Genomic DNA, 125,969 nt, shown 5'->3' with positions numbered 1-125,969 from the left:
CATGTGTCACTGCCTACACATCCGTGTGTCACTGCCTACACGTCCTCTGCTGTGATCTCGTCGACCCACTTTACTGATTTCCACATTCTTGAATCTGAAGATCTACTTAGGTTTCCAGATTAAATTTCTGCCTTTCATTATAGAAGGTTTAATTTTAATGAAATATTTAATTATTTAGCACCCTTCCCCTTTTTTAATACTCTAAATACATAGTAATTTTACCCCAACTACTTTCATGGAGGGGCCTTTATAATTACCAGTAAAGGAATTTTTCATTATGACGGTAACCTTGGGAGTGAAAATAAGTTACTTTAATTGCCTTATTTTATCAGTTGTCATTTTATTTTGTACTCAGCTGGTAACTAATTGTAGTTTAGAATAGTTTTATAATGTTCACTCCAGAGAACTGAAAATCATAGAATTTGTTTTTTTTTTTACATTCCTAAATGGGTAAACTTCATAAATATAATTACTCAATAAACTAATTAGTATATTTAATATCTTGACCGATTCCATAAATTGCATTAAAATATTCCAAAATATAAATGATTAAATATGAATACTTTTAGATAAATAGAAAATAACTAACTTTAAAAGCCTAACCTTACCAGATCTTGGCCAAATTTTATCTTCTACCTGTAGAGAAGTTTTTACTAGCCTTTTCCAACTATAATAGTAGGTGATTATTACTTTATATTCTTATTAGAACTACTTGAATACCAACTAAATTAAATTTTATCTTTTAAGAAATCTTATTTTTAACAATTTTTAGTATGGAGGGTTTGTAAATAATGTAAAGTTTGTACAATTGTATTTGAAATAATGTTTTTAATGGCTGCTTTTATAACATTGTAAAACACTAGAAAAATGGGCTTTAAGTATTTTGAATAGCTTTCAAGAACTTTCTGTGTAGTTTTTGTTTTTAGTTTCTATTTAGTTAAGATATCCAGTTGGAAAGGTATTATGTGAAACATTTAAACTAATTTCTGTATTTAACAGCAGTTTCCTAGATTTGTCTTTCCAACTCAGTTGAGTTGCACACGTCAAATAGAATTGTCCAGTTTTGCCTCTTTTAAAGTACTGTCCACTTGAAACAAACTAGAAACTGACCATTTGTTTTTATGTTGATTGAACATTCCCAATACAGATCGAATATGTATTTACTCACTAATCATTCACATGTAAAATTTTTACTTCTAGGGTGTGCATATTTATTTTTATACATCTGGTTAGAAGCTCATTATAACTTTTTAAATAATGCAACCAACAACTGCAATGTTTAAAATACTTCAGAATGTTGTATTTTCATGTGAAATCAGTTGCTTCTGGTTCAAAAAAATTTTTAAGATAAACGGATTTTTAAGTTAGTATGATTGGACTTTTTCTTTGCATTCATGAACTGTGTCTCCCACTTGCTCCGCCCCACCCCATGATGGATTATGTATTTTATGGGAAATGTAAGTTGAGGGTACTTGGAATTTCACTGATCATGACATGTTGTGTATCGCAAGAGGCTCCTAAAAGTTAGACTTTGGCACCATCTTTTAAAGCACAGCTCGTGGAGAAGTTAGTCAACTTTCTGCAAAGATCCAGAGAGTGAGTGATTGAGGCTTTGTGGATTGTAAATGTCCTTGTCACAGCCACTCAGCTCCCCAAGTACAGTATGTAAGCAGCCACTAACGGTATGTAACTGGACGGGCGTGGCTATTTTCCAGTAAAACACTGTCACCACTGAAATCCGGATTGCATGTAATTTTCATGTGTCACGAAAGTCTTTTGATTTTTTTCAATAGTTTTAAAACATAAAACCTATACTTAGCACACAGGCCTTCCTTATAAAAACAGGTAGCAAGCCCGATTTGGCCCTTACTGGATGACCTAAAGCATAGTCTACGTTAAATAACCTTCACTGACCCTAAATATCCTTAAGTCTCCAAACGTACTCCTGTGCCACACAGGGACTAGGTATTTGGAGCGCTTTACACCCTAACATTTTCAGGTTAACAGACCCTAAAATCTGTTTGTTGCAACTGCTCATACACCAGCGCATTTCCAATGGAACAATTAAAGCAATTGTTTCCACTGAAGTATGTGAAATCTGCAGAGGAATTTACCAGATTCAAATGACATTGATGTTATTCTTTTGATGTCTTTTGACCTCTCTGTTTTCGTCATGGCGAGTTGGCAACTTTTCTTGGTGTCCCATATATCCACGTAGAAGCCTTCGCAGTGTGGGCAGCGTCAGCAGACACTGCTTGCAATGGTAAGTTCAAGGGTAGGCGTAAAAATAACACAGTTTCTTACTATCTGTAGGGAAGATTCAACCTGCATACTACCACCATTTTTTTAAAGGTATTATTTTATTTTGGAGGGGCTGGGGGTCTCCCTGTGTTATCTAGGCTGTAGGACAATGACTGTTCACAGGCTCAATGACAGCACACTACAGCCTCAGACTCCTGGGCTCAAGCGATCCTCCTGCCTCAGCCTCCCGAGTAGCTGGGACTACAGGCATGCACCACCACGCCCGGCTAATTTTTTCTATATATTTTTATTTGTCCAGCTAATTTGTTTCTATTTTTTTTTTTAGTAGAGACGGGGTCTTGCTCTGGCTCCGGCTGGTCTTGAACTCCTGAGCTCAAACGATCCTCCTGCATCCTCCCGCCTCCTCCCGCCTCGGCCTCCCAGAGTGCCAGGATTACAGGTGTCAGCCACTGTGCCTGGCCCTAGATGAAATTATTAGCAAGTAGTGCAAAAACAGGTCATGCAGGTAAACTCAGTGAAACAAGTAAACTCAGTGAAATTCCAGTTCTGTGTCCTTCTAGATGCTTTGACCACACCTTCCATGAAAAGTTCTTTAGGCAGATGCAGCAATACCCGGGGGCCATGTTAACTTTGCAGTCACCATCAGGCAATTACAATCCTCCAAAATCAATTCCATACTTGACTCTAAACCTAAGAGCCATTCTGAAAGGAAGAAAATGTAGAGGTTATTAGATCTTACGCCCTGTTTCTAAAGGGGAATGTATCCAAAATGATTAAGGTAGTTCACATGAATGCCACTAATTTCAATGACAACAGCCCATTTTTCTAACATTGCTCATAAAAAGCTTTTAAAGCGAATAGGAATAACTTCTGAAGTGCTTAGATTTGCTTTGGGAGTGTGTGTGGCCCAAATGCTAGCTGATCCCCCTTAATGTAAATTCCTGTTAACATATTTAAAGAATAACAACGTAAGGTCCATGAAGGTAAGAATATTGGTCTGTTTTTTTCATTGCTGTGTCTTAAAATAATGGCTGGCCAATGAGAGTTCAAGTATCTGTTGAGTAAGTATCACGCTGACTTCACTGAAGTATTTAAGTAAATTAGACATTCTAAGGGGCTAAGAAGTCTTAAAGGAAGAAGAGAGGAGACACGCAGGTAAAAGGACATGAACGACAGCTTTCTAACACTCGGTATTATCTACTTTTTCTAAGGTTGTGTCAACATGTCGCCCACGATGTTATCTTTCCATAGCAGAGTCCCCCTTAATCTAAAAACCAAACTGGTGCTTAGAGCCAGTAAATCAATTGTGGGCCTTTGTGTTACAGCCTCTGCACAATCTAAGGACACTTTGTTCCTTCTCTCAAAATCCTTCCCTCACTTTTGAGTAATTTACTTTGAATTTATAAATACCTCACCTTATGATTCGCCAAATTATTTGCAGCATATTAAACCTGATCGACCCTTAAAATGTTAAAGACATAATTATATTTTTTAATGAATACACTAAACCTTTAAGTACAAATACTTTATTATAGTCCGCCCCTGTAAAGCCATCAGATGCTTGAAAAAGTTCTTAAACATGAAGCCAAGGGTCTAGTTTTAAGAACTTGGGTGTGAATAGGTGAGATCCTACCCATTTGATGGGGTTCTCGAAATGAGAAAGAAAGAAAGTAAAATGAAAAAAAGAAAGGGTAAAATGAAAGGAACGTCCCATAGAGTTTTGAAATTCTTCCACTGCACAATCCTGTCGTCCTCGTTCAAGAAGTCTGTGGTCATTTCCAGAATTCACTGCAGGAGTTGACGTGTTCGTTTAGGTATCAGCAAACCAGTCTGTCAAAAACAAGTATTTGTCAGCAACAGTTCCTTTTAGCTTCCCATTCTAACACTTTATGCCAATTTCTGAAGATCCTGATTGTTTTAGCCACTTTTCTATTCCTAGATGATTTAAATATTGATAATAATAAGAAAAGGCCTAGACTATTTCTACTAAGGCTTCCATTTTCTATCCAGAGCTGAAAATTCAGATCATTTTTAGAAAATTGTACTTGAGGTATCAGTCTCAGCCAAAAAAAGGGGGAGAAAGTGGAATTTCTCCCTTTACAAATGGCTTGACAGAGAATTTTATAAAAATTACCCATCCCTTTCTGTCCAAGAAATCAGAGACAATGAGGCCTGAGACACCCAAATCTTAGTGGAAATTTAGGGATAAGAATGAGGAAAGAAGTGACTGCGTATCAAGAAGTGTAAATTTCAGAAGTAAAAACTCACAAGCATGACGATTAAGAAGCATTAACTTGCAGTGTGTGAACGATCAAACTAAAAAGCTTATGCACAGTGCAAGAAACTATCATCAGAGCAAACAGACAACCCAAAGAATGGGAGGAAATATTTGCATGCTACACATCTGATAAAGGGCTGATACCTAGAATCTATACAGCACTCAGGAAAATCAGCAAGAAAACATCAAATCACCCCATTAAAAAGCAGGCAAAGGACATGAACAGAAACTTTTCAAAAGAAGATAGAATGGCCAAGAAACATGAAAAAATGCTCAACATCTCTCATCATCAGGGAAATGCAAATCAAACCCACAATGAGATATCGATTAACTCCGGTGAGAATGGCTTTTATCAAAAAGTCCCAAAACAATAAATGTTGGCGTGGATACAGAGAGATGGGAACACTCATACACTGCTGGTGGGACTGCAAACCAGTGCAACCTCTATGGAAAGTAGTATGGAGATACCTCAGAGAGCTATCAGTAGAACTACCATTTGATCCAGCAATCCCATTACTGGGCATCTACCCAAAGGAAAAAAAGACATTACATAAAGAAGACATCTGCATTTGAACGTTTATAGCAGCACGATTCACAATTGCAAAGATGTGGAAACAACCCAAGTGCCCATCACTACATGAGTGGTTTAATAAAATGTGGTATATGTACACCATGGAGTATTACTCAGCCACAAAACACAATGGTGCACTAACATCTCTTGTATTAGCCTGGGTAGAGCTGGAGCCCATTCTATGTGAAGTATCACAAGAATGGAAAAACTAGCACCACATGTACCCACCATCAAATTGGTACTAACTGATCAACTCGTAAGTGCACATACGGAAATAACATTCATTGGGTGATGGGCAGGTGCGAGATGGGGAGGAGGGGATGGGCATATTCACACCTAATGGGTGGGGTGCGCACTGGGGGATGGGCACACTTGGGGGTGCGCACCATCTGGGGGATGGACATGCTTGAAGCTCTGACTAGGGCAGTGCAAAAGCATTATATGTAACCTAAACGTCTGTACCCCCATAACATTCTGAAATTAAAAAATAATGAAAAAAAGAATTTTGTGACTTACTAGCTGGTGTTTTATGATGTGTCCATGTGTGTAAGAAAAGGGGGAAGTCCAAGAGTGCCAGGTTTCTGGGAGGAGTAACTGGGTGGATAAAGCTGACATTTACCGAAATGGGAACACTGAACGGTAAGTGCATTTATTTGGGTAAGAAGCTATTAAGACTTCAGCGTGGGACATGCTTCGTTTGGGATACCTGTGTGGTCTCCTCACGGTCAAACAGATGAGCAGTGACAATAGCTTCAGCTGAGCACTTCCCGCTGCCAGGCAAGATGCAAAGCGCTTTTGGATAAATCCCTGCTATCTCATTTAATGTTCGCTATACCTCTGTGCCCTGCTTCCAAATGCTGAATAAAAAAAAAAAGCGCCAAAAAACTTCTGCAGTCCCTCCACGGGGGTGCAGCCGGTTTCATTCCAAATCATAAGAACGCCCAGGAAGGGCACGTCCGCTCCGGTCTCCCTCCCAGTCCCCGCCCCACTCCCCGCCCACCAGCGACGTGAGCCCGGACAGGTAGATCCGCCGCATTCGGTCCCCGCCTCCACCCCCACAAATGCAGCAAAGGGTCGCTCAGCCCCTCGCCGCTTCCCCTCCGCATCCCGGACACTCACCACGGCAAAAGATACACGAAGAGGAACAGCACCACGTCCAGAACGAGGAAGAAGAAGAGATCCAGCCAGTACGAGTGTTTTGGAAGACCGTTTGCCCCGGACTGGGGCTGCACGGCGAAGCTCTGCGGCTGCCGCTCGGCCTCCGACAAGCCTCGCCGCTCCCGGAGACCATCGCGACCGTCCGACGCCGCCGCCGCCGCCGCGCCCGGCTCCATCTCGCCCCTGCAGCCGCGCCGCACACGAGCTCCTGGGAACGCTCAGCTCCCGCACTTCCGTGTCCGCCGCCCCGGAAACTAAAGGAATCCCCACCGCCGGCGCTCCCCGCGGCGTCCCCGCCCCCGGAAACAGACTCTGCGCCGGTTTCTTGTGCGCAGGCGCCGGTCTACGCCAGCGAGCGGGGGGCGCGGCCTCTGAGGACGGGACAGAAGCGGCCCGCCCACTTCCGCCTGGCGCCAGCCCACTTCCGCCTAGCGCGGCCCGCCCACTCCCTCCCGCCTAGCCGCGAACCGGGTGGTCGCTCGCCGGCTGGAAGTCGCGCTCCTGTCAGGTGACGGCCTCCGCCCTGGCACCGCCCGGGTCGCCGCTCCCGTCTTTGATCGCCTTCGGGGTCCCGATGCCGGCGTGTGAGGAAGGCCGGCTCTCGCGGGATTTGTCCCGTCTCTAGCGTTTCACACCGAGTCTCTGAAACAGCCCTTACGACACGGGCGTCATAGTTACGGGCGCGCGTTTCTGAGAGGGACAGAAGCAAAACGTGGGAATTTTGCACGTGCCTCCCGCGAGCGAATTTAAGAACGATCCAGAGGTGTGGGGGTGTGAGCCTCGGCGACATTACGATGCCGGGGCAAAGCAAACGATGGCCCCCAACTGCCTGCATTTTCCTTGGTGGCTCCAATTTCCCAGATTTTCTCTTGTCACATTACGAATCCTGAATTGTTCAGAAAATATAAGTGGTTCTCTTGGTGCATAGAAAACAGAGATAGGATTGTGCCCTTGTGTTTTTGCATAAACTGTCATTAAATCTTCGTAGAACTCTTCGACGCTGATGTTACTCCGTTTTCCAGAATTAGACAATGAGACGTAAAAGGAGTAAATTGTCTAAGGCTGCTAAAAACGTTACAAAACCTAAAATTAACTCCAAATGCAGCATTCTTAATGCTGCTGTTCTGCAGCTTTCTGGCCTTGCTGCAGTTGGCCTCCAGGTCAGTTGTAGGGTTATGGAGGCCGTAGTAGGAGGCCAGCTTTCCAGAAAACTCCACGTCCTGGGGATGCGATCGCTGGTGCCCGAGAACTAGCTGGACCGTGTGCTGTAACCCAGGTGACCCGCTGGGTGCAGACTGGAAAAGACCTCGGGCTTCCATGACATTGAATCTTTGCAAAAATTAGCAAAGGCAATTGAACCGTCTCCCCTACCAGACACGGAAGCATTCTTCTTACTGGCAAGGTAGGACCCATTATTCTTAATTACTGAAATAGGATTGGTAACTAATATCGAAATCATTAGTGTAGGAGTAGCCTGCCACGAACTGAAAAAGTTGCGAAACGGTTTTAAACTCATCGTTAGCACAGAGTCCCAGGCCCGACTGGGAAGGGATGTTGGTACTGTGGTTCGGTCTGAGTCAGGAAGGTGGGTCAGACTGGAAAGAGTAACGATTGCAAACGGGGAGTGGCTATGCAAATGAAGCGTGGTTATGCAAATGAGGGGTGGTTATGCAAATGAGAGTGGTTATTTAAACTGAATCCGGTTGAAAGACCCTCTCACCTTCTGACTTCCCCCCTGTAAAAATCCCATTGATTCTTGATTATTCCACCTTGCGGAAACAAATAGAGAGTAGGCGGTGGAATTTGCTATGTCCCTAAATCCAAATCAATTTAATGTAAAAGAAAGTCCTATACTGAAATCCAGGTTCACCGTCAGTCGTACAAGAGCCCTGCATTTTCTTTCCTAAGCCCCTTGAACCTTTCTGCCTCACGTATTCAAGTGAAAAATACGCACACCAGGACTACAGATTGAATAATTGCCCTGCAACCGTGATCTAACGCATAATGGTCAGCAGGATTACTCTGATTGGGCTGCAGTGGAGAAAATAGCGTATGAGAATGCCATAAACAGGTCAAAGACAGCCGAGTGTTTAGAAAAAGGTACTACAGATCTTCTGAAGTTAGTTCAAGTGCAGTAAGTACATTCCCAGGAGGGAGATGATGAATTTTTGGCTTCAGCCGAAGGTGATACTGTCGAATTCTTTAGGCAGGCCAGGCGCAGAGGTGGCTCACGTCTGTAATCGTAGCACTTTGAGAGGCCGAGGAGGGAGGATTGTTTGAGGTCAAGAGTTCAAGACCAGCTTGAGCAAGAGCGACACCCCCTCTCTACAAAAAAAAAAAAAAATAGAAAAATTAGCAGGGCGTGGTGGTGCATTTGCAGCCCCAGCTACTTAGGAAGCTGAAGTGGGAGCATGGCTTGAGCCCAGGAGTTTGAGGTTGCTGTGAGCGAGGCTGACGCCACGGCACTCACTCTAGCCCGGGTGACAGAGTGAGACTCTGTCTCAAAAATAAAATAAAATAAAATAAAAACACTCTTGTTGGGGAAAGGGAAAGTGTTAGGAAGTGAAAATATCAGATATGGCTCTTAAAGTAATTTATTTTTGTTTGTTGTTTTTTTTTTTTTTTTTTTTTTTTGAGACAGAGTCTCACTCTGTTGCCCAGGCTAGAGTGAGTGCCGTGGCGTCAGCCCAGCTCACAGCAACCTCAAACTCCTGGGCTCAAGCGATCCTCCTGCCTCAGCCTCCCGAGTAGCTGGGACTACAGGCATGTGCCACCATGCCCGGCTAATTTTTTGTATATATATATTTTAGTTGTCCATATAATTTCTTTCTATTTTTAGTAGAGATGGGGTCTCGCTCTTGCTCAGGCTCGTCTCGAACTCCTGAGCTCAAACGATCCGCCCACCTCGGCCTCCCAGAGAGCTAGGATTACAGGCGTGAGCCACCGCGCCCGGCCTCTTAAAGTAATTTATACAGAGTATATTAAAGATAAAATCTATTGTGATAGTTCATGTTCAGTGTTTGTTTTTTCCTTTAGCCGTGCAAATCTGTCCCTCAGATTCCAGTTTGGGAAGAGGAATGCTAAAATGTGCTATTGGGATTACTGGAAGATAGTTGAAAGAATCAACTTATTTCCTGTGGCCACCTCCCCAAATCCCTCTTGTCCACTGTAAACACACCTTCTGCAGGCGTGCGCATGTGTGTACACACACACACACAAACTGAACATGAGGACAGCCACAAAGAGTCACACATGCCATTTAATTCATCAGATTTCTTTGGAATGAAATGGTTGTGATCTTGATTCTATTCATAACTCTCGTAGGTTTTTACTTTGAACAAATGGGTTGTGAATCGGAAACATGTTTTCCTGGGCTACCGGCCGAATAGAACTTAAAGCCATCAAGAATATTTTCTGCAAGCTCAAAGTATTTAACGTTAGAGGCCTCAAGAGTAGAAAATCATATCCTGACATTTGTGCCTATCAACTACAGGAATCCCTGTTTGCTGAGGAGGCGGCACAGCTAGGAGCGAGAATGCGGGTTCGAGAGCGTTGTCAGATGGTTTCCTTTTTCTATAGCAACGGTTGACGTCTCCGTGAGTGGAATTCTGGGTCACCAGAGAGACGTCAAACGACCACTTATTGTTTGTCTGGAGAAAATCTTGAGGACGTGGTCATTGGACAAAGGGCAGTAGGCAAGTGTGTACAAAATAAAAACCCAGAAAGCAATTATTTTTTCCCTATCTTTTATTTTACCTTAAATTCTCTATTGATTTTTTTTTTCCATTTACTTTTCTTTTGCTACAAAAAGTCTTTTAAAAACTAATATCATTAGTTCTTTATAGCCAGTAAGGGAAGATGACATCTCCTTCTTTCAGTACAGCTGAAACTGTATCACTGTCTAGTGGTCAGAAAACCTAGAATACTGTTCTGCGTGGGCTTATACTTCACTGTTTCCTTTAGGTTTGTGAACTAGGCATAATCTAGATATTCTACCCCACGCGGGGAGGGCTGTCCGGTGGCAAAATGCTGAAATCCGAAACCCTGCAGTGTCTCGTACCTCCCCGCCACCAGGCTAGACGCGCTGGGACACGTGTCTGGGAGTCTCTGGCGGTGTTGGCGTTGAGTTGGCTGTTGCCAGAGGAACTAACTGAGGAAATGTGAGCCCTGGAAACTGAAAACCAAACTTGCTGGGGGGGGGGAGGGAATATTGTCTCTGATGCTTCTAGGTAGCCCATTCGATCCGTAAAAATGGATTTGGGACCTTTAAAAATTTAAATTCAGAAAGAGACCGAGGCCGGGCACAACGGCTCACGGGCTCACACCCATGATCCCAGCACTTTGGGAAGCCGAGGCGGGAGGGTCGCTTGAGAGGCCAGTTCGGGACCAGCCTCGGCAACATCGCAAGACCCTGTCTCTAGAAAAAATAAACAAACAAAAAAGAGAACTAGGCGAAATAAACACGTGCTTTGAAAGGAGACGGATCTGGGCTCGAATCCCGCTCCCACCCGCAGTATGTAAGTCCGAGGCCTCAGCCCTGTAGCGAGGCCGGCGACCGTCCCCCTGCGCAGCGGGTAGGGAGAGGCAGGAAGGGGACAGAAACGCGGCCCCCAACTTGGTGGCAAAGGGTGGGAATGAAAGGAAGACAGTTACCGCGAGGAGCCTGATCCCTGGGCTAAGGAAAGGCCTGCGGTAACCGAGCATTTCGTGTGGTCAGTAGGATCACGTTCGCTTACTTCAAGTTTCTTCAACTCTTGGGCCCATTTTCGCTGCCTAAAATCCAAAAAGTCCCCTAGTAATTCCCCACCCTTGAAATTCAAAGTCCCCTAATAATCACACGATAGCCATACCTACTTGTTTATTATTCTTTTTATTTTTACAAAGCATGGCCAAATGAGGAAACAGTTGACAGGTGAGGCGTTTGCGCAGTGGAAAAACCACCCTGACCATCGCGTAACTTCACAGGGATCAGAGGCGTGAAAAGTGTCCTTTCAAGTGAGTTTGTCACAGAAGAGTCATCTGAAACGATTCTCACGGTGGAGGAGGGGAAAGAAATGAAATCAATGTTCATGGTCCTTTAAAATGACTTAAAAGTTAAACATAATATACATAGTAACTCCTTTTCCTAGTACAAAAATAGTGCCAGAAACTATATATTTGTTCAAATATATTGAAAAGGTTCAAGAATACAAACATATTAACAGTGGCTAGTGATGATTCATAAGGTTTTCTTTTCTTAAACTGTACTAGAAATTTGTATTTTCAACTATTTACACCGCTTTCGACGACATTCATGGAGACGTGTTTACACAGGCTGTCGAGAAGTGAAAGGGAGGAATGGCAAAGTGAGCTTAACACTTTCTTCTTCGCTCCTCGCGGGGAGCAGAAGGGGTCAAAACTGAGAGCAGCGAGTGGTTGGTCCCTGCCCGGCCGGCACAGGCCAGAGTGACCCACAGCGAGGAACGCGCCATCCTCACCCAGGTGTCCTGGAACCGGCCACAGGTGAAGCGGGTCATGCTTGCAAGACAGGCCGTTGGCTGGCAGTTTCTTAGCGTGTTTCGGGTAAAGGCGGCGCACAGTGCACGTGTTCTGGGTGAAAACGACGCTGACGCCACATGCCCAGCCCCTCCCGCACAGACCGTGAGCGCCGTGAGGTCACTGCTGTCCCCACAGCGGGGCACAGACTCCGTACGAGGTGGCCGCGAGCGCCATGCTGAGCTGTGAGGTTGTGGCGCCCGATTTTCATGACAGCTTCTCCCCTCTCGGCTTAAACTAGTCTTGCAGAAAAAGACAGCTTTGCTTGTGGTGGCCTGTTAGGATTTAGGAGTACAGTTTGGGGAAAACTACAGAAAAGTTATAAATTGAATCGGGACAGGTCTGATTAAGTTCTGTGCTGAAAATAAAGGCACTTCGCTGCTAGGCGAGCGTGTATCTGCGACCCAAGAGTTTCCTCCTAGAATCCGATGTTTCTAGTATATTTCCATACACTTTTTTTTATCTCTAGGACGCCTACTGAAGGGAACTAATTTTCATAATTAAGAGATCAGTGGTGACAACACCAATCCTGGGTTTGTACCTTGAGGCGAGATTCTCAAAGAGCTCAAAATCCCAACTTCACTGGGAGCTGCATGTGAAGCTGAATGAATGTAGCAGCAAGGCGCACACAGGTGACACGGCGCACACAGGTGACACGGCTCACACAGGTGACACGGCGCACACAGGTGACACGGCGCACACAGGTGACACGGCGCACACAGGTGACACGGCGCACACAGGTGACACGGCGCACACAGGTGACACGGCGCACACAGGTGACACGGCGCACACAGGTGACACGGCTCACACAGGTTCACACAGGCGCACACAGGTGACACGGCGCACACAGGTGACACGGCGCACACAGGTGACACGGCTCACACAGGTGACACGGCTCACACAGGTGACACGGCGCACACAGGTGACACGGCGCACACAGGTGACACGGCTCACACAGGTGACACGGCGCACACAGGTGACACGGCGCACACAGGTGACACGGCGCACACAGGTGACACGGCTCACACAGGTGACACGGCTCACACAGGTGACACGGCTCACACAGGTGACACGGCGCACACAGGTGACACGGCTCACACAGGTGACACGGCTCACACAGGTTCACACAGGCTCACACAGGTCACATGGGTCACACAGGACCGGGCCTGGCGAAGGCCAAACCCCTGGAAAATACGAGACCTGACAATTCTATAGACACCTTTGACCAAGTTAGTAAACTAGTGGGGACTATTCTGGCTGTAGATTTAGATGGTATCGTGTTTCTCTCCTATAACTAACAAACAACCTAGAACAAGAACAACTTCTGGCTAGTTACGGGTAATATAAATACAGGGTAGGGTGAGGGAGGACTCTGTACTTTTTCTAACTTGAGAAGATGCTGGAAAGGAAATATTCACATAAAAGCAAAAACTCTGTGCCCGTGGACCACAGACATTCATCCATGCGTGGAATAATTTTCCTACAAATTAAAAACTACTTGAACCAATTAACCAGTCCCAAAGAAGTGCTTTATGAAAAACCTTCTGTAGGAACTAAAATATTGGACAATAAAATAAGTATGGCATCGCCCAACTTCTTTTAATGTCCAAACTAGTGAAGTAAAATAAAGCATTATCCAAAGGCAAACCAAATACACAATTTCTAACCTAAATATATCTTATTAAAATGACACACAAATCCTCCACATACAATCTACCAGGTTAAAAAAAAAAATTCTCAGTGACATATATTGGCAAGGTCTAACAAATTACTAAAGTATATATAACTGTATATTTTAGCATAATTGGTAAACCACAATGTATGTGATAAAAAGGTTTAAAGATTGCTCTTCTTTGAGCAGTTTTCTGTACTACAGGAGTTGCGCATGCATGCATGTTTGTATCAGTTTGCAGATGTAACCGTCATTTTAGTGAGTCTGTGTAATTTACACATCAGTGCCACCAAGAGGCATTCTTACAGATTTCATCTGTATGATAAAATAATATCCTGAAAATACAAGTATAATAATACATATAGCATTAAATTGTTGAGGATTAGCCTTTACCACTACAAAGTAATGGTAATACAGTTTGTTTTGCCTTTCTTTTTTTTTTTTTTTCTTACCTGAATGTTAAGAAAAAAGCCACGTTATGTCAAGATGTGCATATGCACACGGAATTTTTAAAACTTAGCATACGTGTTACATTTTAGGCAAAGTTTAGGGGGAAAAGGACATAAATGGAAACTATGTTTTGGTGAAAGGTTTTTGAGAAGGATGGATTGCCACACCCTCAGGAAATGTTCTATCCAAATTAGTGATGAAAACTCAGATCTAGTACCTTTTTGGGGGGGTTGGGTGGGTAGAAGGTAACAAATCAAACCAATCTTTCCACTCTCCCCACCCCCACACGTCCCTGCGTATTGGGAACGGACTTTCCTTTCCTAGACGAGCTGCTCGGTTTGTTAGCTCCTTCCCTGCTGCTGAGCGGTGTGTACAGCGGTGACCCACGCGCGTGGGCTCGAGGCCTGGGGAGACGTCGGCCGTGCTAAATGTACGGGAAGGAAAAACCCGCAGCTGAGCTCAGGGCCAGGGTTCAGGGCAAACATCCAAACTTCTCTGATTCTGAAATCAAAATATGGCAGTTTCTTAATCACAATCCTGCTCAATTTTGTTCCGGTGTAAAGTTTCTTGCCTTCATGCGCCCTTGAATTCATTTTTGACCCCAGAACTGGGGATGACCCTGTGCTGCTGATGTGACTAAAACTTGTCTTGGCAGAGGGAAGAAGGTCCGTGTTGTGCCCTCCTGTCCATAAATCATGTCTCACTTCAGGTTAATGGTCCAATTATCACATTTTCCTGACTTTCCGGTAGAGACTGAAGCTTCTGACTTACAAACTGTGGACTTTCAAGAGGTGACAGATGAGAAACTTATTTGAAAACGAAGTTCGGAAGGAAACAGACTCTTAGAGCGTTTCTCTTTGCCCACAGAGCCCGCAGCTGCTCCGTGCCTGGTCCCGGCCGTCCCTCGTGCAGCCGGTGGCCGGGTCAGACCCGAGGGGTCCCCGTGACCTTCAGACAGGTGAGGCTGAAACGCTTTTATGAGCAGCCTTTGGAATGCACTGCAATGACAAAGTGACTTCCTGTTTGTTCTCCCACAGAACTGCAGACCGATTAAAGCATTTTCTTTATGACACGGCCCCACAGTACTTCCCATTTGTTTCAGTGTCTCACTTTCTGTTGAGACATTGTTGACAAATTACTCATTTCTCCTTAAAACCTGCTCAGCCAACATTTTTCTCTATGCTGTGAAGGCTTTAAATGTCACAGAGTGTATTCAATTTGCTCCTAACCTACTTTTGAGAAAGCAGGGATTCCAAACATTCTTGAAAGACTGGGGATTTGAAACACTTGGTTTTTGTTTTCTGAATCACCAAACAAAAAGCCTCGGTGCCGAGAATGCCACTCGCCCTTTGCAGGACGCAGAGCACAGTGGCACCATCACCAGCGTGCTCGGGGTGGCCGGCGTCGACCATCTCCGTTCAGTGGCTCAAACACACACACACAGAGGACACGGGACAGTCCCCGACAACAGTCTCACGCTATGCTCTCAGAAGTTGTGCAAAACCGCAGACAGCAGTGGCAGAGCGCGCGGCGAGCAAGACCAGGGTCCCAGGGAACGCGCGTCCGTGAACGTCAGCCCCGCGAGGCTCCGGCTCAGCTCCGCGGCGCCTGGCCGCCCGCCCCGTTCAGCACCGTCTCCTGCTGCTCGGCCAGGGCCTGCCACTTGCGCCTGTTCTCCCTGCAGCCGTCCAGCAGCGGGACGCAGGCCGCGGACACCTGCGTCAGGGCCTGGGGACAGAAAAGGAAATCAACCAGAAGGAAGCCGGGAACTCGGCCGTCCCCTGCAGGCCCGCCACGCAGGGCCACCTCCCCGCTCCCTGCCCCAGCGGCACACAGACACGCACCGTTTGCTGATGCCTCTTATGCACTCAGACTCGGGTCCGAGCTGGGGGACGGGGCAGACACGTTCCCAAATCACATTCCTGAGCCAGGGACACAGAGCTGCGGGGAGCCCACTTTTAGGGGAAAGGAGACAGTTTGCGTCTGTGTGGTGCAGCTGGCTGTCCCCGAGTGCGAGCGCGTCAGAGCTGCCTAGTGTTTCAGTCTTTCCTATAGAATAGCTTTACACAATGTCCTTGAACGGGTTTTCATCCAAGATTATATGACAGATTAATTCCTAATCTGGTGGGGATCATTATTTACCAACTGTAGTGCCACAGATGTTTAGCTGTAACAATGTTCATTGCGGATTTCTTCCTAGTAGACAATCTCCCATGACAGGGTCAGGGATATTGTGTTACTATTTTGAAGCCATTTAAAACGTCACAGAAACACATCTGACACATAAATATGTATGTTACAATATATTATGGATTGCAAAATGCAATTTTTATTATGAAAAGTACCTGAAAATGTTGTAAAGCTTATACACTAATATGTTATCAGTACTTATCTCTGGGTAGTGGAATTGTAGGTGATTTTATCTTCCATTTTTACTTTTCAGTATTCTGTTTCTCTACGGTGAGGACATATTACTGCTGTACTACATAGTGGTACAAATGCATTATCAGTACCACACCGAGTTCCAGCAGAGACTCGAACAGGACGAATCCCTGCGTCTACACGCCGTGGAGGAGGAGGAAATCTACGTGGGTGAGCTCATCACTATGCCGATTGGACTCACAGGGATGGGGAAAAAAATCAGTCGTTAGTATTTTTAACTGAGGAACTCTTAACCCAGTAAGAAAAGACTGTGCTAAGCAAAGAACGAGAAGGTCCAGGGCGTCTGGAACCGGCTCTGAACGCACCTCTGAGGAGGGACTTGGAAACAAAGGCGTCAACAGGCAGGAGGCTGAGAAAAGCGGGAGGCAGTGGGGGAGGCTCAACACTGGGTGTTCTTTTTTCCTCTGTGTTTCTTTTGGGGTCTCCTGCCCTTTCCTCGGGAGCTACGGCTGCTTTAGTGAGAACGCTAGATGCAGGTCGCCTACTACCTACCTACCTGGTTAGCTGGGGCTGCACCTCACAGAATCGCTGACTGAACTGTGAGATGCCTGGATTAGAAAATCTGTAGACTCTTGACATTGTAAGGTAACTGCAAGATAAGTGTTCTTTACCCAAATAATTAAAACTTCAGTTTCCTGTTTAATCTTTTAGAGACAAAGACAGCCTCTTCTCTCTGTACGTGGGACATAAACATCTAAACTGGTAAATTGGATGTTTTGGGAAGAGTCTATTTAGCTAATAAAACAGCCCCCAAAAGCCAAGGCAACAGACCCATGGAAAGGGAGCCGGGCCCCCTCATTTCAATCATCGTGAAATTTTTCTTAATATTAAGGCCACATTATGATGAGAAAAAGTTGGATAATTACTTTTCCATATTTAGGCTAGGATTTAGACTTAAAATAGAATATGCTAATATACCGTATATGTAATATACCCCCTTGAGGGTGGCACTGGTGTGATTCTTCCTAGCACCTCCTCAATCAATTTGTTGGAGACGAGCCCGCAGTAGGCACACAATAAATACTAATACACTGAATGAATTAACATTTTGAGAAGCAGTAAGTATGTGTTCTTTGTTCAGTATAAATGTCATATTGATCAGTAAAAGAAATACTAACAATTTTATGTCTTGATTTAGAAGCAAAAAATATGCGCCTAGTATTAATCTCTTCAATTTACTTTGGTTTTTAATTCATCACAGTCCAAGTTGAGCCACTCTGTTTCGTACACGTACCTCGTACAGTTGCAAGCAGATGGCATCTATGAAGCCGACTTGCATACTTGGGATTTTGTTTTTCTTCTCCCTGTTCATTAAATCCTGCAAATACAAACACAGGCACAGAAATGTGCATTTGTTTAAAGAGCACAATGAAAGCTGGCTCTGAAAAGATCAATCAGTGGATTAGCTTAGGAAGGTCGGACAGCAACGATACCAAAAAGAAGAAAGCAGCTAATGCTTCATTTCTGGGAAAACTCATTCCAAAGACAGAAGTGGTTGGAGAAGAATCTTTTTCTCGTATGTGAGATCCACACTCTGTGTAGAAAGGCAGGATGTATCAGAAACCTTTAAATTCTATTTGCCTTTCAGCACAGCAGTCCTGGGAATTTATCCCAACACGAGGAGGACTGGCATGCGGAAGTTTAGCAACAGGGACGTCATCGCCCTGCTGTCTGCCACCGTGAACACCGCAGACACGGCTCCACCTAGGCAAGTGGCTCCGTCTCTTTCATGTCATTGTGATAAATAGCACACATGAGTGCTGTCAGGATGACAGTGGTTTATGATATTTAATGGAAAAAGCAAATTATAAAAGAGTGGTACAATATGACCCCAAGAGTCTTTTTTGTGTTTTTTTGCCTTGCTTTCCGTAATGAACATGTGTAAGTCATCTAATAAGAAAAAAGGTTTTTTTGTTTTTTGAGACAGAGTCTCGCTCTGTTGCCCGGGCTAGAGTGCTGTGGCGTCAGCCTCGCTCACAGCAACCTCAGACTCCTGGGCTCAAGTGATCCTCTTGCCTCAGCCTCCCAAGTAGCTGGGACTACAAGTGTGTACCACAATGCCTGGCTAATTATTTGATATTTTTTTTTTTTTTTTTTTAAGAACTGGGGTCTTGCTATGTTGCTCAGGCTGGTCTTGAACTCCTGGCCTCAAGCAGTTCTCCCACCTCAGCCTCCCAAAGTGCTGGCCTTACGGGTGTCAGCCATTGTGACCCGTCAGAAAAGAGTTTTAAAAACTAAAATGAGATATTGTGTTCCTAAGGATCTCAAAGAAGCATAAAAAGAGTTTACAATGAAAAAAAAAAAGCATTTGAATAATTCCTATCAACAAGGTTTCATACTTACAGTGGGTTCAATGTTGAGTTCTTTTCTCTCTCTGTCTCCTTGATCAAAAAATTCAGTTGCTACAAGTTCTGCTATCTGAAATAACAGATCGAGTTCTGACAATGAAAAGCATATCACTCTGTAAGAAGGCCTGCTATGAGCTACATACTTAGATTTCATAGATAAGGAAACAGGTCCAAAGGTGCAGTAACTTGCATGAGAATGACAGTATGGCTAAGGAGTATCAGCGTGACCCTCGGACACGAGCAGCCCGCGTCCAAAGCGTGTTCTCTCGACTATTACATCATACCTTCCCCACTTCTGTAAATCTCTCTCTCCTTGGTAGCTTCCAGCATTTTTCCTGTTTTATGTAAATAATTTTTTTCTTTGTTTACTTCCCCCCTGCAAACACCTGGTACGAGGGTTTCACGCAGAAGAACAAAAAGATAAATGACAAGACAGAACCCTCCTCTCCCATCCCCTGCACTATCTGGAAGTGGGCACAGCGTCCTGTTTACTGTGGCGCAGGAAGGTACGTAAGGGTCACGTGCATGTCCCCACCTGCGCCCGTCACTCTTCTGAGCCCTTATGGTCTCTGCAAAACATCGTGGCAGTTACTTACTTGGAGGGAGGGGGTTTCTCTGTAGCCTCCTGGCCACAGGCCCTCGTCAGATCCTTCCTGGCATCTCATAGCAACACTTCTCACATCTAGAAGCCCAGAAATGTCTGAGTTCTACTTGTTAATGCACATGTAGAGCCAAGGTGTAGCTCAGTAGGCCAACCATGAGAAAACCAACCCCTTCCAGGTTTCAAGCTTAGCAAAGGGATGCTAAAAACATTCCCAGAGTGACCTGAAGTACAGGCTGAGGATCCCTTATCCAAAATGCTTGGGACCAGAAGTATTTTGGATTTTTTTTTTCCAGATTTTATAATATTTGCATTATAGGTAATGGTTCAGTATCCCAAGTCTGAAAATCTGAAATGCTCCAATGAGCATTTCCTTTGAATGTCACGTCTGTGCACAAAAAGCTTTGCGTTTTGGAGCATTTCAGATCAGGAATACTCAGCCTGTAGTGCTAGAACTAAAGCTTATCAACAGCTAGGTTTTTGCTGTGTTCATATGGCTGCTTGCTTTCTTAATAAGTTTTACAAATATTAAATGCAAATGAGTCTTCGAAAAAGAAAAGCCTTTTTATGTCTAATTATCTGCTTTTAATACTACTTAAAAATTAGGGGGAAAAAGTTCCATAAATACTTTCTTCAGAAGTTACCTTTGTGAGTAAAGACTTTTCTGTATTTTGACTTTTTAATGATTACTTTTATTGTCACTGAGCGACATACCCGCTGTTGGATGGGCCAGGGTTTTGTGATTGCAGAGAGGTCGCAGGCTGTCATCAGCATGGCTCTGCACGGGGGAGGAAACCAAACTCCGGTTACTGTCACGTGAACACACACCCTCAGTAAGCAGTTAACAGGAACCAAGCTAAATCAAAACCCTCTCAATGATGGGAATGGCAGTTTATAAAGACCAAAGAAACAGAAACAGAATTTACATGGAAGCCTGACTTACACAGGGATGACAGAGGGTCATTGTTTTGGGCACCCTTTGAACTGTTGGAATTTGTACTCAAACCGCCTCATTTAGCTCCAGATTGGCACAAGGACAAATTATTAACCTCTGGGTAAAAACTTGCCTATTATTATTTTTGTCACCCTGGTATTTCCATTCTTGGTGACAGTATGATAAAAGCACATTGATTACTAACAATTAACCATTAAAGAATAACATTGATGTCCTTTTTCAGAAATTACAGTGGGTTATACTAATTCACTCAATACATGTGGTGACTTCTATGTGAAAATCCTTTGAATGACTGATCAGGTTTATCAATCTTTTTCCTTCATTCTTCTCATTCCTAGGTTATAGAAAAATCGGCCCATGTTTCTGTCTGGTACTTGCATGGTTTAATTCTCCACACTGAACTCCCTGCTCCAGCTGGAACTGAAGTATTGGAGCAGCCAGTTTTGTCTTTTCCCATGTGGCTACCCACGCATCTCCGTCTCTTCCCCAGTCACCTGAAACGCCATCTTTATTATATACTAAATATCCTACGCAATTCCAGATTGTCTGCCGTGTTCCGCTGGCCTGCCACCAACACCAAACTGTTTTAATTATACTTTATAGTATTTTTTCCATGTCTGGACCCCCCACCTCACTGCTCTGTCTTTTCAGGATTTTTTTCCAAGAGAAGTGAACATTTCGCAGTCACATCTTGCTCCCACAATCTTTAGGACTGCATTTCAACTCTTCCATTCTAAGGGAAAATGAAGAGGGGAACCCTAGAGCCTTGTGTGATACTCCACTACATTTTAAAGGCTGTTCTAGAACAAAGGAACGATTCATTCACTTGAGTTTGCAGATGCATTTCTTCTCAAGGAAATATTTACACTCCTAAGATCATCACATTATAGCCAATAATTATCATAAAAACTAACAGGGAAAAAATTAATTGGGTTACAAAACTCCGGCTTTAAGGATAGTAAACCTACTTACAAAAATAACTCCTTTTGGTGAGGATCTTCCAAATTGAATTGATTTTTTCTTATAAGTTCAAAAAATTCTCCTCGCCTCCTTGAAAATAAAAAAAAAATTTGTTAGTTACAATGAATCCTCAGGCTGTTATACCTTTGGTTTACAAAGAGTCATGGAGTGAATTTTTGGTAAAAACAAAACCAAACAAAAAAAACTCTAATTTTTCTTTCCATCTTAGAACTCAATATGAAAATCATCATTTAAAATTGCTTTTAGAAAGGCAGTTTAATCATGCAAATGTATACTCAGAAACACCACTCTAATGCATACTCTTATTTTAGAATCAGTAACTTCAAAGGTCTACATTAATACTCTTCTGCCGAAAATCAAATAAAAAGAAACACGAGTTACCTGTTGGCTTTCGGCACCCTAAGCAGGGAAGGGAGGAAAAGCTAATGCCTGATACAACCTTTGGACAGCCTGGTTTGGAATGATCTGGAGATGGCTGTCTGATCTGTGTTTGGCTTCAGAGACATAGCAACAGATAAAACAGCAGAACTAACTGCGTATTCTGTAATTTTTGGCAGTGAGTAAGCCAAAGGCATAGCTTTTCTGGCTCCCTGTAAGAACCTGCTCCACAGTCTGAGAAACGGCTCGGCCAGGACACTCATCCTTTAGGACTGGTCACTATGGATGTTAACAGTTTGAGACGATGCAAACATTAATACACTTCCAAGACCTGCTACTCACTATTTCTGAAAACTTACTTGATGTACAGCGCCAGGTCCGTGGCCAGAATGGCCTGCTTGACCATCCGCAGCGTGGCCTTGTACTCCGCGACGGACAGGCCGCTGAGGATCTGGTTGCCCTGTGTGACAAGAGAAACCAGCATTCGCGCTCCGCCCGGAGAAACGCCGACAGGAACGACATCTGGAGACAGGGCGACACGGCTTATGCCTCGTGCCCAGCTCCACGCTCACGACCGCGGGGGCCCCGCGTGCCAAATCCCACGCGGCAGTTCCCTGCTTTGTCCCCACCAAACTAGCTCCGTGACGTTACACCTGCCCACGCCGGCATGTTCCAACTCCTGCGCTCCTCAGGCCTCAGCCCAGACCTCGAATCTAACTAACAGCTGTTTGTACTTTCCCTTCTGGCAGATTCACTGCTGTGATCTGACAACAGCAAAACTTTGAACCATCAAAGCCGTCTTTGGATGCGGAGACTGGAGTTGCGAAATATTTAAACAATTGAGTATGACAAAGTCGCTCCTTTATGGCGTTTAAAACAAACCTAGTAACATTTCTGGTACAAATTTGTATAGTTTTAACTGAGTCAGTGATGGCAACAGCGTGTGTTCCTTAGGAATACCCTGACACAGACGGGTGGGGGGCGCCGGCCGCAGGAGAGCTCGCTGGCCGGTGGTGAAGGAACTCGCGGGCCGGAATGTCCGTGAGGAATATGTGAACGGTGGTGAAGCCACGTGCAAACCATTGAAAGCTCCACCACAGAACCATTGCTTATTTCTTGCCTGTAATGTAAGCACAGTGGCGCTCTAATCCTGAACTAAATAAAACGCACAGCCCGGGCACTCGGCATCTACTCAAAACAACGCCTGCAGGTTGAGTCCGATGTGCCGACTACGTCTCAGGGCCGAGAAAAAACCCGGAGGCTCAGGATGGGGCCCTGGAGGGGTCATGACGACAGGACCGCGGGGTGCCGGGCTGGGGCCAGAGCACACTGGTCAGATGGATCTAATTGATACCAAAAATCTGTAATCACAGCCGTAAACATTATTTTTAAATATTATTTTAGATTCTGGGCCAAACAGAAAACTATCCAGAAAATACCTTCTGATTCTTAAACAGAAAACAATTTCAGGTGGAAAATAAAATCTTTTGGTGCTATATTCTTATTTTTCATCCCCAAAGCCAAAGCTGTAATTTCATGTGTAATTGTTTACAAAGATAGAATAGATACATAGATCTTGTAAGTTGAGCCAGCCATATACACAACCAGATTCCTTATATGTTAAGTAATAATATATTATAGAGTAATAGTAACTATAATAGGAATACTGTTAGATATGCTTTTAAAGAAAAGGTGAGCATATTTTCTTTCTTTGGGAACCGACTTTGTAACAGGACATTGAAGTGAAAGTTTCGGCTGAAGCACACAGACAGCGAATTCCAAGTACAGATGTTCCCACTACAACATGACATACACATTCCTGAAAAAAATCTCAGTGCTAAAAACCCTACACTAAAAATAACACGGTTTATGGGAAAACCACTGTTAGGGCAGAACGCTCGGAACCTGTCAACTCTGTACCCAGAGCACAAACCAGACCGAGAGTGGCAACGTCTGGAGGTGAGCTGGCCCCCCCGGGCAGGTCGGGGTCCCCTGGGGCCGTCACAGAACAGGCAAGGGGGGGGTCTAGTCTGGGGGCCCCGAGAGGACGAGGCCGGAGCAGGATCGGCGGGACAGCGGGGCTCAGGTGGGCGCCGAGGACGAGTGACCCGCCAGAGCCTGCGGCGGTGCCAGCCGGGCAGGGGCCCCGGTGCACGTGGCCCCTCGTGCCACCCTCGGAGTGGAGCGGGAAGGGCCAAGCAGGCCAAGCAGGGGCTGTTTCTTGCTCAAGGTCAAAATTCAGCTCCCGCAGCGCTGGCACCTCCCACCCCAGAGAATTTATGTATGAAATGATACGACTTCTATATATCGACATGGGTCCCCTGCTTACCAAGTGCACACAAGCTAATTCGTTACTAAACAGTCCCATGTCATAGGCAACAGCTGGCACCACACCACGCCTAACTCCCAACTTGACCTGCACAAGGACCCCCCCCCATCAGGTGGCTGCCGTCCCCGTGTGGGTCCCCTGTGGGCGGAGCCAGTGGACTTGGGTCCATCCTGTCCAGAAAGTCCAGAAGGCGCGACTCGGGCCGACCGGCTAGCAGGGGGCCGCTGTGGGGCCCCCACAGTGAGGGGGCTTGGCGGGGACCATGCTGACACCCAGACGGAGGAGCTCGGATTAAACCGGGCACACAGCGAGACGCTTTACAGCAGTGCCTACCAGCCCGCCCAGAAGGTTCTGGGCTCCTCTTCCTACCTGTTCTCCCTCCCCGTTCTCCAAGTCCGAAGGGGGTTTGGGGGTGAAGAAGTTACTAGAAACACAAGGTGCGGACCGGGAGCAGCCGACGGTGTAGGAGGGGAGAAGGGGAAACCGTGAATCACAGGCAACGTCTGGACGTTGCCCAGGGCTGGACGCTGCGGCTACTGAACCGAGACGCGCACACCGCGTATTTGTACATCGGGCCCTGAAGCCACCTCGGGCTTCTGCTTATTAGAGAGTGGCCAGAAAAACGGGAATCCCTGACTTTCCTTCTAGGCCTCGGGAAGAACCACCCCCACTGGGCAGACTTAGAGACACGGCGATAAAACTCCCGCAGGATTCATTGCCGTACGTCGTGCTCCTTCAGGGTAACAGTGACAACGTTCATTTTTCTCTTATTATAAAGATAACACATGCATGTAACAGATAATGCGAATAATGAACAAACCAAAAAAAGAAAAGCGTCCATCATCTCCCTAGACCAACACAACCACGGTTAACGTTCCCGTGTGCAGAATTTTAATCCCACACGGTCACGTATGTGTAACCCCGCACAGCACACGCTTTCTCACGGCGATACATCCTCATTTAACCAAGCTGTTAAACAGCCTTATTTCTTAACAAAACAGTTTGTTAGTGATTAGAGGTTTTAATAGAAAGAGGAAAAGGTATTGCCTTGCAAAAGCAAACCCTTGAGCTATATAAACCACTTCATTTGATTAAAAAAAAAAAAAGTGGAGGCCAGGCGCGATGGCTCACAGCTGTCATCCCAGCACTCTGGGAGGCCGAGGCGGGAGGATCGCTCGAGGTCAGGAGTTCGAGACCAGCCTGAGCAAGAGCGAGACCCCCGTGTCTCTACTAAAAAATAGAAAGAAATTATCTGGCCAACTAAAATATATATAGAAAAAAATTAGCCAGGCATGGTGGCGCATGCCTGTAGTCCCAGCTACTGGGGAGGCTGAGGCAGGAGGATTGCTTAAGCCCAAAAGTTTGAGGTTGCTGTGAGCGAGGCTGACGCCACGGCACTCTAGCCCGGGTGACAGAGCAAGACTCTGTCTCAAAAAAAAAAAAAAAGAAAAAAAGTGGAATTAACTGAGAGCACAGAATGCCAGCTTTGTCGTTTCTAGTTCGGCACAGCCACACGGAGCCCCGTGACCGCATTTCCCTTATCAGGCTCCGTGCGGACGGTCTGGGTGTCCAGGGCAGTGAGGCCGTGAGCATCTCAGATGTTTGGCTGTGCCATCCTTACCCAAAAGGAGTAAAGTATGTTCCAGAATGTACGATGCTGGGAGCCAATCCAAAGCCTAACGATAAAACTGCCTGCATACGCCCACTGTAGATGCTCCACCGCAGGGACCCAGGTACTCACAGGGCTGTTGAGGATCATCAGGCACTGGTCGAAGTGGTGGTGCTCCATGATCGAGTGGCAGTACAGCTGGGCCAGCGGGTGCTCGCTCCTGGAAACAGTGTGTCGAAGGAAGAAAAGAATCAATTTCCTCAATGTGTCACTTCATCAGCTCATTCTTACTGGTTAACTAGTAAAGAGGCTACTTCGCAAAGTTAATCAAACTAACAATTTCCTCTCCTGCTACTGAGAAACAAGCGAGCTGATTTCTGGGAAATAGTTCCAAAGAGTCAAAATGCCTTCCAATACCAATGTCGCTGCGGCCGGCTCTAGGCATGAGCAAGTTCACTGGTTTTAATACTGATGAAAACAGTAGAAGTGAGGAATATGGACGAAGGACTAATTTCTATCAATGTGAAACAAAGTCTCTAAAATAATGGTACCAATAATACTTTTCAACTTCAAAACTGCAATTGATTTAAAATCGGAAACAAATTCACGTGCTGGCTTCTCCTCTGAAATAAGGCTCAGGCCGAAGGTCAGCTCGTTCATTTGTGCAAATGCAGAAAGGACCAACCGAGATGGACTTAACTGCGGTGTGAGTGACGGAGGCGAGGGAGAGAGGGGAGGGAGGGGAGGAAGGAAGGAGGGAGGGAGGGAGAGAAGGGAGGGAGGGGAGGAAGGGAGGGGGGAGGGAGGGAGAGAAGGGAGGGAGGGGAGGAAGGAAGGGAGGGGGAGGAAGGGAGGGGAGGGAGGAAGGGGGGAGGGAGGAAGGGAGGAGGGAGGGAGGGAGAGAGGGAAGGAAGGAAGGAAGGAAGAGAGGAGGAGGAGGCAGGAGGGAGAAGGTAGCTGAGTCGGAGAGTCCCCGTGTGGGACCCAGGCTGTTCCCGCAGACGATGTCCCGCTAGACAGACGTCCTCTCAACTGAACCTGGCAAAGCAGCAGGGACCCTCCGGCTGGGTGAAGAGAGGGGGAAGCGCGTCACACTCGGTTCATCGTATCTACGGGACAGTCACAAATCAAGCTCTGCAGCACAACAAGTGGAGCCTCCGCCCCATATTCCTCACGGCCCCCTTCGTACGCAGCTCTCAGGCACAGTTTTCACTATTTCTTTGAAAGAAAAAGTTTCCGAAAGCCTCTGTTCCTACAGCGTCTAGGAAAGGGGCTTAGGAACTGGAAGCCACTGCGTGACAGCGTGAGACGATACGATGGATTTGGTGTTCGTGCCGGTACGGGAACCGTTGCTCTACTTTGCGTCTGATTTGCTGGGCACAGAGAGGCTACTCCAGACTGAGGACGTGTGAGAGTGACAGAAGCTTGAGGGAAGACAGCAATAGCGCAGAGGGCGCAGAGGTGAGGAAAGGGCAATGTCACCTGTGCCCGTGGTTTAAACTATCGCCCTGTTGCTGGCCTGTGGCCGTCACTGTTGCCGTCACCTTTTCCAAATCCACTCCTGCCTGTCGTCCTTGTTCCTTCCGTATCTGCTGAGCCGAGCCACGGACCAGCTACTGTGCTCACCGTCAGAAAGCGGGAAGACCGTGAACGGAGTGACGTGAGCAGCTCCGTGAGGGAGGCTGAACTTTCTGGAAGCGAGGCTGGGTATGTGTGGAGACTGCTGGGAAGCTCCTAGTAACCTCAGTAGAAAAGGCTGGGACACAGGGGTGGCGGCCCACGGGAAGAGAAGTCGTCCCCCGAGAGCCGTCCGGGAGCTGGCGTGAATTCTGCCTGGGCGCGGGGTGCGGGGGATGCAGGAAAGGCAGGGACGGGCTGCTGTCCTCACTTAGGGACACGGGGAAGGGGAGACGCCTGCGGCCGGGGTGCAGGGGAGGGGACCAGCTGGTGTCGGGTCTGTGCATTTCGAGGTGCCCGAGATCTGCCCGAGGGATGTAAACGTCTGAGCTGAGGCCTGGGCTGGGGACGGATGTGGGTGCACTGAGGTGCAGACAGACAGCTGCCCCGGCCCTGGGGGCAGACGGCGACGGGAACGGGCCGGGAGAGACGGAGCCGGGGCCGGCCTGAGTCCCGTCCTGCACGCCGATCTCTGTCCCTGCAGCACCGTTTTCTGTCTCCCAGACTGGACACGCTCAAGTCACAGTTAAACGTCGTGACGGCCACCGTCCTCCCTCCCTTCACGGAGCGTAAAAGGAAAAGCCGCCCGTGTCCTGTCCCGAGCACGGGACGTTTGCTTCTATCGCTTAACCCTGACAAAAACCTGCGGGATGACAGGTCCTCGCGTTGTTCCGTCACGCGGGGAGGGAAGCAGAGGGGAGAGGGGCCAGGTGACTCGCCCAGGGTCACAGGGTGAGGAGTCGGGGTTCAAACCCAGGCGTGACCCGAGCCGGCCCTCGACGCCCACGAGCATCCCGGCCGCTGCATGGCGGGGCAAGGACTGGACAGACCGGCCAGATACGGTCCCCGGTGCCACGCGGTGAGGGACGTGTCGTGACCTGTGACCTGCTGCCGACCCCGAGGTCGCGACACCTGCCCTTCACCCACAGCTCTCCGGCCTCGCCGGGATCGTCTCCCTCCCGGACGGACGGACTCCGCCGGCGTGAGCCGCTCACACTGCCCTGGCTCTGTGCCGTGTCAGACCCCGCTGGCTGCAGCCACCGCGCCGGCCGCGACCCGGCCACTCCTGCCTCGGCCACAGAGCAGAGCAGACCGCAGCGCAGAATTTCTCCAGGACGAATTTCTAGCGGGGCTCTGTGGTCTCGATCTCTGCCCACTCCCCTTGCAGCTTCACTCCAGACTTGCTTCACAAACAATGTCTTTGCTGCAATGACGTCCTCACTCCTTGCTCCTCACGGTATCGAATCTCAAATGCGCCGCTTGGTTCTGCAGCCCTCCCTCGCAAGGGCCTTCAAGCTTCTCTGACACTCGCTGACCCTCTTACTTCCCACCCCTGGTCAGTGCGAACCTCGGACGCTGGTGGGGCCAGCATGACCGTCCCAGGAAAACGCCACCGCACGGTGTTCCCGGAACACCTGTGCCCTCTCTCCAGTCCTGCCCCTGTGTAAGGCCCAGGCTGAGCCCCGGTTCCTCCGTCAGCGGTGGAGACAGACGCACAACACCTGACCCTCGGGGGTCCTGACCCATCCCCCGTCGGCCCGACGCCTGCCGTCCACCCGGGGAGCCGCTCGGGACGTACCCCGCACTTTCCTGCAGGGACCGCCGTCGTGTCCTGGGGCTAGGACAGCTCCTCAGCGGCAGGAGTTGCATTTTACACGCTCCGGCTCGCTGCCCTCCGCAGCCCTGGCAACTGCCCATTACCCACCTGCCCAAAACACAGGACAATCGCACCACGTTACTTCATAAACACCGACCTGGAATCTGACCAAGGAAACACTTCTCCGACAGTCTCCGTACAGGGACCGCAGGCCTGACGCTCGCAATCTCTCTACGTGACCCACATGTTACAACTGTGACTTCTCTGGTGGATGCCTGCGCTTTAGCCGTTTTATTCCCATTACAGCCTATTTTTAAAATAATAATTCATCATCTGAGATCACGCTGTCCTGTATTCGCCCAGGGGGGAGAAGTGAGCATGAGCCATGAACCGTTCCCCCAAATATCCCAGCGGTTCACCCGTGGCACTGCCCGTACGGCAGCGTCCCCCTGAACACAGAGACTCTAACAGTCACATGGTGAACCAAGGGACAGCTTCCTGTTCAAGGACACCTCGCTTCAAAGTGACTTTCTGACAAGATGTCCAAGAACGAATGAGAGAAGCCGAGTTTCTACCTTTGTTACCACACGGGCACTTTTTTCTTTTTGATGTATTTTATTTCTATGCTTGCTTTTACTGTTTTGATTTTTTTTTTTTTGAGACAGTCTCGCTCTATTGTCCAGGCTAGAGTGCCGTGGCGTCAGCCTCGCTCACAGCAACCTCCGACTCCTGACCTCGAGCGATCCTCCTGCCTCGGCCTCCTGCCTCAGAGTGCTGGGATGACAGGCGTGAGCCACCGTGCCCGGCCTTGATTTTCTTTATATATTAGTTTGAATGTCTGCTGAGGGCTAGACACAGTATACCTTTCTAGAAGACAGCACTTTACATGGGAAAGTTTACAGCACTCTCCCTCTCCCAAGAGTCCCCAGGCTGAGAAAATCCTACTTTAAGTATCACTCATTTACCAGCAAGGAAAGAAAAAAAAAGAAACATCCCTGGAAAAATTCTTGGTTTCCTCTACTCAAACCACAGGGATGTAAGAAGAAATAAAAATCTCTGGAACTTCTCGAGCGTTTCTATTAAAGTTTCTACTCGCCTGGATTCTGCTTTGTGGTGTGTGTGAGAGCAACACTCTGCACTCCACGACTTTTTCCCAGGGTGCTTTTTTTCTGTCCCCTTCAAGAGAAGATGACGTTTCTCCAGATGTTTTTCGGGGGGTAATTATTTTTAAATAAACAAAGGAAAAAATAGCGGAGTGGGTTTTTTTTTGCCATGAAGCAGGACAATATAGCATCTAAGAGCAACGCATGCGCTAGCGATGCCGTGTCCAGTGACCCGCAAGCTGCCTGTGGTCCCTGGGTCGTGCCGACGAGCAAGGCCACACTAGTGACGTGTGGCTCTGACGTGTGGCTCGACTCTCCGTATCTTTTCACACGGATGTTTGCTTTCGTGATTACTCTCTGTAGCCCTGTGAGGCTTAGACCTATGATCACATGACAGAGCACCGGGACAAAGGACACGTGACCCCGTCAGTTCTGCAAACATGAGATTTTCAAGCAGCAGCCGGCAGACTGACACAGGCGCGAGCTTGCCGTCTTTTCCCACAAAGGTCAGCCGAGGACGTGGCGGTTGTATCACTACCATTCTTTGCACATGAAGTTTTCTGTTTACTTAGATAAAGAGAATGTGACTAGGGAGCTGTCTCAAATTCCCTCTAGAGACCAGACATCTGGAATTTCCTTACGAGATCTAGCCACTAACTGCATCACTCGCATACTTCAAAAAATGCTCATTAGTGAGAGACATTGCCGTTACAATGTAGGCTTTTCAACCAAATTGCTGAAAGAAGATAAAAATGGTACAGTGCCTCAAAAATCTGGTAAGTGATGTCACCTTTATCATCTCATTTGTCATCACAAATGCCACGCAAGCATGGCCCCTAGAGAGCCCGAAACCCTCGTCCTGAGGGCAGCGTCTCACGCGCAGAACCAGCGAACAGGCAGACTGAGGAGGTCGCATCTCCAGCGTCTGCTAAGATCTAACACTTAAATAGGCGCTGAGCGTTCCGCTCGGGAGGGATGTGTGTTGTTTATTAAAACCGACACCAACTGTGTGTGGCAGGTGTGCTCTTATCTCCATGATACAGAGGAGGAAATTAAGGCGCAGAGAAATTAACTCCCTGTCCAGGGCCACACAGAGACTGCGGCAAAGCTATGACTTGAGCCCAAGTTCGCCGCCGCTGTGCGATTCTGCCCCTGCCAGACCAAAAGCCGCCTTCCCCGAGCACTGACTACGCACATAGGGCCAAACGAAGTGCTTTTAAAATGCTATCTTTTCTCTTGCAAGGTAAAATTCCACCTTTCTAAACTAGACTTCATGGCTTTCTAAAGAAGCTCTTAAGCCGGGTGTTCATGCACTAAAGCGAAGCTCCCGATAATTGTCTCGGGAAATAAGATTCTCAACATGAGTATTTTCTGAGCTTTAGGGTTGAAACATCATCAACACAATATCAGACTTGCATTATTTTTTCCACCTCTCTTCAATATAACCAGAGTATGTTATGGGACCGTGACCAGTTGCGATTTTGCACCATCAAATTTTGTGGTGGCTTTTCTTAAAAAAAAAAAAAAGAAAAAAATACAGCCCTACAATTGAAAGGGAACATTTTGTCGTTTAGCTGGGAAATGGTCTTACCGCTGTATGTAAGAGTTGTTCACGCCGCGGTGATCCAGATCGTGGCTCAGTGCGGCGATCAGCAAGGCCAGTATCTCCAAGTTGGTCAGCTTGTTCTGCGGGGCCGGACACGCGGGGGGAGCAAGGAGAAAGACACAGCTTGGTGGAGGGCGTCACACTGCCCCTTGTCAGTCCTCTTTACAGCCACAAGGGAGTCGCCTACAGGCTGTCCTGCAGGAGCTGGTTGTACTTTGTCACTCAGAACGGGAAGAGCACAGATGCTCTGTATCAGCAGAAAAATGGAAATGCCTCCAAAAATTAATAATCTGTCCACCCGTAGTAAATATCACTAAATCGTAATTATCTTGATTATGAGAAATCATCATTAATAAACTTGGCACGATTGCTTTTTCTCTTAGTTCCCTGCGGATTCCGCTTTACCTTCTGCTACAGTGGCTGCATCCTTAAGGAATGTGAGCAAAACAAGAGAAAAAGATGACTCGGAACGAAAATCTGGCTTGAAAAAGCTGCGTCATGCATTCCCAAGCCAAAGGTAGGTTATGTTTTAGTATCTGCCATTTGTATTATCTTCAATACCGTCCCCCTTGTCAGTGGAAAAAACACCGGTAACACCAGCATCAGCTCTGTTCTGCTGGAAGTCTCAACACTCCAGGTTTTACCCCCCCCCCCCCACACACACACACACACGAAAATGATTGTATTGTCATTCCTCATAAAAAGCAAGGATAGTTTCCACGGTGATAATCCTTATGATCTTTCCAAACTCCAAAATAAGTTTACCCTGTTTTTTGACACAGGTTGAGCACCCCCTAATCGGAAAATCTGAAATCCAAAATGCTTCACAATCCAAAACTTTTTGAGGCCCGACATGGCACTCAAAGGAAACACTCATTGGAGCAGTTTGGGTTTTCAGGGTAGGGACCCTCAACCAGCTGAGTGTAATGCAAATGTCGCAAAAGCCAGAAGAATCCAAACTCCACGACACTTCTGGTCCCAAGCATTCTGGATAAGCGACACTCAACCTCCAGATGTTGGCCAGGGCAGAGAAAACCACTGTGGCGTTTCATATGGCTTCTTGGACAAAAATCACTTCTCGGAGATCTAGCCAGTTATAATTGTGCAGACTATGAAAGTTGAGACAGAGAATAACATTTTTGGGGTTCATTAAGAAGAAGAAGAGCAGGGAAGCTCTGAATGAAAAGCGGTTGCATGGTGGAGGCCTGGAATACTTGCCCAGGGTAACTAGTCGATTCCCACTGAAGTTAGAATCTAAGGACAGAGATATGGGTAAAATCTGGCCTGGAAAGGGACTTATGACTTGAACGTTTTCTGCATTGATCTTCCTTTTAAACAGTCTCTGGTCAATGTGTGTGAAACCAAAACTCTTTCTACAAAATCGTACTTGTAAAATGAAACGAGTGCTCCAGAGAAAATGCAACGGAAAACCCTGGGCTTATCTGTGAAGCCGAGATCAGGACTTGGGTGGTTTTTGTGGAATTCTGCTAAGGAGCAGGTTGAATCTGAACATGGAAATTGGGACACTTTCTCCTACTTTCCCTTAATAACGTAGTGTTTTCCTCTGAAGGAAACACTGATCGGCCCTAAGACTATTCAGGTGTGCCGTGAAGTTATTTTAAAAGTTTTGTAATATGCCACATATATTCCATATGGAAGAAAATTTTGCCATAGTAGTCCTTTTTAATTAACAAACTGTAACTTATGTAAGTGGCAGTACATATTATTTTCAATCATTAGCGTACATTAAAAAAAAAAAAACCTGAAAGCATATGCTGTCCATTTTACTACTGAGCAACAAAATGACTTAAATATAGGAACGGCTCTAAAAAGTACCTGAATTTCGCCTGCTTTGAGGGCAGCAAACATACACTGAGCTGTGTTGAAGGCGTGTCTCCAATTGTGATAGGCAACGTTCTTCCGGTAATTCTTCTTGACGCTTAAAATCCATCTGCAGAGGACCTTTAGGAAACAGAGCACAAGTCGTGACAACGATTGCTGGCGTTGATGACACCTTCGCCAGGTTCCAGGCACTGGACAAGCCATTCGCACCGAGTCTGGTGGGCGCTGGGAGGCAGGACTGTTTGGTCACTTCAGAGACAAGGAAACCGACACTCGGGAGTCACTTGCTAACCGTCACTCTGTGCTTGGGGAGGGGCCCACGTTTCAATGTGAGCAGCTGGACTGTGAGGCCACCCATATTACCCACCGTGCTGACTAAATTTGACTTCTTTATTTATTGATTGATTGATTGATCGAGACAGAGTCTCGCTCTGTTGCCCGGGCTAGAGCGTCGTGGCATCAGCCTCGCTCACAGCAACCTCCAACTCCTGGGCTCAAGCGATCCTCCTGCCTCAGCCTCCCTAGCAGCTGGGACTACAGGCATGCGCCACCATGCCCGGCTAATTTTTTCTGTTTTTAGTAGAGATGGGGTCTCGCTCTTGCTCAGGCTGGTCTCGAACTCCTGACCTCGAGCAATCCTCCCTCCTCGGCCTCCCAGAGTGCTGGGATTACAGGCGTGAGCCACCTCGCCAGGCCTAAATTAGATGTAAAATGCAAGACATCACCAAGAAAGGTATCTTTGGCATGGGTAGGGCACTGACTAGCTTTTTAAAAGCTATAATGTCCACATGTCATCAGTTGGGAGAGTCCAAAGAGCTAACAGGGACGGATTCACCTTTAGGAGCCGCCAGGGCAGCCTCTGCAAGTTCTTGCCACGCTGCCACTGTGTGTGTCCGAGGAGGCATTTAGTGCAAGGCCCTGAGGGGGCCAGTGACAAGGTACACAGCACAGGTCCAAGGACACACTGGAGCTGCAAGTCCTAACGCCACCATCAGATCTTTGTCCTTTCAAACTGTGCTTAAATAGGCAGAGCTACTGCTCGGTTATCAAGAAGTAATATAAGAAAATATAAATGCAAAATAAAGCCCTGCGATCCACATGGAAAGAAATGTACTTGAAAAGATGGGAGGAAGAAAAGACAGACTGTTGAGCAATTAATTCAGCTTCTCAGTGGCGTCTTAAATAAAATCTTCAGGGACTCACGGGCCCTAAGCATGGCTATTCTGTGCTTGTTAGCTTCAGAGTCTGCCTCTCTTCAAATGGGAATGATTTACTACACTTCTGGGGATTTGTAAAAATAACTACGTGCTTCTGCCGCACACATCACTGGGGATGCTTCACACACAAGCAGCACTGCCCTGGGGAACGGGAAAAGTACCAGGGACAAGAATGTGGCTTTGACGATATTCAAGGCAATACGATTGGCTACAGAACTAGGCCAAAAACAAGGTTTCCTCGGTGCTGGCGGAAGTTACTCCTGAAGGGTTTGGTGGGAAATCAGCGCTTTCACATCCTCCCTTTCCAGGCCTTTTGTTCCTGCTCTACGGCTCAGTTCACGGGAATCCCGATAACCGAGAGCCTGACGTCACGGAGGCTTCTGTGCTCCGAGTCATCAATTCTCTCTGCAGGAACAGAAGGGCGCTAAACGGCCAAGGCCTTCAAGGTACTTAAATTTCCAGACAGGAATTCTGTACAAGCAGACAGACATTCAACCGACCAGAAACAGTAACTTTACAGGCAAGATTACTGAATTTTTTTAATAATAGTCCTTGCTGTTCTTCCGTTTTTTGTTTTTTTTTGATGCTACACATATAGAGCCATTATAAACACAATAGAATTCCCTGATGTATCCAAACCGGCGTTGGAAGGCACTGATTTCGGTTTTGTTATTTTCTGAGAGATGAATAAGGGAAGCCACAGGGGTTAAAATCAGTTTTCACCTTGACCCCATCTGGGCGACCGACCCCCTTCCAATCGAGAGCCAAGAACTTTCCCTCCTTCCCTCCCTCGCCCCGGCCCCCCACTGTCCTCCAACCTCCGTAGTCGGAGTTCACTACTGCCCTGCCTGACATGCCTCAGTGACTCGCCGCTGTTTCCAGGATCAAATCCAAAGTCCTCTGCGTGGCCTGCAGGGTTCCGTGGAACTGCTGCCCGTCCTCTCCCGTCCCTCCCGCCACCGGCCCAGTCCCTCCTGTCATCCCAGGGGCACTTCCTCACTCTTCAGCCTGGTGCTTCATCCGTGGTGGGAGCCCAGTGAGTGTCTTTTTCGTAGCTGACAAATTTTCTTTAAAACCTCAGGTATACATTGGACAGCACTAGATTAACTGGTGACATGTGAAAATCTTGATTCCACGCCATGTACTGGCATTCAAAGCCAGTCCCCCCCCCACACGCACACACACACACAGACACGCATGCACGCACACACGTGTGCAGACACGTGTGCGTGCACACACAGACATGCACACAGAGACACACGTGTGCGCGCAGACATGCACACACATGCGTGCACACACACGCACACATGTGCACGCAGACACGCACACACACATGCACACAGAAACACATGCGTGCACGCACACACGTGCACGCACACACACATGCATGCACACAGAAACACATGCGTGCACACACACGCACACACGTGCACGCACAATGCATGCACACACACGCACACAGACGTGCACGCACACACACACAGATGCACACACGCATGCACACAGAAACACATGTGTGCACACACGCACACACGTGCACGCACAATGCATGCGCACACACACACACACACACACACGCACAGACATGTACACGCAGACCTCCCCCAGGGCCAGCTGTGCGTTCCCACCTCGTGCCTCATCTGGAAGTTCTGCACGAGGTCGAGGTCAGTGAACATGCGAATCGTGCACAGGGCCGTCTCCAGATCGGACAGTTCGAAGTCGCTGAAGCTGAAGTCGGTAATTCTGAGGGTCTGGGCGGATGGCACCACGGCAGCCTTGGGGAAGGGGGAGGAGAAAACGAAATAAAGCTGTTAATTAGAGCAGCGGCGATCCGCCAACTTTTCTTGCTTTGCTAGACGGAAATAGCACATTGTGTTTATTTTTTCTTTTTAATGGAAGGCTCTAGAAATCTTTCAGGACAGTAGCACCTTCCCCCACCTATCCCCTCCCACCGCCCCCGGTTTGTTTTTTTTTTTAAATAAACGGAGCCACGTGGCACGTGACTGCTGCGACCCGGGCAGGCAGAGGGGAGCCCAGTTCTCCCGCCCCGAGTTCGTGTCGGGAACAGGGACAAGTCCAGGGACCTGGCTCTTTCCTGTGTCCCCGGTTTCACTCATTCAACAGCCATTTGCTGAGTAATTAATCACTGTGGGCCACCCCAGCGCTCTGGGCCGGGAGTCAGCGGTGAGCGGGACGATGGCGGCAGTTTGCGGTTAATTCTCAGGACAACCCGTGACGCGGCCGCTGTCGCTCCGCGTTCCAGGCGCGGGAACCGGATCAGAGAGGCTCGTCTCCCGCCCGCAGCAGCCCAGCGGGTCGGGGACGGCGCGCGGCCACCAGCGCAGGCGCGGTGTCCCGCTCCCGCCCTGGGGACTTGTCCTCGGCCCCCCTGGTCCCCCACGCCGGCCACGGAGCCGCTGGGCGCCCGCGAACGCACGTGGGGACCCCGACTCGCTGGGACTCGGGTGACCCCCGGGACGCGGGCTTTGTTCGTCAGAGAACGACGGGGTTTTTAATGAACGTCCTTGGTTTTGTAATCGTTCGATTGCCGCGAACGCTGGTACTGAGTATTTTTAAAAAATTTGTTCTACCGTTGAAAAACTGGGAGAATTTAACAACAACAACAACAACAACAAAGGATTTCCGGCTTCTCTTGAAAATCCAGGCCGTCCTGAGACCGAATTTCCGGGAAGGAACAGCCGGGGACGCCGGGCCGCCTCCCCCGCGTGGGGCGGGCAATCGGGGACGCGGTTCGCGGGAGCCGCCGGCGCTCGGTCCCCTGTGTCGTCGGCCACGTCCGGCCGGGACGGCCCGTCCCAAAGAGGCTTTGACTGGGTGTGGGGCAGAGGGAAGAAACATGACGAAATTCGAGCCAGGTCCCGAACCGCCGACGCTTCCTGTGAGGGCCTGAGGTGACGAGGACCTGAGATGTCACCGTTTCGCTTTTCTTTCTTCATCTTTCAGGAAGCGAAGTCACCGTTTCGCTTCTCCTTCCTCCTCCTTCCGGAAGTGAAATCGCCGTTTCGCTTCTTCCTTCCGCCATCTTTCCGGAAGTGAAGCGGTCAGAGCGACAACATGGCGGGCAGCAGGCCGGGGCTGTGGATTCCTCACAAATCCGATGACACTCACACATTCCCCTGTCGACCGTGGCCTTCAGCTTTCCCTCGCGTCCGCCAGACGCGGCGAAACTCGGTGCCCATCACCCCGTCACCCCCCATCCAGGGCCGGGGATCTGTGGCCTCGCGGCCACCCGCGGCCCCCGGATCCCCAAGTGCGGCCCCTCGACCGAATCGACCGCACAGAGCACGTCGCTTCTCCACGATCCTGAGCAGGAATCTCCCCCGAGACCAAAACTGACGAGGAAACACGCGCTCGGTGAAGGCGGCTCCGCCGGCTGAGGCGCGGGCTGGAACGGGGTCGCGGGGGTGGGGAGTTGGAATGTTCGAGAAGGGCCGCCGCCGTCTACACTGGCCGTCTGCACCGCAGGGGCAGCGACGCCAGCTCGGGAAGCGTGGGGGTGGGAACGCGCCCACCTTTAACTCGAAGCAGAGAACAGCTGCTTTCCCTGAAGCATGTCCTCTCCACCAGGGAGCAGATGTTTTCTCCTCGGGGCGTCATTATTTCTGATAGCAGGAAGTTTTCTTTTTTTCCTGCCACAAAGGATGTTCCAAAAGCCACAGGACAGACGCCAGCACAAATTGTGCCTCTGCGTTATGCACTCGAATCCCCAGCCTCTCTCTAGAAGTTTCTTTTCTTCTGCTTGTTTGGCCACGCCACACCCCGACTCCGGCTCTCCGAGCTGCCCCAGCGGGGACATCCCGGGATCAACCCCTGGCGAGTCACGAGAAAGTCAGACATCACCGAAAGCTCTTGTGATCCGCTGCTGTGACCATCACAAGGGAATCTACTTTCTTGGAAAAGCTTGGGAGAAAAAGTGATTTTTAAGTAAAACGAATTATCTCCAACTTTTACTTACCATTTCATCAACAAAACAGTCTACATTTTACTAATAGCAAGGAAATCAAGGATGTGGCATTTCTGGGACAGGACAGGAATATACGATTGCAGATTTTCTCACAGCTTCTGACGATTTTATTCTTCACTGTTTGCAAAGTGAGATTTCTGAGTTTGATTTATGTCAAGGGATAACAGAACTTATTGCAACGTGGTTTGGAAGACTGACAAAAACAACATTTTAGAGAGTCTGTGAAACAATAAGGTTCTATAAATATAAGTATGTATTTTTATGGTGGAATAATCCAACTCAAAACTACTGGAACTACAACACCGCCTAACACCGCTCAATTCTGCTTCCGACTCCACAGGAGAGCACGAGGCCTGGAAATCCTCAGGCAACAGAAACAACACGCCTTCTTCTCTTAATACTTCAGTTGTGCATTTTATTTACTTTTGAAATTTTAAATTGTAGTTTAATTGCTGCTTTTGCCTGCATAAAAAACACTCCATTACTATATAATTTTAACAAATCAGTTTCAGCTTGTCCTAAGCGTCATTAAGGTTTGCTGATCTCACCTCCAGGACACTGGAGATCCAGGGTGAGAAACCAGTGGCCACAAAATTTTCCATCTTTTTAGCAGCTCTGGTAGGAAGTTACTTAAAATGGTCAATCCTAGATTACTCTCCATAGGTAGAGAATTGGTCATGCTTCATAAAGAAAAAGTTTTGCATTTATCTTTGATGTTTTCTTTTTCCTCCAGTATCTGTTCTCCTTAGGCTAATTTTTTCTCCACCTATCCTGTGCTACTTAGGCTAATTTAAAAATGAGTGCATAATTTCTTGAGTGCTCGTTATTAGAGTGCAGAAAGGCTTGGAACACGACAGGACATAAAGATCTTGCTGCTGCTGCTACTACTATTGCTAGTCAACGCCCTGCCCCGGCCACTGTCACAGCCACCAACAGCAACTGCTGATGACACACAACGGGGCGTCTTACCAGGAACGCGAGTTACTGTGATTCTGTGCCAGAGTAAATTCTCTTATTATCCCCTTTTTACAGAGGAACAAACTGAGGCACAGAGAAGTCACATATTTCCCTGAGATCACAGCCCTGGAATTGAACCCAGGTCTCTCTCTCCAGCACCCGGGCAATTTGACCACCACGGCACAGTCACGAACATGAAAGGTGACAACGCAAATGTCACCTCAGTGCCCCTCAGCACGTCTGCTTCTGTCACCAGTCAGCAGGCGAGGCTGTTTTACATATTTAATCAACTATTACATTATCTCTAGCTTCATAATCATTTTAAGGAAAAAGCAAGCAAAATCTTATTTACAAATGGAAGGAGTTTCATTCGTGTTTTTCTTCACACTAGATTACAGTCCAGCTTTTCTGGAATCCACTGATTCATTCATTCATTCAACACAACACACAAACCAGGTTCCTGTTAAGCAACCACTAAATGGTAGCTGTTATTATTATTATGACTCAAGAACTAACAGCCTGATGGAGAAGACAGACACATAAATAAGTGAAATACATAGTTTTTTAAGTACAATAACAGAAGTAGGTTGGTAGTTTGCACAAGTGATTCCTAACAACACAATCATAGAGAATATAAGTCCACATTTCACTACTTTTTTTCAGTCAATCTTTCCTGAGCTTTGTCAATGCTGAAGACAAATGATAGCCCTCTTGTTCAACTGTTCCTCATTATAATGGCCATGCACACAACAAAGGGGACACATTTGTGTCCCTTTGACAGAAGTATGGACAGTACCTTTTTGTTTAATAGAGAAATGAAATTTTTTAGAAAATAATGCATTTATAAAGTATATAGCCTCCTTGAAGCCTGTGTTCACGGAAAATAATATACTTGGGTAAATATAAAGATCATTTTAAAATTACATTTTTGAGTTTCTTATTTTTGGTGGCTGCCTCATGAAAAAGGTTTATATTTAGTCTGTGGCAAAGTCTCTGATCACCTCAGCACAAAATGAAGACACGTGGCCACATGGCTCCACAATTTGCTCAATTTTGTCATCTTTCTACAAAAAAGGCCACGTTGGTATCAAAGGCATTCTGCCTGCCTTCGGTCTAAAGTATCAAATCTCAAGAGCCAAAATAAAAATCATGGAAACTGGAAACAATTCCTAATAGCCAGCTGTTAAGACAAGGCTCCCTACTTAGAAAGTTATTTAGTAACATAAGTCGGAAAAGAAGGGCGGCAGTGGAACTTGGTTTTCCATAAAATGTCAGATTGTTCCAATTAGCTTCAGTGTTTGATAAAGGCATTTTGTTATCTTACTCCTTTGTATTTATTTGGTCGGTATAAACGTTAAGAGGAAAAGAGATTTCAATCTCAATAATCCATTTTTTTAAGGAAATTATTTTCAGGGATAAATTAAGCTGAGATGGTTGAGGGGCCTCCTGCCGGGTGTTATAAGGCCCCCCCCTCAGCCCTGACCCCTGACCCCCCATGAGGCTCTCCTCCCCCAGAGCACTCTGTTCCTGGCCTTTGAATAAAGCCACTTTGACAGCCACCCTGTCACACTTCACACACGGCTGTTATCTCTCTTCCCCACTTTTCCCATGCACACACACAAAAAAAAAAGTGTCTTTAAAGAAGAAACTACAAAATTAGTTTACAAGCCTGTTAGAATTTATCCTTCTCTAAGGGGGAAGTAAATCCAAATACAGGTGAGAAAGGAATCCACTTACATAAAAAGGAGAGTGAACATGAAACTCTGTATATGGAACCAAATCTTATAGACAGTAAAGAAGTAAATAAGGCCTAGTGGGACTGGACTAGTATATGTTCTTAAATAATAGCATCAACATGTTATATGATTTTTCCTTCTAACATACAACTGGATCCTTTTAAATCTCAATGGAGAAGGGACATGGGCTGTAAAAAACTTGGGTAACGAGTTTACAATTTTTCAAAATCATATATAGGTGTATGCCAATGTCAAGATTCTGATAAAATATGCAGACCTTTATAAATCAAACTTCAGAGTACATCTGTGACTATAGTTGGGACTAATACACACAGATCTGGATACCATCTTGGTTACTGAGTTCCACACATAAAAATTATACTAGAACTACGGTGTTTAGAACTATACACTGTAGTTCGTATATAAGAAGCTTTAGTGTATATAAAGAATGGTGCCCCCATACTTTGGAGCCAACATTACCACCGGAAGGAATCCACTAGTAAAATCAAAGCACAGGCCGGGCGCGGTGGCTCACGCCTGTCATCCCAGCACTCTGGGAGGCTGAGGCGGGAGGATCACTCGAGGTCAGGAGTTTGAGACCAGCCTGAGCAAGAGCGAGACCCCGTCTCTACTAAAAAAATAGAAATTAGCTGGGCAACTAAAAATATATAGAAAAAATTAGCTAAGCACGGTGGTGTACACCTGTAGTCCCAGCTACTCAGGAGGCTGAGGCAGGAGGATTGCTTGAGCCCAGGAGTTTGAGGTTGCTGTGAGCAAGGCTGATGCCACGACTGTCTCAAAAAAAAAAAAAAAAAATCAAAGCACAGCAGATAAGATTAGCTTGGCAAGTGCAAGCAAGAAGAATCAAAGAGAGAATCTAATCAGCCTCGCCAATGTGGGAAACACGTGGCCCAGTTAATGTTACAGAACACTAAAAATGAACGTCTCCAGCGAAGCCCAAAGGACTGTCTCAGGGAATCTCTCACCCGTCTAAGGAAGAGGCGCCTTCCTGGCTGCCACACGTCACTACAGTCCACTGACACCGGCTATCAAGATCACAGGGCCAACGCTTCTCTGTTAAAGCAGCCACTCAAAATGTTCCCATTTGTAATCTGCCTATCCAGGTAGAGTTTCCAGCAAGGGCAGGAACGTGACGGTCACCTTGATACACGGGATTTGACCTGCACTGTGACGCGGACGTGGGCATCAGAGATCTGGGTCAGGTACCTGGCTGTGCGGCGGGCCACTGTCACCTGCAGCAGTCACACACGTGCCTGATCCAGCCTGGGTCCACTGAAGCTTCTGGCTCTGAAAGGTCAAGGTCAAGAGGAGGTGAATCCTGTCCTAAGAGATGCTGCCTACGTGGTCCGCTTGTCCCCTCTTACTGTCGGATTGAGAAAACCCTTCCCGATGACAAAAGGACTCAGTTTGCTTCTAGAGATTTCACCTGCGCTTAAAGAAACTGCTGTAAAGTAGAAGCTGTAAGGAACCAGGTCAGCACTGACGCCGTGAGAGAAGTGAGAAGCTTCTTTTAAAAAAAAAACTAAGCCCTAATATACAATTATTTACTGCTCTTCTCACCAGAGAGCGAGACAGAAAAGACTGTCCATCAACGAATCAAATATTCACTTTCTGGATGCTCAGATAATAAGTAAACATTCATTACATTCTGATACCTTAACTAATTAACTTTCTAATAACAACAACCAGGTCACCTGGAGTACTTCTATTATTATCTCTAAAACTTATGACTGGCCGGGCACGGTGGCTCACGCCTGTAATCCTAGCACTCTGGGAGGCCGAGGCGGGAGGATCACTCGAGGTCAGGAGTTCGAGACCAGCCTGAGCAAGAGCGAGACCCCGTCTCTACTAAAAATAGAAAGAAATGATCTGGACAGCTAAAAATATATAGAAAAAATTAGCCAGTCATGGTGGCACATGCCTGTAGTCCCAGCTACTCGGGAGGCTGAGGCAGGAGGATCGCTTGAGCCCAGGAGTTTGAGGTTGCTGTGAGCTAGGCTGATGCCACAGCACTCTAGCCCGGGCAACAGAGTGAGACTCTGTCTCAAAAAAAAAAAAAAAGAAAAAGAAACTTATGACTAAGGATCATGAAAAGGTAAAATGCTCAGTTTAAAGGCCAATTTCTGCTACACCCAATTTTAAGCCAAGAAAAGGTTAGATTTAAAATGGGATTAAAAACTCAAGTAAAGCAAGTTTAAAAAGGATTCTGAACTTCCTATCAATAATTACTTTATTATAACAAGAGAACTTTTTCTGGACACAGGCCATCAATATTTAGTGTATTTAATTCTCTTATGAATAAATTTTTAAAAATAAAAGTTAAGAAAATATTTGACAGCTTTTCAATTTATTTTAGGTTTTAAATTGAGATAAACAATCAGACACATGACACAGACAACAATTTTGGTAATTGCCGGATGACGCAAACATCTGTGTATTTCGGGCTATACAGGAATTTTTATTTGGTGGATAGAAAACTAGAATTGAAATCAACTGCTGAATTTCAACCAATTTAAATAAATTACTTGACCTAGAAGCTATTTAACCCTAAATTTCTCAACGCAGCTGCCAGAATCTACTTTCCAAATGCAACAACAGCTGGTTTTGAACAATACTTCAATGCAGCAATTTGCAGCTATTCTGAAGTGTTTTTCTCTTGCTAAAATTACAAATATAATTGAGAAGGTAATTTTCAAATTTTTCTGACAGATTATACTATCTTTGAAGTAAAAAACAAAATATCATTGTGATTTTTTTTTTAGTATTATCCTTGGAAACTACTTGTTAGTTTTTATTTATCTAAAACAACACATGGCAGAGTATAACCTTGCCTCTGTTTCAGAACTTAATAACCCTGCAGTGCATTTCAATATGTATCTTCCCACGTGATAGTTTCTGTTCTTGGTCTTCCGCGTCCCTCCCTCACTCTCTCCCAGTCGATCCGCTCCTGTGGTTTCCCTCCCAGAGGATGTTGGCTCCCAAATCTCCACCTCGAGTTCTGACCATCTCTCATGGCTCTGGCCCTGCTTATTCTGGTTGTTTTGGTTTTTTTTTGAGACAGAGTCTCACTCTGTTGCCCGGGCTAGAGTGAGTGCCGTAGCATCAGCCTAGCTCACAGCAACCTCAAACTCCTGGGCTCAAGTGATCCTCCTGCCTCAGCCTCCCAAGTAGCTGGGACTACAGGCATGCGCCACCATGCCCAGCTAATTTTTCTATATATATTTTTAGCTGTCCATAAAAATTCTTTCTATTTTTAGTAGAGACAGGGGTCTCGCTCTTGTTCAGGCTGGTCTCGAACTCCTGACCTCGAGCGATCCTCCCACCTCGGCCTCCTAGAGTGCTGGGATTACAGGCGTGAGCCACCGCGCCCGGCCTGCTTGTTCTGATTGTTGAAAATGTCCACTTTGTTGTTCTACCAGCACTTCAAACTTACCTTGTCCTAAACCAAATCTACCTTCTTAATATTTTCACTTTCATTAGTTAACGTCACCATTATTCTTTGAATTACCAAGGTCCAAACACTTGGATCATCTTTAATCTTCACGCTCCCTAACAGCTCAGAACAGCACGGTGCTGTGCGCACGGGCTCGAGCGAGACCGTGAACTTGCGTCCTGACCCCCCCACGTCACGGCAGTGTGACCTGCAGCAAGTCACTGGCTTCTCGAGGCTGCAGCGTGGCCTTCATAACGTGGTTACAAAGTGCGCATGAGAACACAGCTGTTCTGTTAACACGAGAAAAATACATAGGGGCACAAAGAATTCAGCATAAGGCAAGCTCGGATGACGATGACAATGAACGAGAATCTCAATGCCCTGCTCACATTCTTCCCACTCCTTACGTGGCTCTCATCACATCTCCCATAGACCTTACCTACGTCATCGCAAATGAATTTAAACTCAGGCCAGTCTGGGTTGCAAATGTGTAAGTGCTTCATTAATCCCACCCAAGCCATTCCCAGCCCAGATGGAGAACACAGAACACATCTACTTATGTATCCATGTGCTTTTTCCTCATCGTGGGCTAAATAACAACGTCATGAGAATTCAGGAACTGACCCTGTTTGAACTCAATTTCAAACAGCGCTTCCTAAGCCATATGGTCAGAAATTAAAATCAATCTCGCTTCTTGACAATGCAGAGCGGGTTATCAGCAACAAACGATACATAAACTCCTTCGTCATTACCCTGGACAGCTGCCCTTGTAGTCCCCATTTCCCCAGAAAATGAAAACTAAATTTAATTGTAGCCTAAGAAAGAGGTAAAGATTAGAACAATTACTAAAAAAAATAAAAATAAAAAAAAATTAAATCAGGATCATACAAAGTATTACAAAAGTCCACATAAGTTATTTAATATCTTTTGCTTTGCATTAGTGACTTTGCAGCCCTGCAAGAAAGCAGAGTTGATTAAATATTTTATGAGCGTCCATTTAAATATTTGCCAAATCTGATTAAACGTCTAGGGGACCACTACTAGTAGAACCAGATACCCTGCGAAAAGCAGACTTACGCACTGATTAGGTGTTTGCAGTTGGTAATTTTTAAAAAGAGAGAGGAGGAGAATTACCGCTAACGACTGCAGCTCTCTGGTCTCCTCCTCCGCCGCCGAGGCGTGGTAGGACAGCACCTACGGGCGAGAAGAGAAGGGGTCCGGGTCACACAGGCGAGAACGACCGGTTCTCCAGAACCGCAAGCTGGGAATCCCACCGCGCCTTCCTGGACAGAGAACGAGACCCCTCGGATGTCTAACCTCACTTGCTGCCTTCTCCAACAGAGAGAAGATCCCAGATTTAGATTCCATCGCTCGTTTCAGAACAGAGTTATACGCCCTGTGTTCAAAGACAACTCTTGTGACTGTCACCCTGACATTATTGCTACGACAAACACATGATTTATAAGGCAGTCTAGAAATAACTATGGGCTCGAACTTGGCAGAAAATTCATTTTGTTTTTCTTAAAACAATATTGACTTTAGTTATTTTTGCTTGTGTACAGAATTGGGGAGGGGGCGGGCGGGTGGGAAACCTGTGCCTGAACTGACATTTGAATGTTGGTATTTGGAAAGAAAATAGTCTAGAAGTGGCTCTCCGGTGGGCCTATGGGCACTGGAGACAGTCACACAGAAGGACTGCAGGGCTGGGACGTGACGTCACACAGATTCACGGATCCCTTTTCACGCACACAGCCAGGAAGCTGCCCGTGAGCAGCCGAGAACACGGGGACTCGGAGCTCCCCATGCTTGGCTGGATGCGCACACGCGGGGGTTGGGGGGCAGGCGGCCAGGACGCGGCTCTTGACCCCCGAGCCAGTGCACGTCTGTTCCCTCGCAGACCGAGAAAGTCAGGCCTACTCTCTTCCTACTCACTTAACACGAGACTCATAATCTCCGCTTTCAAAAGCCACAACTTCTGAGCACGGGTTGGACACCCCAGATCTGAAAATCTAAGATGTGAAATGCTTCAGTGAGCAAGCCCCTCCTCTGGGCATCATGTTGGTGCTCGAACAGTTTCGTACTCTGGAGCCCTTTGGGTTTCGGATTTTCAGGTTTGGGATGCTCAACTGGTAAATACGTACAATGCAAATATTCCAAAATCCAAAAAAAAAAATCTGAAATCCAAAACACATCTGGTCTCAAGCATTTCAGATAAGGGATATTCAGAATCTGAACTGGGATAATATTTTAGACACTTTTTTCAATCAAGGTAGTGGTTGCATTTAAAAGGCCTATCAATAAAGTTCATTTTTGACAGAGATCACATTGATTCACAAAAAAAAAAAAAAAAACCAACCCAAAAAGTTTTAAAATCATTGATAAAAAGGTAACTCATTTTCAGACTTTAAATGCTGAGTAAATTAATTCAGCAGCCCAAACTACTTTTCCTTGAACCAGTCTTTAAATTTTAAGCAACTGAAAATCTAAAACCAAATGGTGTCTATGCCTACTGTCCTGGGATTCAGAACATTTATGATATTGCACCACCCGGACCTGTCTCAGCATTTGAACATTAATCACTAGGAAACCTCAGGAACCTCCCGCCCATGGGAAACTGACAGGTCACGGCTGCTGAGACCACGGAGGCAGTTTGCTGAGAAAAGACTGCAACCACGAATTAGTCTAATATGACTAAGTGCAACGCAACAGGAATAAACAAATAAAGGAATGCTCTAAAACATTCCAAGTCCAAAAAATTATTTTCATTACCTACGGAAGACAAAAATAGCACCTCACCCACAGGGTAAAAGGATTAATTCTGTTAACACATGCACGCATTAGAATACAGAGGAAGCATCTAATAGAGGCTGTTTTGATCGTCATCGTCGATGCTTTCTTGTTAGTATAATGCTCATGACTTCCGGGTCGAAATAATTCACTGCCTTAAGGAGACCCGAGGGCTTTGCGTCCGTCCTTGGCTTCTGTCCAACAGCCTCATACAGGAAGGGACATTTTTGTGGAGGTCGGGCCTGTGATCACTGGAATGAGTTAATTACTCATATGTTTAGCTACAGGAGAGCTATAATATAAAGATAGAAATAGATCTCAATCCGGAAAGCATTCGGAGATTTTGAGCCAAGTGATGTATCTGCGACTGCTTCAAAATAACCCAACGGGAGGTGAGGCAGAGCACAGAGGAGAGAGCTGGGGAACGGACGGAGCTATACCGGCCATGGGTCGATAATTACTAAAGATGACCGATGAGGACATGGGGCTTCATTTTTCTACTTTTCCATGTTTGAACCTTTCCATTATAAAAAGTTAAAAAAAAAATTTCTAATGGATAGCTTCAATTCTTCAGTGCAAAACCACAGAACTAGAAAAAAAATTAAAAATCATATATATAATGTATACACATACATGTACAACTGTACATTTTTGAAACTATATGTCCACATGTATATGTAGGTTTATATACATAATTGAACCTGTATTTGAAATATATATCTGTGCATTTATGTATATACATGTATATATACACATTGGAAACAGATTTCTACTGGTTTATCATTCAGGGTCTTTCATACAACACTGTAGCGAACCTATCGGTATCATACACTCAGCTGAGAAAGTACGCGTGCCATCTTGGTTAGGGGCAAAACTTGGATGTATAACGTGTATCTTTCTAGCTCTTTAGGTTAGACAGTTATTTATGAGGGATTAGAGGAAATGTTATTATGTCCCAAACACTAATTTTCATTGATCTCCACTAGATACGGGTTGGCAAACATTCGAATATGTTTCATAGTGGTGTGTGGATTAGTAGAGACATGTGCACCTTTGGAAGCCTGTTTCTCTAAACGGTCTACAATGTCAGCAGCTCTGTGTTATCGAAGTGAACATCTCAAGGCAGCTGGTGAAACAGTGGGGCAAGGAGCCGCCCCGGCCCCCTCAGCCGGCCCGTCCACTGCTCCCTGAGCTTCCGGAATCACCTGGAGGTGGGGGGGCCCTGCAGGGATGTGGACTCCCAGCACCGCCCCCCCAAACTTACTGAGCCAGAACTTTCAGCAGTGGGGTCTGTAAATCTGTAGTTTGAAAGTTTCTGGGATGATTCTGGAGTAGCTAGTCCAGAAATTTCAACTATTCCTGCTTCTCACTGATTTTCTTTTTCTTCTCCTCACTTCTAATTCTCTTAAGAGTGCCTAGGCTTTCGGTTTTTTGGTTGTTGTTTTTTGTTTTTGTTTTTTTTTTAATTTATTTGCACAGCTGTTCTCACGGAGCGATGGGAAGGCTCAGGCCGTGGCGGGGGGGTGGACAGGCTGCAGTGGTCACCTGTGAGTGGATTACTACAGTCACAGACGCTTTCTGCAGGCAAAGCGGGGACTGAAGGGACAAACAGCTCCAGTTTGGGTTCGGTCGTGACCCTTGGCAAGTTTCTAAAATATTCTGGGGGTCTTAGCTTCCTTCACTCTTAAAATGAGGACAGTGAGGATCTCATCACGTAAAGCACCGATTTTTGCGAGGACGCGACGACAGAACACACAGACACACACACCACGAGCTGTCACGAGGGAAAGGCAGGCGGCCCAGGGTCTGGCTGCAGAGCCTGAGGTCCCGTCACGTCAGCCCACCTCCAGCGTGACCATCTGCTTGGCCATCGCTCTCTCCACGGCTTCATACATCTGTGTGTTCTGGATCCCCAAGCCACAGAAGATGACGAAAGCTTCCAGAAACTGCTCGTCGTTTCGGTTGAAAGGCTTAACCTTGCCAGTGTTCTCCTCCATCTTATTAACAAGTTGGCAAACCCCTATAACGATCCAAGACATTGACAACTGTTACTGCTGAGAATCATGGTGTTTACCGACTTTAACACACACACACACACCCCCCCAGAGATTGTCATGGACTTGTTTCTTAGGAACGCCTGGCATCTCCAAATAAGCAAATGAACCCCCACAAACAGAAGCTAGCACGGTAAACAGAATTTATAGGAAAACTAGGTTCACAGAGTCCCAAATGTATATTGTTGCCTGTGTTCAAAAAAAAAAAAAAAAAACCTAGAGTACTATTTTCTTCCAGACTCGGTCATGAATTTTAAATCCGTTGAGTCCCCAAAGACAATCTGTCCTTTGGAAACTAATTGGATTTTTGTGCACTTGCCAAGAGAACGATTTTGATGCACATCAGGATTTTGGGTCACACAGATTGCCTCTCCTTACTGAGAAACCAGAAGTTAAAAAACACAGTCACACACAAAATAGAACACAGGAATCTGGCAAATTCCCACGGGCGGTCTCGAGTTTTAGACACACACCTCTGAGTCCGAGAGGATCATATTTGCAGGCAACGTTTGATACTGCAGATAATTATGCAAATAAAATGACTATTAGACATAAAAGCAGATCTGATACGTGAAGGAAACCATCACCTCCCAAGTCCTGGGTTCTATCAGAAAGTCAGATATGTCAATAGAAATGGAAGATGACACGAGCATAATGTTAGACGTTTGTTGGATGGTTGTCCTACGGGATTCTGAGCCCCGAGGTCCCTGTGCAGAGTCTGATGACCCAGCTCAGCTCTGGGCAAACCAAGTGCTGTGAACTCCGTCATTGTGAGCAGCCCCCGATGGCCCTGCTTGCTCTCATCCCTGCCTGCACCCCGCCAACAGCTGGCTGCTCCCCGCGGCCTTCCTCCCCGTCTTCTTCCTCTCCATCTCCCTCCTCCCCATCTTCCCAGGGGAGCCCACGTCCTTCACCGCGAGCTCTGGGGGCCTCCCGCTGCCCGGTGAGGTGGGCGCCCCTCTTCTCTGCGTCCCTGACAACTGTCACCTGGTGTCTCAACGGGAGACTTGATTTCCATCTGTCTTTCTAGGCTGTGAGTACCTTAGGCTTAGAGACTTACTTGTTTCCCAGTTCCATTTCCTCAGCTAGTGAAATGCCTCGCGTACAGCAGTGACCCAAAACGTTTTCTGAGTTAAGGAGAGAATGCACGACTGCCGCTCGGGCCCAGCCTGCTTTCCCACGAGGACCACAGCGCATCGTCCCTTATTTTTTTTCCTGGAGCGCAGCAGGATGTCACCAAGTCTGTGAGGACGCACGGCCGCGTGATGTCTTAAGTCCCTTTATCGCTACTGGTGTTCACGTTCTTTATGTTTAACACCACGAACGATCTGTACTCTCCTCTTTGCCCTCTTTGTTTGTTTGTTTACACAGTGAAGATATCTGGAAGCCTCTCTATCTGCATCAGGGTGGCAGGTTTACTTTTCTAACATTTATTCCACAATCAAGGAAAATTTCAAGCAAGACATAATTTGGATGCTGCAAGTCAAAGCCATGCACTAAATGGCAACTGGACTCATTTTTTTTTTTTTTTTTTTTTTTGAGACAGAGTCTCGCTCTGTTGCCCGGCTAGAGTGCCATGGCGTCAGCCTGGCTCACAGCAACCTCAAACTCCTGGGCTCAAGTGATCCTCCTGCCTCAGCCTCCCAAGTAGCTGGGACTACAGGCATGCGCCACCACGCCCGCCTAATTTTTTCTGTATATTTTTAGTTGTTCAGATAATTTCTATTTTTTTTTAGTAGAGACGGGGTCTCGCTCTTGCTCAGACTGGTCTTGAACTCCTGACCTTGAACGATCCTCCCGCCTCGGCCTCCCAGAGTACTGGGATTACAAGCGTGAGCCACCTCGCCCGGCCTGGACTCATTTTCTTTTCTTTTTTTTTTTGGAGACAGAGTCTCACTCTGTTGCCCAGGCTAGAGTGAGTGCCGTGGCGTCAGCCTAGCTCACAGCAACCTCAAACTCCTGAGCTCAAGGGATCCTCCTGTCTCAGCCTCCTGAGTAGCTGGGACTACAGGCATGCACCACCATGCCTGGCTAATTTTTTTCTATATGTATTTTTAACTGTCCAGATCATTTCTTTCTATTTTTAGTAGAGATGGGGTCTTGCTCTTGCTCAGGTTGGTCTCGAACTCCTGACCTCGAGCGATCCTCCCGCCTTGGCCTCCCAGAGTGCTAGGATTACAGGCGTGAGCCACCGCGCCTGGCCTGGACTCATTATCTTAAAAGCCCACGTCCCATGTGAGGCAACCAAAGCACAGGGGTTACGTCCTGCAGCCTCTGAATCACCACGGTGCTAACACGGAGCTGCTGACCCGAGGCCCGGCTGCCTCCTGAATCCCGTTTTCCTGCAAGTCACACGCCCTCAGCCTCAGAGCACAACGGAACTGCCTTTCAGCTTCCCTGAAGTCTCCTCCCACTCAATGGCCATTTGTTAGAAACAAGGTATTTTTTACTCCTGCATAAGAATTACTACATATAGAACAAGAAAAGTACAACACAGCGGGGCTGAGCTGTGGGTCTCGCTGGGATATTGTAACAGCAGGTCAAGGCTGTGACTCAAAGTTCGCTGAACGAACGTATTCAGAGAGATTAAATTGTACCTCTGGAATGACTCACAGGGTCTTTACATGGAATGTCAAATGCACAAACACCAGGGTCTGCCGTAACCGCCACAGCCCGGAGCACAACGGCTAAGGCACGCGGGTGTCACAATCCCCCGGCACAGACATGGCGTTGATTCAGCTCAGGAACAAGGACACTAACAACACGTCATCTGCTCGGGCACATGACGCAATTCTCCTTCGCAAGTGGGGATGACAGCCATCGCTCTAGCACTCGTGACAATCCACTGATCTCTGTACGTCCCTCAGAAAATTTACTTACGTCAAACAAAAATACCCTCGTTAAAAAAAAAAAAAAGCTACAAAAAACCATTCATAACAAACAAATGAGGTGCTTCATTTAAGAAAATGGAAAGCTTGGGCACATTTACAGATAGAGCTGCTGTCTTACAAAATAGATTTTAATCGTTCAGGAAATGTTATTTTATACCACTTAAGGATTTCTAAATTACTCAGAATTTCACAGTTTTTCTCACGTAGATGGTATATATTTCCAGCCAAGTTTATTCCTTGTTACTGTGGGAAGTGAGATTTTATCCATTATTATTTTCTAACAAATTTGTCTTGGCATACATTAAAGTTATTTCTCTTTAATAATTTGATAACCAGGCACTCTTTTAAAAACTCTCTGAGTAGATGGGAACTTACAGTCGACTGCCTCGGGGATTTGCATGTAACAATCGTATCATCTGTGAGCTGCGCCATTGTGCCTCCTTTTCTGTCCTTATTTCAACTCTCTTCTCCTCTGATTGGTTTCCTTAGAATTTCCTTTGGGCAACCTTTTTTTTTTTTTTTTTAAACAAATTTCTTTTATTGTTTTCTGTGCATGAGTTATATGCAAAATAGTTCATGAGGTTCAAAGTAAAGAGACATGTGAGTTACATGTGCTTCATGAGGCCCCGGGCTCAACACCAGCATGAGTTAAATACAACTCACACAGCAGTTAATGTGTTAAAATTTACACTTGAAAGAAAGAAGCAGCTGGGAACACATTTTTTAAAAAATAAGTGCAGAGGAAAGGTTATTGGAAAGGCTTTACCTATGACTTTATTCTTCTTTCCATTTTTTATAGGTGTACAAAGCAAACTTCTAATGCACTGCTGGTTTGCATTTCCCGTGTTTTCATTCTAAACAAACAAACAACAAAACAAAACAGCTAAAATAAAATGGCAGAGATTGAGTTGTCCATTAGATGCCGTATAAACTATATGGCACATTTGAAAGCACTATATGTTCAAGTTTTATTAGCTAGAGAACACTGGAGTGCAGAAACTGTCCAAATACAACGTAAAACAATCAATCTTTACTTTATTAAAACATAATATCCCAGATTTCTTTCTTTCACACACTTTCCAAGTAGTTTATAGCAGGAAAAAATGTTTATTCGGTATCCACCATACCGTTGTAGCAGATATCCCAAATAATTTAACAAATGGGACAGAACCCAAACACCCCCGGAAGGCTCCACGTGACAGCCCTGTCCTTCTCAGCATCACCACCGTTCCTACTGCCCATATTGCTAAAGTTTTAAAAAGGTCTCCCAGACATCCAAACAACAAAATCAAGGCAGCTGCCTCAAAGTGCAATTCTTTTCTGAAATAAGATGAGAGAAAATACTAGAATTAAAAGTTTTCAATGTCTGAGAAACAGACCTTCATAGCTTTGCTGTCAGAAAAAGAGATGCCCATTTTTCCACCCAGCTACTCACGGCGGCAGATCACTAACTGCGTAAGTTCGAGCCACACAGAACTTACTTTTTACGAATAAAACAAGAACCCCAGCAATACCATCTCATGAATGCCATCGACATTAAGTAATAGTTACATTACTTCAAAACTAGCAGAATAGTATATTAATACATGTGAAAAAAAAAAACTGGAAAAAAAAAAAAACAGAGGAAAATACCCAAGTATGACTTTCGATACGTGTTATGAGCCGTTTCATCCTCCTCCATCCGAGCAGGGAGAGCACAGATCTCTCCGGAACAGCCAACTCCGGGGTCCACCCTTAGCTGGAGGGCACCTCGAAGCACGGCCTTGCAGCTTCACGTCTAAAACTGGGCCACTTACCGTCCAGGGAAACCGTCTGTCCTTGCTGACATCTGGGATGTTGAGCGGTTCCATAGTGTTTTTGACATACTGAGCATACATGTAATTGATTTTGTTTGCATCACATTCCCTGTGAAAACAACAGATGTGAGTTCCTTCCTCGCAGTAAAAAACTACAGGCAAACAGAGTTAGATAAATGTCTAAGGAGAAACATACCAGTCTTAATTAAGGCAAAACACGTATCTCAATTGGAAAACGCAGCTTTAAATATCTTTGATGATTTACAACTTTGGCAGTTACTATAATTTAAATGTTCTGAAAAGACTAAAACCCACAATATTTCAACTGTCGGAAACAAGTTTAAAAAATGTCATAAGTGGCCTTTTTATCAGTGTTAATGGGCATATGGACTTTTGATGTCGTTTAATGTGAAATTTACACAGACGCCCCCCCATTCCTTATTTTCTCATTAGATTATAGAATGACTGAGGTCCAGCACTCGTTTTACTGCCTCAATTATTTATTTCATCTGTCTATCCCCATACAACAATGTTTGACACATTCTAAGACCAAGAGAAAGATCGAGTGGGCCTGGAAGAATTTTTTAAGCTCTTCTCTTTAGTTGCGTCTCTTTCCTTTCTCCTCTGCCTTTTCCTGTCCCATTTCCTCGAGGTCAAGCTCCCTCTCCACAGTCTTCTGTTTCTCTGCTTTGAGATCCTGTATGATACTTTTTTAAATTAAAACTTTATCTTCCTCAAAAAACTTTTTTGAACTTACAGTTTGTTTGTTTGTTTGTTTGTTTGAGACAGAGTCTCCTCTGTTGCCTGGGCTAGAGTGCCGTGGTGTCAGCCTCGCTCACAGCAACCTCCAACTCCTGGGCTCAAGTGATCCTCCTGCCTCAGCCTCCCGAGTCGCTGGGACTACAGGCACGCGCCACCATGTCTGGCTAATATTTTTTCTCTAGATATTTTTAGTTGGCCACATAATTTCTTTCTATTTTTAAGTAGAGATGGGGGTCTTACTCTTGCTCAGGCTGGTCTCGAACTCCCTGAGCTCAAGTGATCCTCCTGCCTCGGCCTCCCAGAGTGCTAGGATTACAGGCGGGAGCCACCATGCCTGGCCCATGCTTAATTCTTATTCCCTAAGAAATGCTGGTAAATGCCAGCTCCTGTATTCGATGAAGACAGACCAAGCACCTGCTCGGTGACAGGCACCCTCAGGGCCACGTGGGAGGCCAGTCACCGTCTGGGGCAGCTGAGAACGAGGCAGAGGCTGCCACGGAGTGAATGATGCTTTAGCTACACGTGCTGTCGAGGTGGAGGCCGGTGCAGAGGCTGCCGGTCGCCCTTTAGTAACTCTTGTCTCCTTGGACACGTGGCCACCCAGAATAAAGACTCCATTTCTCAGCCACCCTAGTGGCTCAGTACTGCCCTGTGACCAAGTCCCAGTCGATAGGACAGAAGACGAAATGCGTGTGTCGGCTTCTGGAGGCCTCACCCAAGAGACGGCTGATTCTTACTCTCTGCCCCGTCCTTCTCCGTTCTCCAGCCTATGATCTGACACACGACACGGCGGCTGGAGCTGCACCTCCGATCCTGACGGAAAGGGCCACAGCCCGACAGATGCAAAGTGACAGCCCAAAGGTGCCGATGTCCCCGAGGCCTTTGTGGGCCAGATCTGTACACCAACCCTGAGCTGCCGGCCTCTGGGCTTTTACGGGAATAATTACACTGCATTCCTGCCGAAGCTATTTTTATCTTGGGTTTTCGTGATCCAGTCAAGCCTGATCCTAAGTAATACAGTCAGCAACAACGCCAGCACCACACGCGTGGAGCAGGTGGACAGACGGCACCTGAACGGAACGCACTAGGGAAGAGACGGCATTAGAAAAACGCACAAAAGATGGGCTAAGATTTTTAAAACGGAAGAAAGACATTAGGAGGGGAAGGGAGGGTATTCCAGGCAGGAAAAAAAATACAAAAATACAAAACACACTGCTGACATGGAAGAGAGTTCTATGTACATTTAGAAAATGCCAAATAGTTACAGATTGTCAAGAATAAAGTGACAATTTCAGGCTGAAAACGTCAGGCCAGGACAGACGTTGGAAGATTTTGAAAGTGCAATACAAGAAATGTGGATCCCATTCTTTAAACAGGAGTATTACGATGGCCTCGAGAACGAGCCTCCGCGAGCTCCAGCTGCAGGAAGAGGAGCCGACAGGTGCCTCGCGTGGCTGTGCCCCGGAGGCCAATGCCACATCTGCGCCGAGGTCACAGCGCCCAGGCCGCTCCCTGACCAAGACGGGCAAACCGGCATCCCAGGGTGGGCCTCATCCTCGGAGACCCAGGGTTCCTCTGATGAGAAACTTGGATCAGAGGACTCCCCCGGGGCCTCGTCAGTCCTCCTTACACTTTCACTCAGCCTCCTTCCTCCCTTCCTTCCTTCCGTCCCGCTCTCCTCCACCCTGGGTCAGACATTCGTGTCAGTCCGAAGCGTCCCAACCGCTCTCCTGGCTCCCTCCCCCCAGCTCCTACAGGGCGTTCCCTCTGATAAATTTCTGCACATGAAATCTCGTCTTGGCGTCTGCTATCTTGCAAGACTTGGGCCGGCTCACACACCTAAGGCTTTTTGCAAAGACTCATCAATGCATTCTTGAGAAGACAGAGTTAGGGACGTGGCGCTTGGAAAGACAGAAATTTCTGCACTTTAAAATTAAATGGGAATCTCTGCAGACTGCTGTAAATCAAAGAAGGACAAACACATCAAAGAGACACAGAAATAACAGCTAACATTTACTGAATGCTTATTAGATGCCCGAAATTTTCTGAAGCGTTTTATATGCACTAATCTCATTTAGTGCTTACAACAATCCCACTACCGTTGTAGATGAAGAAACTGAGGCTTTGTGTAAATAATTTATAACAAAGGCCTAGTGCTGGAACTTAAATTTAAATATGGTCAGTCCAATTTCTACATTCTTCTACTCTGTATCCACAGTTTTTTAAAGTAGTGGTCTTTACTTAATTATAATTATGTTTTCTAATAGGATATTCATTAAGTATTAACTAATATATATTCCAAGAAAGTGAGATTAAAGGATTAATTCTATGTATTTGTCATTTTATGCATTAATGTGCATAAATCATGCATAAATGTATATTTATAAATGAACATAAAGCTAACTAGTATATAGAATGATAGCACTAAAATATCTATTTCTCAAAATAAAGAGCTAACATAAACCATAAAACATCATACTCATTTTTCCCTTCTAACAGGGTGACTCTTTGAACTGAAACACAGAAACTCTAGAACTTCCCACCATCTGGACACGATCCTCCTTCAGAAATTCCTGGGCAACCCAACTCCCGAGAGCTCACGAAGTTTTTATCCCATTTAGGATTCTATTAATATGTCCACCCTGGAGACTTTTTAAGTTTTACAATTAACATGTCAAAACTATCTTGAGTATCTTATTTTCATTTCTAAAAGATAATCAGCGCACTGGTTAGAAAACATCCCAAATGAGCCATGTCTTCAACTGATAACAGCATCTTCCATTTTGCCTACACAGAGGAAACGCGGAATTCACCGGAAATAAATCCAATATATGCCAAGACTTGGCCTTTTTTCCAACACACAGTTACCAGTAGAGGTCGCTGTTACACCGAGTCGCTGGATTTGTCCAGCCGTCACTAAAAAATTAGAGGACCTGGCTGAATTTATAATAAAGATCAAAATGCTAACACATAAAATATGACTACACAGCTATATGCTGCTGCATAAATATTAAAAGGTAAATGTAGATAATTCATCATTTTGTACTTTTAATATGTATTATATCGATTTTCCTATTCTGTGAAGATAAATATATAAATACAGATGCATATACTTATATTTTTATATATAGTGACTCACTACCTATACAAGCCAAGAAGTGAAAGATACAAATACTCACGTGTCTTATCTAGAAACAGTTTCTAAGATATTCTTTTCAAAAAGGAAAAGAGATGTCACAGCGTCATAAAATCAAAATAACATGTATTAATGCTCTTGCTAAGGATAAGAAACCTCATGACTGAGCTAGACAGTACAGGCTGCTGCCAACAGTTAAGGGGAATCACACACCCCCCAGAGACCTGTGCATGTTATTACCATATTGTCACACATTTTAAAAGGATTCAATGCTAACTAAAACAATGTCAAATATGCTAGAAAAGACAAGGGCACAGGGCTAAGGAAAAGGCATGACAGGCTTTGGCTCGTCACGACCAGCAAGGCCAGGAGGGAGACAGAGGCTGCCCACCCAGTGTGACCACGTGAGCCGAACACGCCAGGACAGCAGGACAGTCCCTGGTCAGAGGAGCCGTGGTTCATCCGCCTCGACTGCCCACCCCACGCCCAGGCCCGCGGTCAAGGCTGAAGCTGTACCTGCTGAGGCCAGCGAACTCCCATCTGCCCCACACTCTCCCTCACCCCACAGCTAATTCCCAAAGTTCTTTCAATAGGAGAAAACGCCATTGACTGTATCGTGTTGTTGAAATAATAGCTAGGAACAATGAGTTTGGATTTAAATACGAACGCTTAACAAATTAACAACTTTGGGTCACTGCGGTCATCAGTGTCTCCTTCTGGGTAGGGGAGACTCAAGAGGACAGGGAAGGTGAGAAAAGACAAGAGGGGACGAAGGAAAGAGCACCCGGAAGGGCTCCCCGTGGAGAGTAGAGCAGTGGTGACCAGAGGCCGGGCCGGGGAGCGGGTGGCAGAGTCCAGCAAAATGACGGTTAGATAAGAGGAAGAAACTCCAGACACCTGTTGTATGCAGGGCGACTAGAGCTAATGATAAACCACCATCTTCTTGAAAAACATAAAGAGAGTAGATGTTGATGCTCTCAGCACAAAAATAACTGTGAGAGGTAATGCATTTGTTAATTAGCTCGAGTTAACCATGCCACTATTTCTATGTACTTTGTTTTTTTTTTTTTTTTTTTTTTGAGACCGAGTCTCGCTCTGTTGCCCGGGCTAGAGTGCCGTGGTGTCAGCCTCGTTCACAGCAACCTCCAACTCCTGGGCTCAAGTGATCCTCCTGCCTCAGCCTCCCGAGTAGCTGGGACTACAGGCATGCGCCACCATGCCCGGCTAACTTTTCTATATATATTTTTAGTTGGCCAAATAATTTCCTTCTATTTTTAGTAGAGACGGGGTCTCGCTCTTGCTCAGGCTGGTCTCGAACCCCTCACCTCGAGCGATCCTCCCTCCTCGGCCTTCCAGAGTGCTGGGATGACAGGCGTGAGCCACCGCGCCCGGCCTCTATGTACTTTGAAACATCATCTTGTATGTGATAAATACTTACAGTATTTCCTTTGAATTTTTTTTTTTTAGAAAGGGGCTACGGCAGGGCAGAAGACAGCTTCTGCAGACCTGTGATCTCTAGGGTCGTCTTATTTAAGAGGATCCGAACCAAAGCAGTCTGTGCACTTAACTATTTCGTTCTTGTAGCCGCAGACTCAGGCAGTCCTGGTTTAGATGATCTATAGGGATGATTTTGTTTCCCACTTTTTATTATAAATATTTTCTTCCCATTGTTTATGATGAACTGTTTTGACACATACAGAAACGGTGAAGGGAAATTGAAAGCGGAAATGAACATCCTGCTGTTACAGTCAACAATTTAAAATATTTTGCGACATTTGCTTTATCTATAGATGTATGTGTGGATATATTTATTTAAATATTTTAAATATACTTATTTTTCTTCGGCTGAACCATTTTAAAGTAAGTTACAGACACCATGACATTTTGTCCCTAAATACTTCCATATGATCTCCTAAAAATAAGAACATTCTCTTACTGACAACATCTTCCGAATTCCAAAGAAAAATAACAGTAATTCTCCATAACCATCTGGTATCTAGTCCATGTGCAAATTTCCAAATGTCCCCAAATATTTCTTTGAGAGCTGTTTTGTTTTTACCAGGGATCTAATCAATGTCCAAGTATTGGATTTGGCTACTGGGTCTCCAAGAACAAGTAGCTTCCGTCTGTTGTACACAAGGGCACTGACTGTTTGAAGTGACCCGGCCATTTATCCTACAAAATGTTCCATCGTCTAGATGTGCACAGAGGTTATTTTTAAAGCACCACCACCAAGGAGCTTGTACTAGTTACTGAAGATCACACTGTGATACTACTACGTGAAGTAATTCTCTGATAGGTCAACTGTTCTGAAAAAATACCTGAAACTTTAATGTGAAATAGTAAAAGTTAAGACAATGTTCTATTTTCACCTGAGGCGTTTGGATTTAATATCAATAATGAGGAATAAAATAATTGGAAACAAATGAACAATAACAATGTGATAAACTGCATTATGCCCAAGAATTCCCAACACTTTATCCTAGCGATTTATTGCTTAGAATATTCTATCACTTATGCAAACACTAGCTTTTTGCTAAGGATGAAAAAAAGGAACAGGAGGACAAACATTTGGTAGTTTACTCTAAACGCATTTCAAAATCCTTCAAAAAGCACATGTAAATTTGGGACAATAACATCTATAACCTCCATCATGTAAATACTTTATGTTGTTTCCAAGTAACAATTAACAAGAAAATACAAATTTAAAAACAATGAGAAGTGTGGTGGCAATTTCATCTGATCCCAGCCACAGGCAGCACGTGTGTTGGCGTGATCGGGACCACAGGCGGCACGTGTGCTGGCGTGATCGGGACCACAGGCGGCACATGTGTTGGTGTGATCGGGACCACAGGCGGCACGTGTGTTGGCGTGATCGGGACCACAGGCGCACGTGTGTTGGTGTGATCGGGACCACAGGCGGCACGTGTGTTGGTGTGATCCGGAACACAGGCAGCACGTGTGCCGGTGTGATCCGGACCACAGGCGCACGTGTGTTGGTGTGATCGGGACCACAGGTGGCACGTGTGCCGGTGTGATCCGGACCACAGGCGCACGTGTGTTGGTGTGATCGGGACCACAGGTGGCACGTGTGTTGGCGTGATCGGGACCACAGGCGCACGTGTGTTGGTGTGATCGGGACCACAGGTGGCACGTGTGTTGGTGTGATCCGGACCACAGGCGCACGTGTGTTGGTGTGATCGGGACCACAGGTGGCACGTGTGTTGGCGTGATCCGGACCACAGGCGCACGTGTGTTGGTGTGATCGGGACCACAGGTGGCACGTGTGTTGGCGTGATCGGGACCACAGGCGCACGTGTGTTGGTGTGATCGGGACCACAGGTGGCACGTGTGTTGGTGTGATCCGGACCACAGGCGCACGTGTGTTGTGTGATCGGGACCACAGGTGGCACGTGTGTTGGTGTGATCCGGACCACAGGCGCACGTGTGTTGGTGTGATCGGGACCACAGGTGGCACGTGTGTTGGTGTGATCCGGACCACAGGTGGCACGTGTGTTGGTGTGATCCGGACCACAGGCGCACGTGTGTTGGTGTGATCGGGACCACAGGTGGCACGTGTGCCGGTGTGATCCGGACCACAGGCGCACGTGTGTTGGTGTGATCGGGACCACAGGTGGCACGTGTGTTGGCGTGATCGGGACCACAGGCGGCACGTGTGTTGGTGTGATCGGGACCACAGGCCTCCTTCCGTTATTAGTTACAGCCTCATGGCTGATTCCAAATCAGAACAGACTTAAAGTTTGTTCAGAAGCATATCACATTTCCAGAAGGGTCCAAAATGCAATGAAAAAAAAAAAAAAACATAATTGAAATATAGAACTTCTGGGTCTTCAAAAAAAAAAAAAAAAAGCAGTTCACAAAAATAGGGTATTAAGGCTTACACTAATTGCAACACCATTCGCTCTATGAAATAATTCTTCAGTAGGTCAACTATGGTGCAAAAAACCCTAGAACTTATAACATCCAACAGTATTTTCACAAATAAAATTATCTGTGGGGAAAAAAATAGCCTGTAGCTTATATGTCTCAAGTCAAACTGGTCATGAAATAACTATTTAGCCAATATTATATACTTACGATAAAGACAAATAGATAGTAAGTTCTTTTACCTTGTTAAAGTATCAGATGATTTTTCCAATTCCTCACACTCCATGTGAAACACACTGGAAAAAGAATCCTGAAAAACACAGTGACAACACAGGCTGAGAAGTAAGTGTGACAAGGTATCGAAGCCACCTGGATGCAGATATGTGTCCTGTGGAATCGACCAAAAACTCCAATTCTCGTAACATATTTTTACTCACTCTCAGACAAAACTGACCCAATTACTCACTTCCTAACATCCTCAAAGCTTTTTCTGATTATTAAAGGCTTTGTTCGCATCATTTCTGATCTTCACTTGCAAGAATGCTTCTTTGAGTACTATTTGGGGTTTTTCTCCTATCAGGTCTTAATGAATATATTAGTTTCAAAATTTCTCTATGCTCATTGAAAATCCTCAAGTTTTCACTTTTAAACATACATTCATTGTTGTTGTTAAATCCCAGGTAAAAGCCTTCTTAAAAAGATGTGTCATTCAGTATTACTTCACATGATCATTAAAACAATTGCAAAGATTTTAGCAACAGGCCGGGGGAGGTGGCTCATGCCTGTCATCCCAGCACTCTGGGAGTCCAAGGCGGGCGGATCATTCGAGCTCAGGAGTTCGAGACCAGCCTGAGCAAGAGCAAGACCCCGTCTCTACTAAAAATAGAAAGAATCAGCTGGGCATGGTGGCGCATGCCTGTAATCCTAGCACTCTGGGAGGCCGAGTTGGGAGGATCGCGCGAGGTCAGGAGTTTGAGACCAGCCTGAGCAAGAGCGAGACCTCGTCTCTACTAAAAACAGAAAGAAATGATTTGGACAGCTAAAAACATATATATACATAGAAAAAATTAGCCAGGCATGGTGGCACATGCCTGTAGTCCCAGCTACTCGGGAGGCTGAGGCAGAAGGATCGCTTGAGCCCAGGAGGTTGCTGTGAGCGAGGCTGACGCCACAGCACTCTAGCCCAGGCAACAGACTGAGACTCTGTCTCAAAAATAAATAAATAAATAAATAAAATAAAAATGCAGTGCTTACAGGAATATACGTTTTTGTCTTTCTAAAAACAGAAACGTCATCCTCTGTACTCACGGAGCAATCTTCATCCACTATGAAAATGGTGCATTTCTGCACCTGCATGAAAGAGATAATCGTGGCAGCGATTTTCTTCAGAATCACTTCTAATGACTGTTGTTCTTCAAAAATTAAGCTCGCAAGGTCGAGCAGCACCTAGACAAAAACAGTAAGTGCTTATTATTTAGTCATCGTTTGTAATTACTAAAGCACAATGATTTATACGGGCTATAAACTGTTCATATAATCTAGCGGGTTATGGCCAAGTCTGCACTGATGTCTTAAATACGTCTCTGCTTATTAATAAAATGCCCTATTGATTCTTAATATAGTTAACGTGGTTGTTGAAGTCTCAGGCTCCGAAGCCGGAGTGATCAGTTTTTCATCCTGACTTCCTTTCCTGCTAACTTTGCGACCTCAGGCAAGTTTCTTGAACATGGGACATTAATAGTACCAGAATCACAGGGCTGTTGAGAGGATTACACAGGGTGACACTTGCAGACCATGTTAAACAGCTGACATATCACACATACTATCAATGCTGCTGTTCCAAACTTCTGAGATCACCATTTGCCAACGTTACTCATGTTTTTACAGAGACTAGCAGTAAATATTATGCAAAGTAAATGCAGTTTTAAGAGTCTCCATTGTCTCTTTTCTGGTAATTTCTCTTTCCTCTAAACCCCGTAACATTTCCTCTAACCCCGCAAAGCCTTGACGTGACCAAGGGGAGAAAGGGTGTCACAGAGAACGTGCTGGAGGTGACGCTATCCCAGCTGAGGTCAGCAAGGGGAGACGGAATCATTCCGGTGAAGCGGGGAAGGGAAGTATTTCAGGCAAAAATAAAGCACCACCTTTAAACTCTGAGCAACTGATTTTCAGTTCAATTTCACACCCAGCCACAGAGGGAGGACGGAACAGCAGATGTCTGCGAGCACGCGGGGACTCAGAACGCTCACCCACCAACCCCTTTCCTAAGTAGTTAACAGGGAACGTGCTGCAACAAAACAAGGAAGTAAACTGAGAACGAAGTCGTTAGGGGAGCCAGAAAATAATGGAATCTTTCCAAGAAAGCAGCGGAGTAAAGTCCTACGAGGGCCGTGCAGCGGGCCTCGGGCCACACAGCTCAGCCTGGAAGAGGCGACGTGGAGAGCCTCACTTTGGGCATCTCCAAGAAAAAGAGGCTCTCAGAACGCCTAACGTCACGGAGAGTTTCGGGAAAAACCCGAGAACTCAAGGCTACACCGGAGCAAACAGTTCAAGGACAAAAAGAAAGAAACTCAGAAACCGTGGAAAAACTAAAAGCTAGATAACAAAGGTAATAGGAACAACGTGTATATAACCACAGTATTTATAAAGACTTGGTTTTAAATTGCCGCTTTAGAACTGAGCTAGACGAAGCTTAAGGAAGGTTCATGACGGCTGTGGCACAGCACGCGTTACCCACGTGGGCCACACAAAACAGCGGGGGGGCAGAGTTAGGGTGCAGGTGGGAGGGAGAGAGGCCGGGAACACGGACACCAAGATGCTCTTGTAACGTACGGAACCAAGAGCCACATCTCCAGTTGACAGACCAAGACCTGAAACCGTTAAGCAACGTCACAAATGCAAGCCATACAGCAACTTAAAGCAGTGACACGGGGACAGTGTTAGGATAACGGAAATGGCCAGTAAGGGACGGTGTAAGTCAAATAAATCCTCATCTCCCGAGTTAAGCAATATTGTCTAACACTGGCGAAGCAACTGAGCATGGAAAATAGGAAATGCAAATGACCACTAGAAAAAAACAGGTCTTTAGAAACTGAATCTGTACTATTTGAATCTTTAACCATCTAGATACAGTACTGGAATAAAAAAATTTAACAATTTTTCAATAACGAAAAATTTCTATACTCGTTAGTGATCAGACTTACCTGATTTCTCTTATTCTCCAGCAGTGAGGTCTCGTAGAGCTGGGCATTGTGAAGAACGATTCCACAGAATGCCAAATAAGCAGCAAAGTCCTAGAAAACAGGTAAGAAAACAGACATCCAAAATATTTACAGTTAGGAAGCCAGAGGCGTGGATGTTTGTTCTGCATGAAATTAGAATGATTCAAACTAAGCTAAATAGTGCAACTGGAAGCCAAGCGTTAGCACCGTCCCCTAAGGTCGCGCCTTAGGCATAAATTAATAAAAGAAAGGAGAGGGACTAAGATAACGACCTCTTTATATCATACGAAATTGCAATTCATGCTATGAAAAATTTGGTGTAGCCTCTGCATGATATTAAGAGTCGGATCAATGCTCAATTATATAAATAGCTCGTAACTTACTACCACGGCAAATGAAAGCTCATGTACTTGTTAAGAGAATACTGGCAATAAAAACAAGTTATATATCACATAAAGTTGCAAATATGATCTATTATTTTCATTATACTATACTAGGGCGATGTGCGCACAATATATTATTGATGACAATAATTCTGTAGATGGCATATTTTATTCACAATTACGGATTTATTTTGCCAAGATATGACAGAGCCTAAAGACTGTGAGTCAATTCAAGAGGGCTTTCCATGAATGGACTGTGAACATCATGGCGGAGTCACAGCCAATCCAAGAATGACGTTTTCCCAACGAATATGCTCAGGTGTTATTAACAGAGCAGGAGGCTAAATGTCCATTACTCTGATTTTAAAACGTACCTGCTATGTTCTAAAGCAATTAAAACAGGGTGACTAACCTAGGTGCCAACGTAGCCGATAGCACTGACATAAAAATAACTGTCTTATCGGAATGTCTTCCAAATTCAAAAGCTCCTATTACTTGAACAACGTTTAAGTATCAATGGGTTTGGAACAGGAAGAATTCAGCAAGCTATGCTAGACATAAAATCGCATGTTCAGCAGAGGAAATAATAAAATTTAGGCACAGCGTGAAGTTATAAACTGGCTTAAGAGCTTTCACCCTTAAATGGCAAGGCCGTTGGTGAGCCACGCGGAAGGTACTCCGTCGGCGCTGAATGAGAAGAGCCATAGAGTGACGCTGACTGCTGTTCCTTCTGAAGCTAAATGCCCATCACGTGGCCCAAATCCACACCTCGGCACCCTGTCTGCATGCAAGGCTTATAAAACATTCGGACATTCGCTTGGCCAAGAGGCAATTCCAATTTTTTGCCAACCAGAAGTGCTGAACTTGGAGCAGGGCTTTTACAGGCTTCACTCAAGGTTGGGTCTCTGTAGCAGTGATGACAGGCGAATGGGACAGTTAAAATGCCACAAGTCACCCTCTGTGCGGCCCCAGTGAGCGAGCACAGCCCAGCGGAGCCTGGCAGCATGGCGAGGAGGGGCTTCGGCGGCTTCTGCCGACCAAAGAACACAAGTACATTGAGGCAAAGCAACAGTGCATTCAGCCCAAGACACACGTCTGGGCACAGCAGACCACTTTTAGCCACGCTGTTTTGTGTGTGTGTGTGTGTGTGTGTGTGTGTGTGATCAATAATTCCAGCACCAGCTAATCAGAGAGGTCTAGACACTACAGAGAGAGAGAACAGCTTCCTAAACCGGCATCGTGCCAGACACAGGGTTCGGTACCTTCTCGTCTTTTTCGGTGAATGTCCCACCATTGCCCGATTTCTTGTTGATGGCCTGGGCTACGCCAACCACCTGGGGAAGGAGAGAAAAGGGACAAGTTTTTCACCGACTGAAATTACTGGTCTAAATTCCCCAAAGTGTGTTTACAGAAGATATTCTACGTGTGCTTTAAAATAGTAACGGGCTACAAAACAAAACCAAACCCCTCGGCATTTGAACTGGTTCTGGATCATTTACGACATTCTTTTTTTCCTAAAAAGAATTTGAATGTTTTTAATTTCTTGGGGATCCAGCTATATTGGGTTCTGTGATTTCACCCTGCACTTTGAATCAAATTGTTAGCAATCACATGCAAAGTGAGTATCTCCCATAGTGTTTGAATATCAACAACAAATTTTGAGTACCTTTCAAATAAAGCATATAATAAAATGAACATTTTATATTGGTTTTAAATACAACATTTCAAAAGGGTTAAAGACTTATTACTAAAAATGCAACAAGACCAAGTGGCCAATCACAGAAGGAAAGCAAGCGGATCTTTAGGTTGAAAGTAATTTAGTGCAGAGACGGAGTCCAATTGCTTTTGAGACTTTTGCCCTCGAAACTTCTTTTACCTTGGACAGACTTATTTTCGGGAAAAGAAGTCACTGAAAAATCAAAACAGGAATTAACAGGCTGAGCCTTATTTCAAATAGATCAGGGGACATTTTGACAGGTCTTTTACTTATCCCTTAGTTTCCATTTCATTTTGAGTTATTACCTTAGTCTTATAAAGACCTTCAACTTAGTTTTGCCTCCTCTTTATTAATTATAAATTCTACTCTTTCATTGCTTCTGCAATTTAGTATCAGGAAAATGAGCTACAACCCCCTAACTGGTCGCGCGCTAGGAAGCCTCAGTCCTTCCTTCATGTGTGGATGGTTCATCCTCGTTTCTCAGCCCACTCTAGTCTCGCAGCTTTAGTGAAAGGATGTACAGCTGCCCTCCAGGATAACAGAACAGCAAGGGAAAATACGTTCCTGTCTGATGTAGTCCTCTGGTCTTCTTTACACCTTTCCCTTTTCCCCCCCTGCCAGAATAAAGGGAGGTTAAATAAGTTTTTTAAAAAAGCAGAACGATCCAGTCATCCTATGCCCTTGTATTTCCCTTAGTTCAACTCTCTCTTAGTGTTGCGTACGCTCTGGCTCTTGGAAATGGCTAACAGATTTCTAGATGCTCTAACCCCAATGACTAAGTGTCTGGGAAAGCTTTTGCCGAAGGCCAGAAGTGTCTGGATCGCAGCTGGGCACGTTCGCTCGGAACAGGACCGACGAGAACCACCTGTGGGTCCCTGGGGTCTGAGACAGAGCAGTGCACGCATAACTCAGCTATTTCAAGCGTATCCAAGTTCGTTCATTCCTCCACTCGCACCACGAATACGGAAGTGCCTACTGTGTCAAGAAGAGGGACACAAACGGGGGACAAGCCCCCCCTGGGGAGCTCAGCAGCAGGGAGGGGGGACGTGTGAGCACAGGCTGGCCGCGCAGCGGGGGGCGGGGGGGGGGGCAGCGTGACGGCGACCGGCTTTGGGACGCAGCCGCCGAGATGTCGCCAGTACCGAGGGGTCTCCTCATGCCAGCAGGAGAAGGCTGCTGGAAATGAAGACACTTAAATTTTTCTTTTTCTTTAATAAATGGCTTTAACTTTTTGTCTTTCTCGCTTTTTTTTTTTTTTTGAGACAGAGTCCCACTCTGTTCCCTGGGCTAGAGTGCCGTGGCGTCAGCCTCGCTCACAGCAACCTCAAACTCCTGGGCTCAAGCGATCCTCCTGCCTCAGCCTCCCCAGTAGCTCGGACTACAGGCATGTGCCACCATGCCCGGCTAATTTTTTCTATATCTATTTTTAGTTGTCCAGATAATTTGTTTCTATTTTTAGTAGAGATGGGGTCTGGCTCTTGCTCAGGCTGGTCTCGAACTCCTGACCTCGAGCGATCCTCCCGCCTCGGCCTCCCAGAGTGCTGGGATGACAGGCATGAGCCACCGCGCCCGGCTGGATTGTAAATTTTGTGACAAGTTTTTATAGCCAAAAACCACTTATGCAACACAAAAAAAGAATCCTTTTTATCAGGGAGGCATGGATAATAACGCCGTCTCAAAAGTAAGTAGATTCTTCCAGAAAAAGCCAAAGTGACTTAGGCTCACGGATATCAGAGTCGTGCTGCCCACGGCGGGTGGGACTGACTGGCGAGAGTGCTGGTCACACAGACGCACTCACATTTTTAAAAACTCATCACATTGTACATTAAGATCTGTGTATTTTACTGTATGTAAATTTCAACTACATTTTTAAAAAGTATTTTAAAAAGCAAGCGAGTCTGTGATTGCTGACGGCACGTGAGAGTGAAGGCCCCGGGGCCGAGCTCCCAGCTGCCGGGTGGCGGGGGGCGGCGGGGGGCAGGGGGTGGCGGGGGGTGGCGGAAGTCCCGGCCATCTGCTCTGCGCCTCCAGCATCACGCTCCCAGACGGGGACGGGGCCCCCGCGGTCAGTAGCTATTCTTCCCCGGGAACATCCTGTGGGAACAAAGTCACCCTGACACCAGGCTCCTTCCACGCAAGGGGACGTCACCGTGATCAGACGCTGGCTGGGGTTTGTTCTCAATCCTTTGAACAACCACCCAGCCCCTGCTCCCTGCCACATGCCGAACTCTCTGCCACACCAGCTTTTAAGCAACGAGGTAAAAGTCTTAAACCTAGAGCCCTAAGGACCTTTTCCTTTGTTAGTGGACCTTTCCGTCCCTTGGGACACAGAGATTCAGCACAGGGACAAGCGGCACCCGGCATGTGAGCAGAGTCCCCTGTGTGCCTCGTACCGACTGCCGGAGACACGGGGGTCACACGGCCAGCAGCAGCCTGCTCTCTCCCAGGGCAGGCCACACCGCCTGTTTGCTGAGGTTTGAGTTCCCATTCCTCCCCGTGTCTGATGTCCCCACGTTCCCAGGAGGAGGAAACGGACGTTCTTTCACTCCCCTCCCCCGCCACACGCGGTGACAGCTCTGGACCGGGCACCGTCACGTCACGCTCCTCTTCTCACCGGGACTGTCAGCCCCTCCCAGCGTGTCGGTGCCTCACACGGGAACGTCACGGACCAGCCGCCTGCAGCCCAGGGAGGCGGGGAGGTGGCCTGAGGAATCCTTGTTCAACTGGGAAGACGCCCGGAATCCCAATGAGAAAAAAAATCTGTGTATCAGCACATACTGTACAAACTGTGCTTCGTATCAGGAGAGTTCCGCACTGTCTGTGCCCACTTTCACATGACGTTGCCAACAATGACCTCAGGGCCCTGGATCTGTGTATTTTATTTATTTATTTATTTTTGAGACAGAGTCTCACTCTGTCACCCGGGCTAGAGTGCCGTGGCGTCAGCCTCGCTCACAGCAACCTCCAACTCCTGGGCTCAAGCGATCCTCCTGCCTCAGCCTCCCGAGTAGCTGGGACTACAGGCATGTGCCACCATGCCCGGCTAATTTTTTCCATATATATTTTTAGCTGTCCAGATCATTTCTTTCTATTTTTAGTAGAGACGGGGGTCTCGCTCTTGCTCAGGCTGGTCTCGAACTCCTGACCTCGAGCGATCCTCCCGCCTCGGCCTCCCAGAGTGCTAGGATTACAAGCGTGAGCCACCGCGCCCGGCCTGTTTTTGTTTTTAAGATAGGAGAAATAGCGCCACATCTGTATGCTGATGAGCAAACTTGGCAGAGAGGGACACGCGGATGATTCTGGACACAGACGGAAGAAGCGCTGAGTTCTGTCACTCAGGGGCTGGGCTGGGGTGACCGTGGCTGGTGCACAGGGTTCATCCCTGGCAGCGAAGGGAGCCCAGGCTATACTGAGTCAGACACAGAAGTGGGAGGAAGCAGCAGGGAAGTTCTTGTGAAGGGACTTCTCATCGCTTTACCTTTCACTGAAAGCACAGGCAAGGCCGTCGGCTGAAGGTGGGGTGGGAGGCAGAGTAGAGATCCGAGGGCAGAGAAGAAAGTGTTACACTGTTCATCTTTATGCAAGAAAGAGCTAACTGTTTTGTTCCCCATAAACCAATTTTCTCTGTTGTATGTCTTATTTTAGGGAATATCCCAATTCTCCCTCCTACGACCTAACTAAAAACCTAGCAAGTGTTTTAAATTCTTCCTTCTGCCTTCTTCCTCCGCCCATTTAATTCCTCAGCCTCTCCAGCAGGAGCTTCACGGATCCCCAGAAACCCCCTTACCGGCTTTTCTGCCTTCTAGACACAGTACTCTTTCTGCATATGAGCAAATATGGAAATTATTTAATTATCCAAATCTATCCAGTGTCAAATTATGGGGCTCTGGGATATTAAATAAAGAAATAGTTCACACTTAATGCTGTGGCCACACAGATCTTTAAATAACAACAAATAACGTTTCCTGGCTTAAAGGAAATTCAGCACCTCCTTGGCCTGGCTTTGGGGGGCTCTTCCCAGGCCCACCTGGGTGGCTTCATATCCAGGCACGTCCTTCCTTCCCGTTTATACTCAGGGCAAACGCTCTTCCCAAGGAAGCCACGCATCCTCCCTGTTCCATGAACAGAGGCAGAAAGTAACGGTGCAGAACGACGGAACAAAGACCTGGCAACCAGCATCCCTGTGGGTACGAAGCACCAAAGTACTCATCACCACACGCCGCGACGTCACGTCAAAGAGCGTTGGTGGCGTGACATTTTAGACGTCTTTTTTAATAACACCTCAATCACCTGCCAGCACACACAGAGGCAGACACACCTTGCTCTTTCTCTCCTCGGTCTTTCATTCTCTCCTTCCTCTTTCCCCTTTGCCTCGAGCCGAGCCTCAACACCAACTTACTGCCTTTGTGCAAACCCAGCCCGTGTTGCCTCTGGTACTTCACATCGCTTTTCAGTACACGAAAAGTGGAGAAAAAAATGACGGTAAAATATTATCTTAGTTAAGGAGCAGAGTACCTCTTTTACCATCTGGCCAGTTTTAGAGAAAGAGAATAATAAATATTGATTTATATACTATATAGAATAGATGATAACAATGTATTAGCACTACTTCTGGTGGGTTTAAAATAGCTCCACGAATTCTTTGATAGGTGAAGCCCAGTTTCCGTCCCCTTGAGTTCGGGCGGGATTTTTTTTTTTTTTTGAGACAGAGTCTCACTCTGTTGCCCGGGCTAGAGTGCCGTGGCGTCAGCCTAGCTCACAGCAACCTCAAACTCCTGGGCTCAAGCAATCCTCCTGCCTTAGCCTTCCGAGTAGCTGGGACTACAGGCATGCGCCACCATGCCTGGCTAATTTTTTTCTATATGTATTTTTAGTTGTCCGGCTAATTTTTTCTATATATTTTTAGCTGTCTATATAATTTCTTTCTATTTTTAGTAGAGACGGGGGTCTCGCTCTGGCTCAGGCTGGCCTCAAACTCCTGGGCTCAAGCGATCCTCCTGCCTCAGCCTCCAGAGTGGCTGGGACTATAGGAGTAGCTGGGACTAGAGGAGTAGCTGGGACTACAGGCATGTGCCACCACGCCCGGCTAATTTTTTTCTATATATATTTTTAGCTGTGCAGCTACTTTCTATTTTTAGTAGAGACGGGGTCTCGCTCTTGCTCAGGCTGGTCTCGAACTCCTGACCTCGAGCGATCCTCCCGCCTCGGCCTCCCAGAGTCCTAGGATTACAGGCGTGAGCCAACGCGCCCGGCCACGGGCAGGATTTAACGCCTCGCTCCTACAGAACAGAACACGGCGCGTCTTGGTGGTACAGCCATGCAGCCCAGCTCACACAAGGCAGTGCGGCTTCCTCCTTGCTCACTGTCCCTTGCATTGCTCAGCCTGGGCAGTCAGCGGCTGGGCTGGGGCAAGACGCCAAGCAACTCGAGGAGAGGCCCCGTGGCTGGGAACCAGGAGCTCCCGCCAACAAGCCCCCGGCAGTGGATGCTCAAGCGTTAGTGGAGCAGCCCCTGCCTGAGTCCTGATGGCGGCCCGGGCACCCCTGGGACGGCTGCTCCGCACGCTGCACCACTTCCGAATTCCTGGGCCACACGAACTCCGAGATGATAAACGTTTGCTCAGCATCGCTAAATTTGGCGTAATTTGTTCTATCGCAAGAGATAATCTTAAGTGCTATACAGTGTCGGTTATCAAATAATTTGTAATAATCAAACAGATCTGCAATTCTAAACCTCAGTAATTTTCACTTTACTTCACCACTGTGAACGGACGTCAAAAAATTTATATAACATCACCATCGCTTGCTCTTTAATTTAAATTCAGCCAAGAATATTAATTTCTACTCTGGAATAGAAGAGAGGCAAGGAGGAAGTTTTAGATGAGGGTTTGATAAGAAGGAATATACTTAACACTTTATAAAGCATTTTACCTATGTAATCTTAGCTCGTAATAGATGGATATAGATGTTTCCACATACACCTATTGAGAGCAATAATTTCATTGACAATCACCTTAAGTCTTGTAAGAATGCATGAAAACATCAAGACTTTTTTAATCACCAAAATCCATCTAAGGGTCTTATTATATGGTGTTGGGTCAGACACTATACAAGAAATTATTTATGCAACTGGTTCCAGACATCTCATAGCCATTATTCAGGGACTATGTAAAATTCTTCAAAATTAAATTTGTAAATGATCTATTAAAAGTGGAATGCATTCCAACAAGGGACCGAACGGTTATCCTGAAAGATCCAAAGAACATAAACCTCCTATTGAACGAAAGGCATTCAGTATGAACCAAAGTTTCTGAGCATTAAAAATACCTATTTTATCACATAGAGCCTACCATTAATTTAGTCTTCAGTTTCAAGCTTTTATTCAACCTTTCTTCCTCGCCTGGATCAGCAGCGCAGACTCAGGGATTTCACCTATGAGCAGGATGTTTTCCATCTGCTCCTCTTAAGAAATGTTCCCTTAGGAAAATGGTTTAACATTTTCTTCATAAAACACACTTGTTTATTATCATTTAAAGGGCAGTGTGGAAAAGGAAAAAGAAAGGATCATCGTCATGACATCAAGTCCGGAACAAATGGCAAATGGAAACTGTGCGGAGCACTTTTGTTTCTAAAAACAAAGCTACGAGAGAGAATATTGCCAGGGAATAAACGCAATGAACAATTTATAAGTTTTAAAAACCACGTAACTAGCCGATTCTTTGAGACTGAAATAGATCTAGATTAAGTGACAGCAGTCTGCTAATAAACTCTGATGGCTGCAGTTGTATTTTCATCTATTTTAAATAGAATTGAAGGATTATGCTCACAACTACAATGTTTATTTGCTGCAACTTTACTCGTCAAATTTCAGCAAGCCCCAGTCGGCACTGTGAGCCTGAGATTGCAGACAAGGACGTCCTTGGCCTCCACTGTCCCTGGAGACCGACCGTCTGTCACCAGGGCATTTAGTGGCTTCCTCCCTGGAGGCTGTGGGATCAACACAGCAGGACGCTTTTATCCCTCCCCAGGGACTTCTCTCAGCTGCCCAGGTCGGTCCTGTCTTTCCTCCAACTTGTGTGCTGAATATACGACTCATGTAACATTTATCTTGTGACTTTGTATATTTAATTTTTCATGTACAAGATCCGCCTCTCCAAACTGGAAAAAAATTAAAAGCAAGCATCCTTTTTAAAAAATATCCTTACCTCCTAAACCAGTGCTCTACATATCGCAGTGATAATTCTTTGTCAAAACAAGATAATTGAGGGAAAACATATGAGAATATTTTTAAATGAGCAGATACCGTTATAAAACTTTAATTCTGGAAAATATTCACTTTTGTATGTTGCTGTTGGAATTACACATCTGATTCCATTAATGCCTTACTTTGTGATTTTTGGCAAGCATTAATCACTTTATCAAAGTATCTCAAAGAGACTCATAAAAATCAGCTGATGCTTTTAAAAATCTTTTCAGGTTTTTTTTTTTTTTTCCCCAAAAGGAAGATGTAGATAACTAGGTATTTAGCGAAGATGTTCCTTTATCACATTGTAATGAATATATCCTAAATCCTCTATTTTAGCTGTCATATTTGCATCAAAGAATTTCAAGTATATCATCAAGTATGATAAAATAAAATCAAGATGACAAGATAAAAATAGAAAAGGAGGAAAGAGCTCTGATTCCAAGTTGGATTTCTGCTTAATGACTGGAGTTGGTATTAATGGTGTTTAAGCCTAGCCTTACGCATATTATTGGATACAATCTCCAGCACTAATCAATAAGACATTTTCAGAGCTTGCATTATTTCATAATGTCCCGCCTTCTACCCGCTGTCCCCTCCTCTCCAAATGATCTATAGAAAAAAAGAAAAAGGTTGGGCGTGGTGGCTCACACCTATAATACCAGCACTCTGGGAGGCTGAGGCAGGAGGATCACTCGAGGTCAGGAGTTTGAGACCAGCCTGAGCAAGAGTGAGACCCTGTCTCTACTAAAAATAGAAAGAAATTATCTGGACAACTAAAAATATATATAGAAAAAATTAGCCAGGCATGGTGGCGCATGCCTGTAGTCCCAGCTACTCGGGAGGCTGAGGCAGGAGGATCGCTTGAGCCCAGGAGTTGGAGGTTGCTGTGAGCGAGGCTGACACCACGGCACTCACTCTAGCCCGGGCAACAGAGCAAGACTCTGTCTCAAAAAAAAAAAAAAAAAAATTGGTAGGCCCTGAGCGACAAACAGAACCCTAGAAGAGTTAACACCTAGGGTCAGTTTAGACCGGTGGGGCCCCTGTAAATACAAAAAGAACACTCAACACCTCTGGGGAGAACAGTATTTCAGAACCAGGTCATCTGAGCTGGAGGGAAACAGCTGAATTTCTCTGCAGTTCTTTACTGAACATAAAAGAATTCTATCTGAGAAATAACTAATGCAAGTGACAAAAATAAAAACTGATCCAAGTGTACGGGTCTGAAAAATCCAGATTTAAGTCTGAAAGAAATTTAACGGCAGCTCTAAAAATTCGCAGACTTCCTGGACATTTTGTTTTCATTCTGTTTCACGTGCATTCACGGCTCTGCTCGGAGCCCAGGGGCTGGGAATCCCTGGGAGTCTTTCCTCACGGACCCCTCCTAAGGCACTATAGAGGATGTGACTGGGATCTCTCTCTCTCTCTATTTTTCATTTTACAAAGAGTCTGTCTGCAGAGTGGTTTAAACACCGACACTGATGGGGCATCACCCCCTACTACTAGAAGGACGAGAACAAAAAGACTGAAATGCTATGTGTGATCAAGGATGTGCATTAACCGGAACTCTCTTTCTCGTACATTGCTGGTAAGAATGAAATATGGTACAGCCACCTTGGAAGAGAGTTTGGAAGTTTCGTAATAAAATTAAACACATACCTACCACATGACTTAGCAATCGTTCTCCTATATATCTACCCAAGAGATATGAAAACACAGGGCCCCACTAAGACCTGTGCACAGACACTGACAACAGCTTTTTTCACAACAGACACAAACTGGAAGCAACTCAAATGTCCATCAACGGGTAAATGCACAAACCGTAGTGTATCCACACCATGGAATAAACCACTCAGCGATAAAAAGGAACAAACAACCGGTGCATGCAAGGACTGGGTAAATCTCACCAGCGTTGTGCTAAGTGACAGAAACTAGACACAAGAGACCACACACTGTATAATTCCACTCATTTGACATTTTACAAAAAGCAAAACAACAGTGACAAAAAGCAGATTGGTGACTGTGAGGGACCAGGGGTTGAAGGAGGAGGGGGAGATCAACTGCCAAGGGGTACCAGGGAATATTTGAGACGACAGAAAAACATTCTTTATCTTGACTGCAGTGGTGGGTACATGACTGTATATGCGTTTGTCAAAATTCATCAAACTGTCCCCTTAAACTGATCGAATCCACTTCTTCCTAGTGATTTTGTTGCAGATTCTCCTGGCTTCCCCCAGTCCCCACTGCTGGAGAGACCGTGGAAGGCTATCTAGAAAGAGAAAGCTACTCAGTGCATGATCTGGGCTGAATTCCTTTGCCAGTACAAAGTTGTTTCTTAGGCCATGACTTTAAAGTATACCTACTAACCAAAAGCTGAACATTGTCTTCTCAAAGTGCAGAGAATCCTAATCACAGTCCTTGGTTTATAACTAGGCCTGCCGGGTAAAATTTGAGTCAAATTTGAGTTCAGATAGACAACCAACAATTTTTTACTATCGTGATGTCTGAAATATGACAAGGGCCACTTTTTTTTTTTTTGGAGACAGAGTCTTGCTCTGTTGCCCGGGCTAGAGTGAGTGCCGTGGCGTCAGCCTAGCTCACAGCAACCTCAAACTCCTGGGCTTAAGCGATCCTCCTGCCTCAGCCTCCCGAGTAGCTGGGACTACAGGCATGCACCACCATGCCCGGCTAATTTTTTTTCTATATATATTTTTAGTTGTCCATATAATTTCTTTCTATTTTTAGTAGAGACGGGGTCTCGCTCTTGCTCAGGCTGGTCTCGAACTCCTGACCTCGAGCTATCCACCCGCCTCGGCCTCCCAGAGTGCTAGGATTACAGGCGTGAGCCACCACGCCTGGCCAAGGACCACATTTTTTAATCTGCTATTTCTGACAACCCTGTTACTAACACTCTGGTCATCAGTCCACATATGGACTTTTCAATTTTATTTATTCATTCACATACTTGGGTGATTAAACTAATTAATTAATCCCATGTCACAGCTGCATGTATTTCAGTAACTATTGCTGGGACCACCGTGTGGCCAGTCTGAGGCGCTGGCCATGACCACCGAGGGGTGACGGACGCAGGACCCTGTTAATCCAGCTGTGATTTGCAGACCCAGGGCACCCTCGGCTCAGTCCTTGTTGGAAAGGTCAGAGTCTCAGGTTCCACCTGGACCTGCTAGGAAATCCAGAATCTGCATTTTGGCACAATCTCCAGGTGATTCCTACGCACAATAAAGTTTCGGAAGCGCTGATTTACAAAGCTGTGTTTTAGGAACTTCCCCGGGGCGGTGATACGCAGGATGGGGTGAAGGAAACCCCTTACGAGGGCATTTGGAAAGCTCGGGCGTTACTTCCAGATCTGAATCACAGTGCTGGCAGCAGGGATGAAAAGAAAGGAATCGAAGGGAAAAACATTCCAATGGGAAAAATCAACGGGACCTGGAAACAGACTGGACAGATGGAGAGGAAAGATGTCCCGATTTCCGTATCAATCAGGCAGATGTACCAAGTGCCTCCAACGTGACCGGCCGTGGTTCTCCACCTGGGCCACGCACTGGAGTCACCCGGCCGCAGGCCCAGAGATTCCGATTACAAAGGTGAAGCCTGGGCACGGGAATTGTAAACCGCTATATGCAGAGAGCGGGTAGAACGTTATTTCTGGGTGTGTCTCTGAGGGTGCTTCCGGAAGACAGTAGCATTTGAATCGGTAAAAGGATCCTCCCTCCCCAACGGGGGTGGCACCATCCAATCCGCTGAGGGCCTGGGCAGAACAAACAGGCAGCGGGAGAGGGCAGAGGGAATTCGCGCTCTCTCTCCAGAAGCCGGGACATCCATTCCCTTCTTCCCTGGACGTCAGAATTCCCGTTCCTTAGGCCTGTGGACGCCGAGACCTGCACGATGGCGCCCTGGGATTCAGGCCGAGTGACACCGCGGCTGCCCGGGGTCTCCAGCCTGAGGCCGGCCCGTCCTGCCACTTGGGGCCCCCATACCCACGTGAGCCAACTCCCACGACAGCCCCCGATTCACCTTCGTGCAGCCTGAGGATTCTGTGCTCGGAGAACCCCGACCAACGCAACTGGCAGTCTTCTAGAATCTTCCAGGTAGTTGTAACATGCGGTCAGGATTGAAAATGCTCAACTGAAATTTTCAGTTTAACTGATAATTTATACACTTTTTTTTTGAAATACGTGTAAAATGAAGAGGGAACTCAGTGCTAACAGAAGCCAATCTGCTAGTTGGGTGAAATATAAATGAAATATGAACCAACATGTTTTCATTTGCTTGTTATAATTTCACATCAAAATTTACACAATTAGAATTAGCTACAATTTCCATTTTTTCCAAAACCTCAATTTGAATCCAAAGAAATCAGCTCATGACCGTTGCAATGGATAACGTTTATAAAATGAGTATTATTCATACACTTAAACTATAACGTCAAATAAACTGATTCCAATCACAGCCCTAATGACATATCTTAAGACAGAAAAGGGCTTCAGGGGAAGGGGGGAGGAAGGAAACGACACGTATAAAATTTATTTCTAAGTCAAAGCTCACACTAAACTCTATTAGGATTCAACCTTGTAACTAAAATCTAAATAAAAAATACAAGCAGAACTTTCAAGTACTCAGTACTTTATAGCTAACTTGTCACTATAGCAATATTTCATAGATGTGTAAAGTTAAAAAAAAAAAAATTTCCAAAGGAAAATATTTCCAAATGATCTTTTATAAAATGGAAAATTGGCTTACCTCTTCCCTGTGGTTCTTAATCGGCATACAAAGAATACTTTGTGTCTTGTAGCCGGTAATCTGATCAACTTCTGCATTGAACCGAGGATCCTATAAGGAAAAAGAGATTCAATTTAATAACTGACCTGCTCAAAGATTGATTTGACTTTTTTTGATTTGATTTTTTTTATTTATTAGATTAGAAAAATCTAACCTTCGACTTACCTTGGCACTCTAACAATTTTATCGTTGGGAGAGGCATTGGGTCACGTAAGTATCTATCAACTTTGACAATGATAAATTTCAGGTTTGGTTGGTTTTTTTTTTTTTTTAGCAGATAGAGTTTACGAGAAAAATACAGACTTGAACAAATGTTCATAAATAAAATAAATTCAAAATATTGACCGTTTTAGACATCCACACTTAAATCAAGAAAAAGTGGCATCTCTCCACTTATTGCTGCCGGACTCTACTGTACCATCCAGAGAAAAGTATCTCTGCTCTAAAACCCTTTTTAAAGACCACCCCCAAAACAATCTTTACAATAAATGACTGTGCTTCCTTTATAATGGTTGTTTTTACATTTCCTCAGTATTCTGTCCTTCTATCTCAAGTGTCAATAAAAATTTAATTTTTTAGTATATATAAAAAAGACGCTTGGACTGAGTCAGATTACAAACGATTCCTTAATCTTTTGAACCTCTCTCCCTCCTTTTACAAGGCACATTGTACACATCCAATAATCACAAAGGACCTTTGAGAGGTGTAAAAGCTCTAAATAGGGATTAAGTAAAGGTAAAGTTTAATTTTTCATTAAACTTTAAGAAGATCTAGGCCAGGTGTGGTGGCTCACGCCTGTAATCCTAGCACTCTGGGAGGCCGAGGCAGGTGGATCGCTTGAGGTCAGGAGTTTGAGACCAGCCTGAGCAAGAGCGAGACCCCATCTCTACTAAAAAAAAAAAAATAGAAAGAAATTATCTGGCCAACTAAAATATACATAGAAAAAAATTAGCTGGGCATGGTGGCGCGTGCCTGTAGTCCCAGCTACCTGGGAGGCTGAGGCAGGAGGATCGCTTGAGCCCAGGAGTTTGAGGTTGCTGTGAGCGAGGCTGACGCCACAGCACTCTAGCCCGGGCAACAGAGTGAGACTCTGTCTCAACAACAAAAAAAAAGATCTAAACTTAGGCTGTCAATTCTACGAGGGGTTTTTTTTTGGGGGTGGGGGGGTGGGGGGGGGAGGGGGCTCATTACTATATTCCCAAAACTTAGCACAGGAACTCAAAAGCATTTGTTAAATACATGAAGGAATTCACTAACAAATAATTCCAATTATTAAACAGGTGGTCATTTTTAACTTCTTGTAACAAGTTGAAGGCAAATCCTGCCCGTAGGAAGGAAACCACAGTAGAGGAAATCAGCAGATGCAACTACAGGAGGTGAGATCAGAATGGAAACAAAACATTCCAGAACACCAACATCTGGGTAAGTGCTGTTCTCTTCCGAGCAGTATCCTCGGGAAGTTACCTGCTCACCGGAATACCAGCATCGCTGCTCCAAAAGAGTCTGCTTTTGGAATTCCCTTCAGAGAATGTGGAATATCCACACTGGAAAAGCTCACCTTTGGAGGTCATTTCTGTTTTTTAATAAATTAGTCACAGTCAAGCTGTGACCAAAGTAGGTGACTACACCAGATTCCCTAAATTGGGGTCAGAAATGAGGCCAATTTTCTCCGGAGAGGGCCAAACTTGGCTTTAAAGATAAATTCAGAAGAAAAGTTATAAAATGGTAGAAAATCAGCATAAACACTTTATATCACACACAACACTACTGCATTTTTGACTTTTCTGCAGACATACTCAAAGTTACATTAATTGAGACTTGGGGAAAACCTTGGCTGAATGTTTCCTATAAAATAGCTCTTATTTTAGCTTTAGCTACTGCAAGCTATCTAAAGAAAGCAGACAGGATAACGATATTGATGTATTGAAGAAGTGAAAAATTACTGACATAGTAAATTATTTTACAAACCAACAATCAAAATGTAAAAAATAAAGATACGGCCTCAGCGGTTATTCTGTTGATAAATATTAGAATGACAAGACAATTTATGAAGAAGAGGATTTAACGCAACCATCTAATCAAAGCAGTGGAGTCTGACAGATGGAACTGGTACGACTTTCTCAGCTTCCCAACGGCAGCCCTGGGGTTCACTCTTCACAAAAGTGGGTGGGAATAGTACGTCCTTCAAACTGCATTTCAGGCGAAGTTCTAAACTCCTGGCATCTCAAAGAGACGTCTACTGATGTCCAAAGAAAAGTAAGAAGCTTCCACGGCCATCAGAAGCACGAACATACAACACTTAATTTTAGTGGCTCTCAAACTTGTCTTCAATCAACAAACTTCTACTGCACGTTAATGTCTTGACTAAATAGCACAACGCAAAATACCCACCCACAAAGTCAAAGAATTCCACCTGGTAAACATGACCTGTGCCATTTGAGAAATGTCTGAGAAAAAATTCCACCTGTAAACATTTGTATGAAATAAGAATGTATTTCATATAGGTACGCCCATTATGTTTTCAGGTAACAGGAGGAAAAATGCAGCACAACTTTTTGTTCTCTTGTTGAAGCGCTGTCGTTTGAATGTAAACCTGGATTCAGGTTTATCAGACGAAAGCGTGAAGAGAGATGTCAGATGGCGGTGGAGGCGTGTGTGTTGCTGAAAAGTAAAAACGTCAGGAAGGAAAACAGAACTGGCAAGCACTGTCCATCCTGCTCAGTGAAAGAGCTGCAGCTGAAACTGTTTAATGCAGCAGATACAATGAATATTGTCACAAACTGTGTTAATTTTTGAAGCGGTGTGAGTGCTGACTACCAGTAGTATCAAAAATATGTTCAGGATTGTTTTGATCTCTGTACCTATAATAAAAAGCGTTGGGGGGGGTGATGAGTTTCTGTTAAAAGCTGTTCTTGTGTGTGACATGTAACAGACATGGTAAATATTTGTTTACAGTCTTTGTTTAACAAACCATGCATTGAAGTTTAAGTGAAGTCAACAAAAACGAAAAAAAATAAAAATAAATGAATGGGAAATTTGAAGAGTCTTACAGCATAGTCTGTAAGCCCATAACTAAAGACCTGTGCATAGCCATAGCAAGAGTGGAAGAAATATCAAATCTTTCCACTGAAATATGTTGGAGCCAAAAATGTCCGGTTTTTTTTTAAGATATCTGTAAGTTTATTTTAAAAAACAAACGATAGAGAGGATGGAAGGAAAGAAAATCAGGTTTTGGTATCAATGGGACTTTAAGTGAATGAATATGATTAATTAAATGAAAGAAAGACTATACGCCAGGCGAGGTGGCTCACGCTTGTCATCCTAGCACTCTGGGAGGCCGAGGCGGGTGGATTCTTTGAGCTCAGGAGTTCGAGACCAGCCTGAGCAAGAGCAAGACCCTGTCTCTACTAAAAATAGAAAGAAATTAGCTGGACAACTAAAAATATATAGAAAAAATTAGCCGGGCACAGTGGCGCATGCCTGTAGTCCCAGCTACTTGGGAGGCTGAGGCAAGAGGATCGCCTGAACCCAGGAGTTGGAGGTTGCTGTGAGCGAGGCTGACGCCACGGCACTCTAGCCCGGGCAACAAAGTGAGCCTCTGTCAAAAAAAAAAAAAAAAAAAAAAAAAAAAAAAGGACTATAGGTTTGTTTGGGTTTTGGGCAGTTTTTTGACCTATCGTTTTAGAGTCTCAGCAAAATCTTCAGAGGTTCACGTGGAGGTAAGACGGACAGGGATGAGCACAGTGATCAGATGAAAGGATGACAGAGCACAGCCGTGGGATGAGCCATCTTAAAAATCACTAAGGAGAAAAGCAAGGCAAGATTTCTCTCAGGCCCATATCCTCGACTGAACCCCCAGGGAAGAAGCTCTGGCGTTTGAGAGAAGGGAAGGTTCTCAGCTACATTCTGGCGCAAGCATGCACATTACCGTCACACCCCACAGCTTCCGACATCCCACCCTTCCCAACTGTTGTGCAGTGCCCCGGCCACACTCCCGTCCCCTGCTCACCTCGTACGCATCTTTGATGTTCAAGGGCTCCCCGAAGGCGGCCACGTGGCCCACGATGCCTTTGTTCCACTCCAGGCGGATACAGCTGTTGGAAGCTTCTTCCAGGGTTGAGCCTTCGGCGACGTCAAAGAGGCGGCTGACGAGGAACTTGTCATTGGAGCTGTCCTCACACACCAGGAACAGGGAGTAGCGGTCGGCGGCGATGAGGCCGTGGATGTGCAGGAAGATTTTGTGGCATAAGGCTGTGACATCCAGGTGACTGGAAATATCTTTCACTAACTCCAGGAGTCTCGAGCACTGGTCCCCTTCGTCGTTGTCAAAGCGAGGGGAGGTGAGAGGCATCTGCTCCTTCTTGTCCGAGTCGCAGAGGAAGCTCACGGCGCCCTCGGAGTCCTTCACCACGATGGGTCGGAGGGGCCGGTCGAACTCCGAGGCGGAGATTTTCCTGGCTGGTGTCCCCGGGGCGCTGGTGTCGGCACGAGGACCCTGCTGCAGGGAACAGGAGCAGGACTCCGCGTGGCCTCGGCCGCCCTCCTTGCACACTGGGATGGCGTGAACCCTCTCAGCAAACCAGGCGTTGACCATTTCTCTGCAGAAGGCAACAGGAGACACATTAGATGCTCAGAGAGGAAGGGGCGGCTCCCGAAAGCTGCTAAAAGTCCTCACGCAGTCAACTACTCAGATGATACTTTGCCTTGTCGTAGAAAACAAAAATGAGACGGTTTATTACAACTTTATTTTGAAACACTATAAAGGACAATCGCTTCAATGATCGTCTTGATAAAGTCTGACTTCTACATACATAATTCATGTGATTTGCAACATACCGAAGTATCGAGTCTGCTTCTCTCAAAATTAGTTTATACCAAAAAGTAAAAGACGCTAAATTTAACAATCAAAAGAAAACATAAACGTGGAAGCTCATCTGATGTGTTAAACATACAACTTGTTCCAAAGTTAAATATCTCAAAATTAAAAACAAATATGTATCTAAATTTGGCTTGCTGGTACGCATAATTTTATACAATTCTATCTACATTGCAAAGATAGATAAGATTTAGAAGACAGAAGACAGAAAAATTTAATCTGGTATGTGGAAAGATTATGGACTTCTATAAATATTATCCCAATAATGCTTATTCAATAATGATAAAAATTATCTTTTTCTAGATTATCCACTCCTCGTATAAAGGAGGAAAATTAAAAAGTAGGTTTTATCTAAGTTAAAAAATGCAGTCCAAAAGAAACTGAAGTTATTTATATTTTTAATGTACTTTCCTCTGAAAGAAACCTGTTTGAGCTAAGGCCTTCATAGTGGGCGATTTTTTTTAAATAAACAACCCAGATCAGACACTACCCAAATGAGTATTATTCAGTTCAAATAATTCCCCTTAGAAAGCTATAATCTTATGCCAATGAATGGTGCCATAACTTTAGACATTTCTGGAACTTTTCTTTTGAAACAAACTTATAATTCATCTAAGAACACTAGTTTTATCCAAAAATCAGATCTTGTTTTTCACTAACCCCTCCTCTCAAAATGAACAAATAAAACAAAAAACAAAAAAGCCTACGGTAACAGCTCATTATCCATCTTCTGATAGGACTTGACTTTGTCCAAAACTCAAATTTATCGTCAAAAGACAAAAACTTGATACCGCTGAGCATATTTTTTTAAAATTTGCCTATGATAAGAGCAATGCAATCTCCAGTCTACAATGACATAATCGATTGTTTATACCAAGCTAGCCACCAAGATAAAAAATTTTGATAATGTACTACTTTGGGGAGAGTATAGGGATAGAGTCATTCTCCAATCCTTTTGGCTGTAGTGAAAACTGGTATCACCTCTCTGGAGGGCAAGGAAGCAAGAGCTAACAGATTTTAACATGCCTCCATCCTCCGTTCCAGAGATTTTGCACATGTGGCAAAGGACATACGAGGCTATTTACTGTAGTATTGTTTACTGTAGCAAAGATAAGCTGCAATCTGCCATCACCAATGGAAAGCTGACTAAATACATCACGGCACGTTTACACAACGGAACACGAAGGAGACATTAAAATGGTTACAGGTACTGATACGAATAATCCCCACAATTTATTAGGTGAAAAAAGAAGGGTACAAAAGAGTTTGAAAAGAAGATGCCTTATTTCTGAGTTTTTACTAAGTCTTCCATTTATGGGATGTTCTCCTAATTATTTTAGTTTGAACAATGATGTATTATTTGTTAACTATATATTACCATGAAACGGTAGCAGTCTAGAAAGGAAAATAAATAAAATAAAATAAAAAGAGTCAGAATAAAAAGGGAAATATTACCCTCCCTCATAATTTCATGCATTGGATGCAGTTATAAAAATCTTTTAAAGATCTCTTTAAAAGGCAATGGTAGCCGGGCATGGTGGCTCATGCCTGTAGTCCCAGCTACTGGGGAGGCTGAGGCAGGAGGATGGCTTGAGCCCAGGAGTTGGAGGTTGCTGTGAGCTAGGCTGATGCCATGGCACTCACTCTAGCCCAGGCAACAGAGTGAGACTCTGTCTCAAAAAAAAAAAAAAGAGAAAAAGAAAGAAAAAAAATTAAAAAAAAAAAAAAAAGGCAATGGTCAGAGGATATAAAATTTCAGTCAGGACAAATAAATTCAAGAGATTCATTGTACGATACAGTGACTATAGTTAATAATAATGTATTATATACTTGAAAATAGCTAATGAGTAGATTTTCACTGTTCTCACCACAAAAAAAACCAGTATGTTTGTAAGGCACTGCATATGTTAATTAGCTTGGTTTAGCCATTCCATAGTGTATACAATGATATCAAAACGTCATGTTGTACACCATGAATTTATAAAATTTTGTCAATTAAAAAATAAATTTTAAAAAATCCATATGTAATTTTTGAAAAAGCCAACCTCACTGGTGTTATGAATTGACTGACTTTATAAGAGGTCTCACAAATTTAAACTAAGAAGAACAAAAGCAACAGTAGATAGGTATTTCGTACAGATCACAAGCACATATGCCTACACAGATTATTCATTCATTTGTTTGTCTGTTTATTTCTGAGACAGGGTCAACTCTGTTGTCCAGGCGGGAGTACAGTGGCCAGATCACAGCTGGCTGCAGCCTTGGCCTCCTGGGCTCCAGCGATCCTCCTGCCTCAGCCTCCCACGTAACTGGGACTACAGGCACACGCCACCATACTCAGCTATTTTTTTTCTTTAAATTTTTTGCAGAGACTGGGGTCTCACTATGTTGCCCAGGCTGGTCTTGAACTCCTGGCCTCATACAGTCCCCTCCTCCTTGGCTTCCCAAAGTGCTGGGATTACAACTGTGAGCCATTGTGCCTGGCTTACTACATAGGTTTTTTTTTTGTTTGTTTTTTGTTTTTTTTTGAGACAAGAGTCTCACTCTGTTGCCCGGGCTAGAGTGCCATGGTGTCAGCCCAGCTCGCAGCAACCTCAGACTCCTGGGCTCAAGCTATCCCCCTGCCTCAGCCTCCCAAGTAGCTGGGACTACAGGCATGTGCCACCATGCCCGGCTAATTTTTTCTATATATATATATTTTTAGCTGTCCAAATCATTTCTTTCTATTTTTAAGTAGAGATGGGGTCTCGCCCTTGCTGCTCAGGCTGTTCTCGAACTCCTGACCTCGAGCGATTCTCCCGCCTCGGCCTCCCAGAGTGCTGGGATTACAGGCATGAGCCACCACACCCGGCCAGGTTTTTTAAAAATATAAAAAACTTTCGTAATGTTTTATAGATGCATGTTGTGGCTTAGGACAGAATTTCCAACGAGGACAATCTATGTTGATTAAAGTAATTCTGTACCTCAAAAACTTAGACACGAAGGTGACACACTCTGGGAAATGTTTATGTAACCCCCAAAATCGCACTAGTGGTGCCAAAGACACTGGTGTTAAAAATGCACGTGAAGCCGTCAGAAACTTACGGGAAGGTTTTGAATAAAACTGTTTTGTAAAAACGTTGAGATAGGAAAAAAGCAGTATGTCCAAATTAACATATCTGATGTGATTTTATAGATGTACATGTAACTAAATTGTTAAATTAACATACAAATAGGCATTTTAACTATTTCAGCTACATACCTAAGACTTAGCCCTAACATATTTCTTATCCTCTCGATGGAAAATGGGTATCTCCTTTTATGTTTTTTTTTTTTTTTTTTTTTGAGACAGAGTCTCACTCTGTTGCCCGGGCTAGAGTGAGTGCCGTGGCGTCAGCCTAGCTCACAGCAACCTCAAACTCCTGGGCTCAAGCGATCCTCCTGCCTCAGCCTCCCGAGTAGCTGGGACTACAGGCATGCACCACCATGCCCAGCTAATTTTTTCTATATATATTTTTAGCTGTCCATATAATTTCTTTCTATTTTTAGTAGAGATGGGGTCTCGCTCTTGCTCAGGCTGGTCTCGAACTCCTGAGCTCAAACGATCCGCCCACCTCGGCCTCCCAGAGTGCTAGGATTACAGGCGTGAGCCACCGTGCCCGGCCTCCTTTTATGTTTTTTAATCAAAAACTGCCTACTTGGCAACTCCATCTGGATGTCTAAATTGACAATTTAAAACGCTGAAAACAGAATTCCTGATGCCCGTATCACCCTGCCCCCATCTCACTCCCCACCGGTTTTCCTTGTATCAATAAATCCAGTTACGCAAACCCAACATCTAGGAATCACTCCAAATTTCTGTTTCCTTCAAACTCTCATATCTGGCTGAGCAGCCAAGTGGTGTCAACTTCACTTCAAAAATCCTACATCCCATGGGCCGGGCACGGTGGCTCACACCTGTAATCCTAGCACTCTGGGAGGCCGAGGCGGGAGGATCGCTCGAGGTCAGGAGTTCGAGACCAGCCTGAGCAAGAGCGAGACCCCGACTCTGCTAAAAATAGAAAGAAATGATTTGGACAGCTAAAAATATAATAGAAAAAAATAGCCGGGCATGGTGGTGTATGCCTGTAGTCCCAGCTACTCGGGAGGCTGAGGCAGGAGGATCGCTTGAGCCCAGGAGTTGGAGGTTACTGTGAGTGAGGCTGATGCCACGGCACTCTAGCCCAGACAACAGAGCGGGACTCTGCCTCAAAAAAAAAAAAAAAATGTTGAGGACCTGCTGCCGTCCGAGATAGGGCATCCATCTACAGGGGCTACGTCAGGGAACAAGACCGACAAGTAACTCCCAGGAAATTCACATCGACTCAGAGGAGACAGACAATCTACCAGACAAAAAAAACAGCAGGTAGCGAGAATCCAGATAGGAGAGGGCGAGCACGTGGTGTGTCAGGGCCACGTCGGGTGGAGGGATCGGGGAAGGCCTGTCCTGCAGGGGACGTGGAAACAGGTGGGGGGAGGGCACCCCGCAGGGGTCAGCCAGAGCTGGGCAGGAGGCCAGCGTGGGGGGAGGACGCTGTGTGGTGGGGGCTGCAGGAGTTTAGGTTTTATTCTCAGTCACTGAGAAGCTGAGTAGAGCAGCTAAGATGTTAGGATTTACTGTGTTAAAAGATAACTGTGCCTGCTGTGGGGGGGGATGGGTTGGAAGGGGCGAGTATAAGATCAGAGAGCAGTTGGGGGCTGCGGCCCTGGTCCAGGTGAGAGGTGGCGGGGTTTGGGCCAGGGCGGTAGTCACGGAGACAGAAATGAACAGATGGGGATGTAGGGTTTTTTTTTGAGATAGAGTCTGGCTCTGTTGCCCGGGCTAGAGTGCTGTGGCATCAGCCTTGCTCACAGCAACCTCAAACTCCTGGGCTCAAGCGATCCTCCTGCCTCAGCCTCCCGAGTAGCTGGGACTACAGGCATGCGTCACCATGCCCGGCTAATTTTTTTCCATATATATTTTTAGTTGTCCATATAATTTCTTTCTATTTTTAGTAGAGGCGGGGTCTCGCTCTTGCTCAGGCAGGTATAGAACTCCTGACCTCGAGCGATCCTTCCACCTCGGCCTCCCAGAGTGCTGGGATGACAGGCATGAGCCACGGCACCCGGCCAACAAGTATTTCTTGAGTGAAGTGTGTAAATGAATAAGCAAAAGCACCTAAAGCAACAAAAGGGACAACAGTCTTGAATATCTAAACACAGGTATGTTTGTTACAGAAAATCAACGTTGTGTTTTAGCTGTTGATGATCATCATCCCGTGGACATAAGCCTCATGACTGACTACGGCTAAGTTACTCCCACGTACCCTGCGGAGCCTAGGCCAGCATGTGTCTTAAGCAGAGTCAGCACTTAACAATTCTTTGTTGTGTATTTTAGATTGTTATATTTGTCTCATAAATGTTTTATTTCCAGAGAGTTTCTTGGAGAGATTAACTCAGTATCAAAGGACATAGGAAAAGCAGATCTAGTATATTCAGTCATTCAATAAACCATCTGTATTAACCACCGCTAGTGGAGAAGGGAATTCTCCCGACCACATGACTAATTGAGTCCCTGTCATTACATGCTTGCATAGGAAAACTTACATTATCATAACATCAAAATCACTTGGGAACCAATCACAAACAAAATTAAACCATCTCTCCCTTCAGCCATCCCTTGAGGTTTTGCAGTGCACGACCTGTGTGACTGTACGAAGTGGGCTTTTCAAGATTAACATCTACACTCTCCCACTGAGTTTTTTAATACTTCAGACTTTATGCAGACACAAATCACCTGCAAATTGAAATGAAATTCTTATACAAGACACATGCTATGGTCTGAATATATGTACCCCTGCCGCCCCAGATATCATAGGTTCAAATCTACCCCTCCAAGTGAGGGTATGAAGAGGTGGTCATTCGAGAAGTGGGGCCTTCGGAAGGCCTCTGCCCCTATAAATAGAATTAGTGCCCTTAGAAGAGGCCGAAGGAAGCCTGTTGACCCTTTTGGCCTTTCTGCCCTACGAAGACACAGAGGAGGTGCCATCTACAGGGAACAGGCTGTCACCAGACACTGAATCTGCTGGTGCCTTGTTCTTGGACTTCCCAGCCTCTGGAACTGTGAGCAATAAATTTCTGTTGTTTATAAATTATCCAGACTAAGATATTTGTTACAGCAGCTAGAATGGACCAAGACAATACAGATTTTCTAGAAGTAGATAGATGTGATGTTGGAGAACTCTTCTAATACTACACAAAGCCACTAACCAGAGTTATGCCTAAAGGCAAGCTAACAACCGAAGAAACAATCAACAAGGATAATAACATAACAGATACTCGAAACGAGAACTATATTCAAATAATTTACATTCTGGATTAAGAAAGCTCCTTGGAAAAACTGATGAAGCCATAAATATTATTTCAAGAAAGGATTTTGGGGGAAAAAGTACTCTCCTAAGACCCTGCTGCAAAAGCCAAACATGAAGTGAAGATATTGTTTGTGGTTTATAGTTTTGTCAAAAAATTAACCACTTATTCTAAGAATTAATAGAGCTTTCATTATAATCTAAACTTTATTAGATCAAAGATAAACCAATTTTCATAATCTGTGGTTCCATTTTGCAAGAGAAAGTTCCCATCAAAACCTTTTCACTGACTTGTTTCCATTTTGATAGGATTCACTTTGAGTATTTTTTTTTTCTCTGGAATGAATCATTCCTATAAGGCAAAGATTCCCGTAAGACACTACACCTTGGACACCAGGGTGAGACTAAGGAGCAACCCCAGACAAAGCATTGAGTGACCTCTTCTCCCAAACTTTAAGTCCATATTGTGTTCAGAAATTAAGTTATAAACATATTGGATTTTGCAGCCATATGAAGCCAGGATAAAGGCACGTAAAGCTGGAAAAGACGACTGTGAACATGTCCAGTAGAAGGATAAAAAGCAGCAGATGAGATGCATGAAATCTGGGTAGTAGCTCTCATCGGGCAAATCACTTCTACGGCCTAGGCTGGATCTCTATTTTCCTTTCTTTCCAGATTACAGGGGATTTTGGAGAATATGCACATTAATGATACTGAAAAAACAAAAACAACCCACACATCATTTTATTTAAACCTGGTGAGGCAGGCATGAACAATTCTACTTTCTAAAATATGAAGCTAAATTAAATGGCCGAACCGAAGCTATTCTCCTACTTGGTGGCAAAACCAGGAATCAATTTCAGGTCTCCTATTTCAGGTGCCCTGGGCAACAAGGATACAAAAGTTCCCAGAGCATCAACGCTTGTCATGGAGAAGGCACTCCAGAACATGCAGCTGAATCTGAAAGTCAAGGTCAAATTCAAGGCCGGGCACGGTGGCCCACGCCTGTCATTCCAGCACTCTGGGAGGCCGAGGTGGGTGGATCGTTCGAGCTCAGGAGTTCGAGACCAGCCTGAGCAAGAGCGAGACCCCGTTTCTACTAAAAATAGAAAGAAATTATATGGACAACTAAAAATATATAGAAAAAATTAGCCAGGCATGGTGGCGCATGCCTGTAGTCCCAGCTACTCGGGAGGCTGAGGCAGGAGGATTGCTTGAGCCCAGGAGTCTGAGGTTGCTGTGAGTGAGGCTGACGCCACAGCACTCTAGCCCGGGCAACAGAGTGAGGCTCTGTCTCAAAAAAACAAAAACAAAACCAAACCCCCCCCCCCCAAACAAACAAACAAACAAAAAAAAACCCAAAAACCAACAAAGTCAAATTCAAGCAGAGAAGGCAGAGAGAATATAACCACTTACAATAACACATTCTCCAACTTAATCCTTTACTTCAGATCAAAAAAGGACGGCACACTATACCCCTAAGGCAAAAACATTCTCTCAACAGATAATGAAGCAAATATGTTTTTTTTTTTTCAGCAACGCACTGAAAAGAACACATAATAAATGTGTTTGAGAGTCATTCTTAAGGTTGCTGGATTTAGCAAATAAAAAACACAGGATACCCAGCTAGAACCGAGTTCCAGATAAACAATGAATAATTTTTTAGGTGAACCATGAATACTTTAACTAGGTGCCCTGTCTTTTATATGGCCACTCGAGTCATTCTATGTTCTTTTTCTTAACTGAAATTGTCGGTGGATAGACAACAAAGAAAAGGTAGGTTCTAGGTAGCATACGAATGAGTTCCAGGCTGTCAGATCACTAATCTTACCATTGAAAGCACACAGAGGACCAGCACCCACCCTGTGAGCTGGTGGATGACAACTGCACCTTTTAAAGCTCTCAGATCAATAATTTGTGGTAAAACTAGAGAATAAAATTCTTCCTTAAATCAAGGACTTTTATTTTGCTCTCAAACCACCCTATAGATTCACTGGGACAAAACAAACTGCAGTCTACTTATAAAAGGGAGATTCACTAATGGCTAAAATTTCTTAGGATTACAAAGCGTTGAGACGCTGAGTTTTCAGCCCTCAATCCTGGGTTCTAATCTGAGCATTTGCTACTAAGTGGGATATGAGGCCAGTGCTAAGCCGTTTTCTTCCTCTAAGTTGCAATCTCATCCTCAGTAACAGGGAACACACCACAGGCTCTGGCCTCTTTAAGAAACGCAGGGTACCGTCTTCGGCAGAGTATAAAGGCAGGAATATCCAACTAGCAGTCAGGAGACGATTCTGGTTCCAGCTACAACACGACTCAGATGTGATGCTAAACCAATTATAACTTCTCCAGAGTTCAAGTTCTTCAGCGGTAAAAACTATCTGTTGTATTAAAAGGCCATTAAGACTCCGCAATAACTTAAATTATCAATGGGCCAAGAGGTGGTCCTTGGGTCAGTCGACTCAGTCTCTTTTGCCTCAACTTCCCCATTTTTAAATAGGGGACAAATCTCTTGACTCCTTTTCTCCCTGCCCAGGGTTGATGTATGAGTCAAATTAGAACATGCATGTGGCCGGATGCGGTGGCTCATGCCTGTCATCCTAGCACTCTGGGAGGCCGAGGCGGGAGGATCGCTCGAGGTCAGGAGTTCGAGACCAGCCTGAGCAAGAGCGAGACCCCTGTCTTTACTAAAAAACAGAAAGAAATTAGCTGGACAACTAAAATATATATATAGAAAAAATTAGCCAGGTATAATGGTGCATGCCTGTAGTCGCAGCTACTCGGGAGGCTGAGGCAGGAGGATCGCTTGAGCCCAGGAGTTTGAGGTTGCTGTGAGCTAGGCTGATGCCACGGCACTCTAGCCCGGGCGACAGAATGAGACTCTGTGTCAAAGAAAGAAAGAAAAGAAAATGCATGTGGATGCACTTTGAAAACCCCTTCCATGCATGTAAGGTTTTTCCATCTTCTGCACCCTCAGGACTCACCCCAGTGAGATGAAGGGCGGGGTAAGGAGCAAGGGCTATTCATGTCCTCCTAGAGTCCAGCCAAGAGAAGAAGATGAGGATGAAAGGTTGTGCTCCTGGTGGTACACGCCCACAGGCAGAGGAGGCCTGACAGGGTTTGCTTATCCATCAGCGACATGCACCATGAACACCCATAATCTTTGGCCAAAGCAGATACTTTCTCTAGAAGACCGTTCTTTACAGAATCCCCCTAAGTTGAACAAAAAAAAAAAAAAAGAAGAAGAAGAAGAAGAGGAGGAAGAAGAGTTTAAATTACATCACGGCCATCTGGGCCAAAAGAACAAGACAGAAACAAGTTCCCCTGAGGCACCTCTGCCACAAGCGCTAACGATTCAGCCTCTCCACTCTCACGGGGAGCTGGGTCCTCACCGCTGTCCTGGACACCTGGGGGCATCAGAAGGCACAGCGGCCCTCTCCAAGTCTGGCAGTTGATTTAACTTTTACGAGGCTCTTAATGAAAGACAACAGGCCCCTGACCCTGGAAAGCGAGCCATGGCCAAGGCAGACGCAGCGAAGACTGACGCCCAGTTCCTAATGCTTACCACCCATCCAAACCTTCCCATCTCCCCGCCAAAATCTGCTTCGTTATCTTCCAGCCTCTTATTTCCTACCTTACCTGATTACACAAAACCTTTCTTACCTCGTGAGTGAGTTGTATTGTACACCCCTTTTAAAATGGGTAAATTTGGTTTTGTTTTTAAACTTTTAACAGTATGTCTTAAGAAAAGTGGAGAAACCCTGGCGGACGCTAAAGTCAATGACGGATGGGCGTCATTCCTCGAAGGAGACGCTCACGCGAATGCCACCTGTGCGTTCACACGGGGACAGCCCACAGGTGAGGCTCAGGGCTGAGATGCCCTTTCCCACACCAAGCAAACAAAGGACCCAAAAGACTCGCAGGTGGTATGAAATAAAAGCACACGGAAGTTGCCAAAAGCTCGCCAGGAGTCCTTGTCATAAATGGGACTTCAATCTTAAATTTCAAATATTCTTAAACACTGAATCCCATCAGAACTTCATTGCCCTAATATGCTACTTTCGGGAAGACTCCTGCAGCTCAAACTGCTCCTGCAGCAACGACTTAATATAAAAATTGGTGTCATTAAGAACACTTAACACATGTGAATGTCACAAAGCTCCTTCATAGCTCTCAGGGCCCCGCACCCTTCAAGACAATGTCACAGTGCGGCTGCAGCCCCAGCAAAAGGGACCAGCTCACGCACTAGCCTCGTCCCAGCCGCTGCTGCAGGGAAACGCTAAGGTTGACATTTCCAATGCCAGACAGTTTGAGTTTTTAGTGACACAGTGGAATGAATAAATTTATTTGTGAATGACAAAAAAAAAAAAAAAGAAAGAAAGAAAATCAAAGGAATTCTAGGGGGTGGGAAGCTAAGTGGTGAATTGTCATCAATTTTCACAATGGTTTTAATGAAGAGTTTATCAAAATTACACCCAGGGCAGAAATAAAATGCTATATATTTCATCTACACATCCTATGTGCTCGTTATTTTACACAGAAAGCGTAGCATTCTTAAAGTGACTGCAGACTCAATTACGTTAATGATAAATAGTGGCCAACTAGTACTGTAATACCTTTTCATAGATAAACAGGTTTAAGTTTTGTATGTTGGGTATACTTCATCCCATGTTCTCTAAAAGTTTTATAAATTAGTAATATTCATTAAAAAAAATGAAAGGTCACGTACAACATATAATCTAGGAAGAATCAAAGCTGTCCTCCCCTTTCCAATTTCTCTTTTTCACTCAAGATTTTTATAATCCTATCATAGGAAAGAAAACTACAACCTACAGTTTGTGTCTTAGAAATTCTCCACTCGTCTAGACAAGCCCCAGCTTCTTCCGAATGACCGTTATCTAGAAGTATTAAATAGAACATGCAAAACTTCTTGGCAGGACAGAGGGATGAGAACTCTCACACTGCATTTCAACGTGATTAGCAAAAGGGACGTGCACAGACACACACGCGTGTACACACACACACACACACACACACAAAGACAAATACCTGAGCCAACAAGGGTCTCATGCAGCAATAACTTTACTTTCTACCAAAGTGGAAGGGCTCACTCATCTTACAAAATGAATCTTGAAAAAGAAATGCCAAAAAAAAAAAAAAAAATTCAATCTTCCAGATGTCTTGAAGTGGAAAAATAATTAAAATATTTTGTCTAGAGTTTACAGACTATTTCTTGGCTTCTAGAAAAGTACGGAAAAGAGAAGAAAAATTTACAAGGCAAAGTAAAAATTCTGACATAAACATAATAACCTTCATGAGTTAAAAATACAATTAGATGAAACCTACTTTTAGAGCAACTGGTTTAATATGTTTTGCACTCTTGCCTAAAATAATGTATCAAAGGATGAAAATTCTTTGAAAATATACTGTACTTAGGGGTATTGTGTTCTAAAACTAAAAATATAATTGCAATGGCCTAATACCTAAATTTTCAGCCACTCTATTTTAAAATGCCATCTGAGATTTCCCAATTTTTAGACTCTAAAATTATACATGGAAACTAAACTCACTTGGGCAAAGTCTCCAGGCACATTATTAAGTAATTGCTTGAACATAAAGAGGCCCTGGGAGACATTTTAACCTCTTCCGGAGTTAGAATCCTCATGACATCAATGCCATGAGCCTTTGCTTTGCTTCCGTGAATACTGACCCCGAACTTCATCAGCAGAGCATGGTGGGTAAAGGGCCCTGGGTGAGCAGACTTAGGCTTCCACCCCAGAGCCACCTTTCTAAGAACATGACCCTGGGGACATCATTTACTCTCTGCAACACAGAGATCATGGTACTTACTTCATAGGGTTAAGACGAGAAGAAATGATGCACATTAACGATAGCTGAAGTCACGTGCAGTGTTTCCATACATGACAGTTATTGGTTTTATGTTAACTGAACATTAAATGGAGTATATTTTTAAAAATGATTAAGTTTTTGGTTTTGCTTAAAGAGAATTTATTCCACGAGTGTAGACACAACACGTAGCTATTGGTTCTTTTTAAGCCCCCAATTTAAAAGCACTACTGTTCCAATAGAAAAAAAAAAAAAAAAAAAGGAGTGTTTTAATGTTAGTATTTTTTCAAATTGAAACTAAAAAATCACAGACTCTCCAGATCAACAACTACACTTACATATGACATAACCTTCTGAAGTCTACATTAAGATTAGGAGCTGAACATTTAACTGAGAAAAATAAATGCAAGAATAAAACTTGTCTTTCCCTTACTGCTTAGAAGTTAATTTTTTTCCAAAAATAAGTTATAGACTTAGGGACTATTTTTTCCCCAACCCGAAACTAAAACCGTTTGACAACCAATGTGAGAAAATATACAATAACAACCTATGATGAAAACCGTACCAATATTTCAATAACCCTAATTCTAAACTAGAACACAGTTTTAATACTGGTAGGAACAATGCTTTGACACTCTGCTGTAGGAAATTTGGGGATTAAAGTTGGCTGTTTTATTTCAGTTCTTATCCAAGGGAGCTTACTTGGGGAAATTCTAAAAGTAGGCTGATGCACCCCTTGGCCTCAAGGATGGCCATAGAGCAAGTCTTTTAAGCAGTAAATTTTGGAGGAAGTTTGTAGGATGAATTTTAATGTTTACAAGTCAATTATTAAAATATCATCCTTTTTTTCTTTCCTTTCAATGTCTTTTTTCCCCATTGGTCATGTGAATTCATCACTAATACCAGAATTACAAGGAGTGTATTAAATATTCTGTCTGGAAAGGATGGTTGATCACTTGTATAAAAATCTGTCCAAAACATCTGTAGGAAAAATACAAAAATAATTCATGAAAAAATAATGTTGGATACTTTTCCTGCTCTTGGATCCTTAGTTTTTACAGTTTTAGTTATGTTATTTGCATAATTTGACCTGGATCTGCTACTCAGATTTGGAAAAGTACTTAAAAGAACGAAACTATTCAATCTGAGAAGTTGATATTCTGCTCTCCCGGTGAGAATCAAGAACTGTTAGAGCTGAAAGAGATTTTTAAAGCTCATTTGTGAGTCTCTCAGCCTTGACTCCTCACCCCCCTCAGCCCCCATCTCAAAGCTGGGCTTTCTGAACTTGCGCCAGCCACAAACTTGGTTAACAGCAAAGCTAGGAACAAAATTTGGGGGCCTGGATTCCCGTTACGATTCCCTTGCCAGTACCTTATACAATCCCACAAAAGGTTCTGTTCAAACCGTTAATAAAAACTCATCTAGGAAAATAAACAAGACACTGAAGGCTATAAAATCCCCATCCTGCTGTTCATTTAATTCCCGTCTACCAGAATAAGAGAATGGCAATCAAAGTTTGGGATTCTATTTAAGATGCTGATGATTCTCATGGTAAAATGGTAAACCACTGGAAATCACTACCAAAAAAAAAAAAAAAAAAAAAAGAAACGCATTATTTCCTTTAATGTTCTTAAAAACCCTATGAGGGAAATGCTATCAGCTCCAGTTTACAGAGAGAGTAAAAAATGCACCTGGAAGTTTCTCTTAGAATGGGGGGTTTGGGGTTGAGGTCTGTCCTCCTTAGGGCCCTTAACCACCATAAATGGGAATAAATTTTAAAGGGCTCAGAAGAGTGGCTCCTAACCAAGTCACGGTGCCAGTCCTCGAGGGGCATTTGGGAATGTCACAAACGAGGGTGGTCCTGGCATTTAGTGTCATGTCCAGGGGTGCTGGACAGCCTCTCACAGGAAAAACCGCGGGGCCCCCGAGTGCCAACATCCCCTTTTGAGAAGCACTGGTCTGGATGAATAAAAGACCGACAGACTGTAACAAAGTATCAAACAGAACTGGAGCCACGAAGCACCTCCCAGCAACATCCTCCAGGAATCTCTACTCTGATGTTACAGTGAGCAGCTCACTTAGGGCTGGCACGGTAAGGAAACAGACGCTCTCCCCAAAGTTATTTAGTATTTCCAAGCTTTCTCCAGCTATGAAAACACCCGAGAAGCTTACCGGGACCAAATATAAGTAAAATGTAGAATTGCTTCATATGGTTTTTACATTCAAATTTGACTGAGAGCTGGAAGGGACATGATGTTTGGTAATTTTCCACACATTTACAATCCCACGGTAGGAAAGATGTTGCTTAAAGAAAAACCTACTACATCGGAAAGAAAACAGCAACTGAATCTGTGTGGTAAATATGTAAATTGATGGGCTTTGCAGTTTGGCTATGGCAGAGACTCAGCCAGATGGGTGCTTCTCATGAGACGGTCTGGGAAGAATTCAAAACAAGTATGTTTTGGAGGCCGGGAGAGGTGGCTCACGCCTGTCATCCCAGCACTCTGGGAGGCCGAGGTGGGAGGATCACTCGAGGTCAGGAGTTCCAGACCAGCCTGAGCAAGAGCCAGACCCCGTCTCTACTAAAAATAGAAAGAAATTATCATGACAGCTAAAAAAATATATAGAAAAAAATTAGCCAGGCATGGTGGTGCATGCCTGTAGTCCCAGCTACTCAGGAGGCTGAGGCAGGAGGATCGCTTGAGCCCAGGAGTTGGAGGTTGCTGTGAGCGAGGCTGAAGCCACGGCACTCTAGCCCGGGCAACAGAGTGAGACTCTGTCTCAAAAAAAAAAAAAAAAAACAAGTATGTTTGGGAGATCTGTATGTTTTCTATGAAAATGTTTTCATTTTGTGTTTTCACACTGATCATAATTAAAACAAAAAAAAGGTGAAAGACGTAGGCTTTAAATCACAGGGATGACTTATAACCAAGGATGGCCCTGCAAGTTTAGCTCTCAGGTTTATATTTGTGTTAATGAGAAAATAAAACAGGTAAATTTAAGATACTGTGAAATCAAGTAAAAACTTAAAGCCAGCGTGCTGTGCTGTCGGAATGAGGGTCTCAGGACTGTTCAGGGAGACCCAGCAGGAGAAGTGAGTCACCACAGGGTCACTGTCCCCAAGGCCAGCCAACCTCACCTGCAGTTGGGGTGTGTTTACTTTGCAAGGGTGACTTAATAAATGCTGTCAATTTGCATTTGGCTCTAGTTCTATCATTTTGTTCACAATTAACTTAAAATGTATTTTGGCATTATAGTTGCATAAATGCTGTAACTATGATTAAATTACATCTACTTTTGTTTATTCTACTTTTGAGAATTCCATGTTTAACTAACATTAAAATAAAAGAAGTCATCACCAGGTATGGTAGATACCTGGAACTTCTGGGTCTGCCCACATCACTGTTTTTTGGGAATTCTCTTTCCCCAGTGACATATCGTATTATGGGCTATCGGCTGCAAAAAGTAATCAGACAACCCTGCTCTCCTGGATACAAGGATTGGTCCAGAGCAGCCTCGTGACCCACATAACGGCCAGAGTAATTTGGGGAAATGTCAAAAGTTTAAGATCCACATATACTTCCCAAGAAGAAATTTCCAGCACATGAAGACAGCAGGCAGGCAAATAAAGCCAACACGGCCCAGGGCCAACAGACAGATCGAGGGACAGACAGGACCAAGGACAGACAGATGGATGTGTGCAGGGAAGGGGAAGCAGGCAGACGGACAGATCAGACACAGCAGATAGAGACAGACACACGGAGTCGTGGAAAGATCATTCGATCAGCTGAATTCACAGCTAAACCAATGCCCTGGCCCTTCAGTTACGCGAGTTAATTTCTATACGACTCAAGTTGGGTTTCTGTCACTTGCAACCAAAAGCTTTCTAATATTCTGGAGATCAATGAGAAGGCCTTTTTTTTTTTTTAAAGAGATACATCACTTAAATTTGAGAAACTGGATTATACGACCCCCTGTAGCTCTAAAGCTCAATGACATGTGTATATATGTGTGTGTGTCTGTTTCAATTATTTCATCAGCTCAGAAGATCAGGATCTTACCTCTTCTTACATCTTCAGCAAAGGCATTCAACAGAGAGTAATTTTTTTTCTTTTGGAGACAGAGTCTCGCTCTGTCACCCGGGCTAGAGTGCCGTGGCGTCAGCCTCGCTCACAACAACCTCAAACTCCTGGGCTCAAGCGATCCTCCTGCCTCAGCCTCCTGAGTAGCTGGGACTACAGGCGTGTGCCACCATGCCCAGTTAATTATTTCTATATGTATTTTTAGTTGTGCAGCTAATTTCTTTCTATTTTTAGTAGAGACGGGGTCTTTCTCTTGCTCAGGCTGGTCTCAAACTCCTGGCCTCGAGCGATCCTCCTGCCTCAGCATCCCAGAGTGCTAGGATGACAGGCGTGAGCCACCGAGCCCGGCCCACGATTCTTATTTTTGATAATTATCACTAGGGGTAAACCATTGAATGGGGATCTTTTCTCCCCCAAGTTTAGATGTGATAAAATTAGTCAGAGAAGATAATTTGCAACAAGTTAATCTTACAATTCAGAATCAGGGGGAAAAAGCTCCCTCTCCCGAAGAATAAAGAAGATAAGAACTGCACATAAGACCTTTAAAGTATGTTCATCACTAAAAACCAAAAGCCAGGAAAAAGAAGTCCATTTATCTTTCAAGGCTTTAAAAAAAGTTTTGGAATAGTTACCAAAATGATTCTTACAACCTAACACTCAGGTTTGCTTTACCTGCTGTAAACAATTGGTTGACAATAAATATAAATTCCTACCATTCACAGAAAATGAGTAAAGCACTTATATTGTAAAAACAAAAATAATTCAAAATAAAATGATAATGTCAAGCCAGTAAATAAGATTACAGAGCTAAGTAGCAAATGAATGACTCATGTGGAAAGACTTTCTTCAATTTTTATTCCTAGGTATGTAGCTCACAAGCACTTTTGCCTGAGAACATGCTATTAACAGATATTTCCAAGCCACATCCATCAGCTATAGCACTGGACAAATGAACCTACATCTGCGCAGCTAAACTAATTTCACAGGAAGTCCTGCAAAGTCAGTAGCTAGTTTGCATCCTAAATTTAGAAATTAGTCATTTTTCAACGCTTCACTATCAATCAACTCACTGATTTATTTAATTGTCCTACAGTCCCTACCAAAGGCTTATCCTACCAAGAGGTTTACATCCTACCATCTTGGGGAACCAAGAACAAATGCAACTCAACACAGCAGTTACAGGATTCATAGATTATTAGGTTGAAAACTGTTTGGGGGATAAACTCATAAAGACCACACAATTCTGTTCAGTCTTTTCAATGACGAGAAATCTTTGTCCAAGCAATTCAAGCAAAGTTCTAAGTTAATTCATGCTTTCAAATCTAGACAAAGGGGTGTCTTACAGCAAGGCACATCTGTAATCATCAGGTAAGGGTGAAGGTACAAACTTTACCTACACAACCTGAAAGGCGTTTCAAATATTTTAAAAGAAATGACGTTTGAGACCAGAGTCAAATCATTTATTTAGGCAGAATTATTTAAAAAGCAAATTTTGTGATATGGCACAACCAAAATACTAAAAAAGTTCCTAATCTTGAGCTGCTCATGAAAAGTACTGGCAATTTCTACACATCTTCAGATCACAAACTCAAAAAAAATTTACTGAATTTTAAAACAAGCCTACTTAAGTTTGTGTTATATTCAGCAAATCAATTTATTTTAAGATATCCATTTATACTAGTTGCCACTGAATTAATGCTACCCCATTTTTTAGGAATCATGATCATGTAAGTTTAGGCCCTACAATGGGCCTGAATTTGAAACTTTGAAAAAAAAAAAACAAACCAGAGACAGAAGTGCAATGAGTAACATCATTTTCAGGGACTCCCTCAGATTCCTCCAGGCAGGAAGCAGTCAGTCCATAAGAGCGCTTTGGGGACCCCAAAAGGCAGTTTAGAGGTGGCTATATGGACCCTGATTACGAAAAGTACAAGGGGAAAAGGTTATTACTTCCCCAGAAATTACTATCATAAAAATATTGCAAATATTATCCAAGTCGGACAGGGTCAATGCACAGAGGGTTTTATTTCTTCAACGCTAGCAGCTACCTAACCAAATATGCTCAACAAATCATCTGTCTGAAAACTGTGAAAAAGTTTACATTCCTATATAATTACAGAAAGGAGAACTTTTAAAAATGGGATCACAGTATTTATTTTAGATCCGTAATCGGATTTTAATATAAATACCCTGCAAATAAACATGCTACAGCTTTTAGAAATGAGAAAAGAATTCTAAAGAAAGAATACCAAAACAAGAGGACCTGGAACCTCAATTAATTCGGCACAGCTTTGCAATGTCAAATAAAAAGTCCATCACAGCAAGCGACATCCAAGTGCAAAAACTTCTGTTTCTGGACTTTGATCCAAGCTGTCATAAAAACTTGTCCTCACTTAATATCACCTATTTCCAGTACCTGCCAAATATTCTCAAGCTTTTGCCTGGTACAAAACAAAGCAATAAAAAGTCAATCATGTCACCCCTACAACACTACATGACCTAAAACGTCACCCACAATCACACAGTTGATTAGTAATTAATGAGTGGTAACTTTATTCTAATATGCTATCAAGAATAACAACAGCTGTTAAGTGGCATTTGCACCGGGAAGGCTTCGTGTGTAAACGCAGGCACATTAAATCCCTCAATGAACACAGCGCTCAGGCCTGGAGGACGGGAAATCATCCCCAATTGTGTGAGTGGGAGTTTTCCAGGCCTAGGTTACTAGTCTCATATAAATTTTTATGGCAATAGATTATGTCACGAATTGTTCAATTGACAAGAATTCACATAAACAGGCTGTGATAACTAAAAAGCATCTATTTCTATGCTACGAGCTATAGTTTTTAACAAGGTGCTTAGCTCTGTATTTGAAGACAGTTATCGGAAATGGAGTAACATTGCAGCATAACTGCTTTAAGGCCCACCAAAATTCCCAGGTGTTTGACATTTGAGAAAGGCCAGAAACTTCATTATGTTCCATGACGACCACTGAGTGCAGACCATTCAGTCTGGGGCTAGCACAGAGACACACGCATGAATGTCAAATCACACTTAAGTAACACAGAAATAGTTCCATCAGGAAGCTTGGTTACTGTCGCACAGGGTCAACCTGAATGAAGACAGATTCATTTCAAATCTTAAAACATGCTACATGTCTCTACAGAACTATTCTGTTTCGTGGGTTTCCTGAATCACATATGACATTTATTTCACACTCAAAACGTGTAACGAAAGGGAAAAAGCAAAGTAATGCGAGCTTCCAGTTAAAAACAGAAAAATTCTTAGCTGTAAAGCTAAAATGTATGCAGTACGTTTTCACCATAATAACATGAACTGCACTGAGATTAGCAGCTTGGCATTTTTATAATTAATTAACGTCCAATCCCTTATTCTTAAGTCTCCAATGAATGCCACCAAATATAAAGCCAAACTGGAATATTGTTTCATGAAGGACTTCCGGCTACACCAAGTAATTCGATTACATTCTTTACACTGAGAACTCTCAGCACTTTATAACTCCTGAAATTGAGGGCCTGCACTACTCTTAAATATCTTACACTTTCACTTTCCAACTTAAACTCGACATAAACTCTTCTCCTAAAAATATACATGCGCACAAATATATATTACAGAACGTGTCCAGCCTGTTGCCAACATCAACTATAATTTGAAAACCCTAACCAAAAAAAATGTTTTAAAAGTCTTTTGGAATCCCAGACGATCTTAATTTCACTAACATGGCAATTTTGAAAAACAGGATTTTAATCCTATGCTATTTGGGAGAAAAAGTAATGGAGGAAAAAAAGGAAACTTAACTCTTTCAATGTATTTTCCGATGAAATGTTGCTACACTTTTCTAAGTCTTGGCAGACTCTGAAAATGAACTGTTCTTATGGATAGATGGTCCAAAACTATCAACAAACCATCCCAAGTTTACGTCTTTAAAGGAAAAAGGGAGAACAAAGCAAAGAACATTTATGCTGATTTACTGGACAAATAACTTTTGTCTTTAAGCTGTTCATGACCTGCCTAAAGGACATCAACACACACTTAAAAAATCAGCCCAGCTCTCCGGCCGCCTCCCCATTCCGTGCGCTGTCATTCCAGGAGCGCAGGGAATGTTCGAGAGTCCTTGGAAACGGGGGACGGATGGCCTTGGAGTTGCAGGTGGCCCCTGAAAACCCTGGGCCCACAGCAAGTGACAATTCTAGACCTGGACAGCCTAGTGCCTCACCCCCAAGTCGCACAAAAGTGCCGCTTAGAAAGAACCACTTCCAGGGCCCGGCGTCCGGCTTTAGGGTCTTGGAGGAGGAAGGCGAGAGCGGGGAAAAGGACTTAAAAAGGAGAGACAGCATGTGCCCAGGAGCCTCATCTGTCGAAAAACCCCGAAAGGGACTAAATCAAGACCAACTCTGAAGGTTCCTTAGAAAAATCTGGATTAAAAAGGGCCCTAACCTAAGACCCCGAGGTCACAGATCAGAAAGAGGAAAGACAAGACAAAAAAAAAAAGCCCAACAGTCCATGTATAAGGAGGCATCGCCCCGCTGCTGTGACCCGGGCGCCACCCCCGCCGGCGACAGTGGGAAGGGGCTGCTGGAGGAAGTACCTCGTTTTGTCCCCAAAGGGCAACATAGCCGACGCGGGAAGTTCGAGTCCGGGCTCCGCCGACGCCGGACTCCCGGAGGCCGCGCCGCGCCAGGTGGGCGAGGCCGGGACGCGGCGCCCGCTCGCTCCCCTACGGCCCCGGCCGCCGCCGCCGCCCGCTCGCCCCGCGCCGCGCCGCCCCCTGGCGGGGAGCGCCCGGCAGAGCCCCGGCCGGCGCCGCCACCATCGCCGCCCCGCGCGTCCCCGGCCGCCCGACGGCCGCGGGCCCGGGTCCCCTCTCCGAGGGTGCGTCGGCCCGAGTCCGGCCCGCGCCCGGCTTCCCGCCAACTCTTCGGGCTTCGGGGGACCCGCCGGCCGCGCGCCCTGCGCTCCGGCCCCGACGCCCGCCCGTCCGCCCCCCGGCGAGCGTTTCCCACGCGCCGCCGCCCGCCCTCCGCGCGGGAAGAGCCGGCCCCGGGGGTCCCCGCGGCCCCGGTCCGCTCGCCGCGCCTCCCCCGGCCCGGCTTGTGCAGCCCTCGGCGGTGCAGCCCCCGGCGGAAAGCGGGTGACAGGAGCGCGCGGACAGCCGGGCGCGGGAAGGGACAAAGGCGAGCGCACTCACTCTGGGAGGGTTCCGGCATGTCGCTGCCGTGGGCTCCCCGCCCCGCCGGGCCGGGCGAGGGGCCGGGGGAGGAGCGGAGCCGCCGCCGCCGCCGACTTGGAAACGAGCTTCCGGAGCGGCGGGCGCGGCTCGGTCCCCGCGGGGTCTGCGCGGGTCGGGCCGCCAGGAGGGCCGAGAGCCGTTCGGGGGGACCCGGGGACCCGGGGGTGGGGAGGACCCTGCTCCGGGGACCCGGGGGTGGGCTGCGCTGGAACTTGCGAGCAAGTTGGACAGACGCCGGCGCCCGAGCTTTCCGGCCGCGCTCGCTGAGAGGGGCGCTCTCCGCCCGTGCAAGCGCCGCGGACCCACCCGAAAGCCAGGGGCCCGGCGACGGGGGCGACTTCAGGAGGGGGCAGAGGTCAGCCCCGGGTCACGCCCAGCGCCCCGCCGGGTCTCCCGCGGGTCCTCGTCTCACCTGGTGGCTTTTCTGACGAAGTAGGAGAAGGTGAAGTCCCGGTGGTCGTCCAGCCACGCTTCCACCGAGTCTCGGTCCCGCTGCTGCCGCCGCCCGCAGCCGGGGCCGGCGCGCTCCATGGCCGGCCGGCAAGTCGCTGCCCGCGGGCGCCGGCTCTGCCCTGCCTCGTGCGGGACGCTCGCCCGGCCGCCCTCGCGGGGCAGCCGGCTCGGGCCCGCGTCCGCCCCGCCCTCCGGGCCTCGCCGCCCAGGTGTGGCGGGCGGGGCCGCGCGCAGCCGCCCGCGCGCTCGCAGGCTCCGGGGCGGCGGGGGCGGCGGCGGCCGTGGCGACCGCGACTGGCGAGCTCTCCGGAAGCCGCGGCCGGGAGGAGCCGCGCGGCCGCTGGGGTGCGCTGCGTGCCGACCGGCTCCGGGGAACGCGCCGAGGGCGCCGGGTGTGTTCGCGGCGTCCCCGGGGAAGGGCAGGGCCACGGTGCGGGGACCCATCCCCCAGACGGCGCGAGCTGGGGGAAGCTTCGCCCGAAAGCGAGAGACGGCGCCATCCTGGGCGCTGGTCCCGGCTCCTGGGGGCGCAATGGGCGTCCCCGCTTCCCGGCCACGCTCGGTCCGGAGGCGCCGAGACCGCGTCCTCGCAGCCCCGAGTGGCCTAGAGGGCTCCGGCCACGCACCGAGCCCGGGTGGGGACAGCGGGGCGTTCGCCTCCGGACGGATGTGCGGGTGCAGGTGGGCAACTTCCAACAAAGCCACACCCGCGCTTAATAACAACAGTAACGATTGTAAATTAAGTGCCTTTAACCATTGCATCAAACTCCCTCTTTGCATAACTGGGTAAGACTTTGTAGGAAAAGAAGGAGGCAAGCCGAAATGATCACAGGTGCTGGGGGTGAAGTCAGAAAACAAGGACATCTGTACCATTAAATTGAGAGGACCGGCGATACCCACGTGCGGTCTAGAGCAACCAGTGAGCCCAACTTTAAATTCATCATTTAACCCTTGGAAAAATGTGTTTGTTAAAAAGGGCTCGGCCTCCCCACCCTACTTTGTCCCAGCCCTGTTGTGCTCAAAAAAGGAGGGACTTGGTGTCATCCTTTGTCCTTATCCTGATCTCCATGTCACATATTTGCAGGTTTAATAGGCATTTTGCCATGACCTGGTATTTTTTTTTTTTTTGAAGAATCAAATCTGGAGTTGTATGTTGCACCACGTGGGAATGACACCATTAACAGTGATACATACCAAAAGGGATTTCGTCAACATACTTAACAAACTCCCTTCGAAATGCTCTTGGCAAACATGTAAGACATTTACTCACTACGTAGAAATACGTAATTACATTGATAATATGGGGACTTCTAAAAATGTCTTTCAATCCCCCGCTGCAATGGTTTCTCTCTCCTGCATTGAATAATTGTCCTTTTGCCACTTCAGTTTCTCTGAAACTTCCTTGTTATGTTCAAGTAACCCCAACCAATAAAGCAAAGCAGTAGTGTGAGGTAGTGAGTGATAAATCATATCATATTTTAAAATGAGAATTCTCTCCTAATTTGCTGCTGTGATAGTGAAGACAGCACTCATGAAAATAACCGTGGGTTGCATAGGGACAGGGATACATTCTGAAAAATGTGTCCCTCGGTGGCTTCATCATTGAGCGAACATCATAGAATATACTTACGCAAACCTAAGTGGTACAGCCTACTACACACCTAGGCTGTATGGTGCCTGTGCTACACAGCAGTGGTCCCCAACCTTGTTGGCACCAGGGACCAGTTTCATGGAAGACAGTTTTGCCACGGACCCGTGTGGGAGGACTGTTTTGGGATGATTCAAGCTTGTTACATTTATTATGCAGTCAGACCCCCCCCCCCCCCCCCCGCTAACGATGATCTGTATTTGCAGCCGCTCCCCAGCGCTGGCATCACGGCCTGAGCTCCAGCTGAGATCACAGGCATTAGATTGTCACAAGGAGCCACAACCCACATCCCTCAGGTGCGCAGTTTACAGCAGGGCTCCTGCTCCTCTGAGACTCTCACGCTCCTGCTGACCTGGCAGGAGGCGGAGCTTTGGCAGCCAGGTGAGCGATGGGGAACAGCTGCAAATGCAGATGAAGCAACGCTGGCCCACCGCTCACCTGCTGCTGTGCTGCCGGGTTGGGGACCACAGTCACGGAGAGTGCGTGTCCAAACTTAAATGGCCTGACTTGCTACGCACCTGCACTGTATGGCGTGGCCTACGGCTCCTGGTCTGCACACCGGTACCGAAGTTCCAGTGCTGAATACTTTAGGCAAGTGTTGCACAGCGGTGCTTGTGTATCTAAACACAGACAAGGTACAGTGAAAATGTGATACGACAACCTCATGGAACCCCTGTCCTGTGTGCTATCCATCGTTGACCAAATGTTATATATCACATGACTGTGTAATCTTACGTAACACAGTAAGATCTTACGTAAATCATGTGCATTTCATCACGTACATCCCGCCACCTTTGCCATTTTCTATATTCTATTTTTTGGAGGCAAGTCCTGGTCCTGCCTTCACACAGGAGCGGGGATCACACCAGGTGGGAATCGTGAAGGCCACTCGAGAACCATCTAGAGCAACGCCGTGTAACAAGGCCCCGTGGCTGGGGCAGGGTATGTGTTGGGTAGACATTCGGTGGGTCAGTTGAAAACGAAAGGTGGGTGTCTACTTTCTGAGCCTGGACAGCTCTTCCACATACTGCATGTCAGTATGGCGGCCATGAATCTCTGAGGAACGGTTGTTTCTTTTAGTGGTCTTTGTGAGTCTCAGCACCCTTAACGAGGTCACCTTTTACACCCAGCAGCTCTGGGCTTGCGTGACAGAGCAGTTTTCTGTTGTTGGTGCTGGAGGACGTATGTCAAGCTGTTGCACAGCAGGGATCAGCCTACTATTTTCAACACAACCTAACTGCATGGAAAAATGCAACTGTCATTTTAAATGTGTGAATTTAAATCGGATCTTGATTCTCAACTGTAAAAACAACTGATGCATAACGACGCCGTGTTATAGTGCAACGATCCCAGCAAATGCACGGCATTCCCTCTCTCAAATAAAACACGAGGTTTTCTACCGGCGTCTCTTGTAGCAGCCAAGAATTCAGTCTGACACACAAAGGCCGGTCCTCGGAACAGACATTGTGGAGCGGATGCTGAGCAACTGCTCTGCTTATCAACGAAGGTCACACAGGGAGGAAATGAACTTTACACTAAGACAGGAGGGACTCTGGGCAGATAACTAGACACCCTTTCCTGACGCAGGGATGTCATGCAGAAGGGTTCAGGATGAAAACCAACTGTGGAATTTCGCCCCAGAGACGGTTACACATAGGGGTGCCCACGTCTATTGACGGTGCCCTGCAGTCCTGTCTGAAAGGCAGGTCAGCCTGCGTGTGGGGAGCATGATACACAGAGCAATGACGCTGTTTTCTTGATCAATAATATCAGCCTCTCACAGAAACGTAAAATAACATAGAACGCTCGTAGCCAGAACAAATCTATATTCCACCCATCTACTCTTCTATTAAAGAAAAGAGATTTCATTCTCTAGAGAAAGTATCCTATGCTAGTCAGAAGGACTAAAAATAACATAATTAGTTGAGAAAGAAATAGCAAGGAGTGAAACATTTTTAAGTCAACTGTATCGAGGTGTGACACACTTAACTAAAAACCGGTTTAAAAGTAGGTCATTTAAAATAGACTTTTTTAAAATTGAAGGAACGAAGATGTGTGTTTTTAAAAGAAAATCTAAACAGAGGTTTACTGATCTTGCATTTTTAGTCTGGAGGATAACATGTCTTTGCTTTATAAATTATGGGTGAAAAATTTTTAGCTGATGCCCAGAGTCTCATTTTAAAGATCCCAAATGGCTTCATAGACACGATTGTGACGCCTGCCCTCTCCCAAATACGTAAGGAAAAGTGTGGTTTAATTATCATGCCAAGGAAAAAGAAAGAAGCTCATAATTGGAGGTAAAACTTTCAGGAGTGACTTTGGGTAAACTTCTTGGAATTGATTCTTTTCAAAAAAAAAAAAAAAAAAAAATCAACATTTGAAGACCTAACAAAATCAATTAAAACCCAAGCCAGACCCCAAAATTCGTTCCATGAAAAGGTGTGCAGAAATTTTCACTCAACTTTGATACATGCCTTGAAAATACTCCGTGTTTGCAGTAAACCAAAGGCTGCGTGGAGATCTGGATTAAGCCAAGCGTGTGTTCTGGAAATGAAATTATAGCACAAATGAAAGCTTTATATGAGCACTGCTTAGACTGACAACTCAGACAAAGACAATACCGGGTGTCCTCCCGCACCCGTGGGGCTAAGTACTGTGCACACGGGGGAGGGAGGGGACAGAGTGTGGCACGATGGGCCAGGAGGACGCGGAAGGTGGGAGGGTGTGGGGGTGGCGGGTGACGGGAGCTTGCTGGGGGGGGGGGTGCAGTGTGTGCGTTGTTTTGGTGACATGTGCACCGAGGGCCCTGGCTTCACCCCACTGTAACACATCAGTGTGGCAAAATGGCACGGGCCCCCCATGATCCCATACAAAAAAAAAAAACTAAATGGAGGCCGGGCACGGTGGCTCACGCCTGTAATCCTAGCACTCTGGGAGGCCAAGGCAGGTGGATCGCTCAAGATCAGGAGTTCGAGACCAGCCTGAGCAAGAGCGAGATCCCGTCTCTACTAAAAATAGAAAGAAATTATCTGGCCAACTAAAAATATATATAGAAAAAGTTAGCCGGGCATGGTGAGCATGCCTGTAGTCCCAGCTACTCGGGAGGCTGAGGCAGGAGGATCGCTTAAGCCCAGGAGTCTGAGGTTGCTGTGAGCGAGGCTGACGCCACGGCACTCTAGCCCGGGCAACAGAGCGAGACTCTGTCTCAAAAAAAAAAAAAAAAAAAAACACCTAAATGGAACAAAAGAAGACGGCAGGAGTGAAGGTGTCGTAACGGAAATACAAATGCTGGTCATCACGGGCGTCTGTGGTTCTCTCCCGTCCTTCCTGCGTGATCAGGAATATCCTGCCGCATGGCCCGGCACGCTGTGGGAAAGCCCTAGAACACGCATGGGGGGGACTAGGAGAGCCCTGGGACGTGCTGGATATATCCCATTTGTCCTTCCAGGGCCCAGCTCTGTTCCCCAGAAGGCTGAGCTGCAGGGACTGCGCCAGCAAGCTCCTTTGCCCTCTGGCTGTTGGCTGCTGAAGGGACCACCGGCCAGAAGAGACGGCGGGGCAGGTGGAGGCTGGATGGGCTCAGACTCTGTGTTAACCCCACGTGGCAGAGGACACAAGGCGGCCAGCTCTCTGCTGTGTCTCCCGTGGAGACGGGGAGACTGACGCTCTGCTTCAGCGACCGACTCGAACCGGTGAAAGCAGTTGGAAGTGACATTTCGGAACTGCTGAGGCCAAGTCGTCACAAGCAGCCCTGGAGCCCCTCCGTGCAGGGCTGCTGGGAGACTCGCTCTTGGGGCTCCGAGCGCCACGTCGGGAGTTCGGCTGTGCAGACACTGAGTGGAGAGAGAGCAGTGGCAGCCACCGCCAAGCCGTCCCGTCCCAGCCTTCCCTGCAGACAGCGAGCGCAGTCACCGCCTTGGAGGACGTTCCAACCCAGGCAGATGTGCCATGGAGGAGACCCGAGGAAACAGCCAGCGGCAGAGCTGAGGCCCAAGACCTACGACCCTGCCCAGCTTTCCCAGCCACCCCCAGCTGCTCACACCACCCCCGCCGAGGGGCCGGGCGTGGTGACGCAGAGACCATGCGTCCCAGCTGTGCCCCGGCGGCGTTCCCGACTCGCACAACTGTGAGCGTCATCCACGATTGCTGTTCCACACCAGCAAGTTTGGGGGTGGTCTTTACACAGCAATAAATAGCCAAACACTTGGCAGCCGCCCGAGCGGGCCACCCCGGGTTGGCTGGGTCCCTCTGCCAAAGTCCCCCTAAAGCAGCCCTCCCCTGCAGCCTCTCCTGCCTCCCAGCGTGGGTGGCGGTGGCTCGCTGCCATTGGCCTTCTCCAATCTTGTCCCCCTTCCAAAACAGTCACCTGATGAAACGCTCCTGAATTGTACAGTTTGAGGGTGCCTTATACCTCCTGCCGGATCCGGGGTGACGTACCAGACCTCGTACCCATTCAAGGTGCACCGTGTCAGGGAGCAGGAAGAAAGCCGCAGAAAAAGTCACCCTCGCAAAACAGTGTGTCTCTATACTTATATATCAAGAACTTATATCAGGCAATTAACGTTACTCTGAATTCAATGCTATGGAATAGACTAGGCATTTAAGGCCATCCATAAGGGTTCCTGGATTCAGCGAGTCTCACCTACTCGTTCGCTTTGCTTGTGGGGAAAGTGGTCATTTCCCGGCACACTGCGTGTATCTTACATTATTTTATTTAATAGTTAACGTCATATTTTCTATCTCCCAGCGCTCGTCGAAGACCTTTACAAGTCCTAACTCACTGAATCCTCCTAATGACCCAGCAGACATGTGTGATTATTGTCACCGTTTTACAGATGAGGAGACTGGGGCGTGATTAGCCCAGGTCTCCCGGCCAGTAAGCGGCAGGGGTAGCACGCGAAGCTGTGGCGTCTGCACTCTTTAGCACCGTTGCATGCTTTTTTCTTCTTCTTTTGTTCAGTGCACTACTTTAGATTTTTTTTTAATTTCAGAATGTTACCAATCATTTTGGTTACGTAATTGCTTTCGTACCTTTTGAGTCAAAGTTAGAAGTGTGCCCATCCCCCAGGTAGTGTGCATGGTACTGTTAGGTGTGAATTGTCCCATCCCCCACCCCTGCCCACTCCGGCTTGATTTCTGACAAATGTTATTTCCATACATGCACGTAAGTGCTGATGGGTTAGTTCCAATTTAGTGGTGAGTACATGCAGAGTTTGTTCTTCCCTTCTTTTTTTTTTTTTTTTGAGACAGAGTCTCACTCTGTTGCCCAGGCTAGAGTGAATGCCGGGGCGTCAGCCTAGCTCACAGCAACCTCAAACTCCTGGGCTCAAGCGATCCTCCTGCCTCAGCCTCCCGAGTAGCTGGGACTACAGGCATGTGCCACCATGCCTGGCTAATTTTTTTTGTATATATATTTTTAGCTGTCCATATATAATTTCTTTCTATTTTTAGTAGAGATGGGGTCTTGCTCTTGCTCAGGCTGGTCTCGAACTCCTGACCTCAAACGATCCGCCCGCCTCGGCCTCCCAGAGTGCTAGGATTAAAGGCGTGAGCCACTGTGCCCAACCTGTTCTTCCATTCTTGTGATACTGCTGTGTTTTATGCTGTTGAGGTTTGCCAAGAAAGATCTGGAAACAGGAGAAATGAGTCACCCTGATGTGGTGTGAGGTTGGGCTCAGGGAACGCCGGGGCCTCCGCTTCTCTGAAGCACCAGAGACGGGGAACAGAGAAAAAGGCCAAGAGGCCCTCAGAGAATAATAGATGCGTTAGAGGACAGGCACAGTAGCTTCTGTGCTGTGTAACAAGTAACCCCCAAATTTAGTGGCTTAAAGCAAAATTAGCAAGTGTTTCTCCATCCTGGTTTCTGTGGGTTGGGACTCAGACAGGGTACAGCAGGGTCTCTCCAACCCACTGAGTCTGGGGGGTCGGGGGGGAGGGAAGCGGGGGCTGGGACGATCTGAAGGCCCCTTCTCTCCTGTGGGAGCCCAGCTGGGTGGCGGCCTGGGACGCCCGTCTCAACCCCCCACCGGCTCCACGGGGCGCGCGGAGAAATGCGACCGGCAAGATGAGATGCAGTTTCACATGCAAGAGTGACTACGCTGTTTGGAGAACCTGCCTTGAGGGATTATTTAAGTGTTTCAGTGGGGATTTCTGAAGAAAACCGAGGGGAGGTGCAAACTGGGTAAAAGGGTTATTTATGAAAGTATGAGGAGAGTTTAAAGAAACCAAAAATACGAGATTATTTAGAACCCTGGGGTGCGTGGTAGCATACAGCCATGACCTCTCCTAGGACTGAAGGAGCGAGGGGAAGGGAGAAGCTACCAGAACTCTGAGGGCAGCTGTTGTATGTGCAGAGAGAGTCTGGGAAGAGCTGTGGCTTTTAGGGAGGAACCCGGATAACCAGGGATGAGCCGGCAGAGTGGGAGGAGGGAAGGGAGACAGCTCGAGCTCCTGCCCTCTGCTCTCCCGCTCTGGAAGCCAGCTGGGGGCTGGAAGGCCAGACCGGTTCACACGGCTCAGCCCCCCAGGGTCCTGGGGTAGGGCGGACAACGGGTCAGGGCAGGCGAACAGGAGACACTCAACATACAACATAGTACGGGGGGTGGGGTGGAGGGCGACCATGGAATGGGTTTTGGAAGGTCGCCAATCGTCTCTTGCAGACCTTCAGGCAAATGCTGCTGGAGTTTGCCATGCCGTCATTAACGGCCTCTGTATTATGTTGAGTTCTATGAAATGACCATTTTTGGAGGTAAAATGCTACACCGATATTGGCAATTTCATCTAGTTCAACCTAGCAGTCTGGGTCCTTTCTAAGTTATATATGTAAGAGGAATGGAACTATTCATAGGATCCAGAAAGGTCCTCCATGTGTCTCCAGGGTTTTATTCATTCATTCGTGATTTGATTGACAAAGAATTTTGAATGCCTCCTATATAAAATAGATTGTAAGTATATAAAACTGATTTGTGAAAATACACTATTACTGGGAAGATAGCTATCAGAACATTTATATTCCATTCATTTTGCAAGGAAATGTACCCCTCTGAGCTTGTTTGATTTGGATACTTTCCTAAAGTAAATATTGCTACGATAGCTTCCTGTTTAATGTCAGGCCAGTCAACTGACTGTAAAAATCTTCCAGTTGTATTAGAAATTCCTTCACCTGGCTTGCGATGTAAATGCTTTCATGTTATTTGGTATGTAAAAACCAACTGCCTCTTGTATTCAAACTTTTATGGCGTTTTGTTCTTACGCTTACTAAGAGGCTGGAACTGCTTTACAAAAATAATGATATTATGTTTCTGTAAGGACACCATGTCCCATTTAATGTGACATTTAACATGTCACATTAATTTTTAGACAGAAATTAAATTAGCCGTTCTGGTTTCCTGGTTATTGAAAAGTCATTTATTACTTTTTTTTTTTTTTTTTCCTTCTCTGCAAAATTAAGTTCCCCCACATCTATCGTCCTTCCTACATCTGGCGCCACGGGCCCCGCCCTTCCTGCTGTCCCAAGGGATAAGCCTGGCTCTGTCCCTCTGCTCCTGAGCCAGGCCCTGCTGCTCAGCCTCTGCGAGGCTCTGCTGACCCCTTCTCTCCTCTGCATCATGGTTCTTTATTTCTGCACTAAATTATCCCCAAGGTATAACACATGCTGTAATATCTTCAATTACATATATACATAAAAGCTCTCCTTACACTCTACCTCCCCCCAGCTCTGCCCGTGTCTCTACTGTCCCATATGGGAGCCCCCAGATCTGTCTTCTGTGTCCTTCTCCTCCTCACTCTCTGCCTGAATCTTCCACTGGAACCCACTTCTTCTTCTTCTTTTTTTTTTTTTTTTTTTTGAGACAGAGTCTCACTCTGTTGCCCAGGCTAGAGTAAGTGCTGTGGCGTCAGCCTCGCTCACAGCAACCTCCAACTCCTGGGCTCAAGCGATCCTCCTGCCTCAGCCTCCCGAGTAGCTGGGACTACAGGCATGCGCCACCATGCCTGGCTAATTTTTTTTTTCCTATATATATTTTTAGCTGTCCATATAATTTCTTTCTATTTTTAGTAGAGACGGGGGGGTCTCGCTCTTGCTCAGGCTGGTCTCGAACTCCTGACCTCGAGCGATCCTCCCACCTCGGCCTCCCAGAGTGCTGGGATTACAGGTGTGAGCCACCTCGACCGGCCTTGAAATTGAATGTCTACATTATTGCCCAAATCACAGGGCTCTCTAGCAAAGCTGGGTGTCTCCAGGAGGCTCAGACTTGAGGTAGAAACGCCGTTTGCTGCTTCCCCGTCAGTGAGTCCAGCAGCCGAGTGGTCACCGCTGGGCGCCCGGACGACGTGTCCTCCTCACCTGGCCCAGCTCACCCTGCGAGTCGCCGAGGAGGAAGGGGAAAGCCCGGCACCTAGGCTCCCGAGGTCTCAGAGAGGTTTCTTCTCTGCCACGCGGGATGGAGAGAGAGAGGGTGGAGCGAGGAGCCCGAACCATTCCTCCTGCCGTTGGCTTTCTGTCCCCGGGACCGGGGCGGGGACATGCGGGGCGGGTGGGAATGGTACCTCCCTCACCTGCCGGCCGTTCCCTCTCCTCGCGTGTCACAGCGTGGGTTCCACTGGCTCTGTGGACACTGACTGTAGGTAGCATGCGGACAGGCACTTTAAAAAAATTTAGTGATTAGGTATTTTAATCCGTGTTCAGAAAGATCTATTACGCAGCACCCTGAGCTGAAGAGTCGTTCCCGCGTCTGGTTCTTCCCGCGAACGGTGCCCAGTCCCGTCCGGAACAGCTCAGCAGACTCTGAAATGAACGCAAAGACCGGACAGACGCGGTAAAAACGTCCCAAACCCGAGCACTGTTCTTTCACTTCCCCCGCACGACATCCTCTTGCAGATGAAAAGCCGGTAGAAAGTCTGAGTTCCTTGATTCCCAATTTTCTACAATGGGCTCCTTCTCACGCCGACGCCCGGGCTCCCATGACGCCAGCTGTGTCCTGAGGTGTCTTTCGCAGGACGGGACATGGAATTTGAGGTCACACCGGCACCATTTCCAGCCGTGGGCGGCAGGGGACAGCAGAGGGCGGTGCCACCCTTGCAGGACTGATGTGAGGACTAAGATAATGTCAGGGCCTGAGCATCCTTCGTCTGGGGGAGGCCAAACCCGGCTCCTGGGAAGCAGAGTCCGGAGTGCCGGGGTCAGGACAGAAGTCACTCCCGGCGACAGTGACCCAGGACGGAGAACAGGCCCAACGGGGAGTGGGGAAAGGTTTGGTCAAAAGGGAGCCGTGATTCACAGCATCCCACCTGCCGTTGGGACGTGCACACGTGGACGTCATTGTCACCGTCCTCACCGCTGCTCCAGCCTCTCCGAGGCCCCAGGCCTGGCCCCCCAAAGCCACAGGCCTCTCCCCGCACCCTGAGAGCTGCTGACGGGGGCTGTGGGTGCCAGAACCAGGCATCTCGGGGGGAAGAGGCTGAGTGGGGTGAGAGCCCGAAACACAGACTCTGACAGCTGCTGAGAGCATCGTAGGTACGTGCCAGGGAGACGAATTGGGAGCCCTGTGAGTGTGACGTGGGTTAGCGTGTCCCAGTGTCACGTGTGTGGCACTCAGTGACTTCCCTTTCCTGAACCTCAGTTTCTCCATCTGCAAAGATGGGAATGGGCCGGGCATGGTGGCTCACGCCTGTAATCCCAGCACTCTGGGAGGCCGAGGCGGGAGGATCAATCGAGGTCAGGAGTTTGAGACCAGCCTGAGCAAGAGCGAGACCCCGTCTCTACTAAAAATAGAAATTATTTGGATACCTAAAAATATATATAGAAAAAGTTAGCCGGGCATGGTGGCGCATGCCTGTAGTCCCAGCTACTCGGGAGGCTGAGGCAGGAGGATCGCTTGAGCCCAGGAGTTGGAGGTTGCTGCGAGCGAGGCTGGCGCCATGGCACTCTAGCCTGGGCAACAGAGCGAGACTCTGTCTCAAAAAAAAAAAAAAAAAAACAACAATGGGAATAATGATTCTTATCTCCTACGGCTGCTTCAGGAAATGAGGTGATGTGCACACACTAGAGCTTGGCGACTTGTAGTTGCTCAATTAATTCTACTAGTGTTCCGTCCCCTCCTCTTTGTTCGGGGAAGAACAGCCAGGTCGCTGCCTGCTAGTGCTGAGGGCAGAGCGCTCCCTGTCTCCTGCAGGCACAGGGGCGTCACCCGAGGGATCACCGTGTCAAGCCCCACGCTGACCTCTCTGCAGTGTGACCGCGCCTGACGCTCATCGCGACCCTACGACCCTACGACATACTTTCCATCGTCTCGGTTCTGCAGATGAGGACGCTCAGCACTGTTATTCCATTGAGAGCTCTTCCATCCAATTAAAAGAAATAACAGGCCGGGCGCGGTGGCTCACGCCTGTAATCCTAGCACTCTGGGAGGCCGAGGCGGGTGGATTGCTCGAGGTCAGGAGTTCGAGACCAGCCTGAGCAAGAGCGAGACCCCGTCTCTACTAAAAATAGAAAGAAATTATATGGACAACTAAAATATCTATATACAAAAAAAAAAATTAGCCGAGCATGGTGGCGCATGCCTGTAGTCCCAGCTACTCGGGAGGCTGAGGCAGTAGGATCGCTTAAGCCCAGGAGTTTGAGGTTGCTGTGAGCTAGACTGACGCCACGGCACTCACTCTAGCCTGGGCAACAAAGCGAGACTCTGTCTCAAAAAAAAAAAAAAAAGAAAAAAAAAGAAATAACAATGCCATCATATTTATTACTGGCTTAATTTTTCTGATTTTTATTTTTTTACATGATACAGAATTTACCATTATATTACTGTACATGGACACCAGTGATAGTAAATGCATTCCTTATGTTGTACAACCATCGTCACCATCCAACTCCGTAACTTTTTTCATCTTGTAAAATGGAAACTCTACGTACTGAACGATAATTTCACCTTCCTCCCGCCCTCCACCCCACCCTGGCCACCATTGTTCTACTTTCTGCTGCCATGATTTTGCCTGATGGATCTAGTGGCGCATGTAACCCCCATGGTAACCACAAACAATAGTGGTCTGGACCCAATCTGCAATCTCTCTGAGATACGCCTGCTGTTATTTTAAATGCATTAGTCTCTTAAATGATGTAGCAAACAAAATATGGAGAAACTAACTAAACTTATAATAGTACCAGCTAATTGTTTTTTAAAAAAAAATATATATATATGTGTGTATATACATATATATATATTTTAAGAGGTTCCAAGAAGGTAGCAAAAGCAAGGACACCAGGATGTCGGTTTGTCAGTTACGGCATGAGCCTCAGAACCGTGACATCGTACTGGTCCGTGGTCCCGACGACTGAGGAGCCCCCAGGCTTCGAGGGTTCGACCACAGTGCTCTGCCAACTGCTGTAGAAGTGACCAATTTTGGTGCTGAGAATTGAAGAAAAAAAGGATGTTCACATCAATCAAAAAGCACTCCAAGCTTTCCGGTGGTGGTTCAAGCCCTCGAAGCCCAAGGTAGTCGTTGGATGTGCTGGTTTTGGTCATCAGAGCAGACTCGTGGGCCCAAGACGTGTTCTGTCCTGTTTCCTCTAAAACGTAGGAACTACTTCTTACCTTCAGCACCGTCTTCACGAAAAGCTGCTCATGTTCATGAGGTTCAGCGCTGCTGAGCTCGGGAGGGCAGGCTTAGCGTTCTCGGGGGAAACACTTTCTTGGCTCTGTGGGAGACAGTTTTCTGTACATCTGTGAAAATGTCTGCCTGTTTCTGGGAGTTTTTATGTTCTCCTCAAACTAGTTGGTTTCGCCTACTACGAGCGCAGAGTCCTGCTGGAGCTTGGTTATGGGTCCCCCAAATGATATCTAAGTGCTTCTTTTTGATTAGGAACTTTTTGCTGTTTCCAGTATTATTTGATGATCTTTAGCAAACTGTTTTCCCAAAATTTAATATTGATTTACATAAGGTAGAAGCAGATTTTCCACACTCGTCAGTTATCTAAATTTTCATGCTGATGTGAAACCAAATTGTAGTCATTTCTTCACAAATCTCCATGGTGTTTTGTTTTATAGATGCTGGGCTATAAATTGTCTTGTGTTTGCTTTTCTTTTCTTCTTCTTTTTTTTTTTTTTTTTTTTTTTACTGAATTTACATCTTTCTTCTGAGCCCTTACCAGCAGTGCCTTTGAAAATCCATGTTTCTTTTATTTTTATTTTAATGAATTGAATGAATTAATTTTTAGACAGGTTCTGACCCTGTCACCCAGGCTAGAGTGCAGTGGTGTCATCATAGCTCACTGCAACCGAAAACTGCTGGACTCAAGTGATCCTCCTGCCTTTGCCTCTGGAGTAGCTGGGGCTATAGGCGCCTGCCACCACGCCTGGCTAAGTCCTTCTATTTTTTTTGGTAGAAACGGGGTCTTGCTATGTTGTCCAGTTTGGTCTCAAGCTCCTGGCCCAAGTGATCCTGTCACCTAGGCCTCCCGAAGTGCTAGGATGACAGGCATGAGCCACTACACCTGGCCATCAAGTTCATATTTCTCTCCTCTGTTTGTCTGGGATGACTGAGGTCTGCGCCCAGGTAAGTTGGGTCTTCTCCATCATGCTCCTCACGGAGTCTGAGCCTCGCTGCCGCCTCCAACGTCCGAGTCTTTACCAACAGTCTGTTCAAGACGATCTGGGCCTTTTCTTCTATCAGCTCCTCAAACTTCTGCCAGCATCCACTTCCGGCCGATTCCGAAGCTGCCCCCACGGTTTTAGGGGTGTATACGGCAGCCCCCACGTCCAGGGGCCAGAATCTGTATTTGTTTTTTGTGCAGCTAAAAGAAATGACTGCAGACTTGGGGGTCGACAACAGGAGGAATTTATGGTACCGTGGTGTAGGCCGGAAACCCGGGCGGGCTGGACTGGGTCCTCTGCCTGGGGGACCCCAGAAGGCTGGCGGAGCGGGGCAGAGCCTTACTGGGGCCCTGGGGCAGAATCTGCTTCGGAGCCCAGGCGTCTGGCTGAGTTCGGTCCCTAGAGGCTGGGGTGCTGAGGTCCCCCTTTCTTTGCTCGCTGTCCCCTGGGGCTGGAGTTTGCTCCCACGGGCTGCCTGCACTTCCTCCACGTGGCTCCCGCCCGTCGCGGCAGGTTGACTCTAATTTTGGGTTTTGTAACCTCTGGGTGTGGCACGGAGCGCTGTCACGTGACGGACCGCTGACGGTGCTGCCGCGCTTGGCGTGTTGCAGGACCAGCCGTGTGGCTGAGCCGGACACCCGCAGTGAGGAAATGACGTCACTGGAGGCCGCCGGTCACAGCTGCTGACTGAGGCCCCGCGGGGCTCACGAGGGGCCGCCGGAGGCACAGGCGGCGCCTTCTGGCTCGGGGACGCGCTGCTCGCGTCGAACGCCGGGGACGTCTGCGCTCCGCGCGCTCGCGATGAGCATGAAACGCATTTTCACTAAGAAGCTGCATTTCCGCCCGCTCTTTCTGTATGAAAAGATCAAGGAATTTTCCCGTCTGTTTTTGCAAATGTTCCGATCCTTTATTCAACAGGCGCCCGTGGAGGTCCCGTGCTGTGCTGCGGCCTCACAGGGGACACAACCGAGATTGTCACAGGCGGGGTCCCTCCTGCTCCGGCCGACAGACAGGCGATGCCAGGGAGAGGCGGGGACAGTGCAGACCGCGGCTGCTGCTCCTGAGGAGACGCGACAGGGGGCCATGCGGAGAGGACGGCGGGACCGTGCTGAGGAGGAGCCGTCCAAGGGGCCTCTGCGAGGTGACGACATTTAAACTTGACCCACGGGCTGAGGCGCTGCCACCGTGTCTAGATGAGGGGACTGGGCCTTCCAGGCCGAGGAACGACAGGCCTGCGGTGGGCAAAGCGTGGGCCTCGGTGGGGAGACTGAGGCAGGCACGTGAGGCTGGGGGTGACCCGGGAGCTGCCGAGGCTCTCGTCACTCGGGGTCCCCGCGGGCCACAGGAAGGGGTCGGACGCTGCGCTGGGGGGGCTGTAAACTGAGGAGTCTTTCTGGACGACTGTCCTGGCTGTTGGCAGACGGCAGGGCAGGGACGATTGGAAGCAGGAGACCAGTCATGGGAGGCGACGGCCCTGACACATGGTGACAAGGACTCCGTCCCCCGAGGGCCAGGAGAAAAGGAGGACGCAGCAGGCGGGTCTGGGATATAGTCTGGAGACACAGCCAGCGGGGGACACACCTTCCCGTGGGCCCCGACCCAGGCGCCACCCGCGGCCGGGTGCGTGGCGTGTGCTAGGCAGGTGGCTGACGGCGGGGACGGGGACCGAGCGGTCTGGCCGCCTGTGTACCTGTTCTATTTTGTCTGTATCGTCCGTGAAATACCACGAAAGCAAAGGAATATTTTAACAAACAAAATCTTACCAAGAAGCTTTTCGGTCACTGGACAAAAATGAAACTCTGCTCTGCTGCCCTCGGGCGTGTGTGTCGCATGCGAGACGTGCAAAGCTAAGCGCCAACGGCTCCGGGTGTCAGACTGAATCCCAGAGGCCGCGGTAGCGGGAACGGTCTATGGGGGCGTGTTAGGGGCCAGGTGCCGGGCCGAGGCCCCCGTGCCCCTGACCTTGTCCGACCCTAACAGCCGCTCTGGACGGGACCCTCCTCCCTGCGGCTCCCGGGCCGGGGTGCTCACAGGTCCCGCGGCTGCCGCCACCTCAGCACGTCAGTGTTGGTGACGTCCTCGTCCGAAACGAGACCACTGCACTCCAACGCACACAGGCTTGTTTTAGCCAACACGGGGCATCGCCACCTCTATTCCTCTATTCTTTTCTTTGTTTTGTTTTGTTTTCCTCTCTTTTGAATCCCATAGAAGATTCCACAGCTATTTGGTTTTTCTCTCTTGCCCCAGAAATCAACCTTCCCTCTGTAGCTAGTAAAACACGGGGCAGAACTGCTCAGTGAGGGGAGCAGGGAGGTAGAAGCCCACCTGTCAATACGTCAGACACAAAGAGAACAAAACATGCTCTGGGTAAGAGGAATCGCCCACAAATGCGGCGACACGGGGGCCATGTCATCGAGAGGACACACAGAGAGAGAACGGCTCCCGGGGCCTTGGCCCGAGGTCCACGTGAAGTGTCCCTAAAGAGCCACTGGCAGAGTGGCAGGACAGCAGAGACTGAGGAAGCCCCGGTGAGCAGCCCAAGGCCACCCGCTGGGACACTGTGGGGAGGGACTCGCATCCAGCCGGCCCTTGCCCCAGGCTGCCCTCTTCCTGCCACGATTCCTGCACCCAGCACCGAGCCTGAGCCCTGAGCAGCCAGCAACCCCGCTCTGCTCTGCTTCCTGGGACCCTGCAGGCCACGTGCGTCGAGCTGGTCAGGGGAACATGTTTTCCTTCACTTCTTGTTCTCTTGCCCTTTGCAGGCGTGGCAGTATTTCCGGAGAGGAGACCTTTGTTCTGTTACCAGAGGCCACTGACTGTCCCAGATACTGCTAACACCTCACTGGGTTTTACAGAACCTACAATACTCTGCTAAAAACATTTTATGTCAACGCAATGTTCCCTTTCTGCGGGAAAGTTGCATCTATTCAAGAGCTGAATTTTTATTTTCGTTGACCCGCTATCATGAAAGATGGGCGACGTTTCTCATTTTTTGCTCACTGCTTTTGAGACTGTTCTCTGCATACCCTGGAGGGTTTTCTGATGTGATACAATTCACATCAATTTAATTTACATCTCTCGTTTAAGAGACTCAGTTTCTGAAAGATCAGCTTACAGACTTTCTACCTCCACTGCGACTATTAGAAAGTGTCAGCGACCTACGGCATTTGAACTTGGTTCCCAAGCCCGAGACCCTTGAAACAGAGAACACAGATTTTTTTGGGAAGGTGGCTGTCTGTACTGAAAGCTGCCGCTTTGTAGAATTTTCCACCACAATTTTTAGGCAATTAGCTACGATCCTTCCCACAGTAAACATGTGGGTGCAATTATGACCACTGTTAATACGACACAATGTTTTTCTAAGAAAGAAACACCTACTCATCAGAAGTAGCCCCTGTGGTGACAAACTGCCTTCTTCCCCGTCACACCTCATTCTTAGATGCACATGCTGTAAAAGTCCGTCTGGGGGTCGTGGCGCTGGGCGCCATGGTGACAGCGATGACCCAGGCGTGCTGTGCCCCGAGCGAGGAGAGCAGGATTCTCACCAGGAGCTGGGCGGCTCCTGCGTTTAGGAAACTAACAGGGATCTTGCTTGTTTACCTTTTTAGGTATAAAAAAAAAAAAACCGTTTAAGATAAAAAACGAAATACCACTACGCAGCCTGTGGACGGATGCCCGTGCAGACAAAGCAGGGGAAGGCCACACCTGTGCGGAAAGGTCCTTCGTCTTGGGCTGACCCACGGTGAACTTCCCGGCCACCTTCCGGTAAGATCCACAGCGGGACCCGTGTTGACGTGGGTTAGCTACGGAGGGCCACGGCCCGCGTGGCATGGTCTAGGACAGACAGAAACACGTCATTAATATTTTCCCTGAATTTTCTTAAAAAGGAAAACACTTTAAATATGATGCATATTGAGCCAGTAACTCACTTTTTGGCCTTCCCGGTGACAGCTGTATGCTACGCGCTTTCCCCAAAGGGGGTTTATGTGCAAATACGTACACGCGGGTAACAGACAGCGGAAGCTAGTGGACTAATTCCCTTCAGCTTTGATTAGTGGTTTTCCAGCAGGGCTCTCTGAGCTGCTTGCAGGTGGGTGTCCAGGGGCCGAGGAAGCAGAGCGGGAGGAGGGAGACACCAGGGCTGCGGTCCCCAACCCCGGGCTGCGGTCCCCAACCCGGCGAGGAAAGACTGTCTTCCGTGACACCGGCCCCCGGTGCCCAAAAGGCTGGGGACCGCTGCTCTGGGGCTGCCTGGCCGACACCCTCCCCTCCGTGCCCAGGTGTTATCTGTGTTTTCAAACTCCTGCAGTAGATCTTTCTTCATCAAGTATCATTCAATAGTCCAATTATGTTTGACAAGGTGCTTTTATACTCCCCGATTAATTCCCTACAGACACAGTATTTAATTACACAAATAAAACTCATCACATCATCAGACACTAGGCTGCCTTGCTTGTTGTGCAGCAGGTCATCCTATTTGGTGTCTATAGGGTGACAATTCAAACAAGGGTCTGATCCACTGGGTGCAGGCGTGTTTTCCAACACGCGTGCTCAGGCGGGCACGAGGACGGGCCACGCGGCTTCCTGCCCTGAACACCCATGTCGGAGCTCTCGGCTCCACAGAGAAGGTGCCACACACATGGTCTGCCGCTCCGGGCAGCCCCAGGCCAGGTCCCGTCCTTGCCTCCCACACTGAGAGTTCAGAGTTCATCGCACGCGCTCAGCCCCCAGCTCTCCCCTCCCCCTCGCTTCACTCTGCCAAACTCTCACGCATCGTCGTGAAGCTGAGACAACCAAAATGTTTCCAAGTTGCTACTTTACTGAATTCAGTGATGCCGCTGTGGACTTAAGGGAAACATTCCCAAAGCACGCTGGGAAGAAATACACGTTTGTGTTGTTCCCTGCACGATCTCTTTTCCACGACGGATTTCTCTACAGGGTGTCGGCTCCTGTTGCTGTGTGTCTTCTCCACGTTGCAGGTGACGGGAAGCAGTTTACATTGGGAATACGTGAAGTCTTTGATGAGGGCGTTTCCCAGAAACGTTTTGTTTTAATGAGGGGGAACGTGGACGCTGGGTTTACACACGTTGCCTTGGCTGTAAAGCTGTGGGGACGAGTGCAAGGCGTTTACAGCAATGTCCGGCACCTACTTCTTTTGCTAACTGCTGTTATTACTCTTCTATAAATTGAAGAGTATAATTACAAGTGGTGTCCTCGTCCGTGTGCAGGTTTGGGGCCACGTGGGTGGTCCACGCTCCTGGGAGACAGGCTCCCCCCGGACGGTGTGGAGGTGGCAGGTGGGAGGTGGGAGGTGAGAGATGGGGGCTGTCACCGGCAGGTATATAACAGGCCGCAGCCCCTGCAGAGAAGTCTGCTAGTTCTACACCAAGTTAAACACGGCATTACCATCCGACTCAGCAGGTTCACTTCTGGTAGAGAC

General features: G+C 46.4%; 1 protein-coding gene across 4 annotated transcripts; it reads right to left on the bottom strand.

Moving 5' to 3' along the window:
* Nucleotides 1–15,513: 15,513 nt before the first annotated feature.
* Nucleotides 15,514–106,310, bottom strand: PDE5A (phosphodiesterase 5A). Of its 4 annotated transcripts, none has more exons than XM_069459155.1 (21): nucleotides 106,254–106,310; nucleotides 83,430–84,018; nucleotides 79,382–79,471; nucleotides 66,924–66,995; nucleotides 65,261–65,350; nucleotides 63,366–63,503; nucleotides 62,300–62,367; nucleotides 54,272–54,380; nucleotides 53,242–53,329; nucleotides 49,375–49,550; nucleotides 45,878–45,937; nucleotides 36,240–36,386; nucleotides 33,389–33,514; nucleotides 31,538–31,632; nucleotides 25,702–25,789; nucleotides 21,991–22,091; nucleotides 21,245–21,322; nucleotides 20,032–20,095; nucleotides 18,712–18,786; nucleotides 17,603–17,686; nucleotides 15,514–15,654 (listed from the first exon to the last, which is right to left on the bottom strand). In XM_069459155.1, the coding sequence occupies exons 2-21, from the start codon at nucleotides 84,012–84,014 to the stop codon at nucleotides 15,520–15,522; spliced, it is 2,469 nt and encodes an 822-aa protein (XP_069315256.1). In that variant the 5' UTR covers nucleotides 84,015–84,018; nucleotides 106,254–106,310; the 3' UTR covers nucleotides 15,514–15,519. The 4 variants fall into 4 exon arrangements, with proteins under 4 accessions (XP_069315256.1, XP_069315257.1, XP_069315258.1 ...); XM_069459156.1 differs by lacking the exon at nucleotides 106,254–106,310 and adding an exon at nucleotides 105,200–105,204; XM_069459157.1 differs by lacking the exon at nucleotides 18,712–18,786 and having other exon boundaries at nucleotides 106,254–106,288.
* Nucleotides 106,311–125,969: the final 19,659 nt, after the last annotated feature.

This window comes from Eulemur rufifrons, chromosome 26 (assembly GCF_041146395.1).
Source record: "Eulemur rufifrons isolate Redbay chromosome 26, OSU_ERuf_1, whole genome shotgun sequence".
Classification (NCBI taxonomy): Eukaryota; Metazoa; Chordata; class Mammalia; order Primates; family Lemuridae; genus Eulemur; species Eulemur rufifrons.
This window is presented reverse-complemented; position numbering and strand designations above follow the sequence as displayed.

What these genes read in the sequence shown, in the direction of transcription:
- PDE5A (XM_069459155.1), bottom strand. Translation starts at nt 84,014, where the DNA reads ATGGTCAACGCCTGGTTTGCTGAGAGGGTTCACGCCATCCCAGTGTGC. An exon ending in ACATCAAAGATGCGTACGAG is followed by an intron (nt 79,472 to 83,429) that starts GTGAGCAGGGGA and finishes TTTTCCTTATAG; the next exon opens with GATCCTCGGTTCAATGCAGA. An exon ending in GACCTGGCGCTGTACATCAA is followed by an intron (nt 21,323 to 21,990) that starts GTAAGTTTTCAG and finishes TTTATTTTCAAG; the next exon opens with GAGGCGAGGAGAATTTTTTG.